The 111,444-nt window shown below is 43.6% G+C and overlaps 4 protein-coding genes, 14 non-coding genes and 2 pseudogenes across 29 annotated transcripts; 10 read left to right on the plus strand and 10 right to left on the minus strand.

The window, feature by feature from the left end:
* Positions 1-4,319: 4,319 nt before the first annotated feature.
* Positions 4,320-4,402, minus strand: TRNAL-CAG (transfer RNA leucine (anticodon CAG)). Its single transcript has one exon. It is a non-coding gene; the product is annotated as a tRNA-Leu (tRNA).
* Positions 4,403-9,126: 4,724 nt separating this feature from the next.
* Positions 9,127-14,644, minus strand: BTN1A1 (butyrophilin subfamily 1 member A1). The gene is made up of 7 exons (XM_059075443.2): positions 14,566-14,644; positions 13,984-14,331; positions 11,852-12,133; positions 10,891-11,040; positions 10,375-10,395; positions 10,252-10,278; positions 9,127-9,829 (listed from the first exon to the last, which is right to left on the minus strand). The coding sequence occupies exons 1-7, from the start codon at positions 14,642-14,644 to the stop codon at positions 9,156-9,158; spliced, it is 1,581 nt and encodes a 526-aa protein (XP_058931426.1). The 3' UTR covers positions 9,127-9,155.
* Positions 14,645-27,193: 12,549 nt separating this feature from the next.
* Positions 27,194-39,701, minus strand: LOC131763358 (butyrophilin subfamily 2 member A2). 12 transcript variants are annotated; one of them, XM_059075487.2, is made up of 8 exons: positions 39,226-39,478; positions 38,614-38,728; positions 37,514-37,861; positions 32,486-32,767; positions 30,821-31,042; positions 30,391-30,411; positions 30,270-30,296; positions 27,194-28,784 (listed from the first exon to the last, which is right to left on the minus strand). In XM_059075487.2, exons 2-8 carry the CDS (start codon positions 38,696-38,698, stop codon positions 28,162-28,164), a joined length of 1,608 nt encoding a protein of 535 aa, XP_058931470.1. In that variant the 5' UTR covers positions 38,699-38,728; positions 39,226-39,478; the 3' UTR covers positions 27,194-28,161. The 12 variants fall into 12 exon arrangements, with proteins under 12 accessions (XP_058931470.1, XP_066862656.1, XP_066862660.1 ...); XM_067006555.1 differs by having other exon boundaries at positions 30,875-31,042; positions 39,226-39,457; XM_067006559.1 differs by having other exon boundaries at positions 32,486-32,784; positions 39,226-39,457.
* Positions 39,702-40,875: 1,174 nt separating this feature from the next.
* LOC131763330 (butyrophilin subfamily 3 member A1-like) lies at positions 40,876-54,956 on the minus strand. Its single transcript, XM_067006554.1, is given in 11 exon segments — positions 40,876-42,868; positions 44,395-44,421; positions 44,870-44,896; positions 45,308-45,334; positions 45,423-45,443; positions 45,627-45,827; positions 47,643-47,924; positions 49,330-49,677; positions 50,160-50,249; positions 53,681-53,879; positions 54,838-54,956. Coding segments are annotated over 10 exon segments (1,893 nt in total). The 5' UTR covers positions 53,847-53,879; positions 54,838-54,956; the 3' UTR covers positions 40,876-42,164.
* Positions 54,845-56,368, minus strand: LOC131764229 (small ribosomal subunit protein uS14-like; annotated as a pseudogene).
* Positions 56,369-82,291: 25,923 nt separating this feature from the next.
* Positions 82,292-82,363, plus strand: TRNAW-CCA (transfer RNA tryptophan (anticodon CCA)). Its single transcript has one exon. It is a non-coding gene; the product is annotated as a tRNA-Trp (tRNA).
* Positions 82,364-84,935: 2,572 nt separating this feature from the next.
* TRNAR-ACG (transfer RNA arginine (anticodon ACG)) lies at positions 84,936-85,008 on the minus strand. Its single transcript has one exon. It is a non-coding gene; the product is annotated as a tRNA-Arg (tRNA).
* Positions 85,009-85,317: 309 nt separating this feature from the next.
* TRNAS-AGA (transfer RNA serine (anticodon AGA)) lies at positions 85,318-85,399 on the minus strand. Its single transcript has one exon. It is a non-coding gene; the product is annotated as a tRNA-Ser (tRNA).
* Positions 85,400-89,434: 4,035 nt separating this feature from the next.
* Positions 89,435-89,507, minus strand: TRNAR-UCG (transfer RNA arginine (anticodon UCG)). The gene has a single exon. It is a non-coding gene; the product is annotated as a tRNA-Arg (tRNA).
* A 1,969-nt stretch (positions 89,508-91,476) lies between these two features.
* On the plus strand, positions 91,477-91,548 carry TRNAW-CCA (transfer RNA tryptophan (anticodon CCA)). The gene has a single exon. It is a non-coding gene; the product is annotated as a tRNA-Trp (tRNA).
* An 894-nt stretch (positions 91,549-92,442) lies between these two features.
* Positions 92,443-108,458, plus strand: LOC131764230 (histone PARylation factor 1-like; annotated as a pseudogene).
* TRNAG-GCC (transfer RNA glycine (anticodon GCC)) lies at positions 96,421-96,491 on the plus strand. Its single transcript has one exon. It is a non-coding gene; the product is annotated as a tRNA-Gly (tRNA).
* On the plus strand, positions 96,907-96,978 carry TRNAM-CAU (transfer RNA methionine (anticodon CAU)). The gene has a single exon. It is a non-coding gene; the product is annotated as a tRNA-Met (tRNA).
* TRNAS-UGA (transfer RNA serine (anticodon UGA)) lies at positions 97,407-97,488 on the plus strand. Its single transcript has one exon. It is a non-coding gene; the product is annotated as a tRNA-Ser (tRNA).
* Positions 98,551-98,622, plus strand: TRNAQ-UUG (transfer RNA glutamine (anticodon UUG)). The gene has a single exon. It is a non-coding gene; the product is annotated as a tRNA-Gln (tRNA).
* On the plus strand, positions 99,112-99,183 carry TRNAQ-UUG (transfer RNA glutamine (anticodon UUG)). The gene has a single exon. It is a non-coding gene; the product is annotated as a tRNA-Gln (tRNA).
* On the plus strand, positions 102,043-102,124 carry TRNAS-GCU (transfer RNA serine (anticodon GCU)). The gene has a single exon. It is a non-coding gene; the product is annotated as a tRNA-Ser (tRNA).
* TRNAR-UCG (transfer RNA arginine (anticodon UCG)) lies at positions 104,841-104,913 on the minus strand. The gene has a single exon. It is a non-coding gene; the product is annotated as a tRNA-Arg (tRNA).
* TRNAM-CAU (transfer RNA methionine (anticodon CAU)) lies at positions 107,669-107,740 on the minus strand. The gene has a single exon. It is a non-coding gene; the product is annotated as a tRNA-Met (tRNA).
* A 197-nt stretch (positions 108,459-108,655) lies between the features above and the next one.
* On the plus strand, positions 108,656-108,967 carry LOC136794928 (histone H4). Its single transcript, XM_067043163.1, has one exon. It carries the CDS (start codon positions 108,656-108,658, stop codon positions 108,965-108,967), a length of 312 nt encoding a protein of 103 aa, XP_066899264.1.
* The last annotated feature ends 2,477 nt before the right edge of the window (positions 108,968-111,444 follow it).

Below are 111,444 nucleotides of genomic sequence, written 5' to 3' on the forward strand. Positions count from 1 at the left end.
GGTGGAAAAGAAGTCTGGAGTTTTAATCATTACTGGGCCCCTTTACATAGAAACTCAAGATGAGGGAAATTAAGTTCACTGTAACTGTTACCCTCTTACTCATCTCCCAAGACCAAGCCCCCGTCCACCCGAAAGTCCCACCAACCTGGCTTTTACCTTCAGAGCACATTATTTTATGTAGATGGTCAAGGGTTGAAATGTGATCTCCTGTTCTGTCTGCAGAAACAAAATGTCCCAACACTTTGAAGAATAGTTCAGGAAACAATTCTACTTTTATGGAGACTTTCACCACTCACTCTGAAGCTTGATTCCCCACTTTTCTTTATAGGCATCACACAGCAATGGAGAGTACCAATGAAAATTCAATTAATAATCAAGTTGAGAAGAAAAAAAAGTGGATTTTATTTGAGCTAAACTGAGGATTATAACCAGGAGACAGATTCTCAGAAAGCTCTGAGAAATGTTCCACCTGTTCGAAGTCGAATGCACAATCATATACATTTTCGAGACAAAGGACAGTACATCAAAACATACGGATATGTATGCTGATATTTTACATCAAGTTCACCAAGGCTATATATACATAGTCCACATAAGCACATACAAAGTGAGCAGCAAGTCACCATGACCCCCTACAAATGTGGTAAAGAACGCTATTCTTTTAAGAAGTTACATCACTAACATCAGCAGAAAGGGGGGAAATATGATCTTTATGGTGGAGCAGTCACTCCCATCTTTGAGGTGCTCTGTTTAATGTGTAATGCAAATGCACACTGCACATGAGTGAGGAGGTCCAAACAAACACGGAGAGAGAATATTATGTTTAAGTTTTCTTGCCCTGCCTTAAAATAGAAATTTTATTTCATCAAAAGACAGACCCTCTTTTTCACATTCTCCTATCTTCTGCTCAAAAAAGTCTTTTTCCCAGGCCCGGATTGCACACCTCCCTCAAATGGTGAGGCCAGCTGTGTCCCAGTGTAGATGTCAACACTATACCACTCCTTCATCCTGTCACCAAACCTGCCTTAACCTTCACCCTTCTGCTCCATCAGGCTCTAGGAATACCTTTATAAGGATGCTTCCAGCCAAGTGGCCCTCAATAGATTGCCTGATCTGTACCAGTGAGGTAGTGTTGCTGGCTACTGAAGCTATAGAATATTCCAGGTGAGGAATCTAACCATCTCTCCCCAAAGCCTAAAAATCTTCCTAACTCTCCATGTATCAATCATGAAAATGATTTATGTGTACAAGTGGAAATAGTTTACAATCAAATGCTTGTTTATCCACCCAGTGCCTATCATGTGGCAGGCACCATGCTAATCTCACATGGGTCATGAGTTCCGTCCTAAAGAGGCTGGTGGGAGGATGAGTCAAACAGTTCAATAGCAATTACAGTAGAGTGGGATATAACACCATTGGGAGTGGAGGGTACTGTAGGCCACGCTTTGATACTTAACTCAGACTGGGTGGAGATGGAAGGAGCTGGGGAAGATGTCATGGAAGAAGTGACACCCAAACTGAGCATGGAGGAGATGTAGGCAAGATCGAGGCAAGAGTGTGGGCTGGACAGAGAAGTGGAAGAGGTGCTCCAGGTAAAGGGAACAGTGTGTGCCTAGAGGTGAGAAAGAGGACGCTCAGTTCAGGTAAGCGGAAGCAACTAAAGAATGGGGTGTGCAGATCTTGAAATTCTTCCTTGTCTGGCGATGACCATAGGCCCATAGGCATCCTCATAATTTGTGTCAGGGGTCCCCAACCCCCGGGCCACGGACCAGTACCGGTCGTGGCCTATTAGGAACTGGGCTGCACAGCAAGAGGTGAGTGGTGGGGGAGCAAGTAAAGCTTCATCTGTATTTACAGCCGCTCCCCATCACTCTCATTACCGCCTGAGCTCCGCCTCCTGTCAGATCAGCAGCGGCATTAGATTCTCACCAGAGCTTGAACCCTACTGTGAACTGCCCATGTGAGCGATCTAGGTTGGGCACTCCTTATGAGAATCTAATGCCTGTTGGTCTGAGGAGGAGCTGAGGCGGTGATGCCAGCGCTGGGGAACGGCTGCAAATACAGATTATCATTAGCAGAGAGGTCTGACTGCACAGACACCATAATAAATCAATTGCTTGCAGACTCATAGCAAAACCCTATCAGTGACAAGTGAAAACAAGCTCAGGGCTCCCACTGATTCTGCATTATGGTGAGTTGTATAATTATTTCATTATATATTACAATGTAATAATAATAGAAATAAAGTGCATAATAAAGGTAATGCACTCGAATCACCCTGAAAACATCCCACACCCCCCTTCTTGGAAAAACTGTCTTCCACGAAACCAGTCCCTGGTGCCAAAAAGTTTGGGAACTGCTGATTTTTGGCATCAAGAAAACCACAGATTGACTTGGTTTGACAGTTGATAAGTCTCAAGTGTTTCATGTTTTCTTTTGAAAAGACCATACATTACCAAAGCAGTATGGATGGAACTTGAATTTACAAGTTGTGGATTAAGTGGGACCTCTAGCTGGGCTGCTGAGATTCTCCTATGGAGATGTAAAGCTAAAAGGGTCTTTATTTCCCATTTCTTCCTGGGTAGCAACACTCATCTACTTGCTCCATACCTGTTTTTGCTGCCAACATGTCTATTCCTCGGGGTACGAGCTGCACCTGTCCTGTTCACAGGCTTTGGCAAACAGCGGGTGCTCAATTACAACAATAAAAAGATTTATTAGGCATTTATGCCAGGGATTTATCAGGCCTTTATTATTTGCCAAGCTCTTTGTATATACCAAATCATGCAATCTCACAGCATACATATGGGGTAAGTTTCAATTATTTCCTCCATTTTAAAGAGGGAGTCACCAAGGCAAGGGATACAAAGTCATTTGCCTGGAAGGTCATACAGCTCATCAGTGGCAGAGCCCAGGTAGCCTGAATAGCGTTGGACCCACCTAGTGACCCTCCAGGAACTTCTGAGTGCTTCTCCTATTACCCTAGGAGTTGTGTCTATTTGCCATTTCCTCCTTTCTCATGTTTCCAGGGCCCACGTGGGGATCCTAAACGGGCAGAAATGGACAATATGTGGTCACCTAGGCAATAAAGGAAAACTTCATTTGTTTGTTCTTTTCTAGCCTTGCTAATGACCATCTTCCTAAGACATACCAATTCACTTTTCTTTCAGTGTATGTATGAACCTTTCTGTGAGTTCTGAGGAATTTAGAGGAGAGAGAGGGCAGAACAATTCTAGATATCAACTATCATAAGAGATTCACCCTATTTTCTGCCTTTGTAACCTGTTATTAGATTAGATTTCTTTTTTAGAAAAGAAATGGAGAGGAGAAAATTCCAGTCACCTGAGATTTTTGATTTTGGGGGGCTTTGCAATAAATTATGTAAAAATAATATTCAATATCCAAATTTTGAGTTCAGAATAGAAACACTGTAGGTTAATACTTGTAACTCTAGTATTAATGCTCAAAATAAGCGGGCTGGACGTCAGGAAAATTGAATTTGAGGGATGTTTCTGGAGATGTCACTAAACATGAATTTGTGTGTGTCTAAATCTTCCTCCCTGGGTCCTGGGTCCTGGGTGCTGTTCTGAACTGCAAAATTTGTAAACTGTCAGACCCTCACGACCTGCAAGTCAATCCTGCGGAAAATCTTACACAGCTTCATAATGGAATACATAGGAAGATGTTCATTGATGGCACCCTTATTTGTGGTGGGAGGGCATTGGACCTAATCTGGGAGTCATCCCTGGGTGAGGACACACACTGCAGACCTCTGTGCAGTAATTAAAAATAATAGTTCTAGATGTAGAGCTACGTACAGCAACACAGATTAAAAAACTGGCACGAAAGGGACAAAGTAAAAATAGAATGAGATATATGACACAGCGTCATTTATGTAAATTAAAAACGCATGTACCGAAACCAAAAATACATGTTCTACAAAAACATATAGTAAGAAAGAAAAGGACGATCTTTCCAGTGATTTCTTATGGGGGTGGGAGACGAAAAATGAAATTGAAAGTCAATTAAAAAGGAATCCATAAATAAAAAAAAACAAAAGAAGGGCCCTGTGGACTTCAGTGATAAAAAATTGAGGAGTAACATTCATTCGACTCCTTGAATGTGAAGGAGAGAGAGAGGGACAGTCAACTAGAGACAGTGAAAGGAGATGAGATTAAAATGACTATATCTTAAATTGTGTTCTGGGTACAGAGTGCTTTCATTCTAGAGCTTTCATTATTTTAAAAAAATATTTTAATTTTTTTATTTCGGATAATTTATTTTAAAAATTAAAAAAAGTAGGAATTTGAAAACGGTACTGTCAGGAGTGGGATTCGAACCCACGCCTCCAGGGGAGACTGCGACCTGAACGCAGCGCCTTAGACCGCTCGGCCATCCTGACTAACTGTTCGCGAAGGGCGCTCGGAATTCATTTCCGTGTCTATCTCAACGCTAGTCAATTTTTTTTTTTTTTTTTTTTTTCCTGAGGATGTGGAAATTCTTCGGTTAAAAAGCGAAACCACAAGTCTGCGAATGGACCCGGACGCCGACCCAGGGTGGAAGCGCGGAATAAGTGCCGGGTTGCGGGGCCGCCGGGGGGCGTCTTCTGCATGAAAGCGTATTCGATTCCAGGCTGCCGCGAGCGTGGCGGCGCAGGCCTGGGTACCCAAGAGTAAGGGAACTTTTTCTCCATTCTCGACAGAATTCTTGTCAAATAATGGCACCCACGTTGCTGAAGTTGCCTTACTTAAACTGACACCTGCTCCCAGGCGGTTTTAGGCTATTTATTCAGTTTGATGCTCGCCGAGGCCCAGCCGTCTCGGGTGCTCTCTCACTCCTCCCTCCTGTCCTTTCTGTTGCAAATCTCCCCGCTGGGGTTACCCTGGGGACCGGTGTAAGGGTGTCCGGGTGTCTTGCTTCTTGTTCCGAATTATCTAGTTCTACACTGAGGATTTGTGGACTTTTCTGTATGGACGTTATACTGTTCTCAGAAGGAGGCCTCAAACTGAGACCAGTTTTGCCTTTCACTTTCTACAAGTGTATCGCTTTATCTTCCATTAATTCTTATGGCTTTCCTAAATCTCTGTTTATGTCCAGCAAAACTACCAGATCTGTACCACAAAGAGTTTCTAATTGGTATGGAACACTCCTCAAAGAGAATTTAGTTTAGGTCCTTAGAACTAAACCATGGAGATATAGTTTTGTTTTGTTTTTTTAAGGAGAGGATAAACCCAAATTTTGACATCGGTTATATATTTGAGTGATGAGATTTTGATCATTTCTATTTTTTAAAATGAACTTCCATATGTATTCAAGGAAAAAGGCTATTTCCATTTTAAATTTTAAAATGAGAGTAAATGTGCATGTAGTTGGGAGTGGACTCAGGTTTTGAGAAGGAGTTTTGAGGAGACCTGAGTGGGTCTCGAGGCAGAAGGGACAGATGAATTGGGATACGAAGAGAGATGGCATGGAAGAGCCGTTGTTGATAAGGGATGATAGAAGTTGTACAGTTATTTTTCTCCTAATTTGAATGTCTGAGCTCAACTATCTCACAGAATCTCTGTTAAAGAGAGGCAGGCCCTTTCAAACATGTGATGACCAGAGCTGGTATTTGGTGTGTGAAATGAAGTCTATTACTATCATTTCAGTAGCATTTGCGTTTTGGGACTGATCTTTAGCTGTGGGGTGAGAGGTTTTTGTTTCTGGTTAAAAAAGAAAATCAGGCCTTGGAAATACTACAGTTATTTGCAGTGGTGGAAGAGATGCCTTTTTGGTGCTTCTAAAATCACAGTATCACCGATTCTGCTTCAGGTGATTAAGACGGGCTTTGGCAAAGCATCAGCAAGGCCACCTTTCTTCTCTTTTGGAAGATTTGAAAATAAAGCCAGAACGACCAAGACTGTTAATTTCTTCCAGGCAGTGGTAGCTGGTGCCAGCTGGAAAGAAAGCCTCAAGGCTCATCAGATAAATTCTCCCTCAGTATGCCTCATGTAAAGCGGCTAAACCTGGGAGGGGGGTGGACATAGATGTTTCCTAAGAATCTACTACCAGCTCAGTACTGTGTTTGGTAACCATTTTCCTTGAAGATCATGAGGAAATAGGAAGGGGAGGGAAGTCGCAGAACGAATTAAAACCTATGACGATTTCTCTTTCTACTCTCAGAGAGGGGTTCCTGTGGCAGTCCCATCTATTCGGAGTGAGATTTTACATATGCATGTCAGGATACACATTGTACATTAAACTAGCAAAACAACTGCTTGAGGTTCTCAAGTATTTTTAAAGAAGTTTGGACTTGGTTTTTTGAACTTTTTTACTTTCTAAAAGTACAATTTGAACACAAATGAATACTTTTAAAGCAGGGGTAAATGATGTTCTTCTCCCAGGAGTACAGTGTAGGGTGGGGTGAGTAGGGTTTGAAGAAGGGGCAAGGAGAGGAGGACCTTGAGTGCTGGGGGTCCATAAATGATGGAGGGAGGAGCCCTTTTTATCTGGTTCTCCAGGTGCCAGCCCTCAGTTCAACCTTGGTAATTCCTCTAAACAATTTTCTGAAGCTCCAGTCCCCAGATGAACTTAACCTATTACTCCTATTCAACTGAGGTTTGCTCAGTGGAAGATGTCTTGGACAGATAGCAAGGACCCCTGCTTTCAGGACCTGACATGGGCACATACTATGTGCCTTTAATCAAATCATTTCATTCCTCTTAGCTTCAATTTCCTCATCTGTGAAAGGAGGAAGTTGGAGTTAATATCGACAGTTGCTTCTCATCTATTACATTTTCTTCTTGACCCCTTCCCAAAGTAAGACCTCTGTGGTCTCCTGATTCATAAGCCTGGATGTGGATTCACTTAAAAAATAATCTATCAATACATCCATGAATATATGATTATCTAGATATTGTTATGTAGGTCCCAAGTCAGTAGGGGGACACCAAAATCATAACCAAAACCTAGGTGGAGCCGACAATGACAAAAAGTGAGTGGTGGAATATTGTTGTCCTTGTCATATTTCACTTAAAGTATCCTGAATGTGATGATAATAGACCTGTCTGGTGTTTAGAACTTCCACCTAAGAGAGAATGCTTGGTTTTAATTTGTCATAGTCCTCTATGAGGGTAGCAGGTAGACTGAAAACTTATAAAAGTTGGTTTTTAGCTTAATCATGAGAAATATAATGTGATGCAAGAATGGAAATAATATGTTAGTAAGAACATAATTTGGAGTTCTTGTCTGATGAGTAGAGCTCTGATTTTAATAATTTCTCAGCAAGAGGCATACATAGGAGGTGCTCTCCCACCACTTGGTGAACCTTTGGAGACTCACAGTCTGTCCCTTTGGGCAACAGAGCTGCTTGATTTGCATTAAGGTCAGACCCTCTGTGAGGGGGACTATTTCTGATCCTTGCTTGGGGTAACATAGGGAAGAGTGGGCATCTCGCTGAACTATCAGGGCCTTCAAAGTAGGAATCCAAAGGGCCTTTCCTCTGGAACAGTGCTTTAAAGATCACCCAAGTTTGTTTGTTTTTCCAATTATGAGGCATCACCACTAAAATTTCCCAAACATTTCCTCCAGAGGCTAAAGGCAGGTAGCCATTGGCACTGTGGCCTTCTTGTAAGTAGCTGGACCGTCCTGGAATAATAGCCCCTTCCCTGGTGAGCCTACTGCCATCAGGTCTGGGGATGGGTCTTGGATAAACAGAACCACACTGCTTTGGCTCACTGCATTCCCACACAGGTTTCTTTCCTCTGTTTTTGTTTCAGTTCCACTTGTTGGGATAAAGAAAGGAAGGTGCAGATGCTGTTCTCAGCAATAAGACAGACTTATTTATTAGGTTAAGACCATGGGCGACATCTATCCTAGAAACTGGAAAACCCAGTGGAAATGGAAGGTTGGAGCCTAGGTAAATTTGCAGTCTATTGGCAAGATAAGACACATGTATACAGGAAAATGCAAATACACACAACTGCGATCAATCCAGCTGTGCTGAGCACAGTGATGCAGCCTTCAGGGAACCCTGAGGAGAAGCAGCGTGTAGGAAAGCTGGGTGGGGAGAGAGCGATCGGTGGTGCGGTTTGGAAGTGGGTGGTGGTCGAAGCTAATTAAAGGTATGGTGGAGGGTTTAAACCAAATGTTGGGTTGAGGCTGAGACAATGGCTGATGAAGTGGTGATCTTACTGAACGATAATGCCTGGAAATGCCTCTGGAATGGAGAGATTCTAGATCAAAAAGAAGAAGAGAACCTGAGACTTGTGGAGTCAACAAAGTGAGGTTGAGATGAGCCCCAGGCAAGGGAGAAACGCGGGTGCATAGAGGGGAACAGGGCCGAGGCATGGCTGTGGACACAACCTTTGAATTTTATCTAAAATTCTCTCCTCTAGCAAATGTTCTGTCTGATCCCTTAGCCCTGCTCATTTCATCTCTTCTTTCTTTACTCTCCTTGCCAATTGCTCAGATCCACCCCAGAGGATATGACTTAAAAAATTTGAGGGCTTCTCTGGTGGTGCAGTGGCTGAGCGTCCACCTGCCGATGCAGGGGACACGGGTTCGTGCCCCGGTCCGGGAAGATCCCACGTGCCGCGGAGCGGCTGGGCCCTGAGCCATGGCCGCTGCGCCTGCGCGTCTGGAGCCTGTGCTCGGCAACGGGAGAGGCCACAACAGTGAGAGGCCCACGTACCGCAAAAAAAAAAAAAAAAAAAAAAAAAAAAAAAGACATATAGGCCTTCAGCCTCGGATCTTCCCTTCCCAGGATCCTTTGGGTTTTCTGCTTGCCTAAAACCTGTTCCTCTACATAAACCTGTTCCTCTACATATTCCTATTCCGGACACCAAGATGTTTCTGTCACAACCCTAGGCCAGCCTAAGCCCATCTTGATCCCTGAGCTTCAAGTGCCTTCCTATAGGCTTTGGCCTCAAGGGCCAGGAGAACGCGAGAAGCAGTTTGAGTCACCTCTCCGCCCCCTGAATATTGAAACAGAAACGGAAACAGATTAGGAAGGTCCTATACCCCACACTCTATCAGCAGCAACACAACCTTCTCAAGATTAATTAATCTCTACCCAACAGGAAGAAACAGGGGCTGGGTACAGCTGGCAGATGAGCCCCAGGGGGTGATAGAGAAGCGGGTAAGAGCAAAGGGAAACGGTTGGGCTGGGATATTCCTTAAGGTACCCGTTGGCTGGGCTGGGGAGGGATCAGTTTAGAATGGAGGGTGTCTGTGTCCCCAGAGGCAGAGTCCTGCCCTATGGGGGAGAGTGGGATGTCCTTAGAAAGGTCCTTGGGACCAGCAACTACTGTGACTCCCTCAAGCCCATCAGTGATGGGGCAGATGGTCAGGGGCTTTTTACCACAGGACCACAGGCAGAAGAAGGGCCGGAGGGGTCCTGAGAAAGAGGCATTAGAGAAAGTATAGATATGGGATCCATCAGTCATGTTGTAGAAGCAGACGTCTCCTGACTCACAGTCTAGGAAGATCCCAACTCGGCTGGGGGGTCCCGCCAACGGGAGAGGGGTCCGCAGGGGGGTGAGAGCCCAGTACCCGTTTCCATACAACTCCACAGCCCAGAACCCATTCTCGGGAGTCATGGGGTCAAATCCTTTCTTCATCACGTTCTCCCTACACACCCCGATTGCCCAGTCAGTCCTGTCTCCCACCTCCACCTCCCAGTAATGTCTCCCTGAGGTGAAGGCCTCACGACCCAACACACAAGGCCAGGAGTCAAATCTCTCTGGTTTCTCAGGCAGTTTCTGACGTGAATCTTCCAGTCGGACAGATTTTGAATCCTCATACAGAAAGAGGTGGGGGTGGGCGGTATCTGGATCCAGAGTCACGTCAACTAGAGACAGAGAGAAAGTGAGTCTGAACATCAGTGAATGTTAAAGGTTGAAAGAACTATCCTTTCTTTTCCATAGAAGTGGGACACTGCTCTAGCAGTTGACAGGTCTCCTCAGGAAGAGAGCTGCCTGGCCTGCTCAGCTGTCTCTAGTCCCCTCTTCCATCCACAGCCACAGGGTGATGTATGAACTGACTGTCCCCAGTGCCCCATGGGACCCTGTCAGAGGGGACTTGTCTTCTAGCCATCTTCCAAGGGCCCTCTGTGTACCTCAAGGAAAATGTTGAGGCCATTTACCATCGTCTATCCCCTCTATATCCTCATCACAAAAGTATGTTAGTGGTTTTTTATTTCCAAGTACTATACGACTTTGAACCCCTGCAAGGTAGATCCTCGGAGCCCCTGAGATATTTAGAGTCACTGACCTGCATGCAGTGTAGCCTTTTTCCATTCTGCAAGGGGGGAGGGGGGAAAGAGTGTTATTGACATGTTTTATAATAAGAGAGAAAACCTTGTGGATGAAATAATTAGAAGAAGATAGAACTTACTGAGCTCTTCCAGGAGTTTCTCTGGAAAACAAACAGAAATACCTTAGTGACCTTCTAGAGTGGGCATAAGGGAGGGGACAAAACAGGTGTAAGAAACACACAAAGAAGTAACTGTTTACTTCATGACTACCTGATTGTTGAAGCATTATCAATAAATGAAGAACAAGGATTATGTTTTGTTTTCTAAGAAATATGCAGGAAGTTCCTACTGGCTTGGGATCAGATCTTTAGTCGTTACTGGGAAACCAAGTTAAAAGTAAGGATAGAGTCTGAAGGTGAGTAGTGAATAAACATCAGGTCTGTTCTCTCAGTTAGAATTGGTTTTGACTCGTCTTTTACCCTAAACCTCTGTTATTCTTCACATTGGGTGCCACTGACTTCAGGAGCCTTATAATCCCCTCTGACTTTCAGAATTCTAGAATCAATTATCTTCCCATTGGCAGACATCCTAAAGGACTTGGATCCAATCCCACTTGGAAGCACTCCCAAAAAGAAGACTGGGATTCTATGACTTACCTTTAGAGCTGAATTCATGCCTCTTCTGTCTGGATCTTTCCTTGTATAGTCTCCAAGTGAAAAATATGGACCCAATTGTGAGAAGTCCTAGGACCATCAAGACCACAGCCACAGCCACCATCCAGGGAGTCAACCTTGGGAAGAAGGAAGCTAAAACAAAATCCCCAAGAAGGACATTTGTTGAGAAGCTCAGAGCAAGTCCAGCTCCTCTCCTGATTCCAAAAGGGGGTGGAAGAGAGGATGACCTGGACCTCTCACATTCCTCCCATGGAAAAATGTCCCTCCAATGCCACTCTGAGCTTTTCAGATAAATTTTGATCTTAGGTAACAGAGAGCAGAGAAAGAGAGGAATGAAGATGAACAAGAGTCATTTGGGGACAAGACCTGTGAGACAAAGAATATAATGGACCAATTCCTGTTTTCATGGAAATTTCTCCTTAGCTATCAATGAAGGATGGGAGCCAAGGGGTTGAGGGAAGTAAATAAGGAAGGGGAAATGTCACATCTGAGTACAACACAATGGGACTCAATGATCAAAGAATAAGGAAAAGTTCCTGCCTGAACTAGAGATAGTGTGTAGGGAATAATGAGAAGATTTGCTTCCCTGAGGACCCTGGAAACTTAGACAGAGCTCTAGCATGGAATGGGGAGGAGGGCGAGGCAAGGGTGGAAACAGGAGAACTAATTTAGTTAGATCCAGAAGACCACCCCCCCGAGACAAAGTTTCTCTACCAAGATAGAAAATCCGGAATTTGTATGAGATCTAGGTAAAATTTATGCCTTCAGAATCTCTACTCTTCTAGTGAGGCTGGTGGGGCTCAGTGGGCAAGAGTTTAGGTGGGGGAAAGCTTAAGGTGAGGAAAATAGACAAGTCTGCCATGAGGTTACAGCTGGTCAGATGTCCCATGTGATGTGGCCCTGAAGCTGTGTCAAAAAGGAACCTAGCACTGAGTTCATTGACCTGGTATAGAAATCTCTACTTCCTTCTCTTGGCCGAGAAGGAGGTTCCGGATACAGCAGGACACATTCTTCATGGAGGTGTCCCTGACGATCACTGAAGCTGCCACGGTGAACAGACCTTCTTCATCAGGGTTCCTGGACTCTGACACGGATGGAAACTCCTCTCCCTTGGGAGTTCGCCACTGTACCCGGGGCTCTGGGTACCATCCCACTGAGGTACACTCCAGCCAGATCTCTCCACTCTCTTGAACTTCCATGTGGATGTGAGGATCAGAGCCCAGAGCTATGGAGAAAGGAGGCAACTTACTCCTTTAGCAGACATCCTTCTGGGAGGCTTATAACCACAGGACTGCATAGTTTGAGAAAGAGAAACCCAAGGGAACTGGGGATGAGAGGGACTCATCTCCATATTTTATTACACAAGGAAACAGAGGTATCAATAAAAGAATACATCTTATCAGAGAGAGGTGCTGTGTTGGGATTTAGTGTTGGAATTTTGGGCAGGAGTTTGATGGACAGACAAGGGGTCCAGTCAGCGGGAACAGCAAGCCCAATGGCTTAGGGGTGGGTTAGTGAGTCTAGGCTGGGACCTCCAGAGATGGGAGAGAGCTCTGTGGTTGGAAGTATCATGAGAAGGCTTTGCGTAGGAAAAGGGCTAGGATTGAGAATGTAAGGATAAACAGAGAAGGAGTATCCTTGAGGAGAAGGGGGATTGGAGGTTCTTTGCACTGAGATTGTAGTTGACAATTTAAGTTTCACTTACCTGTGATACTGATTCAGGAATTTTCTTAAATGATTTCAACCTCATCTACCCCCACCCCCCAATTAAATTGACATAAATCAACATGAAGCTGTTTATTATGTTGACATAAATCAACATGAAGCTGTTTTTCCTTTCTGTTCAGCCTAATTATTTTCTAACAATTCCACAAAGTACAGGAAAACAGCAAGCTTCAGAGAAGAGTTCTTAAACACCTATTAAACACCTGTTAAACAACTATTGGTTTAAATCCATATCCCAAGTTGTGCGTGTACGTGAAAATGTGTATTCTTTTCATGAAAAGGGCCACCACCCTCAGCAGATTCTCAAAGGTGTCTATCACTCAGAAAAGCTAACAATGACAGCTTTATGCTAGCAAATCTCTAGGGCTTTATAACCAACCTTTAAGATACTTCCCTAAAAAGGAAATATGAGTTATATATGATGCTGCCACGTGGGGCACTATGTTATGAGGCAGGGACCCAGATTTCACCCAGGTATTTTTCAAACTTTATCTTTATTTGACTGCATACATAAAAAGCAATATAGTTGTATATTATACATTGTAGGGCAGTCTGAGGCACAGTAATAATATCTTATAAGTACATAATGCTTTTAGAATTGACAAAGCAGTTTCTCATATATTGTCTCATTTTATTTCATTTCTGCAAAACCTTGTTTGAGAGGTGGTGCTTTCCCAGTTTTACAGTAGGAAATATAGCTCAGAAAGAGATTGTTTGATGCCAAGTGGGAAAGGCAGACCTCAATGCATACTTTCCTTCTGAGTGTTGACCATTTTCCATGTTGTTTTACTCTGAAATTTAGCTTGAAAGGAAAAAGGAAACAAAAACAAAAACTTTTGCAGGTAGATCAAGACCCTTAACAAGCAGCCATGCTCTGTGATTTTAGGAAATTGGCCTTTGGGTACTAATCCATAAAGCAGCGTCAAAGTATGCATCGGGGTTGCTCACTACAGCCTTAATGTAATGGTGAAAAAGAGACACAACTGAAATGGTTAATTCTGGGCTTTGATCAAGCAAATTATGGTCTGTTAATAGAAGAAAATGTTATACAGTCATTACATCTTACACTTATTTAATTAATAACATGGGGAAATGCTTATGCTATAACTGAGAGAGAAAGGCAGGACATCATTGAAATAAAGCTCCGCCCAGAAAGATTATTCCCCGCTCCCTCTCCACTCTCAACTCAAACCCCCTTCCTACTCATCTCCTACTCTATCTAGGCCTGCCAACCTCTTCCAACCTAAAAGGGATTTGGGGAATGAATCTGATGGCTTCCAAAGTAACAGATCCATAGGAAAATATATTCCTCATGGAGTCACAGGAGAAAGTCAAAACCGGTCTACTCACCAGCCACCTTCAGATGCACGGTGGCCTCTTCGTAGTTTTCGTCCTGCCTGAAAAAGCATAGGTACTCCCCATCATCAGAGGCCTTGACGTCCTGTATCCTCACAGCGACGCGCCCCTCCGCGATGCGGTCCTCCACCAGCGTCACTCTCCCCCGGTACTCGGCCATCTGCTCTCCGGGCTGCTCTCGCCCTTCCCGGCGCACGAACACCGCGGGAGAGACCTTCTCTCGGAACCACCGCAACTCCATGCGCTCGGCGCTCACGTTGGGGGAGAGGTGACAGGGCAACTCGGCGTCTTCACCCACCACCGCCAGGATGGGCTCTGGGGGTCCAATCACGTCAAAGGGAGCTGCCAAAAAACCAGGAGGGTCAGACAGAATGTGGAGGTGGGAGATGAGGACTGACACAGACCAGGATCCCGCCGAAGGGCGGAGAGTCTCCCACCATTTCTCTTATTCCTACGACAGCCCGAGGGAGTCCATCTTGAATCTCGACCCTTATGGAAGTCGCTAAGGAGAACCAAATGGGATTGTTAACAATTACTGAGAAATTTCAACCTTGTAGGCCAGAGGGAGAGACCTACCGGAATCCAGCTCGGGCACCTGGAGGAGAATGAAGACGAGCAGACACCCGGGGAGACAGGAGTTTGGAAAGACTGCCATCTCCAACCTTTGTGGGCAGCACGATGCTGGTGGACTCGAGTTTGTCAGGAGCTTCAGCCTAGGAGACAGATGAACGGATAGGAGATAGCAAAGGGTTGTTGAGACACTGTTCTCCCGTGTCCTCCCAGCACTTCGTTCCAACTTGGAAAGAGTCATTTGCACCTGAAGCTTCCTCCTCACCTCCCCCTACAGGGCAGACTTTCAATCCAGGCGGCCCTCAGCACGCTCTCACCGCCCACCCTAAGTCTGGTCAATCTTGTCTGTATAAAACAACAAAATGGGCCCTAAACCCCCAAGAGAGACTTAGGAGAAGGGAATTGTGAGGCATAGTACCCATTAATGGCTTTCATATAAATAGACAAACCTTGGAACCACCGCCCTAAAAAACCTCTTCTTTCAAATACAGTAATTTGGCATTTGCTTTTAGCAATGATAGTAAAGATACAGTGATGGAGGTAGAGATGGAGACCAGGGGAGTAAGTTGGAGGAGAAAGGAAGAAAGATTGGGAGCAGGTGGAACAGGAAAGGGAGCTGAAGGGCTTGAAGAGCAGAGGGCCTGGGACTAGGGAGCAAGGAGCCAGGGGGAGAGAAGATGCCTCCTGGCTGCTGGCTCTCTCAGCAGCTGAGAGTAATCCCAGATACTGACCTCTGATGTTGGAGGAAAAGGCACCAACAAGCTTCTGCCACCAAATGAGAAAGCTGGTTGTGGCCCCAAGGGCAAAAGTTAAAGGAGAAGGAAGGGGGAAGTGCTCTCAGGAAAGCCTGCCCCCAGGTCCCTGATGTATTTACTTTGGGGGAAAAAAAAGTTTTCCAGAGAGGAGAAGGGTCTGTGGATTTCTGTCTTCAGCTGAGAAATCAGGATATGCATTGATGACCTGGGCTAAACAGAAGGAGACAGGGTAAAAAAGAAAGAGGATTCAAGAAAACACAAAAAGTAAAGACTTGGACCGTTAATTCACCTCTCTCTAAGCCTCAGTTCTTTTATCTCTAAAATGGGAGTATTGTTAATAATACCTTCTTTGGAGTGGTGTTGCAAGGATTAAATGAGATTAAGCATGTTAAGTGCTTAGCATATAATAGGGACTTAGAAGAGAGAAAGTTGTTATTCTATTATTATTTATGTGAGTTGAAAATTAAAGATAGGCTAGGAATACATTTGTGTGGTTCAGTTTTCAGGGCCCCAAAGTTGTCTCTCTGCCAAAGCTACTTCTCTAAAAGCAATTCATGAGGGCTGCAATTTCTTGTTTTGGGTTAAACCCCTTATCGTTATGGAAAATTAAAAAATATGTATATTTTTGAAAGTAGAAATCACTCATAATGTCAGCAAATAATGACAGCCTCTGGCAGAATTGTTGATACTTTTGTAAATATAATTTGAAACATTGTGAGTAGCTACATAATATCATCTTGAAGGTTCCTATAATTCCCAAGATTGTGGGACATCTTGAGTTTTTTGCCTATTATAAATAGTGTGCTTTATACACAAGTCTTTGTCCACATCTTTGATAGTTTCCTGATAAACTTTCTGATGAATTCCCAGAAATATTGTCATCAGGTCAAACGGTATGAACATATTGTCAAAGTTTCTTCCTGAAATGTCAAGCCTATCACACCATCAATCGAAATGTCCTCACCTAATTCCTGCCAGCATTGAGGGCTATTATTCCTCATCATCACTAATGGAATGGATGATATTGACCAAATTATTACTTCACAATGCATTTATGTAATGAGGCTCATCATTTTTCATGTTTATATATTTTAATATGTTCTGGTAGTGAATTTTTCAAGCTAATTGCCTTTTTTTTTCTAGATAGATTCTGGAGCTTTTTTCTTTTTTTTTTAAATCAAAATGTATGAACTTTTTAGAAATTAAAGACATCAACCCTGTATTATATGTGTGGCAAAACCCCTTCACCATCCGTTTGTTCTTTGCCTTTTAATTGGGACTATGATCAAGACCAACAAAAAAATAATTCCTCCAGTGGACCCACCTGAGTGCTAGGAGAATGAATTTTCTCAAATACAAATCTGATCTTGTCACTTTTTGCTTAAAAATCCCTACATGTCTCCTTAGTGACCCCAACACCCAGTTCAGACACCGTAATCTGGTCAAGAATATGCTGTAAGATCCAGTGGCCTCCCTCTTTCCTTCCTCTCAGCCTCTTCTCCCCAGAGCCTCTCAGTACTGTCCAACTCGCATGAGAAACACTTTTGAAGTCTGTGGTCTTATCTGTAATGTTTAAAGTAAGTTAAACATTTTGCTGCATTCCACATGAAATTAAAAAAAAATATGACTCTGGCTAGACTTTGCCCCCTCCATGTGAAATCAACTCTCCAGGAAGATGGGCCAGGTTTATCCTGTGACATGGACAACTTCCTGGTCCCTCTTTGCTGGCACAAATCTGACCTGAATCCTACTGTGTGATGCAGATATGTTTATTTTTGTCTTTTGTTTCCAAGTCTTTCTTCCCCTCCTAAACTGAGCTCTTTGAGGTCTCTGACCTCTTATCAGCCTATAGACCGAAGTAGAATTTGCAGCTTAAATCACACCCACCAGTCCCTGGCTTTCCTAGTTTGAAATGTGCCTGCCTCATTCTTAGCTCCCATTTGTGCTTAACTTTCAAAAATATCACCGATAATGAGTTTCCTCTCCTCAACCCATTCTGATTAGACTTCTATCCCTTGCTCTACATTGGGGCAGGGGGAAGAGCTTTTACTTGCACCCAAGAGAGCTAGACTGAAAGAAAGGAGCTGGGGAAATACAGAGCAAATGGTATTCAAGGTATTATGTGGCAGCCGAGGTTCTGACTGGATAATATCGGAGTCATTTCGGCAGAAACTAGCAGTTTTGGACAATCAGTGGCAGGATCTCTGAATTGTTCAGGCTCAATCAGGGAACAGAGATTCTAGATGCCCCCAGTTTTCATGGCTCCCATTGTTTTTTAGGTGCCTTTGTGATGTGGGGCTACTATGAGCAAGTTCCTGTTATTCTGGGGCCCTAGAAACATAAACTGTTTCCTCTTAGACGTGAAACCTTTTGGGCTGAGGAGTGTGATGTGCTCCGGATAAGAGCAAATCCAATGACAGATGTCAGGGCTTCTTCCCCTACACTCCCCTTTTCACCACACGATTCCAATTTCCTAATAGTATAAATTAGTCAGATCCAATGATTATTCTCTTCCTCGTCTTACTTGACATCCAACAGCATTTGACCGAGGCAACCACTTACTCCTTTTTTTTAAGAAGTAGTTTTTATTCTGTCAAAGTAATTCATGCAAAGCATTTTTTAAAAAAATAGTGTAAAGAGCTTTTAAGAAAAGCACTAGTTCCACTTCCACCCTATCCTTCCTCATTCCCTAGAAGCAACCTCTTCAAATGCTTTGTTGTTTTGTCTGGTATTTGTCTAGATATGTCTCAGGAGTAACATTTATGTTGCTATTTCTTGATGAATCCATTTTTTAGATATTACTTTTCGATGCTCTATCATGAGCAGTGATGATTTCGTTCTTGTGGTGGTTGAGTTTATGTGTCAACTTGACTGGGCTAAGGACTACCCAGGTAACTGGGTAAAGGTCATTTCTGGGTGTGTTTGTGAGGCTGTTTCCAGAAGAGAGAAACCTTTGAATCCGTAAGTGAAGAGACTGTCCTCACCAATGCAGGTGGGAATCATCCAATCCTTTGAGGGCCTGAATAGAATAAAAAGACGCAGGAAGGGCGAATTTGCTCTGTGCCTGAGCTGGGACTTCCAGCTCCTGCCCTCAGACATTAACACTTCTTGTTCTCTGGCATTTGGACTCTGACCTGGACCTACATCATTGGCTCCCCTGGTTCATAGTTCTTCGAGTTTGGACTGGAACTACACCACCAGTTTTCCTGGGCCTCCAGGTTACAGAGGGAAGATTGTGGGATTTCTTTGCCTCTATAATCACATGAGCCTATCCCTCATAAAAAAATCTCCTTCTATATATCTGTATACTGTATATCCTATTGGTCCTGTCTCTCTGGAGAACTCTGACTAATACCATTCTTTTGTATCACCGATAGAAATATATCCTTTTTGTTCAGTGTTTCCAATACCATGGTTTTGTGGCTATATTTTTACGGAGCTGAGGATCACATATGATTACATTTACTTTCCTGCACAACTTTTTGTGTTTGAGGGGGATGGGGGAGGGAGGGAGTTAAATGATTCACCTTATTTCCTTTGTTTAGTTTCCTGTGTTCCCACCACAGATTTTTCCCAGCCCTTAACTGTCTCTAAGTACAGTTTCCATAGTCAAACGTCTCAGGTAATTTATTAGTGCTATTATAATCCCTCCCTAGCCCCATCCCCATCCCTCCCAGAGCAGCACTTCTCTAACTTAAGCGAGCATATGCTTCACTGGAGGGTCTTATTAAAAATACGTTCCGATTTAGGTCTGGACTGCTACCAGGATTCTCCCTGCTGGCTGCTGCAGGTCCACAGGAGCTTTTTCCTCTTCCTTATTCAGAATCCGCAGCTGAAGAGGCAGCTGCTGGCTCTCCACGAATTGCGGAGATGACCCTGGGGGATGGTTCTGGCTGAGTCTTGGGCTTATTTCTTTTGCACGTGGCTAAACCGAGCTAAGACAAAGGGCTGGGTGCGAATGGGCACATCGTGCATAGCACCGTATTCTGTGGCTTGTAGTGAGCTTTGTGGTCAGCTGGTCTTTCTCAGGGCGCACACTATTGGCGTACTGGTAATAACTAGATGTGACCGCATGATATGTTGACATTATAATGCTGACATAACCCCCCTGTTTACCAAGCCTGTATTAAATTTATGTGCATCGTGTAGTGGTCGCTTTGTAATGTATAGAGATATTGAATCACTGTGCTGTGCAGCATGGACTAATATAGTGCTGTAGGTCAATTATACTTCAAAACAAACAAACAAACTCATAGAAAAAGAGATCAGATTTGTGCTTATCAGAAGTGGAGGGTGGGGAGATGGGGAATTGGATGAAGATGGTCAAAATGTACAAACTTCCAGTTATAAGATAAATAAGTACTAGGGATGTAATGTACTACATGATAAATATAATTAACACTGTTGTGTAATATATATGAAAGTTGTTAAGAGGATAAATCCTGAGTTCTCAACACAAGGAAAAAAAATTTTCTTTTTCTTTTCTTTTGTATCTACATACGATGGTGGGTGTTCACTAAACTTATTGTGGTAATCATTTTACGATATACATAAGTGAAATCATTTTGCTGTACACCTTAAACATATACAGTGCTGTATGTGAATTATGTCTCAATAAAACTGGAAGAAAATAAATTACGTACATTGTAGCCCAACAGAGATTGCATATGTGAATGGGGGTTAGAAAGAAATTGAAGAGGTCTGAAGAAGATGTGATGGACTTCCGTGTAGAAGGGGCATTTGTGGGGGTGGAGTGAGGTTAAATGTGTTCCCTGGGAGCAAGAGGCTGAGGTCTGGTTGAGTGGTGACATCTCTGAGTCATATTCTGGGAAATGCTTTTGAAATGGAGAGTTCCTAGAACAAAGAAGAGGGTCAGGAAAGGAATGTATGGGAGTCAATAAAGTGAGGTTGGATTGTGCAAGGGAAAAAATTAGAAGATTTAGGGAAGGGAACAGTTGTATGGACCACTCTGAGTTCTTCCCAGAATCCACCCCATTGAACTCTTTCTTCCCACTGGGGCAAATTCCTCCAAAGCAGGGCTCTATCCACCCTCTGGAGGACAGGCTATAGAAGACATGAAAATACAGAGTTTAGTATTTTAGAAGCAGGCCATGAATTCACTATTGGTTTGATTTCACCTTGTTTTCCTCTTATCACAGATGTCACTCCATGTTCCCTGATCAGACCTTGTCTTAGTTTGAGTTCTCCTTGAAACAGACCCTCAGACACAGATATGGATGCAAGTAATTTATTTGGGAGGTGATCCTAGAAAACATGGTGGGGAAGGGAAGAAATGAGACAGCGAAGAGCCAATAAAGAGTGTGATAACACCCGGATTACTGTTATGGGTCCCTGGGACTCAATCTTGCTAGGGACTCTCTGAGAGATTGTGTGGAACTGGAAACTACCCAATTCAGAGTTGTCACCGAGGGATGAGAAAGCAGAAGGATTTATCCATAATCCAGCCCCTCATTGGCTGAGGATTTTCTAGGTGAACAGCAGTAGGAAGGGTATATGCCGGTGACCACCAAGGGGAGAGAGACAGACAGAGAGAGGGGAGACTGAGAATCAGTGAACGTGAGAGATTCAGAGGGCGTCTCTTTTTCTCCAAAGAAATGAGACACCGTGGTAGGAATTGTCAGGTATCCCCAGGAGACATTTTTCTGCCTGCCCCCTGGTCTCCACTCCCAGCCTTCCCCGCCTCAGCCCCACACCAACTTCTTTCCTGATTATCAACTACCGATTAGTGTGCCTGAACTTCAAGTTTCTTGGGTTAGCTAATCTTATGGTCATATTCCAAGGGACCTGTATGTCTCCTAAGGAGAACGTTGAGGCAATTTACCACCATCTCTGTTCTCTCCACCCTCATCAGTGAAATGCTATCAGTATTTTTCATTTTGTGTGCCCTGAGGCTTTGAATCCCTCTGAGATATGAGCTCTGAGTCCCAGAGAAATGAAGAGCCATTGACCTGCACACGATTGTACTTTTTTTCTATTCTGTAGAACAGAGAGGTTTTATAAGAGATACAAAGCTTCGTTTATAGAACTAGGGAGGGAACACCAGAATTTTCTAAGCTCTTTTATGAGTTTCTTTTGAAAATAAACAGAACTAAACCAGTTAAGATTTGAGTTAAAGATGGGGGAAGGAGGATGGAATGTGAGCATGAAACACACAATGGAGTGACTGTTCCCTTCTGTGAATACTTGATTATTGAAAAATTATCAATAAATCATGAACAAAGAATACTTTTTGTTTCAATTTTTGTTCTGAGAAATCTGCAGGAAGTTCCTCTTGGCTTTAGATACCGAGAGATTTTGTTGTATCTGGAGAACTGAAAGTCTGGGGCCAAATTTGGGGTGGATGGGAGTGAGCACTGGAGGCTGATAGTGGGGTTCTGCTTGCCTATTACCATGTTGAAGGTCACCAGCCAAAGCCCAACTGCAGTTGAACGAAATTGGATTTGTTGCTACTTGTTACAGCAGCGTGGATTCAACACAGCATGGGGGCTTGGGGGAGGGGTGTCTCAGTGAGATGGTGTGGGAGAACTTATTACGGGATTTAGGTTTGTGTTGGGTGATTTGGGGGAGGTTCAAAGAATGAAGGGTTTGCTCTGGATGACTGCTGCAAGAAAGCAGCAGACTGATGTATGATTGAATATTCCAATTTTTGTTAGGAAGTGGAGGAACAGAGTGGGCTGGAATTTCCTGGTGGTCCAATGGTTAGGACTCCATGCTTCCACTGCAGGGGCCGGGTTCAATCCCTGGTCGGGGAAATAAGATCCCACGAGCCGCAGGGCACCGCCAAAAAAAAAAAAAAAAAACATTTAAGAGGTAAAGAAGCAGCAATTACTATAGTCAGCCGAGAGAGGGAGGTGTATAGTCATTTTTGTAGCTTGCACTGTGTTTTTTGGTCTGTGCTCTGACATGACTGCAGAGTGGATTTGTTTTTGTCTCCATCACAATCACAGAATGGTCTTGCCTGATGTTGGTGTCTGTGAAATGTTTAAGTGGAGAACGCTAGAGCCACTGCCAGGCTTGTTTCTTTCTTCCTCAGTCAGAGGCTGCCTTTTCCTTCAGATCTAAAGGTATATGGGGCTTTATAACCTTTAGAGTCCCTTCCAACTTTGAAAAATCTAGAACCATATTTCTAGATTTCTAAACTAGGATGACTTTTGAGTGCAAGTCATCTCAGAGGGTATGGCATCCCAGCACATGTCTACGGATGGGAGGAGTCCTGTGGATGGAAATACTAAGAGAAGGCTTTGAGGAGGACATAGAAATTTGGTTGGATCTTGAACAATGGTGTGAAAGATTGAATTACTGACCTCCATCCTTCAGTCCTCCCTGAATCCTCATCTTTGGTATGGCCACATCCTGGGCAAGTCACCCCTTGACTTTGCCTTTGCCCACATGATTTGCTTTGGCCAATGGCATGTGGGTGAAAGTGACAATGTGTCTGTCCCAAGACCTCTTAAGAGGCCTTGCATGTTTCTGCTCACTCATGAACACCATAAGGAACTGTTTATCAAAAGGAGAAACTGCTCTGATCAGCTCTCTAGTCTTAGGAGGATAGGAGACAAGTGGAATAGTTGCCCCAGCCAATCATAGAGCTGTTTAGCCACTGCAGCTTGAAGCAGAAAAGCCCAGCTGAGCTGAGGAGTAGATTAGCCACACTCATCTGACACCCGGACATAGGAACAATAACAAATGAGTGTTATTTTAAACCAGTAAGTTGTGGGGTGATTTGTTGCTCAGTAATAAGTACCCGATGTAGAAACTGGTTCCTAGAAGTGCAGTGCTATCATATTAAAAAACAACCTTCTGGGGGGAGGAGCAATACAGAGGTTGGGGTATGCTATTAGGTATAAAATGAACTACAAGGATATATTGTACAACATGAGGGAATATAGCCAATATTTTATAATAACTTTAAATGGAGTATAACCTTTAAAAATTGCGAATCACTATATTGTACACCGGTAACTTATATAATATTGTACAGCAACTATACTTCAACAAAAAATTGTTTTAATAAAAAATTTTAAAAAACCCTCTGAGGGCCTTTGGCTGGGTGTGAAAATTAAACTGATAAAGACAGATTAACAGGAGAAAAGCACCCACATTTTACTGAATTTTTACGTGTACATGAGAGCCCTCACAAGAGGATGAAGACCTGAAGAAATGACCGGAGCAGGAAGCTTTAATACATTTTAGGCAAAGAAACAATACATTTGTGAAAAATTGACATGGCAAAGGGGCTTGGGCTAGGGGTAGTAAATGGTGAAGAAGTAGCAAGGTTTGTTTATATAGCCTTCTCTCTGGTGATGAGGATATCTCCCTTCCTCCTGGTACAGGGAGGATACCTTTCATATGCGAGATTTATTTCCTGCTTTCAGAGAAAAAAGGCAAGAGAGGGAAGCCTTCCTCCTGCAGTTTTCTCAGACTTTTTGGAGTAGCGTGCCCAATACCAGCTTCTAGAGGCTACCCATTTCTCCAACTTCAAGTCTAGTAGCATAGCATCTTCAAATCTTTCTATCTCTATCCTCTGCTTCTGTTGTTCTGTCTCCTCTGACTCTCTTTTTTAGAAGGAAATCATTAGGTGTTTTTTGTTTTGTTTTCTTGTTTTTAGCTGCGGCGCGACCAGGAATTGAACCCGGTCCCTCGGCAGTGAAAGCGCGGAGTTCTAACCACTGGACCGCCAGGGAATTACCGGAAATCATTATGTTTCTTCCTTGTTTAAAATCATACAGTGGCTTCCCATTATATTTAGAAGAAAACACAAACTTCTTTCGCTGCCCCGAGTCTACACTGATCCGGCTCTCCCTGTTTCTCCGGTCTGCCCACTCTTTTTCCTACCATCCTTTGGCTGCTCTCACCTTTTTGTTCAGGTAGTACCACAAATCCAATTGCACCCTAGTCCTTTGCCCTTGATGTTCTTTCTCAAACTGTGTAGTAAGAGGTCTGGCCGTTGTCCAGACTCTTGGGAAATAACCTAAACCCTTGGAATTTCCCGAGTGTTAAGAGCATTGTGTTATTCCTGGTGAGCTCTCTGGATTGTACCTGATAGTTTACTCTAATGAGATGACTCATGGGGAGTCACCAAGCCAGAAAGTCCAATCAAGTGATTAGGGGGTTGGGGCTTTGGGCTATGTGCTGTCAGCTTGACTCAGGAAGAGAGAGGGGCTGGAGATGGAGTTCAATCACTATGTGGTCAATGATTCAATCAATCAAGCCTACATAATGAAGCCTCAATAGAAAGTATGGCCATCGAAGCTTGAGTGTACTTCCTGGGTTGGCAATACTCCACGCATGTCACCTGTCCCAGTCACTGTTATTTTCCTCAGTGCCTAGACAGTGCTTGGCTCACGGCCAACAGCCAGCGATTGTTGGATGGCTGTGAGAATAAGCTGCAGGTGTATTGACTCATACTCACCAGAAATTGCTTGGATATAAATGTTAGCTTATTTACTGATCATTGTACATGTACCTTATCTGTGTCAGATTACTTCTGTCTCTGATACCAAAGTCCTGTAAGTTTGATTAGTAACTGTAATTGAAAGGTCTGGGATAATTATACATGCACCTTGTGCTTTGTGGTACAAAAGGGTTGGTCTGGGGCCAAGCATGGGGGAGGCTGGGGAGAAAATGAAATGATCCTGTGAACCATCCTGGCAGCAATGTGCCTGGCTATTTCCTGTCAGACCTGTGTAAATGGTTATATGATTAAGGAAAGCTCTTCACGAGTCCAGGGATCTGTAAGTTTCACTTTCCCAGAAGTTGGGAAAACTTCTTATTATGGTAGGATATGCCAAGAAGACTTAACTTCCAATATCCCCACCCCATCTCTCTCCTTGGCCCAGCCTACTCTCTCCCACACTGGGATCAAAGGGTAACAAGATTAACCATTGCCCAGTAATAAGCACTGACGATAACTCCCAGCCCATCCGAGGTAAAAGATTAAAGTCTCTCTTTAATCCAACATGCCAAAATCTGAAAAACTTCCACTGGAAGGCCTTGATTCAGAATTTATTTTTTCCCCCTCCTCTTGGGGTTGATCTAAGTTACAGAGCCAAGAGCGCAGGTGGGATCACAGATACCGTGGATCTCAGCCACTGAGGGTGCTGGGATCACTACGCCATGCCTGAGCCGTGACACCCAAAGAAGGGGAAGAGTCCCTGGGGGGCGTTCCCCTTCTCTCCATACTTTACTCCACCTCACTCCCAGCCCCCAAACCCAGGAAAAAGGAAATTCTGGAAAATTAAATTACTCATGCTGCTAAGAATGAGTGACCCCAGGAATTGCCTGGCGGTCGGGCTGTTAGGGCTCCGTGCTTTCACTGCGGGGGCGGAGCCTGGGTTCAGTCCCTGGTCGGGGATCCAGCAAGATGAGCAGCGCAGCCACAAAAAAAAAGGTAATCCGTCTGGGAAGAGGAAATAAAAATAACTCTCGGATGACTCCAGACATCTTCTGTTCATTTGAGCTTTGGTTTTCAGTAAGACTCTGATTTTCAGCACTTTGCTACGAGTCCCCAGATAGTCTGCTTTCTACTTGTTTCCTGCCTGTCCCATTCTCAATCTTTGACCTGACTATAGGCGTTTATGTTCCTTTAACTAGTTAGTTTATTTCTGCTTTGGGGCTCGTAATGCACAAGATTCCCGATGCTGGGGAATCTTTCTTAGTCCTCAAGTCTCAGAAAAAGTATCACTTCCTCCAGGAAGCCCTCCATAACTTTGCCATCTAAAGTGGTCCCCCTCAGCCCCCAACCATTCCTCTCCATAATATCACCCTGTTTATTTCCTTCGTGACACAACAGACTGTACATGGTCGACACATTGAAGGTGATAAATTTGTTGAGAGTGAATGAATAAGCAAAGATATGAAAGAAGACAGTAAAGGATAGGAGCCGAGTTTTATACTATTTACATATTTTATACAGTCACTAGCAGAGGACTGGGTTCATGCTTAGTTTCAATAAATACTTAAAACATTTGAAATTTATGTTTATAAGGCACTTTAAGGATGAGGCATGACTTATCAAAAAAAAAAGTATGAATGAAAACTCTATTTTCCTTGAACAAAAAAAAATCGCTTTAACTTGCTAGACCTCACTATTTCACTGTGAAATGGGGATCAATATATTTGCTATGAGAAAGCAAGGATACTGCATAAGTGAAAGTGTTTTGTAAACTATAATAAAAGATAATGCAAACCCATTCAAAGTCTTATTTTACAGAATACCGAAACACTGAAAAGCTCTAACTTGCCTAAGATTAATATAGGCAGTTATTAGTAGTACTTGTTTCCTGACTCACAATCTGGTGCTTTTAGTTAAAACTGTTCAAATATTATTATAACAACAATACCAAAAATAAAAACAACACACGCACATACACAGTAATAAGCCCGTCTTCCATCTCAACAAATCACTTTTTCAATATTCCTGATTTTTTCCAGAATGTGTCCATTTGAAATTGCAGTAAAACAATTTTGAACTTTTGAAATACCTTTTAAAGTTTTCAGCCAACTTTTACAATTGGATGGCTGAAGTATGTAAAGTCCAAAACACTGCCATTTATGTCATCATTTTAGACGACTGACTCAATTCCAGGATCCTCTATCCTGGTTCTCAAAAGGTGTTTTGCAGATTTCTGGGTGGTCCCTGTAATACTTGCAAAGAGTCTACAAGATTAATACTATTCCATAATAATGATACTAAGATATTATTTTTCATTTTTGCTCTCACTCTTTCACTAGTATACAGTTACATATTTTAGAGCCTACATGACCTGTGATATCCCAGCACTGAATACAGAGGCAGATGTGAGGATCTAGCCACCTTAGAGAAGCCAGACATTAGATTTGCAAAAGAAATACCACACTTCTCAATAAACTTTATTTTGCATTGGAAACAACAGACAGTTATTTTTCATGAATTTTTTTATATTAACCTATAATTGGCTTGTTGCTATTTTTAATATAAATTAATAAATAAATACATTTTAAACATTTCTCAGTTCTAATCTCTAATGCCACAAATATTGATAGATATATAACCCAAATGAGCAAAAGCTCTTTAGGGTCCTCAGTAATTTTTAAGTGTCTAAAGGCATCCTGAGGCCAAAAAGCAGGAAAGCACTGCTCTCCCCACTGAACCTGAACCTTGAGATGCACTTGGTCCAATGCTTACCTGCTCAGCTGGGACCTTAAACCTTAGGCCACTCTCAATAACTAAGTACTGACACCTTGTTTATTGTAGGGACACCTGAGCCAGGCCACATCCAGAAGTATCCTCATCCTTCATCCTTCCTCATATGGATCTGGGCCTGGGGAGGTTTACTGTATGCCCTGGAAATCTTGGGGGTGGAAATGGACCATCAGCTCCTGGGACCCCTTAGCTGTAATGGTGGGGCTTAACCACATCCATAGCCTCGGCCCACCTCTCAGGTCTCACTTCCTCTATCTCTGACTTCCATTTGTGGTTCCCGCTCCTCTCTTACATCCTAGTGCATCCTCGCCCCAGATCCACAGTATCTGATGTCAACTCCAGTCTCAGGCTGAATGTGTCACTCTGATGTTAAAGCAACCGGTTTTCTGCCTGTCACTTTCTCACACTTCTTGGTTGGGAGCCATGTGGCAGCACTCGTGTTCCTGAGACTGGCCCCTGCCCCATCGTTACGTGCAAATGAGTTACTAAAGCAACAGCCTAATGAAGGAGAGAGATGGGGCTGGGGCTTGAGGAGGTGTCCAGGGGACCTCTGGAGGAGATTCTCTTCCGTGACCAGAAGGAAGGAGGGTGGTTTTCCTCCAGGGGGTGCAGTGCTGTGGTAGTAGAGGTGGCCTGGGTTCTCTACTTGGCTCTGAGACCAGGGAATTGGTCCTGGAGGCTGCGGTGGGTCTCTGCCCTGTGAAGGACCAGGCCGCCCTCAGGCACTGTGACCCCCTGGGCCCCTGTAAACGCTGGACAGATAAAGAGGGGGCTGTCATCAGACCCCAGCCTGAAGAGGGGCCTTAGGGGCCCAGAGAAGGGCGAACGGGGACACGTGTAGATGTGTGACCTGTCCCTCATGTTGTAGAAGGACACGTCTCCAGCTTCATAGTCCAGGAAGATACCCACCCGGCGAAGGCGCTCTTTCAGGGGGAGAATCTTCTCTGGGGAGGACAGGGCGCGGTACTTGTTCTCAAACATCTCCAGGGTCCAGAAGCCGTTCTGAGGAACCAGTAGGGTTTCCCCTTTCCTCTCAACACTGTCTCTACAAACACCCACAGCCCAAACCATCACGTTTTCGACCTCCACCTCCCAGTAATGTCTCCCTGAGGAGTAGTTCTCTAGGCCCAGGACACAAGGCTGACAGTTAAATCTCTCTGGGTTGTCAGGCATTCTCTGCCTGGAGGGACCCCGTCTCACACTTCTCCGGTCCTCTGACAGGAAGAGCTCGGGATGAGCGGTGTCTGGGTCCAGGACCACATCAGCTGCAGAGGAAGTCTCAGGTTTAGGCCTAGGATCTCTGGAGATTGTGAGATTCCTGGTCCCCAGAGAGATCCCAGAAAGCTGGTGGGAGATTCCCCCATGTAACCACCTTTTCCGTGAAGGCCCCTCGATCCCAGATCCCAGGCAGCTCACAGAGAAAATTCCTGAGGCTGCACTTCTATCTCTTAAGTGGCAGGAGTGCTGCCTCAGGTCGAGGAGAACTGGGGCTCTAAGAAATATAGAAAGTTCAGCAAATGAGCTGAAATTAATGGCTCCCACTCTCTCTTAATGTTCTCAGATCTGCCCCCTTTTCTATTCAAAATATATGATCTCTGGGACTCTCTTTAGTTAAAAAGTTTCCCACATGGCTTCAACCAGCAAAGAGGACCTATCCCCTCCCCCTCCCCCAATTAAGCCATTAAGGCCAAGTTTTCCCTACACAGATAAGGGCAACAAAGTGTCCCTACCCAGGTCCTCTGTGTTCTACCAGTTTAACCAGGTGACAACTCATTTAAATGACGAATAAGAGCACCCTTCAGAGGGTAAAAAAGAAGGATAATGTCCCCCAAAGTCTACCTGCCATACTTGCCTGAGAGGTGAGTGTGGCAAAAGGTAGTTTTGCTTTAATAACATTGGTGTGACACCTACAGCTATGACCTCGCTGGATATAAGAAATGCCTCAGGCCCCCGACGTTCTGCAGCCCTCTCCCATCTGCAGTTACTATTACTTAGTCAGTCTACATCTAACACAAAATCATTGTGTTAAAATGATTTTCTTCTTTCTCCAAGTTGTTATGTCTGATGGTGATAATTTTGAAATTCGAAAGAGGAAAGGTCCAAGTGCTGTGGGATCTCGCAAAGCCTGCATCCTTTGATGCTTGTGAGCAGAGGTGACAAATCATAAAACTCAAAGTGCTCCTTAGGGCCAGGCAACTGGACCCTGTGTTCTCCCACCTGCCCAGGTCCTCTCCGCTGGCAGGCTGTACACAGTTATCAGCATTCTCTTGGAGCAGGAAGGCATTTCTGGTCCCTATTTGTACACCCCTCAGCCAGGCCTGGGAAGCTTATTGCTTTTCCCACACGTGGCTCTTCCACTGTGAAGTCTATACCATCTCCCAGGTTATAAATAACTAAGCCAGTATTGCTTTCTTTCAAATTAATCCAGGATCCAAAGAGCAACAGCTACTAAAAGGTAACCTTTCGGGACGTCTATTATGTATGGTAGACCTCTGGTGATCGTGGATGAAATTATTCTAAAAAAGAAAGGATGGTGGGAAGTAAGCTATAGGGTTGGTTAAGAGCTGCGGGGCTTCCCTGACAGCAGAGATAGGCTCCAGCCCTGGGTGGGATACTGCTAGTGAACCGACACCAGGTTCCTGCTCCCCCTGGCCAGCCTTGGGTCTCCTTGTTCATCTCCTCTAATGTGTCCTGTTGGCTGCCGGGTGGGGAGAAAGCTTGGGATCTGAGGGAATGTCAGAGGTGCTCACCCGCATGTAAGAGGCTTCTTCTCCATCCTGCAATGGGACAGGCAGAGAGGTGAGCTTCAGGAGATAATGCAGAGCAGAATGCAAATCATGCAGGGAGTAGTTCAGGAAATGCTCAACTTACGCAGTTCTTCATGAAGTTGCTCTGAAAAAGAAATAGAAACAAATGAATGTCCTCAAGAGAAGAACTAAGAGAATTTGAGTTTGTCTAAAATGATGATGGCTGGTCTTCTATTTGAATACCACTGTCCCCCTCCCCTGCTGCCTTGGGAGCTGTCAAGATACCAGAAATAACATATGATCAGGTGGCTGGTTATCAGTGCTTATTTGGGTTTGCTCTTGTCCAACAGTATAGGGCTATACGTAGCCAGGTGAACGGATGCAGCATTTGCAGACTGGAAGAAAGCGAGGTCTGAGGGATTCATTACTAGGACGTGAAGAGTTCTAAGCCCTTGCCGCTGCCTTTATTCACGTCCGCTCTCTCTTTCTCAGGCTTTTAGCTGCCCAAGCTGTGTCCTTTTGTATGACAGTGAACCGTCTTCCTACTCTTTTACCTTTTATTTGACGTTCTTTCTCTTTTTCCACACGTTCTTTCCCCAGTTCCTTACGTGCAATTTCTTTCTCTTCATTTTCAATCTCTATTTTCATGGACAGAATCTTTCTTTCCATTTGGAGTTTCTTGATGAGACAGATGGTCCCAATGATGAGGAGGAGCAGAGAAGGCAGAATGACAGTCAGGGCCACCATCCAGGGAGATGTGCTGGGAATAAAGGATTCTGAAAAGGGAGCCCCAGAGGCCCATTTAGTGAGAAAAAGGAGCCCTGGGATTAGAGCCCCTCCGGGCGCAGATCTGAAGAGCGCCTCCCCTGCACCCCCTGGCCCCCACCAGGTCCCCACTCCATCAGCTTCTCTCTCAGAAACCCCAGCTAGGGCAAGAGACTTTGGCTCTGCACCGGCTCGCCCCACAGTGATTGCCAGGGTTGGGGCCCCAGCAGACAAAAAAGCAGTAACATCTGGAGTCACCATGGGTAAGACCAGGGTGACTAAAAGCTAACCAGCCGTACTGAATCAGCACGGCCACCACATGGTATAAGCCACCATCCCTTCTTGCCTGGAATATTGCAATGCCTTCTCCCTGCTTCTGTCCATATCCTCTGCTGTCTGTCCTCAGCACAGCAGCCTAAGTGAGATCATGTTATTTCTCTGCTCAAAACCCTGCAGTGTTTCCTATCTCACTCAGACTAACAGCCAAAGTCCATTTGTGGCCTATACTGCCTCATATGATCCGGATCCATTGTCTCTCTGAATTCATCTCCTCCAACTCTCCCTGCCCTCAATCCATTCCAGTCACACCTGTCTTGGCGGGGGTGGGGGTGGGGTGGGGGGGGTGTCCTTGAAACTGCCAGATATGCTCCTGCCTCAGCCCTTTGCATATGCTGTTCCTGCTACCTGGCTTGCTCAGTCCTCAAACATCTTCATGGCTCACTCCTCACTTCCCCAACTGCCATCTTTTCCGTGAAGCCTCCCCCAATCGTCCTATTTACAATTACAACTGCCTTATGCCCCTGACACTCCCTATTCCCTGCCTCACTAATTTTTTTCTACGGTACTTATCACCATCTGATATAATCCACAGTTTAATTAATTATTTCACTCCTTGTTTTAATTCATGATTTCATTTATTGCCTTCTGCTGTTCTAGAATGTGAGCCCCATGAGGGCAGGTATCTTCATGTATTTTGTTCACTGATTTACCTTCGGTTTCTAGAACAGTGTCTTGAACATATGAGATGCTTGTTCAGTTAATGAATTTATGAATGTCTACAGACAGAGAATTTCTCCAGCTCTGTCCCTTGGGAAATCTCTTGGGCAGGAAGGGAGGGCTTCAGCAGATACTACCTGCCCATAGATTTATGATTGTTCTAAATGTTTGAAAATTGCTGCAGGATAAGGACCATAACAGAGAAAAATAAAACAAAACAAAACAAAACTATCAGGTTTACCCTCAGAGAAGAGGCTTGCTACTCCTGTGTTTTGAGACGATTTGATTTTCCTCTTGTGACAAGGGGAGAGGCCTCAGCTCAGCTGTAGCCTCTAGCTCTTCAGGGCCCAGGACCCTTACACTCCACGCCCCTACGCCCCATCCCCATGCTGGGCTCTGGTCTGTCTGCTGAGGATCCCGCTGCCATGAGATGAGCCTCCAGAGAGCAGGGAACTAACCTGGAATGAAAATCACAGTTTCCTTCTCCTGATTGAGCAGGGTGTTGTTGACGGAGCAGGTCATGTTTCTCACAGACTGGTCCCAGATGATCACAGCCATGGTGACCATGAAGAGGCCATCTGCGTTCGTAGTGTAAGCCTCCTCCAGGGGGGCCATGATCTCGCCATAAGGGTCCCTCCACACGGCATGGGGCTCTGGGTACCATCCTACAGATGTACATTCCAGCCGGATGCCTCCATCCTCGTGGCCCGTCATTTCAATAACAGGCTTAGAACCCAGGCCTGGGGAGAGAGACCAGCTAAAGAGGTAATGGTGTCTTAGCTGAAGTGTCTTAGCAGATCAGCTCTTAGTGATGAGAGCCAAGGGAAGCCGGGAGAGAGCAAGAGGCTGGTGTCCGGAGAAACTGATTATGCACATTTCATGCACTCCCTTCTGTGAAGGGAGAAAGGAAGGAAGGAAAGGAGGGAGGGATGGAGGAAGGAAGGAAAGAGACAGTAAGGAGGAAAGGAAGGAAGAAAACCTTGATGTTGGAGAACACCAGGTGACCAACACGTCAAAAAAATTGTGAGATCTCTAAGTGGGGAAAGGATTACATTGTACTTTTCTTTGTGCTCCACCTACGGACCCCATCACAGGAGCAAGCATTTATCTGCTTCCTAATAAATGTTGGTTGATTGATTCATTCAGCTAGAGAATTTTAATTTTCTCACTTCTGGGTGGGTGTGTCCACTGTGACCAGAAAGAAGCAGGCTTTCACTTTCTGCCCTGAGAGGACTTCTCAGTAGCTCTGGCTTCCTGAAGTTCTAGGTCAATACAATAAGGACAGAAACCTGCCAGGCTGGCAGAATCTCAAGAAACTTTTTGAGTTCGAGGCCTCTTCTCCTGGTTTTAGGACTTCACATCGCCACAGCTATCTGATAATTATAAGCAGCTCTTGGTTTTTAGGAAATTGACAGAGCCAGTGTGCAAAGCCAACCCTTACCCCAATTCAGAGATTTTTACCTTCCAGTCAATTGGGCTCAGTCAATTAGGTAATTTTCTTACAGTCCCTTGACAACATTCTCCTATTAGATCTGGATGCCCTTGGGATCCTTAAGATAAAAACATCACCTCCTTAATGTCAGCAGATCATCATCAAAAGTCCTAAGAATCCAGACTCTTCCTAACTTATTCTATCTTTCAGAGAATCCTCAATAAAAGAGAATACTGGGTATGAGAGAGCTGCAAATGCATGGTCCTGGGAGACTTCTGCCCCTTTAGCCAGGTATCCAGCAATCATCCAAACTTCTTTTAAGGAGTTCCTTTGTTAAGCCTATCCAACAAATTATACCAAAGACAAAATTAAAGCAGTCACTTAAGTCTTACTGCTTCTTGCTCAATTTGATCTTTTCAAGATGGAAAATAAAAAACAACTAGTTGCATATTGAAAGGCTCACACAGAAACTGTGAAGTGGGGGATAAGATTCAAAAGAATTTGGCAAGATGGAAAGAAATCCTACAAAATGTTCCAGGGGGTTTCGATAAGGGCAAGCAGGAGACAATAGACTTAAGGACAAAACCAGCCAGCCAATTAACCAAACCGGAAAACAGTAAACAAACAAACAAGCAAACAATTGTACACCAACTCATGTCAGAGTGGGGCAGGTCAGGGTCATGTTTACGGGGGAAGAATGGAAAATTCCTGCCACACACAAACATGTGGTGGTCAGCTCTGTAGTGCTGCTGTGAACAGAGTCAGGACACAAGGGTAGAGAAACCCTTCTTCCATGATATTCTATATTAATCAGAAACAAAACTATCCTTCTGAGTAACGAAGATGGGCTCTCCTGCCCAGTTACGTTTGAGGCCCACTGGGAAGGTCGCACTGTCCACAAACCTCGCTTGGTCTGGTGGACTGAAATGCCATTGATTTATGTGTGTCTTAAAGGCTTTTCCATTCTTCAAACATTTCTTTTAAAGTATAATACTCTGACACCGGAAGTGAGGTCATACCTTAAAGCCCAATAAACTTGTAGAAATCCCAGTTTAAATGCCACCTCAATCCTGAAGCCTGGCCAAATTCTCACTCATTTTCTCTGTGGGACCACTAGGCTTAGTATATAATTTACATGTCAGTCACTCACATGACAACTAGTACTTGAGGAAAGGGAAAGAAGGCAAACTTAATATTTATCAAGAAATGAGATGTCCATATATGCTGTAGTTTCCTGGGCAGTCCTTGTTGATTCCACTTGTCCCTGTGCAATTATTGACAGTGCCTCCTCTCACTCTCAAAAGTGTGCAGTTTGAGTGATAAACTATATGGTCCCCTATCAGGAGCCCACACGCCCTGTGTTGTGCTAGATGGGACTTCACACTGGATGCTCTCAGTAGCCCTAGACGTGCATGGTTCACTTCCTCACTTCATTCTTGTTTTGTTCAATTGCCATCTTTTCCATGAAGCTTTTCCTGACCATTCTATTTCTAATTACCTTACCTCCATGCCTCCTAGAACTTTCCATCTCTTCCCTGCTTTATTTTTTTCTATAGTACTCATCGCCATCTTGTATAAAATCCAGTTTAATTATTTCATTTATTGCTCTGTGCACCCTCCAGAATGTGAGTTCCACGAGGGTAGGGATCTTCATGTATTTTGTTCACTGATTTATCCTCAGTTTCTAAAACAGTGACTTGAACATAAGAGATGCTTGTTAAGTATTTGTGGAATGAATTTATGAATGTCCTCAATGAGGGGTGCCCAAGGGTAAATTTTTCCACTCTGATTTTGATATCAGCCATTCATCTCTTTCACTCCTTCATTTTACAATTACTTATTAAGTACCTGTTAGGTGCCAAGCAATTTGCTAGATGCTGGAGACACAGTTGTGAATAATTTCTGGTCCTGATTGGTTCTGATTGTGATGTGGACTGTAACGCTTTAAAAGAATGTCTAGTAACAAAAACCTGAAAGAGTACTTTTTAGTGCTGTCTACAAAAATTTTCAGTTCACCTGGGCCCATGGTTAGGCTTGTACTTCCCTCTCTTGTATAGTTAGGCATAACCATGTGACTTGCTTTGGTCAATGAAATGTGAGTATAAATAACATGTAGCACCTTCCAGGCAGAAGCTTTACAAACCAGTGAGTAATTTGCCAGGCTCTCTTTCCCTCTGCTCAGGTGAACCACAAAGCTCCAGGCAGATCTGTATGAAGTAGAGCCCCACCAGACTCATGATCTATATACTTCATGTGTTAGAAATAGACCTTTGTTGACTTAATGTAATGAGACTTGAGGGCTGCTTGTGACCAGAGCATAACCTTGACAATCCTGACTAATGCATACTTCAAAGATGATTAAAAGCATGAACTGGTAAGAGGCTCATGGAAAAAGGTTAAGAAAAAGCAGATCTCTTGGGCTTCCCTGGTGGCGCAGTGGTTGAAAGTCCGCCTGCCGATGCAGGGGACACGAGTTCGTGCCCTGGTCCGGGAAGATCTCACATGCTGCGGAGCGGCTGAGCCTGTGCGTCTGGAACCTGTGCTCCGCAGCGGGAGAGGCCACAACAGTGAGAGGCCCGCGTACCGCAAAAAAAAAAAAAAAAAAAAAAAAAAAAAGCAGATCTCAGGCTTAGAATACAGATAGCTCAGGCATGATGTGATGACCACTTAGAGCTTTATGGAGCAGATTCATTTAATCCTTCAATAATATTTGTTGAGCAAATGTTATGCTCCAGGTTCTTTTCTAAAGATGGGGATACAGCAGGAGCAAAATAGAAAACAATTCCTTATGAAATCTACATTCTAGTGGAAGAGCCATAATAATCTGGATAAACAAGTAAAATGCATATATGTAAGAAGGTGACAGGTGCTGAGGAAAAAAGTAGGGAAGGAGGGTAAAAAGGGTCAAGGATGGTGTGTGATCCTCACAGTCATGAAAAATAACTTACGAAAAAGAAAAAAATAGATTGAAATCACATGTGAAAAACTTCTCTTTGGACTTAATGAAAAAGGTATGGAGCTCATATATAACTGGCAAGAGTGTATATTGGTACAAACACTTTGGAAAACAAATGTGTAGTACCTATTAAGGATGTATATTTCTCATTATACAGCATGTCTCTTCCTAGGAACCTGTCTAAATTGGGGATTTTGAGAAGCGGCATGTTGTGGGCTGAACTGTGCCTCCACAAAATTCATATGTTGAAGCCCTAACCTCCAGTCCCTTAGAATGTGCATGTATTTGGAGAGAGGGCCTTTAAAGAGGTAATTAAGTTAAAATGAGGCTGTTAGGGTGGGCCCTAATCCAATCTGACTGGTGTCCTTATAAAAAAAGGAGATTAGGACACACAGAGAAAGACACCAGGAACGTGGACCCACAGAGGAAAGGCCACATGAAGACACAGAGAGAAGACCACGTGAGGACCCAGTGAGAAGGCGGCCGTCTGCAGGCCAAGGAGAGAGGCCTCAGAAGAAAACAAACCTGCTGACAGCTTGATCTTGGACTTCCAGCCTCCAAAACTGTGAGAAAATACATTTCTGTTGTTAAAGCCACCCAGTCTGTGGTCCTTTTGTTATGGCAGCCCTAGCAAACCAGCACAGTCAGTAGAAGGCAGTGTTCTAGTTCTTGACATGAGTAATGGTTACATGGGTTATAGCTCAAAATACTTCAGTAATCTGTACATTAATGTTCTATGAGTTTTTCTGTATGAGTATAACACTTCACAATAAAGATGTCTAATTCTAAAACATGTTACTGAGGAAGATGCTTAGAGATCTCTCACAAGTAGGCATAAGAATAATTTGTAGGGTTTAAGCATTCACCCCTACTCAAGGTGACAGCTGAGTTCCATGTGTGCGTCTCAAGAGTCGAGGCCCACTGTTTAGCAGAGCAAACCCACTCACTGGGTCCTTGAGCAGGGGAAAGCCACCCTCCCTGTTTCAAGGGGATTCTTGGCAAAAATCTGCTGGTCTGCAGGGGGCCTGAGGTGAGGAGAAAAACTTTCCCTAAGAGTCAGGCTGTGAAAAAGCAAGGGAACAAAATGAAAGGACGTACCTGCCACCACCAGGTGCATGATGGCCTCGTCGTAGGATCTGCCTTCTTGGAAATAACAGCGGTAGATGCCGTTTTCGCGGGCTGTGACGTTGTGTATGATCAGCCCCACGCTCCCTTTGCTGAGAGCTTCGCTCAAAAAGGTTGTTCTTCCCCGGTACTCCTCCATCTGCTCCTCCGTTCTCTCTCGCTGGCCCTTGTACACGAACACTGCAGGGGAGAACTGTGTCCGGAACCATCGCACCTCCATGCCCTCGGCATTTTTCTCAGGTGACAGGTGGCAGTGTAACTTGGTGTCTTCTCCCACCATGGCCAGGATTGGATCAGCTGGTCCCAGGACAGTAAATTGGACTGTTCAACAAAGCGGCAGAGTCATACAAGGGCACCAGCCATCAACTCTCTAAGGTGGGAAAATAAGTGGATATGCCAGGGCACAGACATGTTCTTTCTAAGGGGCTTCCTGGGCTCAGGATTCTGGGGGCCAAGAGATGTGGCTGCTTGTTAGTAACAGACACCTAGCAGGGGTAGGAGGGGTGTCTACTGAGGATGCTAATGCTTCTTGAACAACACATTGAGAAGCGTACCCTGATATCCCCCATGAACCCTGAGCTTACAGAGATCTTTTTCTATTTCCCAAACCAGCACGGTGCCTGGAGTCTGCTATAAACTTGAGCTGTCCAATATGATAGCCACTAGCTAGTCCCAACTGGAGTGTGCTGTAAATGTACAATACACACAATTTTGAATATTTAGAAAAAAAAAATGTTAAATATCTCACTGTTAATATTTTACATTAATTAAAAGTTTAAATAATAATATTTTTGTTATGTGGAGTTAAAATAGATTATGAAAGGTTGTTTTATCTGTTTCTTTTTACTTTTTTAAATGTAGCTACTAAGAATTTTAAGTTATATATGCAGCTCGCCTTTGTGGCTCTCACTGGATTGTTAATGGAGGGTGCTGGGATCCGTTCGAAGACCGTGTGCAGAACGAAAAGGTGAGCGAGCACAACTGCAGCCCTTCTTTACCCTTCCTCTTTGCAGACTGAAGTGCTGATTTTCCTTTCTGAGAAGTGGATAGGAGTTAGTGGCATGCACTCCTACCTGAGACCGCTGCAAACAAGCTGAGGAGGTGGAAGAAGAGAAGGGAGCCTGGCAGGGAGAAATGCAGAGAAGCAACTGGCTCCATAAGCACCCACGAGAGGCAGGGACGGGAAGCCTAGAGAGACGTGGAGAATCAGCCAGGGAGACTCGGCACTACAGTTCCGATCTAGGTCAAACTTTCCTGTAACCCGTGTTGGTTATCATCAGCGCCCCAACTGCTGTCTTGGGCAGCCCCCTTCCTCTCCCGGTTCAGGGATTTACCGATAGATGGCGTCATTAAACATTCCGTGGAATAAGCCAACAATACAACGATCGAGTAGACAATTTTCCGCCCTCCTCGGCTCACTTCTCCGGCCAGAGTTGAGTTTCTTCAGACGTCACTTGATATTCTTCCAAATCCATCCTCCCTCCCTTCCCTTCCTCCTCGCCGCGAATCTGGCTCGGCACCAAGTCAAGCCAGGGGTAGAGAGCCTCCCTCACCTCACCCCCACCCCCGGAAGCATCCCCTACCCGGGACCCCGCCTTTCCCCTTAACAGGTTCTGTTCCTCCTGCCTACCGCCCCCCACTCCCCGCCCCACCCCGAGCGGTAGCGCGTCCCCTCCCTTTCTTACCTTCTAGAATTAACTTCTGCGTTTTCTTTTCTCCTCTGACGCTCAAATGATGATTTTCCGGTTGTCCGTCTTGCCCCTAAACCCGCCCATGGGCACAGGCACAGCCGGACCAAACCTTCCCGAAAGCAGAGAAGGAACTTTTCTTCACCTCCTGTTAGTCGCGGCCTGGGGGCTGCGGTCCCTGGGACCCGGTCCACTCGGGGACCACAAAGTCACAAGATCTCCAATGAATGATTTAGAGCAGGCCGTGGGTCAGCCAGCCAATGGCATCCCTGAACCTGCTTTCTCACCAGTTACTGGGTAGAATACACAGAAACAGCTTAGGACTTACGCACAGCTGCACGGAGCCTTTAAAAAACTTTCCTTTTTCTTTCTTCAGAAGCGAGATACTTTTCATTTTTTTATTGAAAAGCTTTGAGATTGCCCGAGGATTTTGGCGTTGATGCTAATCACCAGGAGAGGCCTGCCGTGTGTAGAAGTGTGTGTGTGTGTGTGTGTGTGTGTGTGTGTGTGTAAGCATATCTCACAGTTTCACGTTTCTTAGTCTTGGGTGGGATGGAGCCCAGTTGCCCACATGATAACCAACTGATTAATGTACACTTTATGTAATTTTTCTCTCAGTTGGCTTTTCTCTTTTTATTTATTTTCGAACTTGAGATACCTGGGATCAGTTCTCAAGTAGACAACGTGACTCCGAGCCCTTGACTCAGAGTCAGCTTTCGGGGAACCCAAACTAAGAGATGGATTCGGTAGAAAGTTCACCAGACATCATCAACAGTGAGAATTATCTTTTCTGCAAAAGGACACTCTGACATGTATGCCTGGGTTTAGTAAGTGAACGAAGGACTACAGATAAAATTTCCAAAAAGAGTCACTCATTGAGATTCACGGGAATCTCCAATCATGGAGGCCCTTAGTGTATACAGGACAGAGGCCGCCTCCAGAGTGAGTGGGGCTGTGACTACGTGTGCTAGCCTGAAGAGTTCACACCAGAATCTTTACAACCTGTGATTATGACACATTACATGGCAAAAGAGACCTTAAGGTTATGGATCTTAATGTAGAGGCATTATCCTGGATTCATAGGAGGATTATCCTGGATTATCTGGTTGAACATATCTAATTACATAAATTCTTAAAAGTGGAAAAAGGCAGGAGAGTCAAAGAGATTCAGTGGAAGAAGAACCAGGGTGGATTCAAAGACTGAGAGGGATTCAACCTGCCATTACTGCTTTGAAGCTGGAGGAAGAGGACCACGAGCTGAGGAACGTAACAGCCTCCAGAAACTGGCAGTAGCCCTCAGCTGACAGCCAGCGGGAAATGACAGCCTCAGTCCTACAACTGCAAGAAACTAAATTCTGCCAACAATCTGAATGAGCAAGGAAACCGATTCTTCCCGAGAGCCTCCAGAAAGGAATGCAGCCTGCAGACACCTTGATTTTAGCCCGCTGAGACCCATGTTGGACTTCTGACCTACAAAACTGTGAGATGATAAATTTATTTTGGTTTAGGTCACAAAATTTATGGTAATTTATTATGGCAGCAATAGAAAACAAATACATTAAGGACTTGGTGAAAATGTTGCAGTGAGGTAAATTGTGAAACTGTGGTGAGTAAACTGTAGGGGCTTAAAATCTAGAAAATGCTCAGTTGAAGAGTGAAGATTATTAACACATTTATTTAACAAAGGTAACTTGACAACCACACGCCCGGTAGAGGGGATACACTGGTGAACAAAATAGTGATGATAAGGAAGAGTAACTTCTGCCCGGTACCCATCAGCTGCAAGGAACTTCAGTAACTGATCAGGCGTGGAAATACCCCTTTCCTGGAGATGGACTCTACAGTGTGATCAAAATACTGCTAAAGTTCATCTAGCTTCATTCCTCCCAAATTCTTGTTCCACAGGCAGCCTTTAGGTATTAAGTTAGGCTTTCTAGAGACCTTAAATGTAGGAGGACTGCTTCTGGCTCCACGATTACCTATCATATTTGTCGGGGCAGGGGTGGGGTGGAGAGGGGGTGGGGCGGTGGTGGTACTCATGCCCTTTAGTAGTTAAGATTTTGGCCTTTAGTCCCTTTGCAGTCCTGTGTGGTGCAGTCACTGTGAATTCATTCTCTGGACCAACTCACCCGGCAGAGCCAATCCAGCAAAGCGCTGGACCTATGGCTCTGACTGTTGACCTTGAAGGAACCCAGTGGGGTGTGGCCTCCATAGACACCTACAGTGATCCTTACCTTGAGGTGCCCTGGGGAGGGACACTCAGGGCTGCACATGGTCCCTTCCCCACAGGGGCAATCGGGCTGGAAAACAGGCTAGGGGGTAGAGGGTGGGTGGAGGTGGGGGACAGGGACCAAACATCCCCCGGAAGCACAAACTGATGAATTATGTAAGTCGCTTAACTTGGCCGTACCTCAGTTTCCACACTCGCGCAATGAGGCTATATCACAGGGTTGCTGTGAGAATTAAAGGAGTACATTTTTTTTTTTTTTTTGCGGTATGCGGACCTCTCACTGCTGTGGCCTCTCCCATTGCGGAGCACAGGCTCCGGACGCGCAGGCCTAGCGGCCATGGCTCACGGGCTTAGTTGCTCCGCGGCATGTGGGATCTTCCCGGACCAGGGCACGAACCCGTGACCCCTGCATCGGCAGGCGGATTCTCAACCACTGCGCCACCAGGGAAGCCCGGGAGTACATTTATTTAAAGCTTTGACACAACCCCCAGTACACTTACGTCATCCGTAAATGTTTTATATTCAAATCCCAGCTGTCATTTACTAGCTGAGTGACCTTTGGGAAGTGAATTCACTTTTCTGCACCCTGGTTTCTTTCTCCATATAAAGGAGACAATAAAGCGGTATTAAACTCAACTGTCCATATGGAATAAATAATTGTATTAATATTAGTGAAGTACTTCACACAGTGTGTGTCTTCGGTATTTTATGGTTGTGATTTTTTGCTGTTAGGGAAGAGGCCCTCGGCTTCAGGCCGGGCAGGGAGAAGCAAGGACGTTACTTCAGCCTGAGGCTCCCCATTCTCATCAGCTGAGCCCAGGGCCACTGGGGTCTCCGGAGAAAGGTCAGGCTCTAGGTCAGGAACACGGGAACCCCCCGCTTCTGTCAATGCTGGGCAAATGGTCAAGGCAGTGGGCTCCAAGGTCAAAATCCTGAAAACAGGCCACAGAGGCCCAGAGAAAGAGGTGTGCGGGAAGGTGTAGACATGAGATCCATCTCTGGCGTTGTAGAAGGAGACCTCACCAGTTTCATAGTCCAGGAAGATCCCCACTTTTCGAGGAGGGCTGGCAATTGCCAGTTTGGTCCGGGGGTCGGTGAGAGCCCGATAGTCATTCCCATCAGACAGCCCCATAGTCCAGAAGCCATTCTCAGGTGTCATTTTAACCCAACATTTTCTCTCCACGTTCTCTCTGCACACCCCGACGTGCCACTCTTTCCTGTCCCCAACCTCTACCTCCCAGTAATGTCTCCCTGACGTGAAGCTCTTGCAGCCAAGCACACAGTAATGCCAATCAAACCTCTCGGGGTTGTCTGGCAGATTCTGTCGTCCGTCTGCTCGCTGCAAGCTCCTCTGGTCATCAGAAACAAGCAGGATGGGGTTTGCTGTGTTCGGATCCAATATCACATCCGCTGCAGAAAGTTTGGGGATAGGGTCATGGGTCAGCCATTGTTCCTAGATCTCAGAGCCTCAGCCCTCAAGGCCTGGGTCTGGTTGAGGATGCCCAAGTCCAGAGCTGGGCGTCCCCAGCCTGCCCTGAATGTGACCCCCTTAGCAATACCAAAAGAAAGCCCCCAGGGGTCTTAAGTTCAGTGGGAAAGAGGAGGGTGATGAGGGTCAGGGTCTTCTTAACTGACACCTGGAGCTGGCTCTTTCCCTCTACCTTTTTCCTGTTTCCCTCCCCGAAATGACTCTGCCCACCTGTGCTTCATAGGCACATAGGTTTAAATTTCAATCCTTGAGCTACCACTCATGAACTGAATGTCTTTTCCTTTTCTCTTTTCCCATAGACCCAAGCTATATAATATCTTTAAGCCTCAACTTTCTTAACTGAAAAATGGGGATAAAAATACTAATCTCTAGGGTAGGAAGACAACACATGTTGCGTATTTGGCTCAGGGCTGGGCACGGAGGAAGTGGCCTGATCTTATAAAAGCTGCCAGGTCTTTTCTGTGCTAAGGGCCATGTTGGGGGCTTTATGTGCTTGCAGACCCACTCTCCATCTTTCTCCACCCTCTTCTGGGCCCCAGGAATCTGTCCTCTATGGACAGTGTCACTGGGTTCTCTTGCCTCTGGTCACCTGTTGGATTTGGCCAAAGGGAGGTACCAGCTGAAGACTGGAAGGAGAAAGAAGAGAGGCACAGCATTTTTTTTCCCCCCTTTCTTCCCTGCCAGCTTCAGACGGTGATGCTCTAACAAAAGGATGACTTTTCTCAGGCAGCCCTCTCCTTAAGCTATAGCTTTCTCTGGGCTGCACCCTCTCCCTGTCTCTTCAGGTCCAGGAATGGTGACAGATCCCCACTGTTGTAAGTCTTGGGGGACGGAATGTTCCTTTGTTGGCTTCTCTTTGCTCTCTTTTTTGCCTTTGTAAATAGTTCCTTCTTTAAATCCTCTTCAACCACCCATTTTGAATATACCATCTCTTTCTTGCTGTTTTTTTGACCAAATACACATCCATTAGCTCATTTAGTCTTTACCTCAACTCTCACATAAATAGGGATTACAATCATCATCTACAATTGAGATTGAAGCTCAAAACATCAAGTAACTTGAGGACACACAGCGGCAGGAGGTGGCATGCGGAGGTTGGGAAAGGACGAGATCTTTGAGCATTGCTTTCTCTCCTTGGTCACGTTGCATCCTTGCTCTCCCTGTAGTATTAGTTCACTCTGCCTGTCCTTCCCCTCAGCTCCACCTTTGATGCCTCTTCCTTACCATCAAGGTCTATGGAAGCCCAGGAGAGCAATTCTCCCTGGTTCTCTGGGCTCTCAGTGGGAGGGCATGGGAGATGGGCACAACCTTGAGATCGAGACCTCAAGTCATCTACCCGGAACTCTCCCAGTCATGGGGACTTGTCCCAGAATCTCAAGACTTGGAGAAGAAAAAGGGAATATGGTCCCTTGGGTTGTTGTCCTAGGGGACATAGTGATTCACTCACCAGCTTGGAAGAGGGCCTCCTTCCACTCTGAAAGAAGGGAGACACAATAAGGAAAGGTCATTAATTCTGATCTTTCCCTTACCTATTCTCCTCAATAAGCCTTTTCTGTGTCCCTTCAGTCTCTTCTAGTATCCAGCTTCCTTCATCTACAGCTCTGACAGATTAGGCATAAAAGGTCTCAAAAATGGTGGACTTCCTCATCATGCTGGGGCTGCAGGTGACATGGCCAGGCTATAGTAGGCTGTGTGCTTGTGTGCCAGCAGGATGGGGAGTGGCTGAAAGTGCCCAGATGCTGTATCTGAAGGGCCTCTCTGAGGCTGCAGAAAAGCAGGGGTGGTATTCCCCACAGAAAATGAGCCTCTTGGTTAGATCTGAGTATTCCTACTGGGAACGCCAATGGGTCACACAGCAGGGAAAAAGTTTGAATGCTTATATACATGTGCCAGGAAACTCAGAGGACATCCAGGTCACTCACCAGGATAGGCCTGAGACTTCTCCCCACCTACAAGGGAAGAAAGGCAGAGATGTCAACTGAACTCTGTCGTTTTGGAGTCATTTCCTTTCTCCTCCTTTTGCAGCCTTCTCCTTCTTTTTGACCACCTACCCTTCCTACTTCCTCCCTCTACCTGTTCAACCCTCTCCTCCCCTCTCTTCCTTATGGGGGCGGGGGGAGGGGGAATGAAGGCCCCTTTCGCCATTAAAAAACAAAACAAAACACTCATGATTCTCTCCTCCTTTCTCCCCAACAACCACTTCCCCCCAGTCAGCCTCCCATATTTCTTTTCCTGGGAAAAAGGATCCAGAACATTCCTTCAACCCAGGGCAGAGTTAGGGGCTGAGGAAACCGGCTGGAAAACACTCAGGCAGAGACAGCCTTGGATGAGAATTCAGAGAAAATGTCAGAGCCACTCACGAGCCAGGTACTGGATCTTTCTCCACTCTGCAATGGAAGCAAGGTGACGAGTCATTAAGAGGCCCAGCAGGGGATAGGAAGATGAGCTTGGGTCCCCGGGGGCATCAGAACTTACTGAGTTCATACTCGAGTGTCTCTGGAAAAGAAGCAGAAAAAAAAAAAAAAGTACTGTTATGGGGATGGAGGGAGGAGGACCTCTAGAAAATAAACCTTAAAAATGACCTAGTGCCGGCTTGGGCGCGCAGGATGGGGACGGGGAGAGGTAATCCGGCTCGCTCCTGTAGGCACAGGCCTTAGATTCCTTCTCGGGGTCAGATACCTTTTATTCTTCGTTCCTGCTCTTTTTCTGCCCGTGCTGTTTCTTTTTCCTCTTCTGCTCTCTCTTTCTCCATGAAAAGAGCCTCCTTTTCTCTCCTCTGTAGCCACAGGAAGTAACCGGCCCCTGCGAGAAGCAGCAGACAGACGGGCAGCGTCCCCGCGAAGACAGCGATTCAGCGCTGGGCCCTCCTGAAGAAGGGATCTGCAATGGATCCAGTCTTAGCCTCTCACCCTCAGGACAGGGGTCACGGAGTTTGTCCCCTGCCGTCAAATGATCTTTCTCTTCCTATGTTCTCAGAGAACTTTCGGGAAGACTGCAGTAAACCCTAGGAAGGGTTTATAGCTATAGCAATAGCAAATACCATTACTTGTCTTGAAAGGTTTGCCTCTCACTTGCAAATGTGATACGTGAGCATCGCAATCAAGTTTTTTCTAATTAAAATTTACAATAGGTTATATTCACTTGGTTCAAGTATCAAATTAAAAAACATAAAACATCACCCAAGTCTCCTATTCACTTTCTCTGCCCACCTCCTTTAATTAGACTCATTAAATCAGCCTAGTACGGTGACTAAGAATGTGCTCTTGGGAGCTGGGGAGTCTGGGTTCAGATTCTGATTCCTCCACCTGACTAGCCGTGTGACCTTGGACTAATTACTTAACCATTCTATTCCAGGTGTCCTAATCTGTAAAACGGGGCTGATAATAAAATTAATAATAATAATAATAGAAAGATAAAACCTAACTCATAAGGTTAAAGCATTAAATTAATGTTTATAAAGCATTATAAACACATAGTGAGTACTATGCAAGAGTACATTAAATTGAAAAATGTAAATGTATTCTTATTTTTTCTTGTTTACTCCAAAGATAACATTCTGTATAAACTGCTCTGTGTCTTGCTTGTTCTGTTCACATTGTATCTTGCAAATCTTTCCATATTAGTACAGACTGAATGCCTGTGTTTCCTTTCAGAGCTGGGCAATATTCCACTGGATAAAAATTTCCCATTGATGGATATTTGCATAGTTGCTAACTTTTTGCTCTTATAATTAATGCTATAAGAAATAACTTTTTACATGGGTAGTTTTCTACACATGCAAGCATATCTGTCAGATAAATTCCTAAAAGTGGGATTTTGGATCAATAAGTAGGTAGTTTGGATATATATTGCTATATTGCCCCCAATAGCAATTGTGCCAATTCATACCAAAAATATATCAAATTATGTATACCAAAAAATGTCTAAGAGTGACTGTCTCCCCACAATCCTACCATCAGAATGTTTTATCAACCAGCACTGTTTTGTTTTGTTTTATCTTGTTGCCAGTCTCACAAGAGGAAAATGTTTTAATACACACATTTCTCTATTGAGTGAGGTTGGACACTCTTTCATATGTCATTCCTTTTCTGTGAATGAATAATTCATATCCTTTGCTTTTTCTCTACTGGTTTGTTTCATATTTTAAGGAGATTAGTGCTTTCTCTAAATTATGAGTTGTGCATATTCTCCCTGTCCGCATTTTGTCATTTGTCTTTGCTTAAGGATTTGACTTTACCATTTCTCCCCCAGTTCCCATCTCCTGTCACAGTTTCTGGCACATAGGAAATGCTCAGTAATACTTGTGACACTAACAGGGAAAAAGAAACATCCCCGGAGCAAGAAGACGCCTCTGGAACCCTGCTCAGTGCCTCTTTTTCGCTGCAAAGCCAGCACAGAGAATCACACGTCCTCCTTTCTTTTCTTTTTTTCCTTTTTATTTCATTTTATTTATTTTTATACTTTTCTCTTTTTAATATGGATATGCTACATTTCAATTGGTTAATGTTTAAATTGTCACTTTTTCTAATTTTTTATAGATTAAATTTTACATATGCCTCTTTTAAGGTGCATTTAATGGAATTTTTAAAATTGAAGTATAATTGACTTATAATATTATATTAGTTCCAGGTGTTCACATCTTTCTTCTTCCAATAGCCACAGCTCAATATACCTGAGGCTAAGCAGGATACTGACCTGCAATGGAAATCTGGGCTGTCTTTTCCTGGTTGAGGAGGGGATTTCTGATGATACAGGACACCCCTTCTCCAGAGCTGCTTTTCACAATTAGAGATGATGTGGCTGCATACAGGCCCGCTCCATCTGTAGCTGGAGGTACTGCCACAGCTGGCATGTTCTGGCCCTTGGCATCTCTCCACTGTATTTGGGGCTGGGGATACCAGCCGGTGGATGTGCACCCCAGGTGGATCCCTCCGTCCTCATGGCCCTTCATTTCAATGTGAAGATCCGAACCCAGAGCTGTGGAAGGGACAAATGAGCCTCAATTCTTGGGAGCCTCCAGTATCAGTGAGGGTCTCAGCAGGAACTGGACAGCACACCCACGTTAGATAATTAAAGTAGGGTTCCATTAAGAAGCTGTTTACAAAAGGATGGTCATTAGTGAGAAAACTATATGGGGTAGAGCAATACCCCAGGGCCAGGAACAATAGGGCTGTTACAACCCACCCCTAAACCCAAAGGGAGGTGGAGAGGAAGCCGTTTTGAAGACCTAAAAGGAGAGAGTCATGTAGAGAGGACTTTCATAAGAGGAGCTGTGATCTTTGGGAAGAGCATGCAGCCAGCTAGAGGTGGCCCTGCGGGGAAAAAGCCAGGGGCATAAGTACCGGGACTTCTCTCATCCTTCCCTCCTCTATCTTCAACTATGGCTCGCCATTGACCAAACTCAGCCAGAAGCCACAGTGCAAGAGAATGCTCTGAGAAAGAGAAATGCAACCTTTGACATTGGATATGGCCCTGGTCTCGGTGTTCTCCTGAGGAACACAAGCCATTTCATGGAACGTCAGCATCAAAGGGCCCTTTGTCACTATGACGGGTCAAGACAAAAACAAGACCAACAACAATCATGTTTGAACACAGAGAAAAACATGAACACTGTCCAAAACACAACGAAGACCAAACATCCTCCAGTCCTGGCTGTGAGTGACAATGCTCCTTTACCAGTCCCAGCTTTAACTTCACCCTAGTCTTCCTCCTGGGTGAGATTTATGAAGATACCTACCCACAGAATTACACACCCCCTCCTCCCTGACAACATCCAATCCAGAGCAAAGCCTACTTCCATAAACGCTGCCCCAAATCCCCTAACAGAAGCCCAAAGTCTGTACCAAGTCTCCTCTAACAGCCTCTTCCTGAGACCGCCAGTTCCCACATGGCATCGACTTCCCCTCCTGCAACAAGGATTAAAGTCAACTGGTATAACTGCTGTGGTGTTCCTGGGAACTCGGGTTGGAGAACAGTGGCTGTACAGATGCTGTCCCTATAGGTCAGCCTCCCAGGGCTCACAGCAGGGTGTACCTGGAGGGGCGCCAGAAGCCACAGGGAATGCAACTGTACCCAAACCACTGTGCACCATCTCTGAGGAGATGTTTTCTTATCCTTCTTATCCCCAACCTTCCACTTCCCAGCTTAGACCCTGACGACCAGCAGGAGGGAATTCTCTACTTGATATGATAGGGTACAGGGGGGAGTCTTCCTGGAGGAAGACCTGCATCTTTCCCGAGGGCTTCAGAGAAACAAGGTTGGAAGGCAATGGAGGCAGTTCCTGGAGATCAACCAGGAGCTCTGCGAGGTGCATTTGGAGCATGAACACTGGGCCCCCAGGCCCCACAGAGGAATGAGCTCAGAACAAAACCCGGAGGCTCACCTGCAACTTTCAGCTCCACCAAGGCTTTTTCGTAGAAGTCGCCATCTTGGAAATAACACAGGTAGTTTCCACTGTCAGAGGCTCTGACACTGTGAATTCGGAGAGCAGCCTTCCCTGCAGTGATGCCATCTCTTAAAAACTCAGTTCTCCCTCGATACTCTGCTGTCTGTCTGTCTTCTACTTCCTTGCCATGTGCATACATGAAAACTACCTGCCTGAGGCTGGATCTCACCCACTTCAGTTCCATGTTCTCTGCGCTCATCTTCGGGGACAGGTGACAGGGTAGCTCAGCGTCTTCACCCACCATGGCCAGGATGGGTCCAGGGGGTCCAATCACAGCAAACTGAGCTGGTCAGCAAAAGGGGGAAACTCCATGAGAGGGAGTTGGGGCCGTGATGGTAAGGGGGTGTCTCAGGCAGAAAAACCTAGAGAGGAACAGGATCCTGACAGAAGGACATATGTCTTTTTCTTTCTTTTTTTAAATTTTATTTTATTTTTTTTGGTGGTATGCGGGCCTCTCACTGTTGTGGCCTCTCCCTTTGCGGAGCACAGGATCCGGACGCGCAGGCTCAGCAGCCATGGCTCACGGGCCCAGCTGCTCCGCTGCATGTGGGATCTTCCCAGACCAGGGCACGAACCCGCGTCCCCTGCATCGGCAGGCGGATTCTCAACCACTGCGCCACCAGGGAAGCCCCCAGGACATATGTCTTAATGGCATGTGTACTTTCAGTTTGTGATGGGACTTCCAGGAATGAACGGTCAAAGGTTCTGACTGGGCGCTAACAGGTAATTGCCTGCTTCCAATACCTAAAAGCAGCATCGTTCCCTACCTGAGCAAGAGGCGAGCAGTCGGGCCAAGATGATGCAGACAAGAAGATTGTGCAGAGGGAGGTCCAGGGACCACGCCATTTTCATCTGTGCTGCAAACAGAGAGAGGCCAGAAGGAGTCAGGCAGAAATACGGCCTGGAAGAAGAGGGATAATTCTGCGTGGAATTCTGAGGTTTCCACACAGAATTCTTCACCTCAGCAGGGCCAACTGAAGGCGAAACCCTGGATCACTAGTGTGATGACCCAAGATCTTCCTCTGCCAAAATGTCTGCTTGGGAGTCTTCACCTTTGAGTTCCAATATGGAAAATCTCCCAAAAAAGTATGTATGTTAAGTGTACAGACAGTAACCCTAACCCATCAGGAAATCCTTGGCTCTACTGTCTGAAAATGTTCAGAATCGTTACCCTTGCCCACACTTCCCCAGCTACGCCAGGTCCAAGCCTCCACCATCACACTCTGATTAATACGGGACCCTCCTCTCTGGGTCCCCTGATTCTGCTTGTATCCCCTACAGTCTCAACACAACATCCAGAACATTCCTTGAGTCACTTCCTGTCACTCCTCTGCTCAGCACTTTCCAGTGGCTCCCATTTCACTCAGAGTAGATGCTGAAGTCCTTCCAGTGGCCGGCATGTCCTCCAGGACCTGCACTCCTCATTTCATCTCCCCTACTCTCCCTGGCTCTGCTCCAGCCACACTGCCCTTCCTGCTGCCCCTTGAACAGGACACGACAGAGGACCTCGACCTCAACTCTTCTCTCTACCTGGAACCCTCTTCCCTGTGTATTCGCAAGCTCACTATATCCCCCTGAACCCGCTCTCTTTTTCCCATTGAATTTTCACCAGTGAACATATCATACATTTATTGTCTGTCTCCACCTGCTAGAATGTAAGCTCCACAAAGCAATGATATTGGTCTGTTTTGTTTCCTGATGTGTAAGAAGCCTGTAGCATGGTGGTGATTCACATGGAAACCTCAGTAAATATTTGTTGAATGAGTGAATGGATGAGGGGTTACATATTAAACCATCAATACTCACTAGCATTTTAGTTCACTTTAGATGATCAGATTAGTTGGTGGTCATCCAACTGATGGATGGAGAGGAGGGGAGGTGGAGAATTTATGAGGATAAGTGTTTTTCTCCATAATGACAGTGCTCTTTTGGTCTGGCTTAGAGAACAGAGCTTGGCCTCTTGTGGTCCCACTGGGCCTTGCCTATGTAATGTGTTTGTTCCTATTTTTCAATAAAGTGGTTTCAAGGAGCAAGCCTGTCCTGGACATGCAAGTGTTGCAACTTGATGTGCCTTAGTGCACTCTTTTCACAATCGTTCTGGGAATTCCCTGGCGGTCCAGTGGTTAGTACTCTGCGCTTTCACTGCTGGGTTAGATCCCTGACTGGGGAGCTAATCCCCAAAATTGTTCTTTGGGGGAGAAACATCTGTTCTTTTGGGAGAAACATTTCTGGAAAGGAAGTGATTCCTTTCCTTTCTTCCCTTTCCTCATGTGTTCACCAATGCTCCTTGGCAGATGGCCTGCCTCTGGGCTCACCAGAAATGGATAATTTTCCTATCTTGGTCTTTGCACTGCTAGAGAAGTGCCTTTTAGGGGCAAAGACGTATGTGCTAGCACTTGCACAGAAGGGGCAAATATGTCAACCGAGAAGCACACAGCAGCCCAACACAGCTCACGCCTCTATGCAGTGCTGGCGTTCTTCCAGCTCAGAGGCAGGGCCCCTGCAACTCCCCAGTCCCAGACCAGTGTTTCCAAATGTATCTTGGCTCAGAAAACACCTTTACCTCCTTTTAGGCATGGTCTGTGACATCACTGTGAACTTTTTTTTTTTTTTTTTTTTTTGCGTTACGCGGGCCTCTCACTGTTGTGGCCTCTCCCGTTGCGGAGCACAGGCTCCGGACGCGCAGGCTTGGCGGCCATGGCTCACGGGCCCAGCCGCTCCGCCGCATGTGGGATCTTCCCGGACCGGGGCACGAACCCGCGTCCTCTGCATCGGCAGGCAGACTCTCAACCACTGCGCCACCAGGGAAGCCCCACTGTGAACTTTTGTGTTAAGGGAAGTGTGTGGCCCTTGCCGACTAGCCAGGCTTGATTCTAGCTGGAGTTCTAACTCGGCTTCCATCCCAGCCACCCCAGAGCTGGCTGTGTCCCTAAATAGTAGAGACCCTGAGAGTCAGCCTAGGTGAATTACTCCAAGACAGGACTGAGCACTCCAGAAGTAGCCCCCTCCCTTCTCCCATCATGTATTCTTTCCTTCCCTGAAAATGTCAGATGGAACGGTGTGCCAACAAATGACTCAGGGTGTGCGCGTCTGCGGAACAACACTGCTGTCTCCACTAGGCCCCAACCCATGGCCATCACCAAGTTCAAATCACTCTTCCATCAGACTCTGGTCAAGATCCTGGCAGATTCCCTGGGTCACTCAGAGGCTGAACCTACCCCTTCTTTTTTTTTTTTTTTTTTTTAATTTTGGCCAAGCTGCACAGTTTACAGGATCTCAGTTCCCCGACCAGGGACTGAATCTGGACCACTGCAGTGAAAGTGCCAAAACCTAACCACTGGACCACCAGGGAACTCCTATGAACCTACCACTTCTTAATCCCAAGGCAAGTGAATGGGAGAGTTAGGAATAAGACCAGGTCTCACCCGTGTGTTTTCATTCCTTCAACAAATGTTTATTGAGCACTCACTGTGTGCCAGGCCCACTACAGGTTCAGTGTTGGAAATAAAAAGGGTGTGGGAAGTGAGTAATGGCACTATGATTCACAAGCCTTGTGATCTCAGTCATGTGACAAAACCTATTTGAACTTCAGTTACTCATGAAACATTGTGAAATAGGAACTTTAGAATGCACATAATTGGCTCAGCAATTTCACTTCCAGATATCTGGTCCAGCAAAGACTTGCATGGATGTAGAAAGAATTATGTGTAAGGATGACACTGAAGCATTATTTTTAAAAGTTAAAAAAAAAAAAAAGATAAACAACCTAACCAGCCACTCTAACCACTAACAGGAGACTGGTTAGTTAAATAAAGGCTCATCTGTATGAGAGAATTCAATATGGCAGTTAAGAGTGATTTACAGTCACTAACTCAGATAATCAAGATATATTAAACAAAAAGCACACTGAAGAAAAATCCTAATGACTCTATTCAAAAACAAAAACAAAGCTATAAATTTGTATATACATTTTTATGGGATCGCCTTAAAAGAGTTCTGAAGGGCTACATGCTAAAATGAAAATCAGAGATTGAGTGAGAGACACTTGTCCTTTGCCCCCTATACTTTGAAAATTATTTGGATGTTTTCAATTTAAAAGTTTTCACGTTTTACTTAACAATTAAAAATTGTTACAAATAATTATTGACTGCAACACAATAGTTGTTCAGAAAATACCGACGCCTGAAAATCAACTATATGTCAATAAATAAATACATACAAATAAAATACAAACTCTTCACACCAATTCCCCCAAAACAAACCAGAATGAGGCCTGCATTCATAGTACCTGTTGCTGTGATACCTGCACTGGGAACTGCCTTTGAGAACAAGGCCCGCAGAGACCAGTGGGTGGGTTGAAGAGGAGCTGGGAGCAGAAATCTGTGCTGCTGGGAATTCTCTGTAGCCTGCCTGAAACCCGGACAGCCCTCAGACAAAAGATTGCCTTTCGCCATATCCTCTGCTCTTCAAAACTACTCTCTAAGCTGCTAGAGAGAGGACAATATTATTATTATTATTATTATTATTATTATTATATAGGTAACAATTTCAGTGCCGTCCTCAGACTGAGGAATATATTTTCACTAATCTTTTTAGGATATTTATTGGTTTTTGTTCCTGATTATAGACAACTTCAAAATGGAGAAAAATATGAAGGAATCAAATTTAAATAATCTGTGATGGTAATCATATACTTTGCTTCATGGGAATATAACTATTTCTGGAAGTATTTTGGCCATAGATATATACTAAATGCCTGAAAATTGTCAAAATTATAATTTGACCCAGAAATTCCACTTGTAGAAATTACTCCTAAAGAAAAAAAATCAGGTATTAACACAAACATTCATGTTTAAAGTGGTTCATCATAAGTAAGATCTAATAGCAAAATGTAGATACAATTTAAATCTCCAGATTCGATCCAGTTTTGTTACAATTAGAAATAAAAACTCTTTATTAAAAATATGATTCCTAATGACTATATGAAAATCCCTCTTATGATTGGACAGTGTGTTTGTATCCATTCTCCAACTCTTGTATGTGTAGGTTGGTTCAGGTTTTTGTAATTACAAATAATTCTGTAATGCACAGCTTTACATATAAATCTTTAAGGCACATCTCTTTTTAGAATCTCTTAGAATGGATTCCCAGAGATGACTAAGAGAGATAAGAGTCCTTTGCTCCTTTCTGACCACAGTAAGCTCCTAAGAACATGCAGTTGGCAAGTTTTTTCATTCACGTTGTCTCCTTCCCATACATTTTCCAATTCAGGTCTTTAGCCTTTGCATTGTCCTGCTACCTCCACCCCCTCATCCTCTGACTTTAGCACACACAAGCACCAATTCCTTTCTCTGGATGAGGGCCTCCCTGGAAGCCCACTCAGCTCTTCAGCCTCTCTCCCTCTAGGGCACGTGGCCCTGGCTTTTACCCATTTTCCCAACTTACCTCTTGGCTATCCCATCTGAAAATCACAGCCCTCAGAATAAAGGTAATCAATAGAGGCTCTGTTACCTGGAAGAAGGGAAAAAGAAACCTGCCTGCTCACTATGAGAAGCAGTAACAGGGTCAATTCTGTGGAAGAATTAGTTTTTGGATTGGTTCAGAGGGTGTTTCTCATCAGTTGCTGAGCAGAAACCTGTGAGGAAGTTTAAAATGAAAACTGAAACTGTATTGGATTGTACACAGTGAAGAAAAATTCCAGCCTAATTCTCACACTGTGTCACTGTGTTTTCCTAATTGAACCACTTATGTATATGTATAATCAGTCTTTCATTATATATACCTGTTTTACTTCTTCTATATGATAATAGATTTATTTTATATCATAAAAGATTTACTGAGTAGAGAAATAAAAGATTTTAACATGTGAAGAGAGGAAGATGTGCGTTAATTAAAATGTTTCTGTGGCTATTTGCTAACATCTGTTTGCATGTACACAGGCACATGGAGGAGGATTTATCTTTTACAACAGAGCCAAATGAGAGTATGAACAGAAAACCAGACCCACTCCACCTTTTTTAGCACCTCTGAAATTCAGGTCTCGGATCCATTACCAAATAACATAATTTTCAGATTTCCCAAAGCAGTGTTGCCGGTGACCGATTGGCATGTTTTTACATTTTTCAGAAAAATTCTTATTTGGGGTGTTGCTCAGAAGCTTCATTCACCCTCTGAGCCTTATTTGTGCTACATTTGTATTTTCATGTGTATTTCTTTCTACTCTGCCAGCAGGATTCTGTATTTTCCGAGGTTAGATTCTGGTTAGTCTGTGGATACTGTTTCTATAAGGGGTCTTTGGGACAAAGTGGTCTTACCTGTGGCCTAGAGCCTCCCAAGACAATTTATTTGCCTCTTGAGACAATGATTAAAGCTCAAAGGACTTTGATATGACTTGGCTGATGGAATTTAATTATGTATTGGGCTGGCCAAAAAGTTTGTTCGTGTTTTTCTGTGAGATATTATGGAAAAACCTGAACGAACTTTTTGGCCAACTCTGTGTGTGTGTGTGTGTGTGTGTGTGTGTGTGTGTGTGTGTGTGTGTGTGTATGTATTTTCTTGTTTTTATCCCCTCGACCAGTGATTGAACCCGAGCCCACAGCAGTGAAACCATGGTGTCCCAACCATTGGACCACCAGGGAATTCCCGGAATTTAATTATATTACAACAGTTTGAATTTAGGCTCTGTGGTAGAGATGCCTGGTTGCTTGTGCAAGCTCTATTTCCTGCTTTTTTTAAAAAAAATGTACAAAGAGCTAGCATTCTTTCTGTGGTAAGGTAGATGTCTTGGATGGCCCATTCAAGGAAGTTCATGGAGTCCAGCTTAAGGAAGCCTACGTACCTCGCATCCTGATGGAACACTGGCAGCCCATATTGAGGCAGTATTTCTGGATCAGACTGTGAGGGTTTGAGCAGACACGGCAAGACAACCCTGGCCAAATTTTCTCAGATGGCTCCAGTAGAGCTGGTGGTGACCCATCTTGCTTTCTCATTTCCAATGAGGCAAAAGGTCCCTGCTTCTTAGTACGCAAACCCAATTTTGGGGAGTAGTGCAATGGGCCCATCCTTATAGATAAGAGAGGCCAAGGGACTAAGTTGGAGCCAATGATTTGCAGGCGGAAGTTGTTGGGCTATGTTTCTCAAGACAGGTCCACGATCTTCTACCTCTTTCTTCCTCTTGCCTAGAACATGGTCTTTGGAGCTGGAGTGCAGTGACCAACTTGTGACCATGAGGCAACCTTGAGAATGGAAACTACATGCTGAGAGGGCAGAGAATAAAGACAGAAGGAGGCTGGGGCATGGATGCATCTCTGAGCTGCTGGACCAGCTCTGGACAGCTGCCCTCTGAATTCACTTTACGTGAAAGGAAAATAAATCTTGTTTTATTTGAGCCCGAAGTACTTCTGGTCTCTATCATCAACAGCAAAATACAATTCATCCCTCCCCAGTCCCCACTTATCAACACTTTATCTTGAAACTTTTCAAATGGATAGCAAGTTGAAAGAATTTTTCAGTGAATGTCTAATACACCTATGGTCTAGATTTTACAGTGAACGTTTTACTATATTTGCTTTATTATAATCTATCCTTCTGTTCATACCCCTATCTATCCTTATTTATTATTTATTCCAATATTTATTGATTTATTTGGTACCTTCTAAAGTAAGTTGCAAACATCAGTGCACTTTCCCATGGAGACTTCAGCAGACCTATCAAGTAGAACATACGTTCTGAAATGCTTGAGGCACCAATGCTATGTCTGAAATATAAATGTAGGAGTATCTTTCAGTTATATGTTCTAAAATGATCAGGGGGTTATTTTTATCTGGCTTTCCCTAGCTCCTAAATGCCCAGCCATACCCAAAGATATTGATGGTCTGGCCCCGGGTACCTGGCCACTCTTTTTTTTTTTTTTTTTTTTTTTTTTTTGTGGTATGCGAGCCTCTCACTGTCGTGGCCTCTCCCGTTGCGGAGCACAGACTCCGGACGCGCAGGCTCAGCGGCCATGGCTCACGGGCCCAGCCGCTCCGCGGCATGTGGGATCTTCCCGGACCGGGGCACGAACCCGTGTTCCCTGCATTGGCAGGCGGATTCTCAACCACTGCGCCACGAGGGAAGAGGGAAGCCCCCAGGAAAGCCCCCAGGGAAGCCCCCTGGCCACTCTTACTAAGAGTCAGGGCTACCTCCAACAGTCTATGTGTAAGCAGGAGGGCTCCAGGACTACCTCTCAGGAACAACCTGATCAGGGACAAGCACTGCCTCAGGTCCCTTTTGTCCCTTCCCTGGCATCTACTCAGAGAAATTCTCCTTTCTCTGCTGATACCACAAGAAGGGACTTGAGGTTCTTGAAGACATGTAGGATTTAGGCCCCCAAATCACATGAAGAATGGCAAGCATAAAACCACTTATAAAGGAAACTGAGGAAAGGCATGGGATTGAGTTCAGAAATAAAATAAAATAAATAAAATAAAATAGAAGAGTGGGCATGATATCACAGAGGGGCGAGAAGGTAAAACTTAGCTCAGAAAGTAAAAATCTGCCCTCTGCCCTTTACAGACATGCCTGGTAAAGCCAACTCCATACTTAACAGGAAATAGTATTTCTCTCAAGGTCATGTTGCAGCTGCAAAGGGGCAGAACAGCACCCTCCTCTGAGTGCTTCCTGCTTTCTAACTCACTGGGAAATTTCATTTTTAAAATTCACAGTCTGTCAAAAATCTTTGCTGCTGGAAATCATATCAATGAGAATGAAATATTCCCCTCTTGTCTGGAGGATCCAACCTACTCTGACACAGAGAAGCAAACTTGATTTCCAGCCTAGATGCTAAACTTCAGAGAAGGGAGTTTCTAGGCACAACATTTTGTACCTCTTAACTTTATGGTTTCCAAAGAAATAGGCTCCAGATCCACTTCTCATCCAGACCTTTACATAAAGCCTGGGGAGAGAAATGTATATAAAATGGAGCAGGAAAGAATTCATTTGCAGGCAAGAATTCATTGATTCAGCACACTATTATTGATAACCTACAGTCTAGTAGATATCAGGCATTGAAGTTAATATTGGAATGGGTAAACCATAGACTTGGAGGCCAGGTTGTCTGGGTGAACTTAACTAGCTGTGTGACCTTGGGCCAATCACTTAACCTCTCTGTGCCTTAGTTGTCCTATATGTAAAATAAGGGTAATAACAGCACCTGTCTTTTGGGTTATTGTTGTGAGGATGAAATGAGGTCATTCAGGCAATTTGCTTACAACCATGCTTCATAGAGATTAAGACATAAAAATGTATGTGCAGTAAAAGGTAGATTTGGTCCTCCTCCTTAGGGTTGATAGATTGGATTGTCCTTTGAGGATGATGAGATGTCTGGGTATGAAGTTGAAGGAATGCAAACTGAAGGGCGGGCTTCTACTGTTGACTTTAGGAAAATGAGCCTGCTAGATACCAAACTGTACGCAGAAACTTCTTTTGCAGGAAATAGGTAGCTCTGTACCTAATAATATTTCAAGTCCCTTTTGTATGGCAATTGCACTTTTAAGAATTTATCCTAATGACAAATGCAATTTGGAAATTTATTCAGTGGAAGTGACAAGAGCTGTGCAAAACGATTTACATACAAAGATGTTTATAGTAGCATTATTTGTAACAGGGAAGAAAGAAAACCACGTTGATTATGAACAATATAAGATTTTTATTTAAGATTTGGTGCTAAGTAAAGAAGCATATATGGGACAAATATAACAAGGCTCAATTTTCATTAGAAAAACTGTGTGTGTACGTGTATTTGTATAAGCATAGAAAAAAGTTAAAGAATACGCACTTTACTGTTGATGAAGTAAAATATTCTAAAGGTAGGAAGATATTTAGGGAAAGGAGCAGTAAACAAATTCACAAACTGGAAAAGAAATCTTGGATCTGGGGTGAAAAGTGTCACTGAAAGGACCATTGCAATTGCTTTACAAGGAATGACTGGACTCTTAGATGCCACCAGCCACGGCGGGTCCTCAAAGTGCAGCAACAATCGACGAGAGGGGGTAGGGAATGGAAAGCACCAAGGTATGGGATCAGAAGGGCACAAACAACCGATTGTTGCAAGGCAAATTTAATAACAAAGCATAGCCATATATATATATATATATACACCCCTAAAGCAGGGACTTTGCATAGTCATTGTAAAGCAGAGACTTTGCATAGTCATTGTGAAGCAGAGACTTTGCATAGTCATTGTGAAGCAGAAACTTTGTATAAACATTTTTCTATAGAACTGGGCTTTCGTCTCGACTAGTCGCCACCATATCTGCATCAGCGGGTTTATTGCTTGTTCCACAAAGGCACCAACTTCCCCTCCAGGGTTGCTTTTCCTAGCTTTAGGGAACAACCAGGGACTCTCAGTATCTGAGCAGGTCTCTGGAGCGATCTGGCCAAAGGCCATCTCCTCTTTTACGTTCAAACCATAAAGTCCAGAATGCATACCAAGGAGAGTACAATCGGGCCCTGAGGCTTATGAGGGTCTTAATGGCGCATTCCTCAGAGGGCAATGCTCGCCACACTTAGAGGTGCTCTGATTGGCATTAGATGTAAGAATGTTGAAGGCAGCATCAAGTCCCAGAGCAGCAGGGTCTGGAGAAGTGACTTTTCTCTGTGCACTTTATTCAGTCTCTCCCTGGGTTGTATATGCGTCAAAATGAAATAATGTCTTTTATGAAAAGACTCAGAAGACAGCCAAGGCCCATCCAGATCCAGCTTCCTGCTGTTATGCAGACATTAAAGACAAGGAGCTCAAGATCAGAGATCACTCTCCACCTAGCTAGTCTTTCCATCAGTATCTTGTCTCTGCTTTCTTTTAGGGTTCCTTTTCCAGTTTCCAGCTGGGATGGCAACACCAGACAGACTCTCTTGACAAGATTCTGTAGGGTCGCATTGTCCTTTCTTGGCCTCTGCACCACTCAGCCTTGGAGAATTATAAAATGTCCCTAGTCTTTAGCTGCAGCAAAGGTCAGAGGGGCTCAGCCTCCACTGCTGGCTCAGCTGGAGCCTTGGGGGCGTTGTCCCCAGAAGTACGGCACCTCAACCCCAGTGCCAAGTTCTCCCCTGGACGTTAACCAAGAGAAAGTCTGGAGAGAGGTGGCCTCAGTGGCAGATAGTCAGAGGGGTTGGGTGTTAGAATCAGAGGCAGAAGAAAGGCCGAAGAGGCCCAGAGAAGGCGGCCTGGGGGAAAGTGTAGATGTGGGACCCATCGGCCACACTATAGAAGGAGACATCCACAGCCTCATAGTCCGAGAACATCCCCACCCAGCTGGGGGCCTCGTTCAGGGGGAGGACGGTCCAAGGGGAGGTGAGGGCCTGGTACTTCCCAGCATAGAGTTCCATGGCCCAGAACCCATTCTGAGGTGACTCTATGATTCCCCTACATCCTTTCTATGTTTTCCTTACAAAACCCCAGCTCCCAGTAAGTCCTGTCGCCTACTTCCGCCTCCCAGTAATGTCTCCCCGAACAGAAGGACTCGTGGCCCAGCACACAAGGCTCAAAAGAAAAGATCTCAGGTTTTTGGGGAGATCCTGCCACGATTTTTTCCGCCTAACGCTTCGGTGATCTTCAGACAGAAAGAGTTCAGAGTAGGTAGTGTCTGGATCCAGAGTCACATGAGCTGCGGAAAGAGCAAGAGAGAAGAGAGGCCCTAGGGCTTCCCTGGTGGCGCAGTGGTTGAGAGTCCGCCTGCCGATGTAGGAGACACGGGTTCGTGCCCTGGTCCGGGAGGATCCCACATGCCGTGGAGCGGCTAAGCCCGTGAGCCATGGCCGCTGGGCCTGCGCGTCCGGAGCCTGTGCTCCGCAGCGGGAGAGGCCACAACAGTGAGAGGCCCGCATACCGCAAAAAAAAAAAAAAAAAAAAAAAAAAAAAAAGAGAGGCCCATCAACTCGGGCATCCCAGTGTCCTCAGTGACTGGGAAGAGGGGGAAAAGAAGCTGGTTCTAACCCATGAAGTTCCCTTGCTTCCTCTACAAAATAGCTGGAGTGATAAGTTTCTCCCGGAAATGTCCTCAAGAACATGCTTCAAAGAGCTACTAGGAGAGCTCAGAAACTTACAAGGAGGAGATAATCCAGATTCCCCAAAGCCAGAGGTTCCAGGACCCCAGGAGCAGGGGGTGGCCAATCACATTTCTCCTGCTCCCCACCCCACCCATCTCCCACAGCATTTTGTACAACCCCTTCTCATGTCACTGCACTATTATTATTTCACGTTTCTCTCCTCTACTAGGCTAGGACCCCAAAAGGTAGAGACTATGTTAGTTCATCTTTGCATCCCCACTGTCTAGCATTGTCAGACACTGCCTCACAACTGGTGCTTAATAATACTTGCAGAACGAAGGTCTGGGGAATGTCCCATGGGCAGCCTTTCAGCCATGCCTCTCTGCCAACCTGAAGCCCCAGGAGACTGGGTGGAGGACCATTTGGCCAGAGCTTTATGGCCAACTGTGTAAAATATCTGATCTCATCAATACCCATCTTTAATAGACTTTCCCTGAATCTCCTAGCTTAGAAGAGTCATATGGGAGAAAGTTTTACGTGTTCACCAAACATTGGTTCCTTTTCCTCCTGGGGACACAGCTAGATGACATTTCCCAGCCTCCCTTGGGTATCCAGGAGAAGAGTTAGCTACTTCCGGCCTGGCCGATGAGAAACCTTCTGCACATTCTTTCCACTCCTTTTTCTGCCATTTGCTTTCTCAGTACGGAGTAGAGTGAGGCCCTGGGTCCATGTCGAGCAAAGCTCCCACATGCCCATATGATCTGTCCTGAACACTGAAGAGATGGAGAAATACACTTTCATTGTGTTTACCTAATGAGCTGTTGGGGCTGTTTGTTTCAACAGTTAGCCTACCCTGACGAATACAAGCCACGACCCAAAGTCAGTTCCCTGCATATACTGTTTCTGTGGCCATTTCTTGCATGTGCTAGATACCGAGCACTCCCAGATGGTAAAACACAGGCCATGCCTGTCAAGGAACTCAGTCTTGAGACAAACAAAGAAACAAACAATATCACTTCAAAGAGAAAGTCTTTCAGTTGGACCAGTTATTTGAAATTACTGAGCCTCCTTCATGTTAAGGATAAGGGATCAGAGCAGATCTATTCCAACCCTACGCCACATGGTGAGGGGAGGGAACATAGCCGGTGGGACCAGACTCCCTGGGCTTGTATCCCGATGTCACGACTTCCTGGATGTGTGATTTGAAGCCAAGGTTTTTACCCTCTTTGTGGATTAATTTCTTTTTTCTTACATTTATTATGTAAATGGGCATAATAATAGCATTTAACTCTTAGGGCTGTTGTGAGGACCCATAAATGGAAGAATATACGTAAAGCACTCAGAGCTGCTCCTGGTGCACAGTAGTAGCTGCTCAATAAATGTTAGCAATTTTGAAAGACAATTTACTAGATTTTATTTATCCCTCCTCTTTCTAGGATTCTCCATGGGGGAACTGGGTACCAAGTGGCACCTCTGCTCTGAGGGCAGAGGAGCTTAGGTGGACAGAGTTGCCAGATCTCCTCTAAGATGCACATAACCCACTAGAGATGGACCGTCATTTGAATGAAGCCTTTCTAGTTATACCCTCAGGCCCATGATGCTAAAGATATTGAAGAGTAGAAAAACCCAAGAGAGAAAGTGGATGAGCAGCACTTTAAGAAGAAAAAAGAAAAACACAGTCTAAACTGCTGGAAAGGCAGTAGGTGCAGGTGCTGAACTGAGATTGGGCAGCACTTGATCTTGATGCTATTCTCCCTGGGTCTCCATTCATTGCCCGCCCAGTCAGGCCACTATCTGGAGCTGGAAGATGGAGAAAGACCACTAAGATCTTCTTTTATGGAGTCCTAGGCCTGAGGCCATAAGAATTAGACAGCCATTCACCAGCATAGGACCGAGCTGTTCTCCAATCTGCAATAGAAAAAAGAGAGGTGAGTGCTCTCTGGCCAGAGCCATACATTTCTTGGCCTTTTCTGTGCTCTGGCTGCCTCTCCTTCCCGTCCTTGGTGCCCTCTTCACCCATCTCTAGCACTTGTCTGGCTGCCTTCCCTCATGTTCCTCACAAGGACAGTGTCTAGGAAGAGGGAGGCTGGACGAAATGCACTCTTCTGTTTCCCCTTCTTGGTTCCTAAGCATGGGCTTGGACTCCACTGGGAGCTCTTTACTCATCTCTCCTCATTCCCCAAATTAGACGGCTTTGTGCCTTAGTGGCTGAAAGGCACCAGCTTCTGCAAACTCATGTGAAGGCTGCCATTGCTTGGGACACAGGACACAGGACACAGCCTTGCACACAGGACAGAACTCTGCTGGATTCACTCCTTTCCTCACTGTGATCATGCTTCACTCATTTCCACGGTCAGGCACCTGACCTCATCTTCTCCTGCATCTTTTCCATGACCTAGTTTACTGTCCTGCATGCAGGAAGGATGGCCAGCTGCCTGGAAATCTGTCTCTTTTATTTAGTTAGTCTCCGCAGGAAGAATTTCTTTTTCATAGTTAATATGTCTTGCTGTGATTAGGGACTCCCACACATTTTTTTGTACCTTCACCTGGGGAGCTGCTAGTGTGTTCTGGGCCCTGTGTCTTATTGGCTATTAGCTCACGGCTCTTCTGTCGATCCCAATATGTTATTAGCCACAACGCATTAGCCATGAAACCCAAAGCCAGTTTAATTAACTGTTCAATGTTCCTGTTTCTTCATCTGTAGGATGGAGATCAGACTAACACTTGCTACTTAAGTTATCTGGGGAGGACTTAGAATAACACCTGCAAAAATACTGAATGGCCATGCTGCACACCTGAAATTAACACCATTTTGTAAATAAACTATACTCCAATTAATACAATTTTTTAATCTAAAAAAAGGCATTTTAAGTTATGCAAGGTCACAAAAAAAAAAGAAAATGACACCGAGGAGCAAAAACAATAAGTTATATTTCTAGCCCTGACCTCCTGTATGGACTGCACACTTGGTTATCCAACTGCCTACTCTGCATCTCCATTGGATCACTAATACCCTCTTGCACATTTCCATTCCGTGCTACCCACTCCCCTTACACCCACTACCTGTTTCTCTCTCGGTTTCCTATCACAGAAAACGGCAATTCCATCTTTACAGTCTCTTAGGCCTTGGACTTCGGCGTCATCCTTGATCCACTCCTTTATTTGCATGCCGCATTGAAGCATATCAGCAAGGCCTTCTTACTCTATTTTTAAAATCAATCCAGCACTGACCCCTTCTCACCACTTCCAGCACTCCCCCTGGGTATAAGGCATGCTCATTTCTCCCCTTGATCTCTGCGGCAGCTCCCAGCTGGTCTCCAGGCTTCTATCCTGCCCTTCCTAGCCTCCCCTCTTCCCCCCACAGCCCAGTCTCAGCTTAGCATCTAAAGTAACTTCTCAAAACGTTAAGTCAAGCTCAGTTCCTCCTCAGCTCAAAATTCACTGGTGGCTCCTTTCTCAGAGGCAAAGCCAAGGCCAGCATGATTACTTTCAAGGCGTATGTGATCTGGCCCTCCAGGCCCCTCGGATCCTACCCCTCCTGATTCTCCTGGTTACTCCCCGTCCTCTGGCTACACTGGCTCCTTTGCTACTCTTCAGACAAACCAGTGTGCTTCTGCCTCTGGGCTTTGGCACTGCGGTTCTCCCTTCTTGGAATGCTTTTCCCCCAGCTATTCCTGTGGCTTGCTCCCCTACTTCAACATCACCCTATTTTATTTTAATTTTTTAAATTGAAATATAGTTGATGTACAATATTTTGTGAGCTCCAGGTGTATAATTCATCACCCTATTTTAAACTACACCTTCCAATGCAATATTCTGTTATCTCCTGAGTACATATTAACGTGTGCCAAACTGTATAGTTTACTATTTCTTTCTTTTTCTTTTTTTTTTTTTTTTTTTTCTGTCTTCTTCCACTGGAAGGTAGGTTCTTTGTGAATGGGAAAGTTCTGTGGTGTTCATTTCTGTGCCCTGGGCACTTAGAAGAGTATCTGGCACATAGCTAATAGTCATGGATCTTTGCTGAGTTGATGAATGAATGAATGAAATGAATAGGGAATCCCTGAGGGAAGCTGGAGAGTGAGGGGTCTAGGACGAGAATGGGGAACTAGCCTCAGAAAGGCAAAAAGACATCTGCTCTGTTGAAATCAGAGCAAACAGATTAGAAAGGGCAGGTGCAGGTCGTGGGGCAGCAAGTTTGGCAACTCCCCCTCCTCTTTTCTCTCTGAGGTTGCATTACCTTCAGAGATGTGGGAACAGGATGTGGTGATGAAGGATCACAGCTAGTGTTCACTGAACTTAGCTACGTGCTACGTCTGTACTGGGTGCCCTCCACCCCTTTAACTCATTTCCTAACATCTGCTCAAAGTAGTAGTTGTAATTAAATCAATTTCTGGGCGGGAAAAATAGAACTTCAGAGAGGTTAAGAAGCCTGTCCCAGTTTGTCTGAATGAGTAGAACAAACAAGGTCAACCAGGTGTGGTGAACAGGCAGAGGAAATGGGCACAGGGGTAGGAAACCAAATGATGGATTTGGGGCACTGCAGGAGGTGTGGTCAGGCCAGTGTAGGGCAGTGTGTGCCAGCGAGTGTCCAGGGATGGAGCAGAAATAGGACTGGACCAACGAGCGACTGCATTGCGGGGTTAAAAAGTGCACGGATTGGACTTTATCTTTTCGTGTAGCGTTTCTTCAACTGAGTTACGTAAGAACCTTGGTTAGGCAAAAATTAATTTCCAAATACATCTGAAAATATACCTTCAAAGTCCTGAGGGAGCCAATTAAAAAAATGTAGTTAAAATCTGTCATTAGGGAGTTCCTTTGTCAATAATGCAATTATGAACATAGCATTTAGCTTGGAAACTGGAACCACTCAGCAATAATTAATTACAAGGATGTTAAGCAGGTGATATAGGATCTGCTTAGGTTGTGTTTGTTTTGATTAAAATTAACATTCAGACAATTTTTCAAAAAAAATATTGAAAATCCTTTTAGGATTACAAATGTCCATAGCATCCCCCACCCAGTAAGACTGCAGAAGGCAATGGGAAGCCACAGAAGGTTTGGGACTTGAGGGGAATGTAATCTGGTTTCTATTTTAGCAAATCTACTTTGAAACTCTAGACAATGGTAAACTTTTCAGAAGCAATGTCTTGTTTATGCTGGTTGTTTTTCAGATTTCTTGTCTGTTTCCTAATATTTATTTAAACTAAAAGTCTTAAAAGGAAAAGGGGGAATTCTTGGGGGAATGGAAGCAGCTTGCTGTTAAGAGAAGGGTCTTGGTAACCTAATCCCAGGGATCTGTGTTAAAAGAAGAAAAACTGGGGGAGGTATTCTATGCCTCAGAAGGGGTCCTGGGCTAAGCAGTAACAGGACTTGCCCTGAGGGGAGGAGAGGAGGCTCCTTCGGTGGGTGCTGGCAGCATTGTGCAGCAGGGGGTCCAGGAGGAAGGGCAGGTTGACAGCAAAGGAGATGGAGTTCAGTTTTGGCCACAGGTTTGAACACCTTTGGGAGACTTCCCTGGTGGCGCAGTGGTTAAGAATCTGCCTGCCAATGCAGGGAACACGGGTTCAAGCCCTGGTCCGGGAAGATCCCTACTTGCCAGAGCAACTAACTGAGCAACTAAGACCGTGTGCGGCAACCTCAGAAACCCGAGTGCTGCAACAAGAGAAGCCAGTGCGTTGCAACAAGAGAAGCCGGTGCATTCAGAAGCCCGTGCTCCGCAACGAAGACCCGATGCAGCCAAAAAGGAAAAAAAAAAAAGAGAAGAAAAACCTTTGGGGCATCCATGAGGTATGAACAGAATTATTGGGATTCTATGGCGTAAGTCCAGATAGTGTAAGAGTAAGCAAGGCCTCAGGGGAAAGAATCAGGAGAAAGGCACCTATTAAATGAAGCGCATAAAGTCTTAGAGGAAAAAGAAAAATTCCAATTTACTCACCATCCACTTTCTGGGCTTTTCTCCAGCCTGAAGTAGGACAAAGAAACCTCATGAGATAAATGGCACATGAGAGGGCCTCAAATCGTATACACAGGAGAGGGAAGCACAGCACTTACGGAGCTCTCTTTGGAGTTTCTCTGCAAAAGGACAAGAAATGAATCAGTACTGTCCACAAGAGATGAGCCAGGTTTATGTGGAAAGGGCCTCGGGGAGACCCCTTCCTGCATCATGTGTGCAGTGAGTCCTGTGAGCTGTCCTAGAGCTAGGAAAGCTAGGGCACTGTCAGCGTCACAGGGTGAGGGAAATAACGAGGTAGGGTTGCTGGTTTTGAGAGAAGAAGGACTGAATTAAAAACCGTACCTTCAAATCCCCTTAATCCTCTTCATCCTTGTCCTCTCCCTTCCCCTCTGTCCAATCCATTTTCCACAGTCTTCTTTGGACCTCACTGCCTCGGTCTTCTGATTGCTTTACCTTTGGTGCAGCATTCTCGCTCTTTCTCCCGGCGAAGCTTCCAGATGAAACCAAGAGCAGCCAGCAGGAGAAGTCCCAGAAGAAGCAAGAGTGAAGTCTGAGCTGCTGCCCAAGGAAAGTCCTTCAGCAAGAGGGTGCTTGAGCCGGAAGTGCTGGGCGTTATTCCTGCAGAGAAAAGCAAGAAACGGCCAAGGACTGTGGGTGCTGGAGCACACAGAGGATGTCTCCGGACTCTCTGAGATTCCTGGGCCAGCCCAGTGGCAGAGGAGCCTGGCTGGGAGAGTGACTCCAGCTTTGCCCCATTCTCTCCCACAGGATGGTTGGGAAACCAAGATACCTTGAGAGTCATCATGGAAAACAACAACAAATAAACACAAAGGCTCTGGGACCCAGCGTTAAATCAATGAGGCACAAATCACTCCTGAAATATGGAACTGAAACTGGGATCCGGAGGAAGGGATGGAAATTGTTCCCTTTTCCTCAGATTATGAGAAGAGGAGCCTTCCACTGAGAATCACCCCAAATGTGGGAGCCCCTCAAGTTACTTGCAGTCGTTGAGAGAAGTATATTTTTGGTAGGGAAGTCGATGCTGCTGGGAATCAGAAGCCCTGGGTACTAGTCCCACCCCCACTGCTTATTCCACCTGTGGATTCAGCCAAGCCATCCAGTGTCCCTCTGTCTTGATTTCCTATGAAGTGGAGAGTTCAATAATATTACCTGTGCTACCAGCACCACCAGCTCAATAAGAAAATTGTGAGAAGAGAACTTGGCTATCTATATGAACTTTTATGCATGTGTTTCTTTTCAATCTCCCTTAGCACCCAGCCCATGCGATTCATTTAGTTAGCATCCAATAAACACCACTGAGTTGAAAAAGAAAAGTGAGATTGTAAACCCTTTATTTCTCTATCAGAAAAAGGATTCTCTGTGAACAGAGAGCCTTTCCAAAGAGGTTTTACAAATTCAGTGACACATTATATGTGTAGAAAAAGTTAAATTAACAAAATAGAAACTACCTGTACAGCCAGAACAGAGTCATAACTGGACATAAATGTAACAGCCTAAGGTCAATGCATGGAGCATAAGCAAATTTCCTCCCAATATCTGACAAATGTCATTGTCGTTAGGATTAAAGGAACAGTGAAAAATCAGTTGTTGTTACCTTCCTAATACAGTAGAGTTTTTATTGACAGAGTAGGTTCTGGCAATTTTTCCTGAAACTAAAGCATCATGTTTTTTTGTTTGACTAGTCATTATTTCCCACAGCAACCTACAGAGGACTTCCTCATTTCTGTATTTTTGTTCTTCCCTCCATAAAATTTAACCCTAGATTGTGTACTGTTTTGTACCATTTCCTAGCTATTTTGTTCTGGTAATGGCTTTACAGTGAAAACCGTGTATGTCCTAATAAAGGATAACTTTTTAAAAAGGTAAATCTATAAAAAGAATGTGTCAATGATTTATTTAAATTATTAATTAATAAGAAAACCAGTAAAAATGTTAAAAGTGGTTCAAATGAGGATTTGATTTATAAAATCTTATATTCTCTGTCAGAGAGAAGTCATCTACATCACCAAGCACAAGAACCATTTGTATTACTCTCACTGTTCTACAAGTTAACATCTGTCTCTACAAAGTTGTAAATGGTCTAGAAAAAGAAACAAGGGCTCAGTCCTACAGAGTCAGAGATCTCCAGTGTGAGGTCTGCTAGGCAATGTCAGTATTCCATTGAAGAGATACCCAGTTATCTTTTTTGACCGTTAAGTCTTTCACAAATTTTCCTGGCAGTTCTTTCTTTCCCCCACAGTGTTGAATACAAACAGACAGTGGTGGTTTACACAAAGGCAGCGAATATTTGATAAACAGACCATTTCCCAAGAAATACTGCCTAAGTAGTGCTTTTAAAAAAGCCCAAAAGGAATTTCCAGAAATGATTCAGACCATTTGCAAAGAGGCTAAAATGAAGAGAGAGAACTAAACATGTGCACAGCTCTCTGTCCCTTTAAAGAGCATCCTCACCTGCTTCCGTCTGGCCAGAAGTGGCTTCAGTGAAGTCTTATCGCTGGGAAAAATGGTGAGTGTCCAGGGACTCTGACTTGGCATCTCCCGGTGGAAGAGCTACAGGCCTGCCCTCTGTGGTGCTGATAGGTCCCATCCTTGTCCGAGATCATGACCTAAGAGGACCGCCCCTGCTGCTGCTGGCCGTCCATGGGCCCCGCTCTCACCTCGGGGGAGAGGGGACAGGGGAGCTCGCTGTCCTTTACACCTTGGCTGGAAAGTCAGTCACCTCGGGGGTTACTTCCTGCCAAATGAGCTGCTTCCCAACCAGTAAGAGGGAGAAGAGGTGGAGATAGGTGTGAATAAAGGAAGGATACTGGGGCTTCCCTGGTGGCGCAGTGGTTGAGAATCCGCTTGCCGATTCAGGGGACACGGGTTCTGGGGATGCTGAGACTCTAGGATCCTTATAGGTTTTCAGTCCAATCCCTGCCCCTCAACTTATACAAACAAAGCAAACACCAAGGTCCAGGGAGGCTGAAGGTCTTTTCCTTAACATCCCTTAACATGATGACAGCTCTTAATCTCTCTAAAGTGAGTTACTTTTATCGCAATTCACTGCCAGTGTTCTTTACACTCAGCCTGGCCTTCCTAGTCATTTTTAATGTGAAAACATATTTAATAAATTTGGGACTGTGCCTCCCAAACCTTCAACATCTTTTACATTCTTGACATTTTTTTTTTCAATAGTATGAGAAGGTCTGTGCAGATTCAGCTTCAGGCCCCCCAGGACATATACATACATCTGCCCTCTACATAGAATTCTGAAGCCTCCCCTCGCTGTCTCACAAGAAAACTACAGAGTTCTCTGAAATGAATCAGATCACAGAAAAGGAGGGAAGAATCTCATTCATTCCAACTTTGCTCCTTTTTAGGAGCAGATCACATTTCAGAAGCCTACTGTACCGTCTTTCTAAGGTACCAATCATAAAAGCCGATAGTTATCCAGTGCTCTCCCTGCTCTAGGAGCTGTGTGCATGCCCAGGCAGGACTCAGGTAAGCCCCAGGGGTGCGAGTTTTTGTTTATTCTCCTCTTTGCACCAAACCTGCCAGGGAGGTATTACGGTCCCAATTTTTGCATAAAATAGAGCCTGAGAGAAGTTGAATAATGGAGCAAAGTCACTCAGCCAGCGAGTAGCAATGCCAGAGTGAACCTGGCTCAGTCTGGCACAAAGCCTGACCTCTAAACCAACCGATTCAGCTGCGCAGCAGGCCTGCCCTGTTGCTGTGGCCGCCCGCGCTGACCCCGAGGAACAGGACCTTACCTCAGACCAACCAGGTAGGGGGCAAATCTGCTTCTGTGCAGACCCATGAGCCAGCCAGTGAGGGCAGGAGAGGAAGCTCTGGCCAGCTGAGAACTGTCACACAACAGTGCAAAGTTCCTTGGCTCAAGCCCAGCAGCTCTTTTTCCTGCCCGAACAGAGTTTATTTGGCCAGAGAATAACATGAAAGGGATAATATGGTTTTCTTATTCCTTCTCTCAGACTTTTATCTACACTTACTTCCCACACATGTTCCTGCCCATCTCCCCTTTCTCCTCTGCTCCTTGGTTTCAGTGATAGGAAACGTTTCTTCTCCGGAGTTTGTCAGAATTGGGTCACAGGAGCAGAAGAGTCTGGCCCAGATGTTGGACCAGGAGAGGTAAGGCAGGGGGGTGCACAATACACGCCCCCGCCTGCACAGCGGGGCTCAGCTGCACATCCAGCAACGTGGCTGCTGAGACAGGAGAAGGGAAGAGCCAGGGCGGTGATGAGGCCAAGAACCAGGGAGTGTGTGGAAGTAACAGAAGCCAGGGTGGAGAGCTGCCCCAGGAGGACCCCCAGGGGCCTGGGGAGGAAAACAGCCCTGTCAACAGGAGCCTTCCTGGTCCCTGGATAAAGCCTCAGGCCAGGAAACGTTTTTATAATCTTCCTTCTCAAAGTCAGGTTGGCTTTTAAAGAAGGTAGGTTCATTCTACAAGCACTCCTCATTTGTGTGCCAGGTATGGTATTAGGAGCCAAGGGTGCAATAAACAGAACGTAGGTTCTGCTGGCCAGGAATCCACAGCAAAGAATTACCATTGATTATGTGCCAGCCATCATTCTAAGTGGTTTACACATGTACGAACTTCTGAGTCCTTACAAGAACCCTGGGAAGCAGGCACTGTTACTCTCATCACCACCAGCCTCATCATGCTCACTTTATAGATGCAGGAAGTGAGGCAGAAAGAGATTCAGTGACTTGTCACAATTAGAGGAGAGTGACTCTAGACTTTGAAATCAGGCTGCTTGGCCCCAGGTCTGCTGGGGGCCAAACATCACAGACCAAAGAGAGCAATGTGTTGGTGTTGTGATAAGGGAAGTGACAGGAAACCCAGGGAGACTTCCAGGAGGGGGCAGCCTCTGAGGTGTAAGTTGGAGAAAAAGAGAGATCCAGTGGCTAATACAGTTAACATCCAGTTCAAATTTGAATGTCAGATAAATAACAAATAATCTTTTTGGTTAATATGTCCCAAATATGCATGAGACAAATTTAAACGGGCATCCTGGATTTTTATTTGTGAAATCTGGCAACAGTACTCATCAGTCAAATGTTTGCTTGGATAAAGACTACTTTGTCATGGGTTGAGTGTTGGAGGAGGTGAAACTGCAGGGCTGACAGGGATAGGTCACCGAGGGCCTTGGATGCCATGCTTAGCATTTTATACTTTATTGTCATAAAAGGATGTAAGAGGAGAGGGGTTAGAAGGACCAGGTTAAATGTGTGCTTTATGAAGGTCTCTCTCAGGACATGGAGGAAGGACAGGGAAGACAACAGGAAGTAGGGAAACTATTGTAACAGCTGCGAGAGAGGTTCCAGTGACTTGTATGGAGACCAAAGGGCTGAAAAGGAGAGGGCAGGTCCAGGAGAGTGTAAGGTGACTAGGCTGGCTTCAGAGGGGCGTCACCTATGCAGGGCCACGGGATCCAGGCTCAGTAGGGCGCCACTCTTGGGTTAACGCTCTGCTGTTGCCATCTTGAAATTCTTAATAATTTTATCTTTGAACATGTGTATTTTAAGTGAAGTCCAGTGGGCCACCAGAGCATGCTCATGAGGAAAGGATATAATCAGAATATGTGTGTCCACCATTTCGGCAGCTCCATTCCAGTTACAGTCTTTGTGTTGCCTCATGAGCACAGAATTCCAGGGCATCCACGAAGCGTGCAAATTCAGTGAGACTCAGAGTGAGTACAAGGTAAGCAAGTTATACATACAACTGAGTAAACGGGGTGCTGACAGCCCCTAGGGGACATGCTTCCCTTTTGAACCAAACTTTGCTTCAGATGCAAAAAAATCCAATGAAGGCCTAAGAAACACAATCCTATCATACCCTTTCGTGTGTTACTTCCTTGTATTTGCCAACCACTTATGCTTAAAATGATGACAGAGAAGGTCAGGAAAAGATAGGGCAACACATCGTTCCTTTTCTCTCAGTCCTTCCTCATTTATCGATAAGTCAAGGAGTGTGTTGGTAGGATGTACATATAGGAAGAAGAGAAATAAAAACAGTGGAGTTAGTTTTGTGCATGGTTTCCATTTTTCTGGTAAGAGTGAAATACATGTACACTCTATGAGATACAAATGGTGTAATTTTAGAGATTCTACTCTGGAGTTAAATGCTCTGATATTTGCCTTTACAATTGACATTGCACATTATAAAGATGGACAGTGAAATTCATGTTAAGAATTAAAAATCTAATCTTTCGTTACTCAGAACAGTATTAACTAACAAATAAAAGCTGCTATGATGAGATGAGGGAAAGACGGACTGTAGAGGGAAGAGAAAAGCTTTCCATTTTAGTATTTTTAAAGGCTCTTTCCCTGCGTTTTGAACAAGGGGCTCCACATTTTTGCTGTGTCCTGCAAAGTCCATTGCCCCAGCTCTGGGTAGAAATGGCACCTGCTGGAGGAAGGGGTAGAGAGAATAACTCTGCTGGCTTATTCCAAGGTCATGGTTTGGTGACTGAGGAAGGCAGTAGTACTTCTACTACTACTAGGGACAGGGCAGCCAGGAGGAAGAGCAGGGCAGGTGGTGATGGCAGCTCAGTATCTCTTGCGTTGGAGGTGCCTGGGGGACGTTTAGACAGAACAATCCTCAGCTGGAGAGGCAGGTCTGGTGCCTAAGAGAGAGATGGGTTATTCATGGGAGGTGGGCCTCAGGTAAATGGTCAAGGTCTTTCAGGGAGCAATCAGAGAGAGGGAGGGAGAAGAGCTGTTCACATTTGCAGAGCGCTTGTTAAGGCCTGTAACTCATTTGTTCCTCACCAGAACCTTAGGAGGTGAGGGCTACTGTCCACATTTTACAGGTGAGGAGGTGGCTGAAAACCTTCCCTGACCACTCTCTCCTCCTCCGCCTCTCTTTATCTCTCTTCTGTGCTTGATTTTTCTCCATAACATTTAGGTCACCATCTGACATATTGTGTATGTTACTTATTTATTTTCTCTCTCCCTCTCACCAGCATGCCACTCCCTGAGGGCAGACTTTTGTTACATTTTGAGTACTGCTCTATCTTTTCGTCTCAACTGAGCTCGGACATGAGGACCCATGGGTGACGGGTTTTTCAGAATTACCACAGAAATGGATTTAATGAAACTGTAAGATAGAGTAAAGGTCCATTACTCTTGATACCCCTCTCCCATGTGTCTCTTCATTTGGTCATGTATAAAGCATGCTTATTTTTTTTGATCCTCAACATTTCAGGTTGAGATAAAATAAAATGTATCAATATTAACATATACGCACTACTATATATAAAATAGATAAACAACAAAGACCTATTGTATAGCACAGGGAACTATACTCAATATCTTGTAATAACATATAATGGAAAAGATTCTGAAAAAGAATATGTATATACATATATATGTATATAACCAGATCACTTGCTGTAAACTTGAAACTAACACAACATTGTAAATTAACTATACTTCAAAAAAAAAAAAAAAAACTCAGAAAAAAATGTGGGTAGGAATCATTATCCAGCTGGGTTGTTTTTGTGAGGCAAAAATGAAACAGTATCTATAACACGTTGTAAAATGTAAGGTCCCTATGAATGTCACTAACCGCTGTCCAGAAAATTATTTTTTCCCTTCAGTAACTTGCTTGTCCCTCTCCCCTGCTCTACCTCTCATTCCTCCTTCCAGCCCTCCTATGCCACCTCTTTCTCCTTCCTCCCCTTCCTTCCCATTCTCCGCCCCGCCCCGCGCCCTCCCCCTCCCTGTTCCTCTCCTGGGCTCTAGTCCCTTCCCCTACGTCTCCTCTGCCCCCTCCGCCACCTCTGACTTCTGATGATAATCTTTAGGCTTTTCCGCCTCCTGGTGGCCAATATGCATCAGTGCATGTGCTGCGTGCCTGCGAAACAGTCTCCGTCTCTCTACCAGTTTGAAAGGAGTGGGTAATAAACAGGCAAGCCAAGGGCTGTACTGTGCAGAATCCCCAAAGCCGAAAGACGTGGTGTTTTCCCGCAAGAACATTATAAAAGATTTAGAAGGTCCCATGAATAGATTAGGATTCTGTAGGCCACAAATTCAGGAGTTAATTCTGTCTGTTTATTTAATATACAATATAAACAGGTATATCTCAGTCCCCAGCCCTTTTCAGCTTAGTGGCAGGACCTTAGCCAAATCGGGCTACATCTAAGTCAGTGGGCTTTGTCTTAGTTCAGGACTTTATCAACTAATTTGGGGACTCCACGTCTTTTCGGAACTTTATGTCAGTTTGCGCATGAAGAGAAGAGCTCTTTGTCCAGGTACCCGGAAGAGTTGCCGGCTCTCAACTGATATCTGCCCACTAGGAGATCTGCCTCTACATCCTTGTGCGCTGGTTTCTCAGCGTGGAACCCCGCAAATCCACGCGTCTTTCCTCTACATCCTGGCGAGGTGTCCGGGGGACTGTGCGCCTCTCAACCACATGCACACCGAGCGGGACCCGGAAACCTGCTTCAGTGGAGCTTCCGTTCCACGCTGTGGTTCTGCCGGAAGCCGGGTCCGCTGGGTTCCTACATCTTTTTTTCTAAAGTAATCTTGGTTGTTTTATTTTTACTGTGATCCACAGTCAGAAATACATTTTATATTGTAACTCAAGACAGCATCCATATTTATATAGATACCATTTGCTCTTATACCTTTTTGTTCTATTTGATATTTAAAAAATGTTGGTCGCTACTCAATGTATTGATTTTACAATCCATTAATGAACCAGGACCTGCAGGTTGAAAAGAGGTTGAAAAGCACTGTCCTATGATTGTCTGTGGCATAAACGTTATGCCTCAAGTCCTGAAGGGCTCTGCTTTGTTACCCAAAAGACAGGATTTTGAGGCTCGAAAGTTTACTTTCAAATTATAGTTTTTGACATGGATATTTTAAAATGATTTTGAAAGTAAAAATGCACTTATATCTCATCATATTAATGCTGTAAGAATACTTTTATTCTGTCATGAGGCCGAGCAGAGAGTTTTCTGATGCAGAAGGATAAATACATGAGTTAACATTTCTTAATATTTTCTTGCCTACACCTTCTCCCAAATATGCCAAGGTGGCATATTGATTATTTTGCATTAAAGTTACTTGAGAAACGTTCAGTACACGAAGAATACTCTGACCCTCCTTTTTTTCACTGAGAAACAAAGTTTCCATGGAAAGGTATCCTCCCTATGCCGAGAGGATGGAGGGCATCCTTATCTGGGGAGACAGGGAATTGGAGGCTGAGAAAGCTGTATACACAAACTTTGTTACTTCTTCATTAATTTCCTACCCCAAGCAAAAAACCCTTTGTTGTGTCAAATCTTCACAAATAATTGATTATTTGTGTCTAAAAAGGAACATAAACAGCCTGCTTTGGTCACTTCTTAGGTCCTATGCCTAAGGGGCTTCCATATATACCAAACTAAATTTCTTTTTCTCCTGTTAATCTGTCTTATATCAATTTGATTGTTAGACCAGCCAAAATAACCTAGAAGGTTAAAGGAAAATTGTTTCTCGCCTACACGAGGGATCTGGAATTTTTTCTGTAGAAGGCTGAATATTATATATTTTTGGCTTTTCAGGCCATGTGGTCTCTGTCATAACTACACTTGTGTTGCAGCCAAGATGAATGAACATGGCCGTGTCCCAATGAAACCTTATTTATTTGTGGGCGCTAAAATTTGAATATTATATAATTTCGATGTGTCACAGAATATTATTCTTCTTTCCATTTATATTCAACCAGCTAAAAATGTAAAAACAGCTGTGAGTGATACAAAAACAGGTGATGGACTAGATTTGGCCCAAGGACTATGCTTGCCGACTCTTGCTTTAATCTAATGACTTGACAGTTGAGAACTTTCCCAAGGCCTGGTTTTAAAATTCTACAAAAAAATTGAGAAGCGATTTACTCAAATGAAGGAAATCTGGTGAAGGAACTGACCTTAAATCATAGCTTGACTCTTTGTTAAAGTGCTTTATATTTAATACGAATCAAAATGCATAAATGAATTATTAGCATTTCTATACATGCAATCTAGTGTGTGTTTTATATACTGGATGCTGATATCTTAAAAAGGAAAATATTCTATTTAGTGGAATATTTGTAATTTGTTCTCTATGATGTTTATGCTATAAAACTTAGGCACTTCTATAAATACATATAAAATGTAAATGTGTGCAATACTAGAATTCTTATAAGTGTTACTGCATACTAAAAGGAATTGGTCCAAAGGGCAAACTCTAATGAGAGGATTCATTTATAGGTTTATTAAAAAGGATTTTTTTTGTAGATTTCATACTTTGATCATAGCTGAGGCGGGGGCGGGGCGTGTGGATATTGTGTCAGTCAAGTTGCCTGTTGTCAGGTTCATCCCCTACCCTTCTCTTGCTCTGCTCTGTACCACAAGGAACTACATTTCCCAGGCTTCCTTCCCCTCTGGCTTCTGGGTAGGTGTAGCCAATGGGAGGACTGACAAAAGGTTGGAACGCGGGAGGAAGGTAGAAGCCAGGGAGTTTCTCCATCTCTCTGCTTCCTATAGCATTTTCTGCTGCAGCCGCATCTGTTCTCAGGCTAGAGCTCCTCTCTCTGGCATCCTAGCTCCTGCTCCTCATTCCGGGGTCATCCTCTGTTCTAGCCCCCGCTCTGGGCTCTAACGCCACCTCTTCCCATTGTCCCTCCATCTTTAGGAGCTTAACAGCTTCTTGCCGTTGATAATCTCTGCATTACCCTCCTGTGAGTCCCTATACTGACAGCCAGCTCATTTTGCTCTCTCTTATAATGTCTTTTAAATACGGCCCAGACCATCTGCTCCTTGAAGGTCGGGAAGACAATCTCTGATATGAAATCATAACTCAAAAGACAGACTCCTAAGGACTCTTAAGTGTAAACTTTAATTTTCTCACCTGAAAAGTCAGGTTACTGACACTGTTAAAGTCCGCTGACCAAAGACCTCCAGGAATACGTTTGTAGTCAAAGTTAGGTTTGGGGAGAGAGCACACTGGAGGAATCTTGGGGCATTTAGCTAAGAGGGAGTTGGGAGAAGCTTATTATTCTGAGGAAGGTGTGAGGAAATCAGACATCATTTATGGAGTGGGTGTTGTCAGGAAGCAGGGCAATTCAGTGAGTAGGTATTTCAGTAATCTTTATGCAGGAGGAAGGAGGACTAAAGTGGGGCTGGAGTGGTTACTGGTCAGAGAGCACAGTCACTTAAGCTGGAAAGGGGTTTACTTATCTCTGTGATTGCAGAGTATCCTTATCTCTTTCCTGTTTCAGACATAGTTATGGAGGGATCTTTGTTCTATCACAGGTAACAGAGTGGCCTTGTCCGATTATTGTTGATACTGTAAAACATTGTGTTCAAGTGCCCTGGCATTTAGCTTCCAGCTCCTGGAATTTTTTTTTTTAATGGTTGTAATACCAACCTTACAGACGTATTGAGAAGATTGAATATAATTATATAACACCATATGAAAATTCAGAGAAATGTTTTCGAGCACATAGTAAGTGCTTAAAATAAATATTAGCTTCTTCTTATTGTCGTTATTGCTAAGCAGTGATAGACTAGACCTTGGGGCCAGCTTGTACTGGTTTGCAGAAGCCAACTGTACGCATCTCTACCTAGCTCAACATTCAATGATTTCAGTGACTTCACAGCTGTAGCTTGAGTCAGCTATGGTAGGAGAATCTATACCAGAATAGTGTTTTTCCCTGGAGAGCTGGTTATTAAACATATCAACATACCACTGCCTGGGATGACCAGGAGCCTCAATAGACCAGTGAGAAATGAATGTGGAAATGGAAGGGCACTTAAGAAAAGTATAAGAAAAGTATTTGTTTTGATTGGAGTCAGAAGAAATTGGAAAATCAGTCTAAAGTAAAGTCATACCTAATATGAAGTCCACATTATTATGAGAATTTTAGGGTAGTATAACATTTACAGAGCACCACTATCCATTTCTACATTTCTTTTTTCCGCGGTACGCGGGCCTCTCACTGTTGTGGCCTCTCCCGTTGTGGAGCACAGGCTCCGGATGTGCAGGCTCAGCGGCCATGGCTCACGGGCCCAGCCACTCCGGGGCATGTGGGATCTCCCTGGACCGGGGCACGAACCCGTGTCCCCTGCCTCGGCAGGCGGACTCTCAACCACTGCGCCACCAGGGAAGCCCTCTTTCTTTTCTTTTCTTTCTTTCTTTTTTTAAAAATGTGTACAAAGCTTTATTTTTTCTTGATCAATATATTTTTATTGAAGTATAGTTGATTTACAATGTGTTAATTTCTGCTGTATAGCAAAGTGATTCAGTTATATATATATATATATATATATATATATATATATATATATATACACATTCTTTTTTAAAAATATTCTTTCCCAGTATGGTTTATCATAGGCTATGGAATATAGTTCTCTGTTCTATACAGTAGGACCTTGTTGTTTATCCATTCTATATATAAAAGCTTACATCTGCTGACCTCAACCTCCCACTCCATCCCTCTCCCAACCCCCTTTCCCTTGGCAACCACCAGTCTGTTCTCTATGTCTATGATTCTGTTTTTGTTTCATAGTTAGGTTCATTTGTGTCATATTTCAGATTCCACATATAAGCGATACCATACGGTATTTGTCTTTCTCTTTCTGACTTACTTCACTTAGTATGATAATCTCTAGTTGCACGTTTCTACATTTCTGCCCAGCTTGGATTTATAAGGTGAGGAAGTGAAGTGCAGGGAGAATCCTAAATTAGTTTACAAAATAATTATACATTATTAACGAGGTAATAATTTTTAGAATTTTGGAGAAATTTGTGTATTTTCTGCTATATGTGTAGCATGTGTGTGCTAATGACTCCCATTACTTTATCACTTGGTGTATTATGAGAAAGATGTAATTATGATATTTAGAGTTAAGCACTAAAATGTGGGACATTAATAAGCAAGTGATAGTAAAACACTATTGTATTAGTGATACCAGTTGCTTTATAGCACCCGTAAAAAACCCATAAAAAACCCCCATAAATCTCAGTTTTTCACCTCAATAAATGTTTTTCTCTCAGGCAACATCTAGTGCAGATTTTCTGGCTGGTCTTCACATGGTCGCTGAGAGACTATCATGTGACTTTGGCGTCTAGGACCATGGAGTCCTCTGCGTTTGACAGATAGAAAGGCAAAGGGACATAGAGAGGAACCTCCCAAACCAGAAGAGGCTTTCCTGGGTCAAGCTTCAAGGTTTCAAACTGGCTGGTTACAATTCTTTCCACATTCCATTGTCCAGATCTCAGCCACATGGCCGAAACTAATTGCAAGGGAGGCTAGGAAATGTAGTTTAGACTGAATCTTTGTGTCCCCCCCAAAATTCATATGTTGAAACCTAATCCCCAGTGTGATGGTATTTGGAGGTGGGGCCTTTGGGAGGTGATTCAGTGGAGCCCTCATGAATGGGATTAGTGTCCTTATAAAAGAGACGCCAGAGGACTCCCTGGCCCCTTCCACCATGTGAGGACACAGCCATACTGAAATGCTGATGCCTTGATCTTGGACTTCCCAGCCTCCAGAACTGTGAGAAATAAATGTTTTGTTTGTTTGTTTGTTTAAGCCACCTAGTCTATGATATTTTGTGATAGCACCTCAAACAGACCAAGACAATTGTATTTCCAAGAAGAAAAGGAAATAGACTTTGATAACTACTCTAGCAGCCCCTGCTGCAATAGTTTACCACATGTTCTGTGTCACAGAGGATTCACACCAAAATGAGGGACATATATCAAGTCTGAGAGTCTGATTTCTTAGAGAGGCCACCAACCTTCTGGGTCAACTTTCCTGGTGTTTGTTCTTAGCAGGGAGTGGTAGCCATGCTATGGTGAGGTGGGTGTGGTAGCCAAAGAGGATATGTTATGTGGAGGGCAAGCTGACCTCTCAGATGGGCCCCTAAAGAGGCTGTGCCTTAGCTTTTAGTTTAGTTATTTTCAATAGGTAATCAATAAATATATAAGTAAAATATATGGTATACTAGATGCTGATATATAGTATGCAGCATCTAGCCTAGGAAAAGCAAGGAAAAGAGATAAGGAGAATCAGAGGTACACAATTTTGAGACTACTGGACAGGATATTCTGAAAAATGATCCACTACTGTAAAACAGACGCACCTCTCTCTGAAAATTAAAGTTTCCAGTTCTTAATCTTGAAAAATGGGTCCAGAGCTCAGGATTCATTTTGCAGAATATCTTTTTCTAGGAGTTCAAAGCGACCTCTCCCTTATTTACATCTCGGGAGAAACTCTCATTCAGATTCGAAACCCGCCTGCAGTTTACCAGACAGGCGTTTTAACAAGTCAAACCATGGTGCCTGGATCACTTGCTTCCTCCAGCAAAAAAGATTTCCTGCTCTTCTTAGGGGCAGTTTCAGATCCAGCGGGTGTAAGGAAACGCCGTTGTCTAGCAGATGAGATGCGGCACAATTAAACCGGCCGGCCCTGGGTGAATTCATTTCACGGAAACACTAGTATGTGGTTAGAATCTACCATCAACTTTGGAAACAAATTCAAAACCCTGGTCAGCGTCCCTGATTAGGGAGAGGGGTAAGAGTAACACTCGTTGTTACTCTTACTCCAATCCCCAAAGCCCGACTTTATAACCGAATGTCTATTATTTCTAAAAAGACAAAAACGAAAAAACTCCCCCGAACGTCTATTTTTGACATATACGGAGAAAACTAGGAAAGAAAAGGAATGAAATAGAACAGGAAGCAATGAAAATATCAATAGAAGTAATTCGGAGGCAGAGAGAATCAGGAAGTGAGCGGATGGACCGCGTTTTGACCCAGGAGACCACTAGGCATTATGTTGTATCCAGCTGCGTGGTCTTCACTTAGTACAGATAATTAATTTCATAGATCAGGTTGACAGGTAAAGGAGAAAGAGGGCCCCCGCAGGGCCTCGTGGCGCAACGGTAGCGCGTCTGACTCCAGATCAGAAGGTTGCGTGTTCAAATCACGTCGGGGTCAACCGTTTTAGTGTCTGTGGGGTGCACTGGTCTATGAAGTGAAACGTAGAGAACGACAAAAATGCCTTCCCTATTTTCTCCAAAGTTGGATACCCTTAAAACACCTTTAGAAAGTAAATAAATAGGTAGGTGTACACTACTGTTACGTGCTTTGGGGGGTTATCTCTGGGCCCAGAAAGACATTTTTATTCTTTTATTGCCAAAGACATTTTTTCTTTCGTTGCAAACGTTCTGAATTTCACTCTTCGCTAACTCCCAGCCTTCTCTTCACGCTCACTTCTGTGCTCCCTGACCCATCTCCTGACCCACATCTCTCTCCAACCGTCAGAAGCTTAGCAGATCTTCTCAGACAACTAGTCAGGTTCGAGGGGGTGACCTCAGCTCACCTGCTTCACACCTGGGTCAGCTTTTCCTTGCTAGAGAGCTTACATAGCAAGCAGATTCTTGGCTCTCTGTGATTCCCCTACTCCTGCAAACCACGGAGAGTCAGTTCATTTCCGGATGCAGAAAACCTGAACGTAGTTTTTTGTTTGTTTTGTTTTGTTTTGCCAAATTGAGACTAGAGGAAATGAACCATTACATCAGAGAAAGTTAATCCTAGAAGTTCCCTGAACCCCCTAAAACTCTATGTTAAAAAAAAAAATGAACAGGAATGTGCATTATTTCTTACCTGGGACTCGAGAACCCTCCAACAGATTATGAAGCATCACATGACAGCATGGAAGAAAGGGAAAGCACAATTATTTCATCAGAGCCTATTATTTTGTATAGCTTAGAATGACTTTTAAAACATAACATATGGAATATCAGCAGATATTTTGTTATACATGTAATGTACACACACATAATGTACACATAGTACCTAGTAACAGACATTGCATCTAAGCATGCCTTTGTGCATGGGGAAGAGTATTCAAAGTAATCTTTATCCATTTCTTATTAACCCTATTCTTAGTAGTTAGTTCAGGCCCTTGGCCATCGCATTACAAAAGACAGATTCCTGGTATGGGGGAAGAGAAAGAGAGAAACAGAGAGAGAGACAAAGCGAGAACACATTTAATTCTGCAGGTTGGGAAACAAAAAAAGACAAGTCTGAAAAAAGCTGAATACTAACTATGTGAAGGTGTGTGTGTGTGTGTGTGTGTGTGTGTGTGTGTGTGTGTGTGCGCGCGCGCATGTGTTCACCGCAGAGTGGCTGGGAGCATGCTGGGCCCATAACCCAGAGTTCGATGGATCGAAACCATCCCCTGCTAAAGGCAGTTACTTTTCCTCCTGAAGAGACCTTTGGGAGAAGAGAGTTTATTAAGAAAATTTGCCTTCTGTACATCCTCTTTGGTGAGGTGTCTGTTGAGATCTTTGGCTCATTTTTTAAGCATATGAAAAGCATATATCTTGAGAAGAATGCAAATTAAAACAACAATGAGATACCACTACACATCTATTAGAATAGCCAAAATCCAGGACACTGAACATCAAATGATGGTGAGGAGGAGGAGCAACAGGAACTCTCATTCATGGCTGGTGGGAAGGCAGATGGTAGGGCTGCTGTGGAAGATGGTTTGGCAGTTCATACCATCCAGCAATTGCCATCCTTGTTAAATTGCCCAAAGGAATTGAAACTTACGTCCACACAAAAACCTGCACACAGATGTTTATAACAGCTTTATTCATAATTGCAAAAACTTGGAAACAACCAAGATGCCTTTCAGTAGGTGAATGGATAGATAAACTGTGGTACGTGCAGACAATGGAATATTATTCAGCATTAAAAAGAAATGAGCCATGGAGGAAACTTAAATGCATATTACTGAGTGAAACAAGCCTATCTGAAAGGCTATATACTGTATCATTCCAATATATGACATTCTGGAAAAGGCAAAACTACAGAAACAGTAAAATGATCATTGGTTGCTAGGGGTTGGTGAGGGGAAGAAGGATGAATAGGCAGAGCACAGAGGATTTTTCAGGCAGTGAAAATCCTCTGCGTGATCATGTAACGCTGGGTACATGTCATTCTACATTTGTTCAGACCCATAGAATGTACAACATCAAGGGCGAACTATAATGAAAACTGTGGACTTTGGTCCATAGTAGATTCATCGATTGTAGCATACGTACCTGCTCTGTTGATAATGGGGGAGGCTATGCATGTGTGAAGGTGTGTGTGCTTTCCTCTCAATTTTGCTGTGAACCAGTAAGTGTTCTAAAAAACTAAATCTTAAAAAAAGAGAGAAGAAAAAATTGCTATCTAGAAGTCTTCTCTTTGTGAGACTTCCAATCTTAACTCTCAAAAGAATGATGCATTTGAAAGGTCCCCTCTTTTAATTTCCCTCACACATCTAATGTAAGGATTCATCAGTTTCGAAAGCAATCAGTTTAGGGATGTGATTTAAAGAAAATGTGTGTATGTAAAAGAAGAGTAGCGAACTATAGCTGAAGTCTGTTTATTAACATTTTTGTCATTTTGTATAAAGTGATATTATAAAATAAATACATTTTTAACTTAAAAAAAATTAACGCAGAGGCCTGGGAAAGATGGGAATTTGTGGAATTTCGAAGAGTTACAAAAGTAACGAGCCAGCCAGGAGTCGAACCTGGAATCTTCTGATCCGTAGTCAGACGCGTTATCCATTGCGCCACTGGCCCACCCGCAAGCGGCTGCACCTTACACTTTCAGAAAAAGGAAGTAGTGGTATTATTGTTGCTCTAAACATGAATGTGTGAAATCTTTCCTTTCAGCTTGCGAACCTCAAAACCTCAGAACTGAACTAAAAGAAAGTGTTACTGGTTCTCCTTTCTCACTCATGCAGCAGGATTCCTTGGTCTATGAGAACTCTGTTTTGATGTAGCTTGTAAAAGGTCTGAGAGAATGTTTAATATTTTAAAAAGTAACTTGAAATTGGAGGTCAATCCTACCAGGCAGAAAAAAACACGGACTTCGTACAGAAGGCAAAGCGTAGTCGGCAGGATTCGAACCTGCGCGGGGAGACCCCAATGGATTTCTAGTCCATCGCCTTAACCACTCGGCCACGACTACACACCCGTTCGTATTTTTCTTCTTCATGTTACTATATATCATTTATTCTAAGCGACTTCAGTATTTAGTAATTAAAAAGGGCAAAACAAAGGAGGCTAAGTTCCATTAACAGTTGATGAAACCGAAGAGGATTCAACCAACTTCAATTCCAGCATGTGGACTGAGAATGCTCTTTGGTCTTTTCTAGAAAGCAAATCACCATATATTGCAAAACTTTAAAAAATCCCTATTTTTGCTGGAGTAGGAGATTTATCCTCAATAAACAATCTGACAAAGCTGTTCCTTACAGGTACCCTATGTCTTCAGACATTTAGTCTAGTGCCTGGAATATAGTAAGGGCTCAACAAATGTCAGCAACTATTGTAACCCTCATTTTAAAATTCAAGAATGAGGATCTATCAAAATGTTCCACAGGGAACCCTATCTTCTGTCTCTCTGTAAAGCTAAATATATTTTAAAGCAGTAGATAGAATATTTTTGAATAAAATAGGAAAGTAGAAAATATTTCTGAGAATCAGATCCACTTCATCGCATGGGGCTTTTTCTCACAAAAGGAAAAACAACTTTATCTGATACTCTATGGATAATGTTTAAAAATATTTGCAAAGACCACCTCCAAAGCAAGAACAGAACCCCAGGATCTCCAGTTTTCTGAAACTACACAACCATTATCACAATCTTATCTGTATGTGTATACATGTGGGTGTATTAATGTGCAAGTAGAAGATTCTGTTTTTCATCAACAGCTTCATTCCGTGAACAGAAGAAGGACAGGGCATGATTGATAAACCATAGCTTATGTGCTGATGGATTGAAAGTTATCTCCAGCCCAGACCTCTCTTCTGGGCTCCAGAATATACAATTGTCCTAGTTATTCTTTTTGCACGTCCATGGGCATCTCAAAAGTAATACTTCCCCAAACGAATGCTCTATCCTTTCCCCCAAAACTTGAAACTCCTCCAACAACCCAAATTTTTGACAGGAGCACCCAGGTACCAAACCCAAAGACTCAGAAGTCTCCTTATCCGTCCGCTCTCTGATTTTCTCTCCACAGCCCACAGGTTACCAGGTCTTTGGTTCAACCTCCTAATTTTTTCTCAGATCTGGTTCTTCCTCCCAACGGTCAGACCCATTTTCTTAGATCTCTTTCTAACAGTTTCTCATAAGAGTTACTGCAACGACTTCTTGGAAGTCTTTTGGCCTCCGGTCCCTTGTCCCTGAACGGATTCATTCATATCTTCATTGTTTCAAAATTTTTCTTCTGGGCACAATCGCATGCCAGACACTTGGCTAGGTGCTGCTCATTCAGTGGAGAGCAAGAACAGTGTGGCCACTCTTCTGAGCGATTTCTAGAATAAACAATTACAGAAGTAAACATTTACCATTGAGTATGACAAGTGAGAGGTCCACTGTGCCGTAGTAGCCCACGGAAAAATGTAGATCCCAGTCATGAATATCTTAGGTGGCTGCCTGGAGAGAGTCACTCATTAGACTCCAATTTTCATGAAGAAATATTCTAGTTATACCTTTATTACTTCTGAATGGGCAAATGGACACTCAGTAAATATATGTGGAATGAATCATATTTAAACTCAGATCTGAAGGATGTGTGGGAGTGAGCAAAATTGGAGAGGGGAGTGGTGGTCTAGACTTAAACCTCATAGAATAGGGGAGAAATGGAAGAAAGTGCTGTCTGGCTGGAACGTTGCTTTTTGGAGGCGTACAGAGAGGGGCAGCAACAAGAGATAACACCAGAGACGTACTTTAGGGCAGATTACGTAGGTAGGGCTATGTCAACACTAACTGCTGTGTTCATCCGAGAACGCAAATCAGATTGGGTCCGTTCCCTCCTTTAAAGTCTTTAAAATTACTCTGTAGCTGGCGGGGGAGATCACAGATGGCATAGGAGGCCCTCATCACGGGCATCTATCTAACCTTCTCATCTCTCTTTCTGGCCACTCTGTCAAGGGAGCCTGGACTCCTGAGGCATAAAGGATCTGCCCTTCCTCACAGGGTGCTGGTTTCTTGCTGCTGAGCCTCTGTTTTGTGTCCTAGGAACCCTGTGCTCTTCCGTCAGAGCTTTTCTTTAAACAGGACAGCATCTGTCAAGCTTTTTTTTAAAAATTAAACTTTTATTATAAAAATTTTCAAACATTTAAAAAAGTTGAAAGAATAAGGAATTATCTGTATAGCCACCACCCAGATTCAATAATTGTTAACATTTTGCCCTCTTAGTCTTATCTGCCTTTTTCTGTTGAATCATACGAAATTCATTTGAAGACATCGTACCCTATATACATAAATGTGTATCATCTAAACATGTCTCATATAACCACAATACCATTATCATAACTAAAAAAATCTAGCAATTATTTATAAAAACATCTAATATCCCATCCTTATTTAAATTTCTTTAATATGTCTTTTGGAGCCAGTTTCTCTTACCCAGATCCCACCAAAGTTCATTCACTGTTTTGGGTTGTAATGTTTCCTTAGTTCCTTTTAGTTTAGAACAGCCTTCCAGCTTTCTGTTGATGTTGTTATTGTTTTGACATTGACTTTTTTAAAAGTCCAAGCCTCTTCTAAAATGTCCCACATTCTGAATTTGTCTCACTGATTCCTCATGGCAACTTTTAGCTTCTTCCTCTACTCTAAACTAGAAGTTAAGTCTAAATGATTGGTTAGAACCCTTTGATGGCTTACATTAGATTCAGGTTAAAAATTATGGGCTTGACACTGTGCACTTTGTATAGTACTTCACATCAGGAGGCACTTCTCAGGATACCCCACTGATGGTGAAGATAAAGTAGTGCCCCCAGGGCTCTTTCTTTTTCTCTTTGCAGCTAGAAAATAATCTTGGGGTGATACTTGACCGCACACATATTGTTTCCCAATAACATTTTTCTAAGTGTTTTAAGATCATTAATGCTCTTTTCCTGGGTCTATTATTTCTCTAAGGATTACAGATGGTGAGTCTTCTACCATTTTCCTGCATTTGTTAGAAGGCAGTTTGGCAAATTTGTTGACCTTTTTCTTGCCTTTCCCTGCAGCCCGGACTTCCCTCGGGGTTCTATGGCAGCTTCACATTTCCCCTGTTGTAACAGTCTTAGAAGGCAGGTAGGTACAAACTTCTATGTATAAAACAAATAAGCTACAAAGATATGTTGTACAGCACAGGTAATATAGCCAATATTTTATACTTTAAATGGAGTATAACTTATAAAAATTTTTAATCACTATGTTGTACACCTGAAACTAATATAATATTGTAAATCAACTATACCTCAACAACAACAAAAAATGTACATTCAAAAAATAAAGTAAGCTGATGGACTAAGTGTCCAATGGAGAAATCTCGTTGTAAAGATAACTAAATCAACCCCATCTCCGAGGAAGCAAATTGCACCTGCAAAAACAAAAAACAAAAAAGAACGCAGGTAGTTGGCGCTAAATCATGAAAGGCTGTGTCTGAGGTATTTGCACCATCGTCGAGTGGGCTGGAAGAACCTGAGAGACGTTATGCAGCTATAAGGTCCAGAATGGTTCTCACACTCGTGTGTGTATAGGACTCAGTTTTGGGTAGCTGGGTAAAACCCAGATTCCTGAGCCCCACTTCCTAAATTCTAATTTTGCAGTTCAAGTGTAGTGCTGAGACGGAACTGGGACTGGCTGGGAAACCTTGCATTTCTAAGAATCTCCCGGACGTTGCCACTGGTCCGCAGACCAAATTTTGCGGAGAGCAGACCGGGAGAACCGAGAACCGACAGTTTGGTGGATACTGTGGAGACAGAGATAAGCAGACACTGGACGGGTAAAAAGAAACAAAAAACAAAGGAAAGGGTGTGGAGCGGAGGTACATGGAGTATAAAAGTATCAAGATGAAAAGGAGATTTCTGATTACCTGGTTTAACTAAGAAAACTGTTTTATTAAGAATGATCACCATGCATGTCGATTACCGGGTTTAACTAAGAAGTGTTTTCTACAGCATGTGTTCAGGTAGTTTTATATAAAGTAGCAATAGGTTGACCCTATAGCAACCACGAAGGGATTCGAACCCTCAATCTTCTGATCCGAAGTCAGACGCCTTATCCATTAGGCCACGTGGTCTCGCAGTGATAATGTTATTCTGTTTAGATAATTCGTTCAAAGAAAATAATCTCAACTATAATTGCAACACCGAAATTACTTTTGCAAACGAAAGCATTTCCAACGCCTCAAAAATCTTACAGTCTAGCTGGGGAAACAAATTGAACCTAACAGTCAAAAGTACTGCAAAGTTCCAACCGACGTACCAAGGAGTTATAACATAATAACAAATAATAGAGTGCTTTACCTTTTGATGGAAATCAGGGAGAAAGGCCACAGCAGGGAAGGAACGCTTGAGCTGAGAGATGAAGGAGAGGAAAAGATCGAGCCGGATTGCTTTATATACTCAGGGAACCACCGCTGCCTTGCGGTGCTTTCAGGTAAAGATTGTGGATGAAAGACAAGAATTTACTTTTGTGCACTCCAGAAATCCCACTCAAAACAACTCTAAAACATAAATTCAAATTGGACCAAAAGTTCGGGAGAGGAGATAATAGCAACAAAATTATGTAACCTGGAAAGCCGATTGAAGTGTGATAGTTGACCTGTCAGACCCGAGAAGGCTGAATCCCAAAGAGGTCGTACAGGAAAAGCGAAGAGGCTATGAGATTTACACCACAAAACCTCCATCCTCACGCTCCATGCCAGGCTCAGGAACTGTCAGCAGTAGCTTCACCTGGGAACTGCCTGCTAGGAGCTGAATTGTGTCCTCGTGTCTCCCCCATACCCCACATATGTCGGAGTTCTAACTCCCAGTACCTCAGAGTGTGACTTTGTTTGGAGACAGGGCTTTAAAAAAGGTAATTAAAGTAAAATGAGGTCATATGGGTGGACCCTGATACAATGACTGGTGTCCTTATCAAAAAAAAGAACAGGACACAGACACAGAGAGGAAAGACCACCTGAAGACGCAGGGAGACTGCCATCTACGAACCTGTTGACAGGGTTGTTCTCGGACTTCTAGCCTCCAGAACTGTGAGATTGCTTAAGCCACTCAATCTGGGGTCCTTTGCTATGGCAGCAAACTAATACCACATTGCCCCTCCACCATCTTGGAAGAAGACTGAAAGTTAATCTTTTTTTTTTTTTTTGGAGTGAGCAGAGTTTCGGGTGGCTAGGCTGGGGCAGTGATTCTCAAACTTTTCCCTGCGTCACAATCAGGGAGGACTTGTTAAAACACAGAGTGCTGGGGTCTGCCTCCAGAGTTTTTGATTCTGTAGGCCTGGGGTGTGGCCGAGGACTTGTATTGCCGAAAAGTTCCCAGCTGATGCACCTGCTCCTGGTCGCGAGCACTTTTTAAGAATCACTGGCTGGAGGAAGATCTACTAGCACAGGGCTGGTAGAAAATGGCAAGAACTCAGTAAATATTAGCAATTTGCTTCGAGTTGTTGTGAACTGAATGGCACGTGTACACTGTAGAGACCCGAAGGCCCAAGGAATCCCACTGAGAAGTGAGGGTTTCGGGAAGACATGCCATCTACGCTGGGCTTTTGAGGATAAAGCAGTTTGTCACCAGGTTGAGAATGAGGTCAGGCGAGAGCTGAGAAAGGAGGGGAGGGAGAGTGGGAGGCGAGGCCTGACACCGCAGGGCAGTGCAAGGCTGGTAGTCTTTCTCAGAAGAGGAGAAGTCTAGTGAATTTATAGGAAAAGTGGTAGTTCGAACATCGTGGCAATTCTTATTCCTGTTTCATTGCGGATCTAAACTCAGTACGTACACAGTTTTTCTCAAAACAGGAGAATCCCGACAAGTGGAAAGATCGAACACGAGAAACCACTGAGTTTCCCCTACATGGAGCACTTGGGCTTTTTGGATTAATATTTAATCTGGTTAATCCCTTATCTTTTTCCACCAAGCATTAGCGAAGCTATGAATAGTGGCGAGGAAAAATGATCAAATCTACCAATAAAAAGGAATAAATCTTTAGAGCCTGTGGGTGAGGAGAAAGCATTATTTAAATTCTAAGTGAGAAGGGAGGTTACTTTTTCGTGTGACCTCGTGGCGCAAAGGTAGCGCATCTGACTCCAGATCAGAAGGTTGCGTGTTCAAGTCACGTCGGGGTCAGAATCGTGAGTTGCCTTTTGGGTAGAGGGGCTCACCCTCGGCGCTCTTGAACCTGGAATCATCCTGGACACTTCTCCTCCTCCTCCCTCCCCCTCCCCCCACCCCGCCCCTCCCTTTCCCAATCTGAGCAGGGAGTTTGTGAGTTTTACCTCCTAAAGTGTTAATATCCCATGTATCCTCTTCTCTTCGTTACCACAAAGGCCTCCTTCCTTCCATCATATGTCTTGCCCGGATATTGACATGAACCTCTTAAGTCCTCTACCCAGACCTCCTCTTTCTCAGTTAGATCAGTGTTCTTATTATGCTTTTCTTTTAAAAAATGCAAATCTTGTCCTGACATTCCCCAGCTTCAAACAAAATAAGAAGCAACCGTTCTGATTAACCCTGTCACAGACGTCTTCTTTCAGTTCCTCAAATGGTGTTGCTCCGTCCCAGGGCAGGGTGTTACTTTCTCTTCCTCTGAGAGTGTTAAAGAGAAATTGCACTGGACACTTGTTTAAAAGGATCTGACAGATTTTTATTCAAGCTAGGCTAGTAAGAGACTCCAGTACACAACTGAACTCAACTCTGAATAATAGCAAGGACAGCTGGGGATTTATAGCAAGTGGACAGGGTGAGGGGGGGGTCAGAGGATGGAAAATTACAAACAGGAGCTTGATTAGTTATCAAGCGTAGAGGGATTCTCAATAAACTGGCTTAGCAGGATTCTTGCTAAGATTGGACTCAGTAGGCCAAGTTGAAGGCCTAGCAGAGAGGAGGGCTCAGAGGAGCCTGAGTAAAGTTTGGTCAAAGAGGAAGTCCTTGTCAATGGTATGTCATAAGGCCTCCTTCTTATTACTAAGTTGGCCTCTAGAGAGCCTCAGGACCAGGATCAAGGCGATCTGAATTGTGGCTATGAGTATTCCAGTCTTGAAGAGTTATAAACTCCCTTCTATATTAATGAATTGTATTCTGATTTGTAACATCAGGATCCTGTGAGTCTAGTGAGAATCAGTTTCTAGGGCCTAATTCCCTTCAGGTGATAATTTCACTGAGTTTGCTTTACCAGTAAATCTGAGGTCCAAAACTTATAACAGGTGGGCACGACAAGGTAGTAATCAGGTCTGGATGACTGATTTTCATAAATGACATTTTTACTCTATCTCACACATGGATTTCCCAATTTTAGATTTTCTATATGCTCTTCTCTTTTCACTAGATTTATCTTGAGCCAAGAATTTTGGTCTCATTCTCTACCTCAATCCCCAGCATATCATCTAGTTAGGGTATGTGACATACTTATATATTATATATTTATTGACTCCAATATTTATTTGATAAGGGCATGTTATATTCTCATCTGTTTCGGTGTGGAAGACAACATATCATTTCCATAAAATGTCAAACCAAACCTTCATTAAAAAAATTCAGAACACTAGGAAGTAGGTTTTAACAGCCAATAGAAGGGGACTCTTGCTCAGAAAAATAAAAATTGCACCTAACTTTGTTTATTCCAAGAACTTTATTGTTTATTCCAGGAATCTCTTGAAAGATCCATCAACTTCTTAATAGAAGGCATCAAATGACAGTTTACCAGACTACATGCAGTACTCTTCCAGCGCTTGCTTTAGTTTCAAAACATGTTCACTCCTTCAAGACATGGAGACTAATTTTCCTCCCTTGTGTGTGGGCTGGACTTGGTGGCTTACTTTGAGTGAATAGAATAATGTGGAAGTTGGCATTGTCATACTAAGTACTAAGAGGTTGAAGCTTCTTCAAGTTTCTGTCTTGGACCACTTGATCTGATGGAAGCCAGCTGCCCTGTCAGGAGGATACCCCCATGGAGAGGCCCATGTGGTGAAAAACTGGAGTTTCAATTCAATAGCCAAGTGACTGAGTTTAGAAGAGAATTCTCCAGAATGGTTGGCAGCCAGCCACAGGAAGCACGGGCAGGTTGGAGAGGGGCAACAGTGTGAAAAAGCAGTTGGTGTGAAGATGAGTAAATGAAGCTGATATCTCTGGTGATCTTTAAAAAGAACTAGAAAAGCATTATAAGCTTTCTCTGCTTCACGATTTCTATCACTTCTGGAAGTTCTATGAAGAACTTGATCCTGAAAAAACCGACTGACTCACTGTCTGCAAGCTTTTTATTCAATTGCTGGGTCCTTATGATGTCCTTGCTAAAAAACATAAAATGAAGAAAAAATCAGCAAGGCTGAATTTTAACCTTAAGGGGAAATAGTACTATGATACTCCTGAGTACCACACCATTTATTGGAGATAATAAAACTCAGTTCCACATGAGGTAATTCAAGAATTCTCCCGATGAACCTCCTGTATATGTGGGCACAAATGAAGCAAAGAAAAATTATATAATTGTTCAAAATGAAGATAAAGTGTTTGTTGCAGTCAATTATTTTTGATGAAAAGGCTTAAAGAAGTAACAGATAAAAAGAAAACTAGTGTCTTGAAAGACACAGATGAAAAGCTCACAGAATCAGCCAGAGAGATAAGAAACCAGGGAGATAAGAAAGTTGTGACAAAGACCATTCCTGGTGCTGGCTTGATTGACCCAGTAAATAGAAATGATGTTGGGTACAGAGAGCTCCCTGAAACAGATGCCAACCTCAAGAGAATTTGCAAGACAACTGTTGAGGCAACAAGTGATGAAGAGAGACTACAAATTTTTGCCCCCTTTCAGGAAATTACGACTTCTCTGCATTTTGCTAATGATGAATGTGATTATGGCATGGGGCTTGAGTTGGGAATGGACCTCTTTTGCTAGAGCTCAGATTATTTTCATAAACTTGCTGGCCAGCTTTTACCTCCTGTATGTAATCTGTTGAAGAGGAATCTCTTCCCAGAAATCATTGAAGATCATCTGGCAAATAGAAGTAAAGAAAATAGAGACCAACTTAAAGCATTGGTATTAAACTTGTGATTTTTATTTTGTTTTTAAGGAATACAGAGGAGTAAATTGATGGACACACTGAAGAAGAGGAAGAGGAAGAAGAAGGAGGGGGAGGGGGAGAAGAAGGAGAAAATTCTCTAGCCCCAAGTAAGCAGATGTCTGCAACTTCTCTCAACATCTTGTTTGCAATCTTGTAAGAGACACCCAACCTGGGTAAGCCACTCCTGAATTTAAGACCCACAGAAAATATGAGATAGTAAATTTTTGTTGTTTTAAGCCACTAAGTTTTAGGCCAATGTGTTATACAGCAATAGATAATAAATACAACATTCTACCTCAAAATCATCTCCTAACTGTGTCTACCAATCCTAAAATATATCATGATCCTTATCCAGTCCTTACTACTTAGACTCACCAAAAAATCCAGATTTTGAAAATCTCACTAAATAGCTAAACTTTTTCCTCTCCCCTCTGAGACACTATTAAGACTCCTGAGATAGTGTTCTCTCTTGTCCAATAAACGTAGCTTTGTTCTTTTGGTGAGGTTTTTGGTGACATTTTGAGGCGGTAGCATTTGAGAAATGGTAAATAAAATCTGAGGAAATAGAGTGAACATTGTAAAGATTATTTTTATATCACACATAAAGAATATACTTTAGATATTTGTTTTAGAAGAGTCTACACTATGCAACTAATTCAGTACAGCTAACATGAACACCATCTATGATCATTATACTGATCTGTTTATAATAGAAGATACAACTTCTGACTTTCAGTGGTTCATTAAAAAGTTCCATGAAATAAAAAATCAGTAGCTAATATTTATCTGGTGGTTTTATACTATTTTTCAAGGCTTTAATAGGCATCATTTTAATTTACAATATCTTTACAGTCCTTAGAGGAATGTAAGTCAACTACTGCTAGGCTCCATTTACGTATGAGTAAACAAACAAATTAGGTAACTTGACCAAGTTTATTTGTATCTCTCATACTGTTCAGTTATGTGTTATTCTGTTGCTAGGATTTGGTGAAACCTAATTTATGGCCCAAATTCTTCCTTTAAGAGCAACATTAATAACCTCCTAATTTGCTAAAAGTCTTTCTGCAATTCTTTCCCTTCAAAGCATCCTAATCACAGCTGCCAAATAAATACTACAACGTCTTTATTCTGAAGAAGAGGTGAAGAGACAGAAACTAGAGTGAAAAACCTCCTGGCTTTCACATGCTTTATAATCCAGGTTATTAGAGTCCATTACTTTCCTAAAGCCCAAACTCAAGACTCATTTCAGGACATTATTTTCATTGATCGTCAATGGTTTTCTCTTGTTGGTTTTTTCTCCAAACGAACTGAAAAGTCCTGAAAAACAGAGATGATTACTCTTATTTATTTCCAGGCCCCTTTTGGCTTTTTGTTCCAAAGGGCCACAGAGACCTCGGCAAATGGTGGTCATCCTTTCCAGGGGCAAGTAAGGAGAAGGAATTGGGAGAATTCTTTTTTACCTTTATTATTTTCTTTGTTATCCTGCTTCCGTTGACAATACCCTCCGTGGCAAACTTGGGTCTCCATAAACAGAAGGACAATAGAAGGTCTTTTTTCCAAAATGAAGTAACTTGGTGTTTCAAACTTGAATTGAGAACTTTGGCCTAGTAATTAACCGAACTTGCTTGCATCCTAAATGAGAGATTTTCAGAAAGTGTTTTCATTAAAGATATAAATTGAGGGAGGGATGGAGAAAGATATTTTTAGATGTCGGGTATTTATAGGTGTTTTTCATTTTCAAAAGCCTCCAAGAGTCACATATCAGCAGTTTCAGCTTCCTTCTAGTTCACAGGTTTTCCTAGAAAATTTAGATATAGTCTTTTATTTAATTGGATTTAAGAAAATCCTAGGGAAAAGAACACACATGTTCACTATTTTACTAACAGTTTAGGGACAATATAATTATAACTATATGAAGACAAGCAAACACCTGGGAGAGAGGGCATTGGTGGTTCAGTGGTAGAATTCTCGCCTGCCACGCGGGAGGCCCGGGTTCGATTCCCGGCCAATGCAGTCTTCTCTTTTTCCCCCGGCTGCCGAGTAAAACATTTTCCCTGAAAAACAACAAACAAAAAATATTTTAAGATAATTACGCTTCTGGCATCCGGATGTGGCTGAGAGAAGCCAAAGTTAATCCTCCTTTTACAATTTCAACTTTATAAATTGTACCCGTTGGTGTGCATTTGCTTTTCTAATAACCTGGAAAGTCATCTTGTCCGAGCTCAAGGAAACTGCTACCTCAATTGATAGAAGTCTTTCGAAGGTGAATTCTAAGTCGGTAGTATTTGGAGGTGGAGTGTAGCCACGTGTGGACATAAATATAGTATTCCTACTCTTACAGCCATAGATATTCACAATCTCTCAGAGACAAGAAAGTACCAAAATTTATCCCCTTGATATACGAATTGAAAGCTCACGGGTGTATATTAGCAGAGTGGCGCAGCGGAAGCGTGCTGGGCCCATAACCCAGAGGTCGATGGATCGAAACCATCCTCTGCTAGCGTTGGCGTTTTCCTTGATTGAAACTTCGTTTTAGATAAAGATTACAAGAGACCATCAGATCGAGCTTGTGAGACAGTTCGGGATGTGTAAGAATCCCCGAAGTGGTTTCTTAAAAACGCATATTTCCCGTTTTTAACAGAGGTAAATCTTATTCATTATGTCTGGTAACTTGATCTCTCAGATTTGGAGACCACTACACCTCTTAGGGATTGGAATGTGGCCTTGGTAAGGTCTTTGGCATCTTGTAAGTCAGACAAGTGTTACAATTTGTAATTACGTCTGTAACCAACATCTCAATCTGCAAATTGCTGAGTTTTTTTACCATGATGACAGGCATTCCAGAAGTGTTGTCGAAATTAAAGCACGTTTGTAAGAGGAAAGATATTATTCCTCATGGGAATATATCTAGAGAAATTAGTCAGTTATGTAGTCGTGGCCGAGTGGTTAAGGCGATGGACTTGAAATCCATTGGGGTCTCCCCGCGCAGGTTCGAATCCTGCCGGCTACGGAGCTTTGTTTTCCCTCCAGATAAAAAATGTACCAGCTATAGAAACGGTAAAACAACACGGAATATATTGTTTTATTGATTATTATCTTTCTCCATAAAATTTGGAAGCAGGTAGTTCTAGTCCTTTAGTATAACTGTATGTAGAGAAAGTCTTTGAAAATTACTTTGGTAAACGCTAGGGATTTCTGAGACCATCACAAATATGCTGAAAAAATGCTCAGGCTTTAATTCATTTTGAATTGCAATCTCCCTATCTGAAATTCAGCTCAGGTCTGACTTCCGAACCTCGCCTGCGTCTATTTTTTCGATGTTCTTCCAAGAATTTGGGTATATCCAGTGCATCACTATTCCACTCGTGAGTATTTTGATGTTTGGGAATCAGTATCTCAAACAGAAATTTCCAATATTTCCTCTTTCTGGAGCCCTCTTATTATTCCACTTAGGAGGCTAGATTGTAGGGAGGAAGTACCAGTTAAAGAATTTTCAAAACTGTTTTTTGATTTTGGCTTAATTTCAAAACAACAACAAAACTGTTTTGCTCGCTAAAACTCTAATACATATACATACAGTATATGCAACATAAATAAGAGTAAATATAACAAAAATTCATCTTGTATTAAACTTACAGTCAATCCATTAGTAAATGCGGATAAGCAAAAAGAAGGATGTAAAAATATTCAAAAAGGAAGAAGTTCTTTCTTATTCCAGGAATTACCAGTAATTTCCTATCTTATCTTGAACTTCTTTTTTCTTCTTACGTTTTCTATATTCACACATGTCCTAAGGGATTTTTAAGTGTTGACACCATATGTAGACAAACGTTCATGGCCCAGGTTAGAAATTCAGTAAAGGCACAGTTTTGATTTTGCAAGGAACGCCGGTACTCAAACCCTCCGGGGGCCCTGAGAAAAAAATTCCAAGCAAAGTGAGCTCTGCTAGGCTTTTCGCATTGCAGAGCACTGAAGGTGAGGCCTTCGCTCATCTAACACAAATCTTTCCAATGAAGCGCATACGACGCACAGCAGACACGTTCCTAAAAGCGTGAAACGAGTAAACGGTACGGGCCCCATGGTGTAATGGTTAGCACTCTGGACTTTGAATCCAGCGATCCGAGTTCAAATCTCGGTGGGACCTGCTTGCCTTTTAGTGTCTTCCCTCCTCGTCTCTTAAATCACCGTGGTACCTCGAGGAGGCTAGAGACACCTAAGCACTTGCACAAGATACCCCATCCCCGTCAGCAAGGAGACACTGTCCTGCAGAACAGCTTTCCTACCCTTTCCTCTGGGATTCTACATCTGTCCTCTCTTGCTCCTCCTCCTTCTCTAGGCCACAGAATCTCCTCCGATCCTCGTAATTTAGATTATCCCCTGGGTGACTATTCACGTTTTCCACCCCTGACCTCAGTCCTGGGTTCAAGTTCCATCAGCTTCTAACACGAACTGGGTCCTGAGAAGTTCGTAGTGCTTGTGAACCCTGGTCGTCACGGTTCACTTGGAGCTTCTGCTGATTGGCATACAGCAGATTCTCTATGAATATTTTTTTTAAATGAAAACGATAGTCCATAAAACCCTGAATAGAATAGCAGACTCTTAATGAATATTCATAAATTTCTCGGTAAGTGGTGGCCCCATGGTGTAATGGTTAGCACTCTGGACTTTGAATCCAGCGATCCGAGTTCAAATCTCGGTGGGACCTACTTTCGTTTTTGTGGCCAGCCTATTTCCTCCGTGTTTCCCTGAAATCGATAATGTACACTGGTTTCTGAGCATAACCTTCCCACTCAGGTTTCCTTCTCCCGAGGAGCATCCTTACTTGCTCTCTTCTCGGACTCCTGTAAAGTACACCCTTCGGGCCCCTTGGAGCACCATTCACTCTCACGACAACTACTCTTGCCTGGGTTCCAGAACACGGTCAGATCCTAAGTAATTTGTATGCTCAGGGTCTTAACACTTCATGTCTCAGAGGCCCCTCTCTCAAATCTTCTCTTCTCTGAAGCCTCCTCAAAACCTATCAGCCTAATGTAAGAATATATATCTATATAAATTATATATATAATTTATATATGTACGTTATATATAATAACATATAATATATATGTTATATATATAACTTATATGTACTATATAGTTTTTATACATTTATTATATATATATATATAAATTGCAGTAGCAAGTAGAAAGTTCCTCATGTAAGGACACCACGGTTAGCACTCTGGACTCTGAATCCAGCAATTTGAGTCCAAATCTCTTTGGGACCTCAGCAGCATCTTAGCAATTTTCCCCCTATGGTTCTCCTAAATCGTTAGCCAGATGTACATATCTGGCTGTAGGCGCTGCTAGTTACTTCCAAGTCAACAACCAAAGCAACACAGAGCCACTGGCCAAGAGAAGATTGTCTCTGATTACCTTCCTCCGGGATTCTAGCCCTACTTCCCCTTATACCTGATGGCCCTTTTTGCTTTTTGCCCAGAGTTCCTCAGATTCTGCTAAATTAGAGTCCTGGTTCCAATGATTAGGTGTTCATGTCTTACAGTCCCTCTAATTCAGGTCCTTCCTTTCCTGGAGGCTACTTAAAGTGCTCCATCGGCTTCCAAACACTAACACTGTCCTGAGAAAGTTCCTACTACACAGCAGTACTCTTGTTGAGTGCATCTTACAGCTGTACCCATGAGAGGCTCTGTTCAAACTCCACAAGCTTATGTGTTGCCTACTTTATTTTGAAGATAAACTGACCTGTTAGGAGTACACATCAGTCTTTCGGTAGAGACCTAACTTCAAGGGCCTCATGATGTAATGGTTAGCGCCTGGACCTCAAATCTCAGTGGACTTGTCTCAGTTTTGGTGACCTTGCCCTCACATTTTTCCTAACCAGGAGCACACTCTGATGTATAGACACTCCCTTAGACTTGCATTTCTTCTCTCCCATCAACGTCCAACTCCTTGCTCTTTCCTCTGGATACTGAAAATTTCCCTCTCCCCATCACCCTCACCTCCCCCCTAAAATCTCTCCTCTTGATGTTTTTTGCTTTGCCTGGTGCCGGCCTAAAGTCAATCAGATCCCTATAAGTCAATTACGTGCTTGGGTGATTAAGAGGTCATATGTCACAGGCCCCACCTGTGACTTTTTTCTCCTCTGGAACTCAGGCAAATGCTCTGTAGGCTGCAGAACTCTGAACACAGACCTGAAAATATCCAAACCATAGAGTGAGACCCTAGCTATCGTAGTCATCTGAGAGCCTCCACTGCCTCCTTAGAGGAGGCTCTCTCTTAATATTCCTTAGATTGAATCTATGCTAAAACATTTTAAAGATCAACAGACCAGATGCATTAGTATACAAGTCTTAACCTTGAAGGTTTGTTATACCAAGGTCCCATGGTGTGATGGCTAACCCTCTGGTCTCTGAATACAGCAGCCCCAGCTGTCAGCGGGCCTCTAAATTCTTTCTGTTCACTCTCTCCACAGTTTGAACATGTATCCTTCAGTGCTCTGTGACAGCTAAACAAGAGCCCCCATGAATGCCTCTGGTTTCTAAAAATTGTTCCAGAAAAAGTTCTGCAAGCTTCCTTCCACCTATTAAGCCCCAGTCATGTCAGTGCCTTAGAACCTCTGTCTTAGCTTCCTATTGCTGCTGTAGCAAATTACCACAAATTTAGTGACTTAAGACAACACAAATTTACTCTCTTACAGTTCTGATGTTCAAAAGATTACAATAAAGTTGTCAGCATGGCTGCGTTCCCTCTGGAGACTTCAGGGAAGAATGTTTCCTTGCTTTTTTTCACCTAGTGGCCTCTTCCTTGTATCACCTCTTGCTTCTGCACTCATGTTTCCTACTAATGAATCTGATCCTCCTTTAGGTTCACTTAGATAATCCAGGATAATCTTCCATTGCGAAATCCTTAATTTAATCATATCTGCAAAATCACTTTTACCATGTAAGGCAACATATTTTTAGATTCCACATATAAGTGACATCATATAGTATTTGTCTTTCTCTGTATGACTTGCCTCTTTTAGCATAATGCCCTCAAGGTCCATGTCATTGTGAATGGCAGGAGTTTCCTTCTTTCTCATGGTTGAATAATATTCCTTTGTGTATATATATATATATATATATATATATATATATATATATATATATATATATATATACACAACCTCATTTTTTTAATCTATTCATCCATTTACAGACACAATTTCTTTCCATACCTTGGCTATTGTGAAAAATGCTGCAATAAACATGGGAGTGCAGATATATTTTTAGTATCCTGTTTTCATTTCTTTTGGATAAATACCTAGAACTGGGATTTCTGGATCATAAAGTAGATCTATTTTTAATTTTTTGAGGATCCTTCATGCTATTTTCCTCAGTGGCTGGACCTCAGTCCCTTCTTTATTTTTTCTTCCTTTATCAAAGCAAGAGAGCCATTTATAGGGAGGAAAGACATTGTCTTCATTAATAATAATAATAAAGCAAGCAAAATAATAATATAATTTGGCAAATGGAACGCTGTTGAATAAAGAAATACAACTTTATCAAAAAACTCCTACGCAAGTGACGAGGTGGCCGAGTGGTTAAGGCGATGGACTGCTAATCCATTGTGCTCTGCACGCGTGGGTTCGAATCCCATCCTCGTCGTTCAACTTCCCCGCTGTAACGTGGGACCTGTGGTTTTAGTATAACTTTCACTCTCAAGAACGTTACTTTTAGCCCCTTTTATAGAGAGATTAGAGTTTGAGTCACGTCACGTGGATGAGTTAAGAATCAAACTCTGCTGCCTCTGCTCAGACACAGGTGTGCTCACGTATTCCCCAGCTTCTCCACCGTTGTCAAAAACTGATCTCTGTCTCTCTGACTTCCGTTACCCTTGTTGACCCCCTCCCCACCCAGCCCATCTTCCTGCCTGAGTTCCTAACACTGGTAGCAAATTACAAGCAACTAGGGAGTTTTCTCAAGATGTCCACCTTTCCTCCACCCCTCGGCACAGTTCAATCAGTATCTCCGAGGGTGACGTCCAGGCGTGGCTGCAGGGGCCACAGGTGATTCTGATGGGTTTCTTGGGCTGAGAACCACTGGCCATTCGCCTCTCTTCACTCCCTGCTCCCACCCGCTCCCCAGCTTTGGTTCCCTGTCTCCGCAGTTTTTGTTGATTTTTTTGTTTTTTTTTCCTCTTAAATTCTAGACACGTTTCCAGGTCCAAGGCGCTCCCTCTTTACACCTTATCACTCCCTATCCTCCCAAACTCTTCATCAAACTCTAGTTTTATCTGACCACTGGTCCGTCTTCAAGAGCTGAAGCTGTTCACATGCTCTGCTTTTGCTCAAGTAGTTCCTTCTGCCTGGAGAGTCTGCTCCCTTGCTGCAAAATCCTCTTGCAAGACCCACATCAAATGTACCTTTTCCATGAATTCTCAGATGAAAGCATCACTCTCCTCTTTGTATTTTACATGAATGAATTTAATCAAAGATCTTTTCCAGGTGTTCCAGCCTCTATTAGTTTCTTCCTTCTTTGATCATCTTCTGCCACTTATATCTTAATTTTAGCACATAATACCATAAAATCACACCAGTTACCTCTTTTCACCCTATAGTAAACTATAGCAAAGGGCTGAGTGAACGGTGTAGAATAACAAATTTCAAGGGACCGTAAAGATGATCTCTCTGAACCCCCCCCCCCATCACCTGTCTCTATTTTTACAGATGAGAAAACTGAGGTAGAGATCAGACAAATTGTTTTTAAAAAATCATACAACCAACGTTTCCTTACTAAGGTTCATGGGAACCAAGTTCTTTAAGATCAAGTGGTTAAGGTGATAAGATATTTCTAACATGTTCAAATCCAGTGACTGGGATTGTGACTTTTCATACCTGGAAAATCCTTCTGAAGTACACTTGTCATAGATCAGCAGAGCCAAAGGCTCCTGAGGACAGAGACCTATGAAGCACAAATTTTGAAGTAAAATTTGTTTTTGAATTTTACCTAACAATATATGGCTTATGTAGTACCTGTGATTCAAAGATAGTTCACAAATTTTAACCCATTCTATCTTGAAAATAAAAACTCAGGAAATGCCGATCCAGATTGGAGACCAAAGTGGGGTCTTGAGGAATTGGGTGATATGCTTTTTATATTTTTGAATTTTCTCCAAAAAAGAATCAGAGATATTGGATGCCTGAGCAGTCTTATCCCTCTTGTCCCTTCAACCCCATGTTACCTTGTTTGAGAATAAGGTTGTAGGGGTACCACTCTTTTATATCCTTGTCTCTCCAACTTTGCACACTGTAAACATTCAACAGATATTTATAAAATAAACACAGGCATATTGTATATGTGTGTATGTGTATGTGTGTGTGTGTGTTCATGATGGTGACATGGAAGGGACTGAAACTTTGTCCAGGCAGAATATACCTTAGGGTATTTGTCACTCCTGTTAATACACATTAACGGATCATTTAAAATGTACTAATCTCTTGTATTGTTTCCAAAATAGGGAGGTAGATCTGGAGCAATTTTGCCTCTGCCCCTCACCTCTTTTAAACCCAAAGGGTATGTTTTTGCCTTAACTACCAAAGAGAGAAGGAAAGAGGAATACGTTAAGTAGAAAAGAGTTAAGCCTCCATGTGATTTGAACCAACGTTTGAATCTGAAAACACCATGTTTCACCAGGAAGTCATCACTTGGAAGTGAGATTTTCTTCATCCTAAATTATTAATCAATTCAGTTATTTAAGCACGGAAAAATGTTTTTGTATATTTTGCCCAGCTATGTTCTCTGCCTTCCTGTTTGTATACACACTCCTCGAACAGTCCGGCTCTTTCAATGACCTTAGTATTCTGTTCTGTAATTTAGGTTTGAATGTAAGCTGTTGTCATCCTTTTGACGGCAGCAAGACCAAAGGAAAACAAGAAAGTTAAGATGGAAAAGATAGGGGAAGAGTGGAAACCAGTGACAGATTCCAGCAGCCGGAACCCAGACTAGAAGAGAACTGTGAAGAGGTTGTGGCCTTGGGCGAAGCCATGGGGAAGGAGAAGCAGCAGGTTTCCTCCCGTGCTACCCACTGGGGGCTCAGTTCGAGAGAGCTCCGTTTACAGATCGGAATTCCCTATTCAAGGACAAGTCGAGCCTGTGAAAATGAAACTCAGGAGCTCAGATCCAAATCTGGGGAGAGCTTGAGAGCCCCAAATTATTGGAAGGCCTTATTTCGGTCTTGACTTCCAGCCACTCATTACACTGGTTCTCCCAAGGCTTTTGAGAATAACCTCTTTAAAATAGAGAAGGAAGAAAATTTCCTACCGCCTACCCATGAGATGTGGCTGGCTATCGATTTAGTAGAAGAGGGCATAAAATGCGACACTAACCACGAAGGGATTCGAACCCTCAATCTTCTGATCCGAAGTCAGACGCCTTATCCGTTAGGCCACGTGGTCCCCGAGGAGAGTGTCTTGCTGCGACACTTAAGAAGTAAGTTTTCTGCCCTGTTCTGAGTCGTGAAAGTTACGTAATGATAAAAAGGCAATGGCCCACACGCCGCCGGCGCTGTCATTGGAAAAATAGAAACTTGAGATACGGAGGTTCTCTCGGGCCAAGGAGTAGGGCCTTGTAAAGGGTAAGAATTGACAATTATTTCGGTCTTGGGTACTCCATGGAGGGAAAACTCATTGACTGTACGACTCCCGAGCAGAAAACCTGGAGTTTATGGCACCCAAAGGATGCCAAAATATTGCATATTGCCTGCATCGAGGGATATTTTTAAATAAGAGAACTCAGAGTTTCTTCCCTATTAATATTCAGTCACGCTCGCAATTTTCAAACTCTAGGTACTTGGGATGTCTTCCTGGACAGTTGTCAGTAAGAAGGCAGTCTTACTACATAAGGCAGCATCTACACGATTGTCTTGTCACCTGGCATGGATATCTGCAGGCCCCCAGGCATAACAATTTCCCCTTTCCCATGGTTTTCTAGTATTTTCTCTGATTGTCATAATATGACATCAAAGCACTTTTCACAGTATACTTCTATCTGTTTGAAAAGAGAATGCTTTTTTTTTTTTTTTTTGGCGTTTCTCAGGGTTTAGGGAGTCCAATGCCATTACGATTATTTGAGGCTTCCATATATTAAGAAATAAGCACTATGGTAGAATTACAAAAATGTTGCCTGTGACAATTTTTACATTTAATAGATGAATCAACACAAAAACGTGTTACAATAAAATCATTCTATGGTTAAAATATTTATAGAATTTATAATGTTTTGTAGAGGGCTTGGCCCAATGATGTGATATAAAGTTATATTTTGGATGGCTTCTTTTAAGCTTTTCAGTGAATCTTTGTGACCTTATGCACCTCGTTTGAAGATAATGTCAACATTATTAGTCTACACATTAGGCATTGCCTTAATTTTCTTAAATTCTAGACCCTGGGAGCATTGGCCTTCCTGTCTTATTTGTGGTAGGTCTTGGCTTTTCTTGACTAGTAAATTAGCAGCTTTCTGCTAAGGGCCCAGAAATGGGCCCTTTCACACAGTCTTTCTTCCCTGTCCACGGAATAACATGTGGGGAACAGTAGGGGCTCATTAAAAATGTGCTGAATTTCTCATATACATATGTTTTTGAATTTTGAGATTATCTTTTAAGGTGGAGATTATTTAACAAAAATATCCTTTTCTCCTGAAAATATTTGAACATGGACTTGTTTTCTCTTTCTCTCTTCCTGGAAGCAGGAAAATGGTGGCTAAACCATCATGGGTAGTGTTGGTGGAAGTGGTAAGAAGTGGTTGAATTCTGGATGTTTTGAAGGATTTGCTGACTGGATTGAGGGTGTGAGAGAAATAGAGAAGTCATACATAGCTCCACGATTTTTTGCTTTAACAACAGTTTCCATTTACTGAGATGGAGACCACCACAGGAGGAGAGGAAGGAGCATTTTGGGAGTGGTGTGTGTGGGGTTAGGATAAATTCTGTTTGGACATATTAAGTTTGAGTTGTGCACTTAACATCCAAGTTTGGAGTGGTCAAATCAGGATTTTATATGTATACATACATAACATTGTGAATATACATATTGAAGTGGATCTGTTGAAGACTCCATCTTTGAGAAGATTATCGGCAAGGAAATCCATCCCAAATAATTTTTGACCATGACTGGTGTGTTGCTTTCCATGACTTTTCCCCTCAAGCAAGAAAGAGCATCCGTGCCATCCCTGAAGATGGAGGACAAGAAAGCCTTCTCTAGTATTTCCTTGTGTATATCTTTTTTGTGTGTGTCTGCACTTTTTCCTTTGCTGTAATGAATCTTAACCTTGGGTAAATGTTGATTCATGTGACTCCTTCCAGCGAATCACCAACTACTGAGTGGTAGTTGGTAGTGGTAGTAGGGCTACAGGGAAACAACCGTCCTTTTCCCTTGTTTCCATTGCACTTAATGTACAATCTTTTTAAAGAAATAGCTGTACTATACATACTTGTACAATACATACGTATTTACTTGTTTAAAAGCATGTCTACACTGTAGGCTACTTAATGCCTTTTCTTAGCGCCTAGCACAGTATCTAACACATAAATATATGAATAGGAATCCTTTCTGAGAGAGAGAAAACGATAAAGCAGTCCACACATATATTTTAGAAATGAGCATAGAAAATAGTTCTGTTAGAGATTGTAAAGCAAGGTAGAGGGTAGAGACACATTTACCAGTAGCCGCCGAAGTGGTTTTCTCAGGTCAAAGTACAATCATGGCCACGCAAACTCTGCACTCTGTCCCAAACTGCTACTTATTTACTCCAAAGATTAAAACTCTAGTATAGTTGCAAAGAATTTGTGCCGGGATGGCCCAGGAGATTTCTAGTCTATCACCTTAACCACATGGCCACAATTACCTAAAAGTAGTGCTTTCCGAATTATGTTATACAAGGAAATGTAACTCAAGATCTCGCCTTCCATCCCTGCCCTCAGTTTAATTCAACATTTTCGCAGCTTCATAGGGCAACGAGAACTGTCATGATAAAATAGCACGGTTACTTTGGCAACCGGAAGAAATTACGTAAACGGTTTCACGTTTATTTTCAGGGAGTCATTTTAGCTCCAGAATTAAATTAAAAAAAAAAAAAAAGGTGGGGCGCCATTTTATTTTTTTTCCTTACTGTGAAACAAAGTTACACAATTTTAATTAACTGCCGAAGGAAAAATAGCAGAAGATGGTTTCGATCCATCGACCTCTGGGTTATGGGCCCAGCACGCTTCCGCTGCGCCACTCTGCTCTCTAGTAAAATACGTTTCCTAATAATACTCTTAACTCTATTCAGAGGTGACTGGGCCTCTAAATTAGAAAACTGTAAGGAGGCGCCTATTTATTTCAATTCCTTGGCTACAAGTTGCCAAGTCTCTGGAATAATGTCGCTACCAAAATCAGAGGAAACGACGAGGAGTAGAAAAGTAAACATTAACAGAGTTAAGTTACTGGGCGCAGAGGTGAGGGGTGGTTAGATAATTAAATGAGAATTACAGGTTTTCATAAACAGGGAAGGAAACGAAAACAAGTGGGAAAGGAACACGGGCGTCCGCGCGGCGGGCGAGAATTCTACCACAGAATCACTAACCAACCATGTATTTGCCTTTGGGAAGAAAATCCTTTTGGTCAGATTTCCCTTGGCTTCGTGATGGAGAGGGTGAAGTCTTGCAGTTTTTAAAGTCCTCCGGAGCGGGAGTTTCGGTTTGAAGGGATTTTGTTGTAGGAAGGAGTAATGCTGGAAGCACCGTAAACTTGAGGGCAAAGCGGGGCTCCGCATTGCAGCGAAGGTTGCAGCAGTTCCGGTCGTGTGGGCCAAGGCTCCTGAGCAACCGTTCCAAAGCATCCCAAGCAGCAAAAGATAATTAGTAAAAAAAAAAAAAATTAACATTTTTAGTCTGACGCAGCTGTTAAATAGGTCCGAAAAATACCACTTAGGGACGGAGGACCTGCTGGAGACTCCTTCGTGAAGCGCACATTCGGCGGGCGGGGAGTAAATAATCATGACGTCATCGAGAACTGGGCCGCGAGGAGAGGGGCCGGCGGGCTCAATGAAAGTGCGCGCGAGCGCGCTTTCAGTCTTCAATTCGGTCCGATGCCCGCTCATATAAGGGAATTGCCCCGGGATTTCTGTTGCTGTTTTGAAAATTGTCAGAGCAGTGTAGTCATGTCTGGACGAGGCAAAGGTGGTAAGGGACTGGGGAAGGGGGGCGCTAAGCGCCATCGTAAGGTTTTGCGCGACAACATCCAGGGTATCACCAAGCCCGCCATCCGGCGTCTGGCCCGGCGAGGTGGGGTCAAGCGCATATCTGGTCTGATCTACGAAGAGACTCGCGGGGTACTGAAGGTGTTTTTGGAGAACGTGATCCGGGACGCGGTCACTTACACGGAGCACGCCAAGCGGAAGACCGTCACCGCCATGGACGTAGTGTATGCTCTCAAACGCCAGGGACGTACTCTCTATGGCTTCGGCGGTTAGGCCGCTCTTTTTCAGAGATTTAACATCTACCACCAAAGGCCCTTTTCAGGGCCGCCCAAATGTTTCGATGAAAGAGCTAGCACTTTTTGCTGTTCTTTTTGCTTGCTTTTTATAAGGTGTACTTCACTTAATTAGTCAAGAGTTATTTTTCGTGCTTTTACATTTCTAGATTACACTTTAGGAGAGTGGAAGTTAGCTGATCTGTGTATGTTTCTGCTTTGTGGAAGTAGTTTCGGGTGTAAGTTTGGGCATTTTAACGTTTCGTGGGGCAGTGAAGAAACTCGCAGAGCCGTCTTCCCTAGAAAGGTTCCACTTAAGTTCGGGTGTATTTCAAGTTTGAAATCGTGTATGCATAGTGCTTGAATACTGGAGAGAAGTCGGCTTACACTGCCCGCGATGTAGTGATGTGAGGCTCCCTTCCCCCGCCTGTGGTCCGTGCTCAAAATGGCGGCGAGGACGAGGAACAAAGAAAGCCCGCGCCCGTGGCGGAAAGCGGGGCCCGGAACAAAGGCGAATTTACGAGTGGGGCGGGTCGCCCCTTGTGCGGGGGCGCGCTCCTGAGCTCTGCTGGAGTGTGACCCTGCTTCGGGGCTCTGCAGACTTAAAACCCTTGTACCAGTGCTTTGGGGGTAAAATTTAAATGCATAGACGGGGAGAGCTAGCACGTGTTGCTAGGCATAGAAAACACTATGTTCTGACTTTCTGTTAAGAAAACTTTAAAAAGCCGATAAGAAGTATGTTACTTAATGAACAACATAAATGTCACCTAAGCTTGACAGTTAAGTAGACATGATTTTAATAAATACTACACAGGCAATATATATTTTACCTCAAATTAAGTAGGCACTATTTTTTTATTTTTAAAAAAAGCTCCCATATAATCACTGCCAAACTAAAACCAGATTCCCTAATACCTAATACTGGGTTCACAGTAACAAATCCCAGTTATGCCCCCAAATGTCTTAGAGATCTGGTTTGCTTAGGAGGATGCAATCATGCCTTTTCAGTCTCAGGTTTCTTTCTTTTTTTTTTTTGTCTCAGGTCTTTTAATCTACAAGTTTTCTCTCCTCCTTGATCTTTAGTTTTTTGATATTGATATGCTGTAGACCTGGCCTATAGGATTTCTTGGTTTGGCTTGTTTCCTGATGGGGTTATTTTCTTGACTTCTGTACCCTGAATGCCCTACAAGTGATTTTCCCTAGACTTGACTGAAATCACGTTAATTTTCTTGTCAAGGAACAGTTACAGATGATTGTATGTAAATACTATTGTACATCAGAGGCACTTGATGTCGGGGTTATCCAGATTCGATATGATAGATCAATTACTCTTTTAGGGTGATTAGTTTCTTTGTAAAAGCAGGTTTTTCCTCCTTGTGGCCTGCAAGTAATTTGTAGGGTGATACTTTGTGAGCCAGAAATCAATGGAGTCATTTGGAATCTCATCTGTTTTAAAGATATGGGATCTGGTGCTTAAATATGAAGAGGATCAGATGTTATTTGAGCTAAGGCACTGGTTTGAGGAAACAAATTCATATAACGATGTTAATTTAATAAACAGACAAAATTGAGCACATGGCATATACCAGGCACTGTCTGATGCTATGGAATTATAGCAGTGAACAACTGTGAACAAAACAATGTATCTATATTCATGGGGCTTCTATTTTGTTGGAGAGGGCACAAACAAAACAGGTAAAACAGTATGTAAGATGGTGCTATGAGGACCACTGAAGCTGGGAAAGGCATTAAAGTATGGAGGAAGGAGGTGACATTTTAAATGATATGGTCATAGAAGGCTTTACTCATAAGTGATGCTTGAGGGCAAAAAAGATTGAGAAAGTGAAGTTCCAAATGGAAGGAAGACCAAGAAGGAAAGGAAAGCCTGGATGTAGAAAGAAAGTATTATGGTTGGGTGGAGGAGGTGAGTAATTCTTATATGGCCTTCCTTATAAACCAACACATCTGACTATTAAAAGAGGTACCTCTAATCCTAGTGAGGCATGAGAAGGACCTTGGAAAGTAAGACACATGTTGCTTGAATTGGCCATCAAAGGCAGGGAAGACTTACAGTCACAGGCACTAGGTTGTCCTCAGAACAGTTCAGGGGAAAGAACTGCTTTCAAAGAGGGGCTTGGACTGTTAGAAGTGGTTTGGATCATTCAGACAAGGAATCCTAATTGGTGTTAAACGCTAGTAGGCTTTCTGGTCTACTGCCTTGTTTATGGCTTCGAGATTCTGAGACTCCAAAGTGGGCAGGACTAAGAGCAGCCTCCCAGCGCTTCAACCAGAGGCTTTTGCCAACGGCTAATATTTTAGAAGACCTTCTCTGTGCAGTCACCACCCGGAGTACTTTACTTGTGCTCTTTTATTGATCACCCCAGCAATGCCACACAGTAGTTGCTAATTATTATTCCCATTTTAGAAGGAAATGTTCACAGAGGGTTTAAGTAACATGCCCAAATTTAGCATTCAGGA

The sequence above is a fragment of the Kogia breviceps genome, chromosome 10, assembly GCF_026419965.1.
Source record: "Kogia breviceps isolate mKogBre1 chromosome 10, mKogBre1 haplotype 1, whole genome shotgun sequence".
Classification (NCBI taxonomy): Eukaryota; Metazoa; Chordata; class Mammalia; order Artiodactyla; family Physeteridae; genus Kogia; species Kogia breviceps.

What these genes read in the sequence shown, in the direction of transcription:
- BTN1A1 (XM_059075443.2), bottom strand. Translation starts at nt 14,644, where the DNA reads ATGGCAGTCTTTCCAAACTCCTGTCTCCCCGGGTGTCTGCTCGTCTTC. An exon ending in GGTGCCCGAGCTGGATTCCG is followed by an intron (nt 14,332 to 14,565) that starts GTAGGTCTCTCC and finishes GTTTTTTGGCAG; the next exon opens with CTCCCTTTGACGTGATTGGA. An exon ending in GAAACTCCTGGAAGAGCTCA is followed by an intron (nt 10,279 to 10,374) that starts GTAAGTTCTATC and finishes CCCCCCTTGCAG; the next exon opens with AATGGAAAAAGGCTACACTG.
- LOC131763358 (XM_059075487.2), bottom strand. Translation starts at nt 38,698, where the DNA reads ATGGAGCCAGTTGCTTCTCTGCATTTCTCCCTGCCAGGCTCCCTTCTC. An exon ending in CTTGTTTGCAGCGGTCTCAG is followed by an intron (nt 37,862 to 38,613) that starts GTAGGAGTGCAT and finishes TTTGTTGAACAG; the next exon opens with TCCAATTTACTGTCCTGGGA. An exon ending in AACTGTGATTTTCATTCCAG is followed by an intron (nt 31,043 to 32,485) that starts GTTAGTTCCCTG and finishes CTCCCTTTTCAG; the next exon opens with AATCCTTTATTCCCAGCACA.
- LOC136794928 (XM_067043163.1), top strand. Translation starts at nt 108,656, where the DNA reads ATGTCTGGACGAGGCAAAGGTGGTAAGGGACTGGGGAAGGGGGGCGCT.